Source organism: Mobula hypostoma, chromosome 19 (assembly GCF_963921235.1).
Source record: "Mobula hypostoma chromosome 19, sMobHyp1.1, whole genome shotgun sequence".
NCBI classification, from domain to species: Eukaryota; Metazoa; Chordata; class Chondrichthyes; order Myliobatiformes; family Myliobatidae; genus Mobula; species Mobula hypostoma.
In genome coordinates this window covers 7,681,401-7,825,579 of record NC_086115.1, presented here as the reverse complement: position 1 = coordinate 7,825,579, position 144,179 = coordinate 7,681,401, and the positions used below count along the sequence as shown (strand labels likewise).

Genomic DNA, 144,179 nt, shown 5'->3' with positions numbered 1-144,179 from the left:
AAATTATAATCCAGTCTGGTCTTGCCTTATGTGCAACTCTAATCAGATCTGGTCTTGAGTTATAGTGGTCTGGTCTTGCCTTATGGTGGTCTGGTCTTGCTTTCCTATTAGTCATAGTCATAGTCATACTTCATTAATCCCGGGGGAAACTGGTTTTCGTTAGTTGCTCCATAAATAATAAATAGTAATAGAACCATAAATAATTAAATAGTAATATGTAAATTATGCCTGTAAATTATGAAATTAGTCCAGGACCAGCCTATTGGCTCAGGATGTCTGACCCTCCAAGGGAGGAGTTGTAAAGTTTGATGGTCACAGGCAGGAATGACTTCCTATGACGCTCTGTGCTGCATCTCCGAGGAATGAGTCTCTGGCTGAATGTACTCCTGTGCCCACCCAGTACATTATGTAGTGGATGGGAGACATTGACCAAGATGGCATGCAACTTGGACAGCATCCTCTTTTCAGACACCACCGTGAGAGAGTCCAGTTCCATCCCCACAACATCACTGGCCTTACGAATGAGTTTGTTGATTCTGTTGGTGTCTGCTACCCTCAGCCTGCTGCTCCCGCACACAACAGCAAACATGATAGCACTGGCCACCACAGACTCATAGAACATCCTCAGCATCATCCGTTAAAGGACCTCAGTCTCCTCAGGAAATAGAGACGGCTCTGACCCTTCTTGTAGACAGCCTCAGTGTTGTTTGACCAGTCCAGTTTATTGTCAATTCGTATCCCCAGGTATTTGTAATCCTCCACCATGTCCACATTGACCCCCTGGATGGAAACAGGGGTCACCGGTACCTTAGCTCTCCTCAGGTCTACCACCAGCTCCTTACATTTGACAACACTTTCAGCAGTTGTGACTAAATAATCAACGGATGCACTAAAACTTGGTTTGGCTTTCTGTGATACAGCACTGCGGAATCTGGTTCAAACCTCAGATGTGAAATCAATACTTAGTATCAATAGTTGTATCTCTAGTACAACTCCCATAAAGGTAAACTCATAGACTGTCCCTTCTGCATCCCAATATATTCCCCATCTCTATGTATACCTCTATGGCCCCTCAAAAATGTTGGGTACCTGCCAATATTAGCAAACAACATTGAGGGGGTGGGTGCTGAAACTACACACCTAGAAGAGAAATGATCCTTGCAATTTTTGCATTTGCATGACCCACAAAAAAAAGACTGTCTTCTTTTCCTTTCTTGCCATGTGTACCTTGGAAAATAAACTGATGTGAAGTCCTTTGTGCTCTGTGTGAGAGGCTGCCAATTCTGATGACCAGCAGTGCCTTGTTTACTGGGAGTTGTTGCTTCCTGAGGCTTTCTGGTGGGGCAGCGTGTTAGCATTGTGGTAAGTGCAACACTCTACAGCGCCGGCTGTAATATCAGGGTTCGATTCCCGCCACTGCCTGTAAGGAATTTGTACAATCTCTCCTTGACTGTTGGGTTTCCTCCGGGTGCTCCGGTTTCCTCCCACATTCCAAAGACGTACAGGTTAGGGTTAGTGAGTTGTGGGCATGATATGTTGGGGCCGGAAGCATGGTGACACTTGCGGGCTAATTTGATTTGACACAAATTCAAGATTCAGGATTCAAGTACATTTATTATGAAACTGAGATTTGCTTGTTGATGGGCAGCCACAGAGCAAGAAATTTAAAGAAATAAAAGAATAAAAATAAAAATAAAAGACCAACATTCAATGTGTAAGAGAAAGGGAAAAAACACAAAATTCTCAAAAAATTAAAGCGAACAACAATATTCCAAACCAAAATTGAATTCTCAGATCTGAACCCCAGAATTGTGATCACAATTCTATCTCCTGTACCATAGCTGGGAGAGGGATAGGAACAGACAAGTTAGGAAAGTGTTTAATTGGAGTAAGGGGACATATGAAGCTATCAGGCAGGAACTTGGAAGCATAAATTGGGAACAGATGTTCTCAGGGAAATGTACGGCAAAAATGTGGAAAATATTCAGGGGATATTTGTGTGGTGATATGTTCCAATGAGACAGGGAAAGGATGGCAGGGTACAGGAACTATGGTGTACAAAGGCTCTTGAAAATCTAGCCAAGATGAAAAGATAGTTTACGAAAGTGTCATGGTCCAGTCCGTGAAGTCCGCATTCTGGTTCACGGTCCGGTCTATCGTTCCTTATTCCAGGTTTTCCAGTTTTCCCTTGTCCTGTTGTGTGCCTTAATTGAGGCACATGATTCCCATTTTGGGCTGGCTACATAAACAGCTCCTGGGTTCCGCTTCAGTTGCTGGACTGTTCCCTTCCCTTCCCCTTCCTTCTGTAGCCCTCACCTGTTACCTTTGCCTGAAGCCTTGCCTGATACCTTCGCTTGAAGCCTTGCCTGCTACCTTCGCCTGAAGCCTCGCCTGAAACCTTTGCCTGAAGCCTTGCCTGCTACCTAGCTTGTGTCCACGCCCCCGCTAGGTAGGTCCAGCCATTTGCTGCTACCTTGTGTTGGGAACTGTCTCTGTGTCCATGCCTTCGCTAGGTAGGTCTACTTCCCTTGCTTGCTTGACTCACCTAGTCCTGTTCCTAGTACTTCAGTGTCTGTGCCTTGCATTTGGGTCTGCTCCCAGTGCCCCCCTCATGACAGTAAGTTTCAAAAAACTCGGTAATGATAGAGATCTAGATTATAAGGCTAGCAGGAAGGAGCTTAAGAATGAAATTAGGAGAGCCAGAAGGGGCCATGAGAAGGCCTTGATGAGTAGGATTAAGGAAAACCCCAAGGCGTTCTACAAGTATGTGAAGAGTAAAAGAATAAGACGTGAGAGAATAGGACCAATCAAGCGTGACAGTGGAAAAGTGTGTATGGAACTGGAGGAGATAGAAGAGGTACTTAATGAATACTTTGATTCAGTATTCATTACAGAAAAGGATCTTGGTGATTGTAGGGATGACTTACAGAGGATTGAAAAGCTTGAGCATATAGACATTAAGAAAGAGGATGTGCTGGAGCTTTTGGAAAGCATTAAGTTGGATAAGTTTCCGGGACTGGATGAGATGTACCCCAGGCTACTGTGGGAGGCGAGGGAGGAGATTGCTGAGCCTCTGGCAATGATCTTTGCATCATCAAGGAGGACAGGTGAGGTTCTAGAGAATTGGAGGGTTTCAGATGTTGTTCCCTTACTCAAGAAAGGGAGTAGAGATAGCCCAGGAAATTATAGACCGGTGAGTCTTACTTCACTGGTTGATAAGTTGATAGAAAAGATCCTGAGAGGCAGGATTTATGAACATTTGGAGAGGTATAACATGATTAGGAATAGCCAGCATGGCTTTGTCAAGGCAGGTCGTGCCTTCTGAGCCTGATTGAATATTTTGAGGAAGTGACTAAACACATTGATGAAGGTAGAGCAGTAGGTGTAGTGTATATGGATTTCAGCAAGGCATTTGATAAGGTACCCCATACAAGACTTATTGAGAAAGTAAGGAGGCATGGGATCCAAGGGGTCATTGCTTTCCGTATTCAGAACTGGTTTGCTCACAGAAGGCGAAGAGTGGTTGTAGACGGGTCATATTCTGCATGGAGGTCGGTGACCAGTTGTGTGCCTCAGGGATCTGTTCTGGGACCCCTTCTCTTCGTGATTTTTATAAATGACCTGGATGAGGAAGTGGAGGGATGGGTTAGTAAGTTTGCTGATGACACAAAGGTTGGAGGTGTTGCGGATAGTGTGGAGGGCTGTCAGAGGTTACAGTGGGACATTGATAGAATGCAAAACTGGGCTGAGAAGTGGCAGATGGAGTTCAGCCCAGATGAGTGTGAGGTGGTTCACTTTGGTAGGTCAAATATGATGACAGAATATAGTATTAATGGTAAGCCTCTTGGCAGTGTGGAGGATCAGAGGGATCTTGGGGTCCGAGTCCATAGGACACTCAAAGCTGCTGTGCAGGTTGACTCTGTGGTTAAGAAAGTATACGGTGCATTGGCCTTCATCAACCATGGGATTGAGTTTAAGAGCTGAGAGGTAATGTTACAGCCTGGTCAGGTTCCAGGGAGCCTGTGTTCAGTTCTGGCCGCCTCACTACGGGATGGATGTAGAAACTATAAAAAGGGTGCAGAGGAGATTTACAAGGATGTTACCTGGATTGGGGAGCATGCCTTATGAGAATAGGTTGAGTGAACTTGAGTGGGCGAGGGAGGATGAGAGGTGACCTGATAGAGGTGTATAAGATGATGAGAGGCATTGATCGTGTGGATAGTCAGAGGCTTTTTCCCAGGGCTGAAATGGCTAGCACAAGAGGGCACAGTTTTAAGGTAGTTGGAAGTAGGTACAGAGGAGATGTCAGTGGTAAGTTTTTTTACGCAGAGAGTGGTGAGTGCGTGGAATGGGCTGCCGGCGACAGTGGTGGAGGCAGATACAATAGGGTCTTTTACGAGACTCCTGGATAGGTACATGGAGCTCAGAAAAATAGAGGGCCATGGGTAACCCTAGGTAATTTCTAAAGTAAGTACATGTTTGGCATGGCATTGTGGGCCGAAGGGCCTGTATTGTGCTGTAGGTTTTCTATGTTTTTATGAACAAGCTCAAAGCCTCGTTTAACAGTTCTTCATACAGCGGGCATGGAGCACAGCAGCTGGGGCAGTCTTCATAGCCATGGAGAGAGGAGTGACCAACATGGAACTCGACCAAAATCAGCTCTCGTCCCAGATCCTGACATCCTGTCTTTTCAGGCTTTTTCACCATATGTTTCGATGTATGTGTGAAGAATAAAGCTGATCTTACTTAATCTTTCTAGCTCTCTGGTGGGAAGCAGAAACCACAGAGATGCTGCTCCCTACAATATTTAAGTTATTATCTAATTCTTCCACTCTACACACTTGGCTTGTTTTGGGGAGAAAGGGTGGGAAATGCCAAAAATAATCCCACATGACCTGAGCTGCAGCTCTATACAATGCTGAGAATACCCAGCGTCCTACGAAAACTTCTTTTGTAATACAAGGAGAGACTGAGTTGACTCTGCAACTGGATTCCTGACTTCCTTATCAGGAAACAACAATGAGTGTGGATCAGAAATAACATGTCCTCGCTGACAATCACATCTTAAGGATGTCTGTTTAGCCTGCTACTGTACTCTCTACGTTCATGCTTTGTGGGTAGGCACAGATCAAACACAGTGTATAAATTCGTTGATGACACAACTGTTCTTGGCAGAGTCACAAATAGTGATGGGGAGACATACAGGAATGAGATAGATCAGCTGGTTGAGTGGTGTCACAACAACAACTCTGAACCCAAAGTCAGTAAGAGCAAGAAATTGCCACTGGACAGCAAGGGGAAATTGTGAGAACACACAGTCATCCTCTGAGGAGTCAGCAGTGGAAAGGTTGAGCAGCTTCAAGTTCCTGGGCGTCGACACTCAGAAGATCTATCCCGGGCCCAACATTTGATGCAGTTACAAAGAAGACACCAGCGGCTGTATTTCGTTATGAGTTTGAGGAAATTTGGTATGTCATCAAAGACTCTAGCAAATGTCTACCTATACATCATGGAGAATGCTCTGGTTGCATCACCCTCTGACATGGAGATGCCAATGCACAGGACCAGAAAAACTCTTCACATGGGCACGAGCCTCCCCACATTGAGGATAGCCTTAAAAGGCAAAGTATAAGAAAGTATAAGGTGGGCGTCCATTGTGAAGGACCCTCACAATCCAGGACATGCCCTCTTATCATTACTAATATCAGTTAAAAAAACCTTCAGAAAAATTCTAAGTAAATTTATTACTTATTTTTTTAGAAACTACATAATAATGATAAATAAATAAGCAATAAATATCAAGAATGTGAGATGAAAAATCCTTGAAAGTGGGTCCATAGGTTGTGGGAATGGATTGAAGATGGGGCAGTCAAGGTGAGTGAGGTTATCCTCTTTTGTTTGTTACGAGAATACACATAAAATTAAGATGTTTGCTGGCCTGGGCTAGCATCAGTGGCATCAGCAGTTGGTCTGCCACCTGCCCTCAGGGGAAGGAGAGATAAGGAACAATGGAGCAGCGTCTGGAGATGTGTAATGAAGGGATGTGGGAGGAAGAGCTGTCTGGAGCGGCTCCCCCCTTTGAACCCTGAACTGTTTGAAGTGATGGACAGGCGATACCCCAGCAGGGGGATAAAAAGGGACAGGTTCGCTAAGACAGACACACGCCACCCGAGGTAACGAGACCCTGGAAGCGGTGCGCTTCTCACGAGTGGGTGAGAAGTCCCAGACAACGACAAGGGTGGAAAGGTACGATCAGCGGGAACCCGGTGTGTGTCCGCCCTTGCCTGGGTGCCGGGTTCACTGCAGAGGATCGACCGCATCTGGAGGAGGGGTCACAGTCGGTGACCTCAGGTGACATCACCAAGGACCCGCCCAAAAAGCTGTTTGTGAGCCATCTCGCTGGTCTGTGAGTGAAGCCGTTCTGAATGATGAGTTGTTCCTATTCTATCTCTCTCTTCCCCCACATTGTCCACCGCCATGGCAACGATTACTGCGAACTGAACTACTAAACTGGACTGAACTTTGAGTCATTTTGAAATTGGTCATTTACCCCTAGACAACGATAGAGCTTGATTGATGCTGTTATCTTAATTCTGTGCACATGTGTGTTTATCATCACTGAACTGTTGCATTTATTATCCTTTCGATTACTGTGTTGCTTGTTTCTTTAATAAAACTTTCTTAGTTCTAGTACTCCAGACTCCAACTGAGTGATCCATTTCTGCTGGTTTGGCAACCCAGTTACGGGGTACGTAACATGTTCAAGAACCTGATGGTTGAGGGGTAATAACTGCTCCTGAACCTCGTGGTGTGGGTCCCGATAGCAGCAGTGAGAAGAGAGCATGGCCTGGATGGTGGAGGCTGAGTTCCTGCGACATTGCTCTACGTACATATGCTCATGGGCTTTACCCATGATGGACCGAGCTTTATCCACTGGTTTTTGTAGACTTTTCCGTTCAAGGGCATTGATGTTTCCATATCAGGCCATGATGCAACCAGTCAATATGATCTCCACTCAAGGTTTATAGAAGTTTGCCGAATGACTTGCTGAATCTTCCCAACCTTCTGAGAAAGTAAAGGTGCTGCAGTAATAGCAGGGGGGAAGGTACTGGAGCCTGAAGTTGCACTCTCAGTGCCATTAGATTGAACCCATGAACATTACCTCACTATTTTATTCTCTTTTTGCACAAATTAAATAACTTCTATGTATCACACTGTACTGCTGCCACAACACAACACATTTCACAACATATGCCAGTAATAATAAATCTGATTCTGATTCTGACTAGGAGATACAGGAGACTGCAGATGCTGGAATTTGGAGCAACACACAAAGCACTGGAGAACTCAGCAGGTCAGGCAGCATCTGTGGAAGGAAAAAAAAATCATAGTTCAGGTCCACACCCCTCATCTGGATTGGTGCAAATGAAGGGTCCAAATCCAAATATTGACTGTCCATTTTCTTCTGTAGATCGTGTCTGACCTACTCATTCCTCCAGCATTTTGTCTGTCGAGTGGACTAGGCCTCTATTGTCTAGCCTTCAGAAGGACGGGAGGTGATATCATTGGAACTTATAAAATTCTTACAAGCTGGACGCAGGAAGTAGTAAACACAAACAGGAGGAAATCTGCAGAAGCTGGAAATCCAAAGCAGCACACACAACACGCTGGTGTCCTGAAGAAGGGTCTCGGCCTGAAACGTCGACTGTGTATTCTTTTCCATAGATGCCTTCCGGCCAGCTGCGTTCCTCCAGCATGTTGTGTGAGTTGAATTTTTGTGAATGCTAGAAGAATGCTTGCCCTTGCTGAGGAGACGAGAATGATAGGCCAATGAGTCAGATGAGGAGCATTTATTCACTCAGAGTGGCAGATGTTTGGAATTCTCTAACCCATTCAAAACAGATAGAAAGATTTCTGGATATTAAGGGAATTAATGCTGGAAAAAAGACATTGAGGTAGAATGTCTCAGTGGATGTGAATGGAGGACACATCTAGAAGTGGCTGATGGGTTTTTTCCTAATTTTGGTTTTTATGTTATAGAATATAGAATATAGGACAGTACAGCACAATATGGGCCATTTGGCTCAAGATGTGCTGATCTATTTAAACCTACTCCATGATCGTGGGCAACACAGTGTTGTGGCAGTTAGGGTAATGCTATTACAGCACCAGAGATTGGGTTTTCAATTCTCACTGCCGTCTGTAAGAAGTTTGTACACTCTCCCTGTGAATACGCTAGCTTCTTCCAGGTTCTCCAGTTTCTTCCCACATTCCCAAGATGTGCAAGTTAGGCTTCATAAGTTGTGGGCATGCTATGGTGGCATTGGAAGTTGTGGGCATGCTATGGTGGCATCAGAAGTGGTGGGCATGCTCTGGTGGCATTGGAAGTTGTGGGCATGCTATGGTGGCACCGGAAGTTGTGGGCATGCTCTGGTGACATCGGAAGTTGTGGGCATGCTCTGGTGGCATCGGAAGTGGTGGGCATGCTCTGGTGGCATTGGAAGTTGTGGGCATGCTATGGTGGCATTGGAAGTTGTGGGCATGCTATGGTGGCATCGGAAGTGGTGGGCATGCTCTGGTGGCATTGGAAGTTGTGGGCATGCTCTGGTGACATCGGAAGTTGTGGGCATGCTATGGTGGCATCGGAAGTGGTGAGCATGCTCTGGTGACATCGGAAGTTGTGGGCATGCTATGGTGGCATCGGAAGTGGTGGGCATGCTCTGGTGACATCGGAAGTTGTGGGCATGCTCTGGTGGCACCGGAAGTGGTGGGCATGCTCTGGTGGCATTGGAAGTGGTGGGCATGCTCTGGTGGCATCGGAAGTGGTGGGCATGCTCTGGTGGCATTGGAAGCACGGCGACACTTGTGGACTGCCGCCACCACCTCCTTGGACTGTGTTGGTTGTTGACACAAACGACGCATTCCACTGTATGTTGCGATGTCTCGACACACATGTGACAAAGCTAATCTTAATCTTAAAAGTCCAACCCTTCCCATATACACAGCCCATTACCCTCCATTTTTCTTACGTCCATGCGCCTATCTTAAAAACCCCTTTAATGTCCCGATTGTATCACCCTCTGCCACCATCCCCAGCAATGCATTCCAAGCACCCACCACTCTGTATAAACTACCTACCTCTGACATCTCCCCTAAACTTTCTTCACTCTCCTTAAATGGATATCCTGAGTTATATAGCAGCTATATAGAGTCGTGAATTATACAGCATGGAAAAGGCCCATCTTGCCTATGCCATCAATACTGTCTACTGATCTAGTTGTCACTTTATTGACAGCAGCAGGAATTGAACCCAGATCGGTGATTGCTGGCATTACGCTAACCACTACGCTATCTTACCAGCTCCTACCCCTGCCACGCCCCTACCTTGTTGCCCCTGCTATCTTTGTTCTTTAATTATTCATTTCATAAATGAGGGACGTTTCAGTTTGGTAAATTGGTAACTGGTTTATTACTGAGGATCAGTGAAAAACTTGGTTTTGCATGCCACCTGTGTAGTTCATTTCATTACAACAGTGAGGTAGTCCAAGAGAAGGCAGAGAAAGGGCAGTGCAGGGAGACAATTGGGCACAGAGCCATACGGAACTAGACTGTGAGACCAAGACCCATCTTATTACACTGGGGTTCAAAGATCAACACTCTGTTATTATCAAAGTATGTGTTTGTTCATATATGTTCATTTTTTTTGCAAGGATCATTTTCTTGCAGGAATTATAGGAAAAATGAAATTTACAAAGAAAACTATTAATAAACTAAGACTGACAACCAATGTGCAGAAGAAGACAATCTATGTAAATAAAAATAATACTGAGAACAGGAGTTGTAAACAGGCTTTGAGAGCGAGTTTGTAGTTCGTAGAATCAGTTTAGAGTAGTGGTGAATCATGGCTGGTTCAGGAGCCTGGGGTTGTAGGGTAATAACCTGGTGGTGCGGCACCTTTTGCCCAATGGTAGTAGTGAGAAGAGGCTATGGCCTGGATGGTGGGGGTCCTTGATAATCGATGTTTCTTTATTGTGGCACCGTTCCATGTAAATGTGCCGAATGGCAGACTTTTCAATTACCTTATAACAGCCGGGAGCTGTCCTGGAGCCGAGAGATACGACCTTTCAGAGTTTTGTATCTTCTGCCCAATGGAAGGGAGGAGAAGAGTGGGCGCGTTATTTTGGCTGCTTTACCAAGGCAGTGAGGAGTACAGATGAGAGTCAGTGGAGGAAAGGCTGGTTTCCATGATGTGCTGAGTTGCATCCACAAATCTCTGCACTTTCTTGTGGACTTGGGCCATACTAAGCCGTGATGCATCTGAACAGGATGTTTTCTATTGGCCTTTATAAAAATGATGAGGGTCAAAGGAGACATGCCAAATTTCTTTAGGCTCCTGAGGAAGTTCAGACGTTGAGCTGGAGTCTACATGGGTGATCTAGAACAAGCTATTGTTGATGTTCACTCCTAGGAACTTGAAACTTTCAACTCTCTGGACCTCAGCACCATTGATGTAGACAGGAGTATGTGCACCACTCCCCTTCCTGAAATCAATATCCAGCTCTTTTTGTATTGCTGATAGTGAAGGAAAGGTTGTTGTCATGACGCCACATTATTCGGATCCAAATGTGTACCCCAGCTTCTTGTTCAGCCCACTACCATGATATCATCCGTAACCTTGCAGACAGAGCTACAGCAAAATCTGGCCACAGAGCCCTGAGGGGAGGAAGAGTAGGGGGCTGAGGGTGCAGACCTACGGGGCAGCAGTTTTGAGGATAATCATGGCGGAGGTGCTGTTGACAACCCTTCCTGGCTATGGTCTGATTGCTGATTATTACAGATAATGAGAATTTTTGTGGGAGCTTCTCAGAAAACAGCTGCAAATTCATGTTCACAGCTGCAGGACTCACTCATTTGGCTATAACATAATATCTGAACAGCTTTGACTCATAAACATGGGTTCCATATAATCAATTATTTTATGCTATCCTCTTACATTCTTTCCAACTAGGTAACTGATGAAGCAGTGTTCAGCTGTGAAGATTTAGTACACCTTATACTAAGCTTTGCATTAACATTGCATTTATGGTTCTGTAAGTTATACGATTTTCCACTTGTACAACTTACCTCACTGCACGGGCAGCCAAGTGCTCGCCATGGTGGACTGGCTATGAACCTAGGATGGCTGGCTTCAGCCATGTGACTTTAAGCCCTTATCCTTCACTATGTATTATTTCATGAAATTACTTCCTGTGCCTGTAAACAGTGACTTATCTCATTCTGAATACCCTGTGCATTTTCTGAATGACTGTCTTAGAATCACATGAAACTACCCTGAGTGGCCACTTTATTGGGTACCTCCTGTACATGATAAACTGGCCACTGAGTATATGTTCTTGGTCTCCTGTAGTCCATCCACTTTAAGGTTCGATGTGTTATGCATTCAGAGATGCTCTTCTACCTACCACTGTTGCAATGCGTTGTTATTTGAATTACTGTCACCTTCCTGTCAGCTTGAACCAGTCTGACCATTCTCCTCTGACCTCTCTCATTAACAAGGCATAATCGCCCACAGAATTACTAGTCACTGGATGATGAGATGGCCTACAGGGACGAGGTCCAGCACCTGGCCATGTGGTGTGCCGATAACAACCTGGCCCTTAATGCCCGGAAGACCAAGGAGATTATTGTAGACTTCAGGCATGGTAGGAGCCACACTCATGTCCCCACCTACATCAACAGAGCTGTAGTGGAGCGTGTATCAAGCTTCAGATTCCTTGGTGTCCACATTTCCGATGATCTCACCTGGTCCCTAAACCCTTTCATCCTGATCAAAAAGGCGCGACAGTGCCTTTATTTCCTGCAGAGCATCAGGAAAGCTTACCTCTGTCCCAGGATACTGACAGACTTTTACTGCTGTACCACTGAGAGCATACTCACCAACTGCATCTCAGTGTGGTATGGCAATTGTCCTGTAAAGCACTCCAGCGTGAGGTGAAAACTGCCCAGCAGATTATCGGCACCCAATTGCCCACCATTGAGAACATCTACCATAAACGCTGCCTGGGCAGGGCGAAGAGCATTATCAAAGATGCATCTCACCCTAACCATGGACTTTTTACTCTCCTCACATCCGATAGGCACTACAGGAGCCTCCACTCCCACACCAGCAGGCACAGGAAGAGCTTCTTCCCTGAGGCTGTGACCCTGATAAATCTCATATCACAGCGCTAAGCAGTATTGCACCCGTATTGTACTGTCTCAGTACTTTTATATTTGTGTGCTGTAGCACTTACTTTTTATTCGCAGTTATTTTGTAAATAATACTATTCTTTTGCACTTCTGGTCAGATGCTAATTGCATTTCATTGGCTTTGTATCTGTACTCGGCACAATGACAATAAAGTTGAATCTAATCTATTTTTTTTTCACACCATTCTCTGTAAATCCTAGAGATTGTTGTGTGTGAAAATCCCAGAAGATCTGCAGTTTCTGAGATACTCAAACCACCTTGTTTAGCATCAACAATCATTTTATAATCAAATTCACTTAGATCACATTTCTTTCTCATTCTGATATTTGATCTGAACAACAACTGGACCTCTTGACCACGTCTGTGTGCTTTTATGCATTGAGTTGCTACCAGATGATTGGCTGATTAGATATTTGCTCTAACGAGGTCTACGTAATAAGGTGGCCACTGAGTGTATACCACAGAAGAAAAGTATTGACCTATTACAGCCATGTTTACCAATAATAATCAATCCAACTTTCCAGCTCTTCATCTTGGCATTATTGATTATGATTCTTAAGTTCCCCTTGTTAAGTGTGTTGACTGATTTTGCTTCTACCGCCTTTTTGAGCAGTGAGTTCCAGTCTCTCACTAATTGTTGAGTGATTATTTTTCACCTAGCTCCCTCTATTTCTTTTAATAAATCAATTTTTAGTAGGTTTTTGGGTTTTCAATTCTTCTTCCCCCTACCTAAACCTCTCAGAATACACAGCAGTTAAATGCACCTCAGACAGATCTCCTGCTTGTGTTAGAAAACAACTACAGCTTTAGTGGTCCCTGCTTGTAGCTAAAATTCTCCAGCCCTGGTAACCTATTCAGAATATTCTCTGTACAGTCAAGTGCCCCATATCCGTCCTGTGGTGTGGTTGTCAGAAATTACACTGTGCTCTAGTTGTGAACTGAGACGTTTTATATATACTTGTTGTGACTTCCTGCTGCTGCATTCAATGGCTTGCAAATAAAAGCATTCGGATGGCATCTTAACTAACTTATTCACTTGTTTCGTCCATCTTCAGGGATCTGTGGAACTACACTGCAAAATCCTTCTGTTCCTCCAAACAACCTCATTGTTAGGGTTTGGAGGCTTGCGTGCCTCGATGACCCGGAGGGCTATGTTGGCTGGAGTCAGGGCCTTATGCTTTGGCTCTTGGTAACGTCACCCATGCCAGACAGGTCAAAGGATAGAGGCCAGACTAAGAGTGGTACTCCAGACATCCTTGTATTTCCTTTGCTTTGTTTGCTGTCCCTAAATTATTATATTTCACTTCTGTGGATGGCGTTCCATTTGTCATTCCCATATCCATCAAACCATCCCAGCATGTTTAATTCCAATTCATTATCATCCACTACAAAATGCCAGATGTCACAAACTGCAGAACTCCACTATATTGTGATTTTTTAAAAAAAGGTGTTCGGCATATTTGCCTTTATTAATCATAGCAATGAGTTCAAGAGGAGTGCAGTAGGATGTCCTGATGGAGGGTCTTAGCCCAAAACATTGACTGCTTATTCCCTTCCCTGGATGCTGCCTAGTAAGCTCCTCCAGAACTTTGCCTCTTGCTCTGGAGTTCCAGAATCTACATTTTCTTTCGTGTTTTGACTCCAAGAGTCATGAAGTTATGGACAGAGTGCAGAAAGGTTTACCAGGATCCTTCCTGGATTAGAGGGCATCTACAATTGGGAGAAGGTGGATAAATTAGAGTTGTCCAACCCAGGGTTTGTGTGCTTAGCTCACGGCTCTGATCTCACTACTTCCATGACAATGTGACATCATTCCTAGATTCGTAGGTGACACCACTGATGCTTATAAAATCTCAAATGGCAACAAGGAGGTGTACAGGAGTAAGACCGATCGGCTGGTTGCATGATTTTGCAACAACAACCTCATAGTCAGCAACACCAAGGAAGAGATTGTGGACTCCAGGAAGGGGAACTCAGTCCTCACTGAGGGGTTAGTGTTGTAAAAAGGAGAGCAGGTTTAGGTTCCTGGGTGTCAACGTTTCTGAGGATCTATCCTGGTCCTGGCCCATCAATGCAGTCACAAGGAAGGCGTGCCAGTGGCTCTATTCGTTAGAGCTTCAGGAGATTTGGTATGTCAGCATTCCTATAGACGTACAGTGGAGAGCATTCTGACTGGTTACATCACAGTCTGGTACGAGGGTCCAATGCGCAGGATCACAAAAGGCTGCAGGTATGGACACGATCCTCCCCCCCACCATCATCAAAGCATGAGTCCTCGAGGCAAAATGATGACCCTCACTATCTGACACATCCCCTTTCCTCATTATCACCGTCGGGGAAGAGGCAGAGGAGCCTGAAGTATCACAGTCAGCAACTCAGGAACAGTCTCTTCCCCTGTGTCCTCAGATTTCTGAACCACCAGAGAGGATTAAATAATTTCATATTTTCCATCTTGTACAACTGCGCTGAGGACACAGAATATTTAAAAAATGAACTGCAACTTGCTTAGCATACAGATAAAATGAAAGAAAAAAAATTGCAATTCCTTTTCAATATTTTTATTAATATTATATAAATTGCATGAATACAGATACAAAATTCATAAGGATACAAGAAATATGAATTACATTACATTTAAATCACAGTAATATGACCACAGTATCCCATATTCCAAATCAATCATGTAGGCAAAAAGATTAAACTATGAAATGAAATAAAATAAAATAATTGGTTTTTATTTTTAAAAAAACTACCCCCACTACTAAAATGAGCTGGTTGGTAAAAAAAAAAGAAAAAAATACCTTACCATATAATATAATAATAATAATAATGGCTCAGATCCATACTTTAATAACAGTCCAAAGATTATGAAAATAACTCAGAAAGGGTCCCCATAACATTAGAAATTCATGTTTAGAATCAGAAATCGAACAACGAATCTTCTCTAGATCAAGGCACAACATAACGTCAGATAGCCATTGAACATGAGTGGGTGGGGCGGCCTCCTTCCACTCGAGCAAGGTTGCCCTCCTGGCCATAAGAGACATGAAGGCCAATACCCGCAAATTAGATGGCTTCAATTTTGTAGTACTATCCTCAACAATATCAAACATGGCAGTCAAGGATTGGGTTTAAAACTAACATTGAAAGGTACAGAAAAAGTTTGAAATACATCTTTCCAAAATTTTTCAAAGCTCGGACATGTCCAAAACATATGAATTAGTGTGGCCACTCCATTAGTACACCTATCACAGTAAGGAGAAATATCTGCATAGAAATGAGAGAGCTTGTCTTTAGACATATGAACTCTGTGTACCACTTTGAATTGTAATAAAGAATGACGAGCACACAATGATGAAGAATTAATCAATTTTAAAACAATCTTCCAGCTCTCTTCAGATATGAAAATCTGTAAATCCTTTTCCCAATCTCCTTTAATTTTATCTAAAGAGGCCTTTTTCAATCCCAACAGCTGACCATAAATGTAAGATATTGAACCATTGTCAAAGGGTTTCAAATTAAAAATTGTATCTATTATATTCTTATCTGGACTTGTAGGAAATGTATGTAATTGAGATCTTAAAAAATCTAATCTGTAAGTATCAAAAAAGTGGGTATTGGAAAGGTTAAATTTCGTTGAAAGTTGTACAAAAGAAGAGAGATTCCCTCCATCAAACAAATCCTGAAATCATTTAATACCCAATCTATCCCATTCTTTAAAAGATAGGTCAATTAAAGATGGTTTAGAAAAGCAATTAGAAAAGATGGGACTCGAGAGGGAGAATCTCAATAAACCAAAATGTTTTCTAAACTGTAACCAAATCCTCAAAGTATGTTTGACCACCACATTGACAGTTAGTTTATTTAAAGATAAAGGAAGCGAGGATCCAAGTAAAGAAATAATGGAAAATTTCATAACAGAGTTGACTTCCAGAGAAACCCATATAGGGCAATTCTCATGGTTAATGTAATATATCCAGAATGTAATATTTTGTATATTAACAGCCCAATAATATAATCTAAAATTGGGCAAGGCAAAGCCTCCATTCTGTTTGGTTTTTTGAAGGTCAGCTTTGTTTATTGGAGGTTTATTATTCTTCCATGTATAGGAAGAAAGAATTGAATCCAAAGGGTCAAAAAAAAGATTTAAGAATAAAAACAGGCACAGCTTGAGAAAGGTATATAAATTTAGGTAAGAAGAGACCTCTAGTCTTATCATATGGGATACTTTTAAAGCATAGATCCGGGGTCAAATTATTTCTTATACTGCAAACATCATCAAAAAAGCTAACAAAGAGAGAAACGAACTAGCCAATCAGTTAAAACAACTGGACCATAAATACGCTTCGGTACCAGATCTGGAAACATACAAGAGTCGTTTTGAAACCAAAACTAAATATGATCTTCTTTTAACGTATCCAATTGAAAGCCAGCTTTTAAAAGATAGAAGTCAATTTTATATTCACGGAGATAAAACTGGAAAGCTATTGGCTAATCAATTGAAGCCATTTATAGTTAAGCAGCAAATTAAAGAAATACGTAAAACTAATTGGGATATGACAACTGACCACTTTGAAATTAATGACACTTCTAGGGAATTTTATTCCAAATTGTATAGTTCTGACTCTGTTAATGATAATATTGCAATGAATAATTTTTAGATCAATTAAATATTCCCAATCTTTCGATAGATGATCGTAGACAATTGGATCAACCCATTTCCCAGGAGGAAATTGCTCAGGCTATCTGAGAATTGCATTCTGGGAAATCCCCAGGACCCAGTGGATTCTCTGGAGAGTTTTACAAGGCTTTTTCCTCTTTGCTTATACCACACTTATGTTCTACCCTTACTGATTCCTTCAAGGTAGGAAGATCACCGCAGTCTTTTTACGAAGCTTCCATTTTGCTTATTCTCAAAAAGAATAAGAATCCTACTGAATGCTCTTCGTATAGACCTATCTCTTTACTCAATTTTGATACTAAAATTTTATCTAAAGAGTTGGCTTGCAGACTTGAAAATACTATATCTTCTATAGGTTTGGATGATCAGACAGGTCTTATTAAAAATCCATATTCCCATTTTAATATATGGCATTTGATTAAATTATTTATTTCCCTTCGCTCGGGTTATTACTAATCTTCAGAATTCTAAACCCTTTAAACTCCAACGTGGAACTAGACAATGTTGTCCTTTGAGCCCTCTGCTTTTTGATTTGGTATTAGAACCCTTAACAATTACTTTTCGAGAGTCTAAAGAGATTAGTGGTATTTTAAGGAGAGGTACTATTCATAAAGTGTCGCTCTATGCTGATGACTTATTCCTTTTTTCATCTAATGATACAACCTCTTTACCATCTGTGTTCTGTTTACTGACTAATTTTAGTCAGTTCTCAGGATATAAATTAAATTTACATAAAAGTGAACTGTTCAAACAATTTAATACCAACTGATATTAACCTTCCTTTAAAAATTAAAAAAAAAATAATTTACGTATTTAGGAGTAACAATTATAAAGATTTATTTAAGGAAAATTTTTTAACTTTAACGAATTATGTTAAAAAAAACACTTTCTAGTTGGTCACCTCTCTCTTTATCACTGATTGGCTGAATTAATTCTATTAAAATGAATGAAAAATTTGCATTTCTATTGGGTCTTCTACGATCAAGAAATGAAAAGAAGTGCTTTAAAATTAACTAGCTTAAAAGAGTAATTATTGTTGCAATGCAGCAAACACAGTGGCTGATTTGCACACAGCAAGATCCCACAATCGAGGTTGGTGAGAAGAAATTATTCAGACACGGAGAGTAAGGTCCAGGCTTTTCTGATGCTAGTTAAAGGAGTAGACAGGCTCTTCTCTTTTGGGTGGAGCTAAGATGGTGCCAAATGGCTGCTTCTTCGTGAACTCATCTGCAGAAACATCCTCACTTAAAGTCTCTTTTTTCCCTTTCAAGATGGCTGGGGGTCTATTGAAGCCCCTGAACTGCAGTAGCACTCAGACTGTGTTTTTTTCACGGTTGATGAGTTCCCGCTCTTGGAGCTCACCGACCGGCCATTTTCCGACATTCTCCAGGCGCAGCCTGGAGGACGTCAGGGTGCAGCCCTGTGAAGCGGGAGAAGGAACATCAGGATGCTGCGGACCGAGATCTCTATGGTCGAATGATCATTCTCTCTCTCTCTCTTTTTGATGGTGCAGAGAGTTTGCTGCTGATTCTCAAGTCAGAGAACCATTTGAGTTTGATGTGAGGCTGTTAAATTAATTATTCATCCACAAGATAGATCTGCAATTCCCTTGGTTCTGCACAGATGTGCCTCTCTAGTTCTCTAGGTTTCTTAAGTGGGATATGAATCAGAGCCCATAAACACAGGGATTAGACTGTTTTTAACCCAGCCATAGCTGATTAATTTTGACTTCTTACAATGCTCACCCTCAATGTACTGAAGATCCAGATAGACCACCCAGGTTTGATTCCCTGTCCATGTTGACTTAGATTATGTAAGCAACAGCAGTAACATGGTCAATGACCATTCCTTTTTTGAGCTGACATAGTCAAACATGTACTTTGATCTACTGACCAGAGTCAAGATTGTGGCCAGACTGTTAATCTTTGTAGCAAGGTAGTGCTCATGGGCTCATAACCTGTTCAGAAATCTGATGGCAGATGGGAAGAAACTGTTTTTGAAGATATTTTCAACGCTGGGGAGGTTAGTACCCATGATGGAGCTGGTTGAGTTTACAACCACTGCAGCTTTTTCCAGTCCAGTGCATTGGCCCTTCAATACCAGACAGTGATGCAACCAGTGAGAATATTCTCCATGGTATATTTATAGAAATTTGCTGGAGTATTTGGTGACAAACCAAATCTCCTTAAATTTCTAGTGAAATATAGCCAACTTTCTTCTTGAACTCCCTCCTTCCTGAAAATATTCTTAAGAACCTTCACATCCATCTTAAAGTCAGTACCAGAACTAGAATGGTACCGGAGGATTGGAGGGAGGTGAATGTTGTCCCCTTGTTCAAAAAAGGTAGTAGGGATAGTCCAGGTAATTATAGACCAGTGAACCTTACGTCTGTGGTGGGAAAGCTGTTGGAAAAGATTCTTAGAGATAGGATCTATGGGCATTTAGAGAATCATGGTCTGATCAGGGACAGTCAGCATGGCTTTGTGAAGGGCAGATCGTGTCTAACAAGCCTGATAGAGCTCTTTGAGGAGGTGACCAGGCATATAGATGAGGGTAGTGCAGTGGATATGATCTATACGGATTTTAGTAAGGCATTTGACAAGGTTCCACATGGTAGGCTTATTCAGAAAGTCAAAATGCATGGGATCCAGGGAAGTTTGGCAAGGTGGATTCAGAATTGGCTTGCCTGCAGAAGGCAGAGGGTGGTGGTGGAGGGAGTACATTCAGATTGGAGGATTGTGACTAGTGGTGTCCCACAAGGATCTGTTCTGGGACCTCTATTTTTCATGATTTTTATTAACGACCTGGATGTGGGGGTAGAAGGGTGGGTTGGCAAGTTTGCAGACGACACAAAGGTTGGTGGTGTTGTAGACAGTGTAGAGGATTGTCAAAGATTGCAGAGAGACATTGATAGAATGCAGAAGTGGGCTGAGAAGTGGCAGGTGGAGTTCAACCCAGAGAAGTGTGAGGTGGTACACTTTGGAAGGACAAACTCCAAGGCAGAGTACAAAGTAAATGGCAGGATACTTGGTAGTGTGGAGGAGCAGAGGGACCTGGGGGTGTATGTCCACAAATCCCTGAAAGTTGCCTCACAGGTGGATAGGGTAGTTAAGAAAGCTTATGGGGTGTTAGCTTTCATAAGTCGAGGGATAGAGTTTAAGAGTCGCGATGTAATGATGCAGCTCTATAAAACTCTGGTTAGGCCACACTTGGAGTACTGTGTCCAGTTCTGGTCGCCTCCCTACAGGAAGGATGTGGAAGCATTGGAAAGGGTACAGAGGAGATCTACCAGGATGCTGCCTGGTTTAGAGAGTATGCATGATGATCAGATATTAAGGGAGCTAGGGCTTTACTCTTTGGAGAGAGGGAGGATGAGAGGAGACATGATAGAGGTGTACAAGATAATAAGAGGAATAGATAGAGTGGCTGGCCAGTGCCTCTTCCCCAGGGCACCACTGCTCAATACAAGAGGACATGGCTTTAAGGTAAGGGGTGGGAAGTTCAAGGGGGATATTAGAGGAAGGTGTTTTACTCAGAGAGTGGTTAGTGCGTGGAATGCACTGCCTGAGTCAGTGGTGGAGGCAGATACACTAGTGAAGTTTAAGAGACTACTAGACAGGTATATGGAGGAATTTAAGGTGGGGGCTTATATGGGAGGCAGGGTTTGAGGGTTGGCACAACATTGTGGGCCGAAGGGCCTGTACTGTGCTGTACTATTCTATGTTCTATGTAGACACAACAGTGCAACTGTGACCAAATTATGTTTTAAGTTCATCATAAAAACTTCATTGTTTTTGTATTATAATTCTAGAACATCCCAAATGCTTTCAGTTCACTTTTCAAATCCCTTTAATGATTTATGAAAATTGATCCTGGAATATTTCTGTTTCTATCCCTTGTTTGGAATCAGAATCAGAATCAAGTTTTATATCAGTGGAATCCGTCATGAAATTTGTTGTCTTGAGGCAGAGTACACTGGAATACATAATTTAAAGAAAACTACAAATGTGATGACATGCACCCGGCCACGCCGTCCTCTGGGGTTTATACACTACCTCTCTGGAATGTGGATAGGTGGCTCAGTCTCTTTAAAGATTCAGGCCTTTTCAGCTAATTGCAGCCATGTTTTGGTGCCAGGATTTTAATATCCAAAGAGTAGTTGAACTGAGGTGCTGGCATCTAGTTTAGAACCCTGTCTTCATTTCAGTCTTGTGTTATGTCTCGATTTCGTCTTGGATAATCCAGCACTTGAGTGTCAACCATCCTCGCCTAGGCCTCTCGTCACGGTGTGATTGAGCCACACACAGGCCCAGCAGAGTATCAGAGCCTCTTGTCAGTGGCGGCTAGCCGCAGAGAGAAAATCACAGACCCAGCAGAGTATCAGAGCCTCTTGTCAGCGGCGGCTAGCCGCAGAGAGAAAATCACAGACCCAGCAGAGTATCAGAGTCTCTTGTCAGCTGCGGCTAGCCGCAGAGAGAACATTTCTATCCAGAGCCTGGAGATACTCAGCCTCCAGGTCACCAGGCGCCAACTACTGAAAGAGGAAGCCAGACTCGCTCGGGTGGGGCTGTTGGTCACACTGCAGAGTCTGTCCATGTTCAGGCTCTGGAGAGACTTGGTGGTGACCTGGGCTTTTGCCACAGCTTCCTCACTCAGTGTTCATTGATGTTTGAACTCCAGCCTTCGCGGTTCCCTAGCGCACGGGAAGGTAGTCTTCATGATCTCTCTCCTGACCAGGAGAGCCCTGGCATGGGTCATCCACAGTGGGAGCAGAAGTTGAAGATTTGCTCAGATTTGGAGGAGTTCACGAATGGCATGAAGAGGGTGTTTCACCATCTCGCTGGAGCAAACAGAGGCTCGGACTGTATTATGAATGTGCGTCAGGGTAGTCAATCAGCAGCTGACTATGCTTTTCAGTTTTGGACTTTGGCTGATAAGAGTGGCAGGAACAGAGCCTTGGCCACTCTGTACTGCCACAGACTCTGAGGTGAACTAAAGAATGCCCTTGCCTTGAGCGAGCCAGTACAGGACCTAGAGGCTCTGATTGATCAGTCCATCCACCTCAATAATTGCCTTGTGCAGTGAGAGTGGGACTACCTCGAGGTCAAGAGGGCTAGTCCCAGCCTGTCCTCGACACATCGTAGTTCGACTTCCTGACCTCGGACAATGACCAGCCCGTCTCTTGCTCAGGATCTCGTCGAGCCCATGCAAATTAGCTGCACAAGGCTCTTTGCTGATGAGAGGTCCCAGTGTTAAGAGTGAAGATTGCTGTATTACTGTGGGGAAGCAGATCACCTGTGGGCTGAATGTCCAAAGCTGCAGCCATTACTGCTAGGCTGTCCAGGGTAAGGAGACTGTGACGGTGGCAGCCACTACTCCCAACTCTACCAATTCTGGTGCCACGCTGAAGGTAGAGATCCCCTGTGGTAAGAACCAACATGAGGTGAATGTCTTTGTGGACTATAGGGCAGCCAGTAATTTCCTGGACTTGGGGACTGCCTGTTGGCTTAACATACCTCTGCAGGAGTTGAGCCAGCCCACGCCTGCAATAGCCCTGAACAGTCTAGGTTCTGGGCAAATCCTGCAGCAGACGTGGGTTTTGTGGATGAGAATAGAGGATCATGCAGAGGACATTAGTTTCTGTATCATCAATTTTACTCACATACCCCTAATCCTCAGGCACCCTTAGCTGTCCCAGCACAACCCATCTGTGAACTAGAAGGAAGGGAGGATTATTGCATGTAACATACCCATCGTAAGAGGCATGTTTTCAGCTTGGTGTTCTGACCCCAGACTCTCCCGACACCAGTGGCTGACGAGGAGGCAGACTTTTGTTCTGGGTAAACTGGAGTCTTTGGCAGACCCAGTCCTGCCTCCAAGGGCAGCCTCAGAATTTGTCCTTAGAGGGAGGTTTGGGGGTAGTTGCAATACCCAAACCAGTCAAAATCCCTTCCGTCTACAAGGATTAGGAAGAGGTCTTCAGCAAGGGAAATACCTCGACTCTTCCACCGCACTGACCCTACGACTGTGTTATAGATCTACTGCCTGGTACCTGTCCCTCGCGAGGTCAATTATATGCGCTCTCAGGCCCGGAGAGAAGCGTAATGAGGGAATACAGAAAAGAGTTTCTTGCGATGGGATTCATTCGACCCTCCACCTCACCAGCCAGTGCAGGCTTCTTCTTTGTACTGAAAAAGGACAGGAGCCTGTGGCCATGCATTGCTTATAGAGGGCTAAATTTCATAATGGCCAAAAATTGTTACCCTCTTCCACTCATGAATACGGCCTTCAAGATTCTCCAAGGGGCAAGAGTATTCTCGAACCTAGACTTTAGGAGTATGTACAATCTGGTTCGCACAAAGGAGGGCCACAACTGGAAGCCAACATTCAACACGCTAACAGGGCACTATAAGTACCAGCAGTTTTTAGGCCTTTATAAATGACGTGCTTCAGGGTGCTGTCCATAAGCATGCCTTCGTCTGCTTGGATGATATCCTAATCTTCTCATAATCCATGGAGAAGCACATTGCTCACATTGGAGATATCTTAAAGAGGCTTTTTGATCATGGACTTTATGTCAAGCTGGCAAAACCTAAATTTCATGTAACCACGGTTTCATTTTTGGGTTTTATCAGCTCTAAGGACAATCTCAAGATTGGCCCTTATTAAAAGACAGGCAGTCAGAGATTGGCCACAACCATCCAGTGTGAAACAAGTCCAAAGATTCCTGGGAGTTGCCAACTGAAGCATCTTCAATAATTACAAAAGACTGAAGTAGGGTAAATACTGAAAGGCTTTTATTCGCAGTAAAACGTGACCTCCATGCTGAGCGTCTGCCCCTGGTCTGAGGGGGAGGAGCAGGGTGAAATCACCTTTATTCAGGGATCTGTGGGAGGAGCCACAGGGGCAGTCAGCAGAGGGGCGTGTCCAGACAGTTAGCCCAGTTACGACATATATATATGGTTTACCACACCAACTTTTACAGAAACTTCAGTTCAGTGATGCCTCCGCTGATGGTGCTAAGAGATCCATGGGTCCTTTTGTTTGGACTACTGAAGCAGAGACTGGTTTTGCAAAGCTCAAACAGTGGTTTATGACATCTCCCATTTTGGTTTCACGTAACCCGGACCTCCCCTTCATCGTGGAGGTGGACACCTCGGGCATTGGAACGGGTGCAGTGTTGTCTCAATGGACCCACGTGGGTTCTTCTCTAGGCAGCTATCCTTGGCAGAGGTGAACTATGACATCGAAGATAGAGAGCTGTTCATGGTCAAGTTGGCTTTGGAGGAATAGTGTTACTGGCTTGAAGGGCCAAAGAACCCTTCTATTGTATGGATAGACTACAAGAACCTGGCTTATAATCAGGAGGCCAAAAGACTGAATTTCAGGCAGGCCAGGTGATCTCTCTTCTTTAACCATTCAATTATGTCCTGACCTATTGACTGGGGTCAATGAATCAGAAACCAGATGCCTTGTCTTGTCAGTTTGAACGACCCAAAAGAGAGCAGCAGCGTACCACCAGTTTTCGCCGTTAAGGTGACAGCGCCAATCCGTTGGGGAATTGGCGCACCTGCTCACAAGGCCCAGGCAGGAGGGGAGATTTCGAAGAATAGCCTGTTCATTCCAAGTTCCGTCGGGTCTCCGGTGCTTCAATGGGGACACACGTCAAGCAGGACCACTCACCCAAGGATTGCCAGGAACCTTGAGTTCATCAAGAGAAGGTACTGGTGGCCTTGAATGGCTAAAGAGGTCTGACAACATGTGCGTGCGTGCGATCTGTGCACCCGCAACAAGAAGCCCCAGACACAGCCTCAGGGGCTCCTTCAAACTCTGCCTGTTCCAGACAGACCACGGGCGCACGGCTCTATGGACACCGTCATGGGTCTTCTGCCTTCCAAGGGGAAGATCATCATGGTAATTGTAAACCGTTTTTCAAAGGCCTGCAAATACATTGCCTTGGACAAACCACCATCTGTGGTGGAGATGGCCAAGAATGTCAATAACCAGGTTGCCAGGGGTCTATAGATTTCCAGCAGACATTGTGTCAGATCATTGTCTTCAGTTCAAGTCATGTGTTTGGAGGGAATTCTGTATGTCGAGTGAGGCAACTGTGAGCCTTTCCTCCGGGTTTCATCCACAGTCCAGTCATATGGAGCAGGTGAACCAGGAGATGGAATGGACCCCGAGATGCCTGGCCTCAGAAAAACCAAACAAGTGGTGATGTGGCGTGGACACAGGTCAGCCACAGCACTTTACAGCATTTGGTATACAGTGTGTCCTTGTTTGAATGCTAACTTGGGTATTCTCCGCTACTCTTCTGAGCAGGAGGCCATGGTTGGTGCTCCTGTGGCCAAAAATCTTGTCCAACACTGCAGGGGTCCTGCCGAAGGGTCTCGACCCAAAACATTGACTGTAGTCTTTTTCCATAGATGCTGCGTGGTTTGCTGAGTTCCTCCAGCATATTGTACGTGTTGCTTGGATTTCCAGCATCTGTTGCTTTTCTCGTGGTTGTGCAAGGGAGATTTTGTTGGATTGTACCTGGAAGGCTGAAGTAAAGGCTAACCATAAGAGACCGGCTTTGCAGCCCGGGTAACAAGTCTGGCTGTCTACTCAGGATTTACCTCTCCGGGTGGAGTCTAGGAAGTTGGTGACCAAGTTTCTTGGAACCTTCAAGGTTCTCAAGAAACTAAACCTGGTGGCTTACACCTTGCAGCTCTCCAAGACCCTCAAGACAATCCCACCTTCCACATTTCCAAATTAAAACCCGTAGGCACCAGTCCTCTAGCCCCACCACCCAGGTGGGTCAAGGGGGAACAGATCTTCACTGTAAAAAGAAATCTGGATTCACAAACTGTTTGGGGTTTTCGGCAGCTCCTCATGGAGGCCGGGAAGGATTTGGGCCCCAGGAACAGTGCTGGGTTCTGGAAAGGGACATCTTGGATATGCCGCTTATCCATGACCACCATCATCATGTCTCCGAGCAGCCAGGGCCATCAGGAGCCGGCCATAGGGGAGGGGGTTCTGTTACAATGCACACCCAACTGTGCAAGCCTCTGGGGTTTAGGCGTTCTAATTCTCCTAAATACGGATAGCTGGCATGGCCCCTTTAAAGACTCAGCCCGACCCCGCTAATATGGTGGCCATATTTTGGCGCCAGGATTTTAATATTTTAAGAGCACCTGAACCGAGTTTCAGTGCTCATTCGTCAGCTGAACTTTGGATTCTTGTCTAGTGTCTAGTTAAGAACCCCATCTTCATTTCAGTCTCATATCATGTCTCGATTCTAGTCTCTGATACTCCAGCACTTGGGTCCTAACCATCCTCTCCTGGGTCTCTCGTCACAATAAGTATATACAGTATAAAAAATTAAATTAAATAAAGAGTGCAAAAAGAGAGCAAAAAAAGTGAGGTAGTGTCCATGGGTTCATTGCCCATTCAGAAATCTAATAGCAGAGGGAAAGAAGCTGTTCCTGAAATGTTGGCTGTGTGTCTTCAGTCTCTTGTACCTTCTCCTTGATAGCAGCAATGAAAAGAGAGCTCTCTTTTTTATGTAACCATTTCCCTTTGCTTAATCTCTCATCCTAGAGAGAAATCCAAAAAAGAATAGAAATGCACATTAGATCTTACTTCTTTTACAGATGCAAATCATGTTTCTATTGGACTGCCTAGGTGTTCTTTACGGGTGGATCCAGCGAGTGCACCTTGAGAGGTCACTTGATTCTAGAGCCATCGCTGTTGAGCCTGGTGTCTCCTCTGCTGGGTAAGCACTTGTCACCATAGCAATCAGTAACAGCAAGCACAGTTTCCACTTCAGCTTGCTGCTCTTTAAGTGTTGTTTCTTCATTCTACGTTTGTGGACAGTAGTACATGCATTTCTCTCTGACATCCCTCTGGAATCTGATTTCTAAATGAACATCAAACTACCTCACTTTTTAAATATTATTTCTGTTTTTACATTATTTTTAATTTAACTATGTTATATACATATATATACTTAGTGAAATTCAGCTTTTGGAAGATTGAATCTAGCTGAAATACACTCTAAATCCTTCGTTTATTTCCACATTCATTATGCAGAAACCCTCCCTGTGAAATTCGGGTCTAGTTTTTCAACATTTTTGTGTCTGGCTTGCCATTGTACAATACCACTACTTCACAGGGCTATGTACCTATGCACTCCGACTAATTCCATTCCACTGACTATTATGTTTTTCCAAAAGGTATGATTTGTTTCCTTTTCAAGTTTCTCTGACGAGTTTGCCACAGAACGGCACACCACATAAACAGAATGGATTCACAAATTTTTCTCAAGCACCAAGGGACAGGGGAGATAATGATGGGAACTGCTGGAGAAGAACGAGTAAGTAACAAACCACTCATACACTCAAGTTCAAATTGCAGGCTTACAAACACAGGGTAGAAATGCTATGAGAAGTAGCTTTATAAAGCAGCAGTTCCATACATTACATTTCATATCATCTTGTCAGTCACAGCAAGATACATACTCTCAGTTGCCATTTTATTAGGTATACCTGCTCATCAATGCAAGTATCTAATCAGCCAATCACGTGGCAGCAGCTCAATACATAAAAGCATGCAGACATGGTTAAGGAGTTCAGTTGTTAAAACAAAAAAAAACAAATACTGGAGCGTATGGAGGCAACCGACGGGAGTTCACGAACAGTATGACCCGGCTGACGACGAACATTGAAAAACTGACCAACTCTGTTGCATTAATAAAGCACCTTGTTAAATGTATAGAACATATCTGCATCAGTGTTATCTTGTATTGCCATACAATGTTACATTAGGCGGCTACACATCTATTGTCAGAGAAGTATTTGCATAAATAGGTAAACCACCTTCATACAAGCAAGGACAGAAAACGGGGCAAAGTGAGTATACTTATTTATCCAGTAAGCTATGGGTCAAAGTATTTCCAACTCTTCTGGCTTCAGTCTCGTTGCCGTCTGTTCTGAAATTGTTAGGGGGTTGCGTTCAAGAAAACAACGAAATGCCGCGCCGCCGCTATCTGTTCCGGCACGTCATGACAGCGTTTTTAAATGGTCAAAAAAGCTCACTTTACAATTTAACTCTCACGCCGTTCACACCGACTGCGCGTTATAACAGCCGCCCCGCAGTGCCTGCGCAGTACCAAGCCGAAGCGGAAAAAACATTGTTGTTGTGGTGTTGTCATGACAGCGTTTTTAAATCTCTCCGGTTACCCCGTACACACTACAACGGATACAGTATTAGGCATTTTGAGATTTATTCACTCTGGAGACCGTTTCTGAAAATCTCCGTTTTCGGGGGATGAAAACGCCGTTTTCGTGTGGTCGGAGGGTCAAAACGAAGAGAAAAAGCTTCGTTTTCAAAATTATCCGGCGTAGTGTGGACGTTCATGGACGCAGGAGGCTTCAGGTAATGATCTGCTAAACCTGAGACCATTCTCAAACAAATAGCCATGTGTTATGTCAGGGGATGGACTCTGAACTGATCCTCGCTCTGGGACAGTCTAATCAGAGCAATATACCTGAGACCATTCTCAGAGGAGTAGCTACCTGACATGCAAAGTGCCAGACCTGCAATCGGTAATCTCATTACACTCTGTCTGGGTTGCCTCATTTAACTGGTTTGGACCAGTCAGAGTGTAAAGACGCAAATACACAAGGTTGGGGTGGGCAGAGCCATGAAACATTGTTGACTGTAGCCCTGTACAATGACCAGTAAGAAGGTGACCCAGGTAGGTCAGGTGACCTTGAGCCAATGGGATGGAGATCCAATGGTTCAATTGATGAGGGACCTTATAAGACTCAGGAGCTCCAAATACTCAGGGGCAACAACTCTCCAGCAGCCAGAGACCAACCATCGCGGGTAAGGAGGACCCCACGGACATGTGGAGCTCGGGACCACGAGGAATGCCCGGCCAACCTGAACGAGGAACACCTGGACTCCTTTCCTGGGTGATATCTGTGGTGATATCACGTGTCATGTGTAAGAATGTGATTGGACAGAGTTTAAAGCATGCGTAGAAATGACAGAATGATCTAGAAACTGTACGTTAAAAACGTGGTGGCTGTTTGTTGTTGTAAATAAAAGTTCTAGTTTTAATTCTTCCAGAATATGGTTTGTTCTTAGTAACCCACGGTATGTATAAAGAACACAACAATATCCTTTTCTCTTCATTGACTGTTCATGGACTGTTATGGAGTTCTAGTATGGTGCACACAGCCAGTTTGTGAATCCACGTTGAAACAATTAAAGTTACTTGTTGGTAAATACAGATTCTCTGTGCCTCTCTGATCATTATTACAAGGGGTGATTCTTGTAACAGAATTGGCGTCCCTATTGTGGACTCGAGGATAAATCTCTTTGTTCAGCGGAAGACTCAAGTTGGACCACGTGGATGAGGTACAGAGATCTGGAACTGGGTAGTTGGCAGTTAATGACCCAGGTTGAAGAATTCAGGAAATTCTGCAGGTCCACAGGACTCGGATTGATTTGATTGGAGGGGATGCCTCCAGAAATATGTGTTGGGTAAGTGGCCACAATATGAGGAGTTTGTCGGTCACCCTGGCTGTGAAGGGAAAACTGCTGGTGATGCTCTATGGAAAATTGCCCAAGGGAAGCTGTCCAGCAGGAAGTTTAAACAATTACGAAAACCAGTAGCAGTTGATTGTTTAATTGAGGATTTGACAGCATTACAACAAAATGGTAAAGCAGAACGGTGTAGATTTGAATCGGAAAACTAAGGTCGGCATAAAGCTGAAGCTGAGCGAGATAGGTTAGAAGGAGAACACAAAAGGCTCCAAAAGGAGGTAGAAACCTTTAGAGAAAGGGTTACTGATTTACAGGGTCGGAGGGGTATGGGCTTGATGCACACGAACCAGTTTCAGCTGAAGTGTGAGAAATTTCTTAAAGAGAAAAGTAAACTAAAGGAAGCAGACGCACTGGCGAAGGATGAAGTGGAAGGATTAAGGAAACAGTGCAGTGATTTAAAGACGACTATGAATGTGATTCAGAAATTAGCACAGGAAACGACGAGTAACACTGGAGATCATGCAAACTGTTTAAAGCACATTCAAAAGCTGCAGGACCAACTTGCGGCATGGCGAGGAATAATATGTGCTTTTGGATCTGAAATGGGGGAGGAAGGTGAATATGGAGATATTGATTGGCATGATTTAGCGGTGAAGCTACAAGATACGGTTACGATAATTACAAAGCACCATTTCCCGAGGAACTCCCACTGACACCCTACCAACGAGAGCCGGTGCTGCCTTCTGCACGATTGGCACCCCTAGTAGTTACTATGAGAGAGGGGGGAGCAGATCAAAATCAGAATATAACACACACCACAGCGTTCGGGGTACAGCAGCTTAGAGATATTGTTAAAGATATTGGGACATGTGTGCTCGGAGATGATCCTCGAGAGCTTCTCCAAGCGACGAGTCATCAGTGAATAATACATGACCTAGACGACTCTGAGGAAAGGAAACTGATTATAATGTGTTTACACCCAAATATACACTCAGCTTTGCCAGGTATACAACGACATGGTGGGGGAACAAGTGAGGAACTGAAAAACACAATAATGACTGTTATGGGTGTTAACAGAGGGGACCCCGTAGACGCTGTAGCCAAATGTTACCAAAGGAGAGGTGAACATCCCACTGCACTGGCATCTCATTTATGGACTGTGTTCCAAGGGGTTTATGGGACAGCATTAGAGTGAGACCATTTGGGACCAGGGGCACCAAATAGATGGTTGAGGACACTGGTATCTCACTGTACCGATGAATCCAAAAAGGCGCTGGAAATGTTTGATCCTTCTGAACCCACACATACTGAGGCATGGGTACTGAGGAAAATGTGTAGCGCGTGGGAAAAGGAGATACAAAGACCATCTAAACTCTCTAATGGGAAGGTGATGCCTGTTAAAAGTCAGGCACCTGCCTGGAGAAATGAGGTAGGGGATGCACTCTGAGGATCTCCCTGCCACACCATCAGGGGGCAAGGAAGGGCAGAGGAAATGGAACAGGGAGAACTGAAGGTGGAGTAATCAAATGCTATAACTGTGGTCAAGAGGGGCACATTAAGAGAGAATGTCCAAACTTATGACGAGAAAGCACAGAGCACTGCAGTCTGCCCTTGGAGGGGCCAGAAAGACTGAGTCCACAAAGTAACATGGTGGAGACACCACCATCCAGGGAATTGAACCTGAGCTTCAGTGATGGTGTCAGGCCTCACCAACACGGGTGTGTGCCATGACACGAGGTGGGATGAAACTGGAAGGCCTCTAGTGAGTGGTAGGGTCAGAGGCCGCCCTGTTACCTTTTAATGGGACACTGGAGGATCCCAAACCACTGTCAACACCACTAATGTAAATAACGTAAACTGGGAGATGCAAGGTAAAATTATCCAAAGTGGATTCACAGGACATTCACAAGTGGGTCATGTGAGTGTACCATTGGAAGTTAGAATAGGAGACATAGCATTGGAACATTCAGTAGCGTTGGTGGAATTAACCAGGGAGCAGGAACGTACACTGGGGAGTGATTACATGGCCAAAGCAGGGCTTTGTTTTGACCCAGTTAATTGTAAGCTTTGGCAGATGCCAACTGGCATGAATAACATACACCACATGCAGATCCCAGTTGGAGAATATCAGAATAGAATATGCACAATGGGTGAAACGTGGATAAAACCGGAAGAGATGAGCAATGATCAGAAGGTGCAGCAAATTATTGCACAGAACACGCGGGCATTTGCAGGGCACAAGCATGACTGTGGAAAGATGGCTGGCAGTGTGTGCATACAAGGTCCAGACCCCAAACCACAGAAGCAATATGGGTTTCCCAAAAAAGCAGAGGAAGGTGTTGGTAAGGTAATGCAGAGTTTGGTACAACAAGGGGTACTGAGGCCAGTAGCCTCCCTAACAACTCACCCATATGGCCAGTGAGGAAACCAGATGGTAGTTGGAGACTAACAATAGACTATCGAGAGCTGAGTAAAGTAACTCCATTAACAGCCCCAACTGTAGCAACCAGCCTGGAGACAGTGGTCAAACAGAATGAAAGAGCACAATGGTTCACAGTTTTAGACATAAATAATGGATTTTGGTCTATCCCACTAGAAAGAGAGTGTCAATACAAGTTTGCATTTACCTTTCAGGGTCAGCAGTATACATGGACTGCCCTACCACAGGGGTTCCATAATTCCCCATCTATATTTCACCAACGCTTAGGTGAAGGGTTAAAATGGTTTTCAAAACCTGAGTGCTTGGTCCAATATGTAGATGATCTGCTCCTGCAGAACAAAACCAAGCAGGAACATTATCAGCTACTGACAGAACTGTTGCAATTATTACTTGCATTGGGACTAAAGGTAAACTCTAAAAAAGCACAGGTAATGAAACAAGAAATTAGTTATCTGGGAATGATCTTGACACTGGGAAAAAGAGAAATTGATAAGCGAAGAGTAGAATCGGTTATGAAACTGCCCATTCCCTGAGACCTGAAAGGGCTGTGGTCCTTTCTGGGGCTGGTAGGATACTGTAGAGATCACATTGATGGATTTTCCACTAAGGCAGCTCCTTTAATGGAATTACTGAAAAAGAATGTGACATAGGGATGGAAATCAGAACATACCCCGGCCATCACAGCTCTGAAGCAAGCGTTGGCCACTGCGCCTGCTTTAAAAAACCTAAATCCAAATAAACCACTGTCATTAGAGGTGGCTCCAACTGATACCACCCTCTCAGCAATGCTCTTACAGGAGACGCATGGGAAGTTAAGATCAGTACCGTATGCATCATGCATGCTGTCACCAGTAGAACAAGGGTATACTGAATGTGAAAGACACTTGCTAGCAGTTTTCTGGGTAGTACGACATTTCGCCAACATAGTGGGACTTAATCCATTTACAACACTGATAGAACATACCCCCATACAATTACTGTTAGATGGAAGGATTAAAGATGGTTCAGTAAGCCAAAACAGAATTGCTAGATGGACGTTGCTGCTGCAAGGAAGAAATATTAGTGTAAAGTGAGTAAACACTACCTCTATGTTAGCTGATAACCTGGTGTACCGAGGTAGTGAACATGAGTGTCAAGTTATGATAGCAAATGATCCCAAGGGTCCATTTGTATCAAAACAAAAAGGAGAGGTTGGAAGCAGATCAGAAAAGTAATGACTGAGAACAAAGAATCAAAGGAAAAAGAAAAACCCTACTTTAAAATTTTTGTAGATGGCACTTCATCAGTACAGGATGGTGAGAGGAGAACTGAGTGTGGCATATATGTAGGGGATGAATGTGGCCAGGAAAGGTATAGTATAGCTTTAAAACCATGAGTGCATAGGTAGCAGAATTGGCAGCTGTAGCATATGTGGTTAGCCACCCGGAACGCTTTCCACCTGGAGCAGTCATACACTCCGATAGTATGTATGTTTGTAACAGCCTTACAGAACATTTGCCTCTGTGGGAAGCCAGAGGGTTTGTTTCCGCTGGTGGGAAGCCCCTCCCATCTGCTGCTTTATTGCAATATATATTTGAGGAGGCAAAGGGAAAAGAATATGGAGTCATAAAGGTGAAAGCCCACTCTAGATGATCTCCTGAGGGAAATAGAAAGGCTGACAAACTGGCAAAGCAAGGTGCTTTATTTGGTCAGGAATGGCAGCCACAGATTAGGGAGATTGGGAAGCAGAAAGAACAACTGATCAAGGTTATGGATTTAACAGAGGAGCAGAAGAAAGATAAAGAACTTAAAAAATTTGATAGAAGGTGCAGGGTCTGAAATATACAAAGAGAACAAGGGAGTGTTTGTCAAAGATGGGGTTGTCCTTCATGAAGGAAAGTTTGTGGTTCCGGAGGAAGGAAGAAAGCAGATGATCCATTGGTACCATGATCTATGGGGACACCAGGGGTGCGAAAGCTCCCTGGAAAAGATCAAGGAAGTGGGCTGGTGGCCTAAGATGAAGGATGATGTGGAGCATTATGTCAAAAATTGCTTGATTTGTGCACAATATAATCCTGATAGAAATGTAAAGAAAGGAGCCCTTTGACACACCAGACCAGTGGAAGTGCCTTGGACTAATTTGCAGAAAGATTACATTGGTCCCTCACCACCCACCCCGGAGGGTAGAAATATATTCTGGTAGTAATAGATACCTTCACGAAATGGGTGGAAGCTTTCCCAACTAAGACAAACACAGTAAAGGCCACTGCAAAAATCCTACTGGAAAGGATTTTCACTCGCTGGGGACTACCCCAGAGTATCGAATCAGATCAAGGCACACATTTCACGGCCCAGATAATACAAGATATCATGGCACTTTTAGGGATCAAGCAGAGATTTCATATACCTTACAGACCACAGTCCAGTGGAATTGTGGAAAGGATGAGTGGAACACTAAAAAATATGATTGCAAAAATGGTGCAACAACATGGCGAGTAGTTTTGCCTTATGCCTTGATGATAATAAGGAATACACTGGGTTACACCCCTTATAAACTCATGACCGGAAGGGACATGAGAGGGTTGCAGGAGTAGTTAGGATTAGATATCTCAGAACCTGACATCGATGGGATTGTGTCAGAAAAGTAGGTACAACAACTGGTTGAGACAGTGAACGAGGCCAATTATGTGGCAGCCCACCAAATAGGAAAGAAAAAGCAACAGAGTAAAGCCTACTTTGACTCAAATGTCAGTCTCATAGAACTAAGCCCAGGACAAAGAGTGATGATTAGAATACACCAACCCACCCCATTTTTAAATCCAAGGTTTGCAGGGCCCTATGACATTATAGACAAAGCAAGCCCTTCAGTGTACAGAGTATTGACTTCTCCAGATAAAAGTGGGTGGTACCATATCAACCAGCTGAAATTGGTGGGGGAGAAACAGGAATGCTATCACCATCAGCACATAACAATTGATGTACATGATAGCCCCGATTTGGAAGACTTGAGGATGGAACAACTGTTCCAAGAAGATGGGAACAAACACTTTCAAGGGGATGATTTTCAGTCCCCTCATCCTAAGACCCAGGAAAGTTTTGTCAAAAAAATCAGAGGAAAAGGAAGATAAGCCAGTGCTTGTTCCTCCCATCTTGAAACGAAACTGGATGAGTAAAGACGGATGGCTTGAGTCCAAAGACAATTGGGAGCCTAGATTGGATGGGTTAGAAAAACAAAATATGGACTTAAAGTAATTTAAGATTTAAGCTGGAAATAAGAGCAGATATTACACTCGTGTGTTACAGGTTTAACTCAACATGAAGAGAATAATGAATTTTGTTGCGATGGCATTAACCATGACTGAGGCCATGGTCAGTCTTGTTCCAGAGCAGTACAGCAGACAAATGTGTCAACAGTGATGTCATTGCTTGGAAAACACTCAGTGAACAGAAACAAATCATCTTAATGGATACGGGGAATACAGTCTAACAAAGGAGAAATGGAGGACTCAGATTTGTATTAAACTGGGGTAGATGGCTTAACCTGTGTGGACAAAACCCTGGGTATTCCAGAAGGTACAAAGGTACAGTTCCTATGCAATAAAATTCTAGAGGTGACATTATTCAGTATCCCAGAGGGGATAATCATGAGTCAGTCTGTAGGTCCAATTATTGAGCAGCCTTCAGGTAATGATGGCCAAGGTAAGATTACAGTTCTGTGGGATCACACTCACGTGAACAATGAGAGGGGCAGTGATCTACACCAGAGGTATATTGACTGGGGTGGTCACCCCAAACGTTTCTCAAAGGTTGTTTCTATCATTATAAACTGTCCATAGGGAATGTAGTACACGGGGAGAGTATAATGGGGAAGGCACTGAAGTACACGGAGAAGAGTTTCCGTCAGGGGCCAAGCCCTTTCCAGGTTTTCAAAACTGTTAGAAAAAATCACTACTCCACACCCACAAGTGACAGAAACTACACCAGAGCCTGAATGTAGTGAGACCCAGCGTAAAACAAACGGGGTAGGATTAGTGTTAGAGGATTCAGGGGAATTTGTCACTTTGGTACCAGGGTACCAGCATGTGCAGGTAATCTTGAATCTAACTGAAATAACGGTGCCTGAATGGTGCTCACCTACAACAAAACAATTATTTACTCACCTTCTTGGAAGACAATTAAGCAGGAGTGAGTTTAAGCCAGTCAAAAATAGAAAGAAAAGAGGACTATTGGAATTAGTGGGAGCAGGTTATGCATCGGGGTAGCAACGATTAACACCCTAGATATAACAGAATTAGAAACCCAGATACAGGACCAACTTGCAGCATAGCGAGTAATAATGTGCTTTTGGATCTGAAAAAGGGGAGGACGGTGAATATGGAGATATTGATTGGCATGATTTAGCAGGTGAAGCTACTAGATATGGTTACGATCATTACGAAGCACCATTTTCCCGAGGAACTTGCTCAGCAATGAGGTGTGAATTATATTCTGGTCTGTGCCTACCTGACACCAGATTCCTCAAGGCAGCCAAACTACTCCATGTACAGCACATACAAAATGCTGGAGGAACTCAGTAGGTCAGGCAGCATCCACGGAGAGGGATAAACAGTTGAAGTTTCAGGCCGGGACCTTTCATCAGCATTCATGTCTGTCACAGCAAGAGACAGATGAACTGATTCAACAATGATCTATAAAGGTTCCTTGCAAACGCTATACAAGCTTGTTAGCCTTCCTGGCTCAGAGTACGGAAGGAGCATTCAGGACGACACTGAGAATTTCGAGCCTCATCAGTAGGAGCACAAGGAGGCCAGTGAGAGCACACCGTCTCAAACACGGCACTGCACTCGCCCGCTTTATGTCTTCTCCTGATCCTTCGTGGCGTACAGTGTAGGTCCGGTATTAGTTCAGACCTGGAATGAAAAGGTCATCCTCAGCTCCGAGGGTCGACTTAAGACAAGTCTAGAATGCAGACTGCACATTCCCAACAACACTACTACTGTATCAATTCCTGTGAGGTCACCTATGTACGGACACTTCTGTGCCTAGCATCATTTTATGGACATACAATCAATCTAGGTATACAAATTATCTTAATTATTTATATCCACTGTGTTGTTTTATTATTGTGTTCTTTATCTTTTGCGATTTTTGTGAAACATGTATTCGGAGTAACAGATATTTCTCCTTCGTTCTACGGGATAGGACATTAAATGATCTTAATTCTTGACATTCGGAAGAAAGTGATTTTATTCAATTATTTAATGAAAGAATCCTAAACTTTCTACACAAATAGCATCTCACAAATACAAATTGAGGTTAAAAAAAAGATCTATTCGGAGTAGACCATTGCATGTTTTTGTACTTCTGCAAGAGGTTCGAGGTCCGCTGAGAAGCATGACAGCGAGCTCCGAGTTATCCGCTGCATTGGCGGACTTGTAGTCCGACTCCGAGGCGGCGCCGCTTCCGCCGACGGCCTCTCCGAACGGAGGACTACAATTCCCACAACTCCCCGCGACAGCTATTGCGAGGGGGGTGCAGGGGTGGGGAGAGGCCGGGTCAGCTGGTTGGAGGTGAGGTCGATGCGTTAATGGAAGGCGGGAAATGAAGGTTAAAGTCGTCAGCTGAAGAAAGGTGGAGGAAAAAGAGGAATTAAAATACACCCGCAGTGGCCTATGGTTTTCGGAGGCGAGATGGCGGCGTCCGGCCTGTGGAGGACACGGAAGCCATGAAGCGGCGCAAGTCCCTGGCTCCCGGCAGAGGGTGAGGACGGGCGGAGGCCCGGGGGCGGCCGTAGTTTGCATGCTGGCCTGGATTGGGTCGCCGCGGGGAGGGTGGGGGGTGTTATCCAGAGCAGAGTGCGTCCCACCGCTCCCCCAGCCGACTCCGGCCTTCCCTCCCTCTTCCTGGCACGCCAGCTGCACCCCTGCCCGGTTACTGCTGTATACTTCCTCCTCCTCCTCCGGGAGCCCATGGCACCGCCGCCTCTGTCCCGCACGCTTGAATCCCCATTCTGGTCGCCTTGACGACCGGGCCTGCGTATCCCCCTCATTCTCAACCTCACCTCCTTGACGACCAGTACTTAACCCCTCACTCCCCCATGACCCAGGTGCGTGTCACACTCCCCATCTCCTTGACGACCAGTACTTAACCCCTCACCCCCCCATGACCCAGGTGCGTGTCACACTCCCCATCTCCTTGACGACCAGTGCTTAACCTCTCACCCCCCCCCGACCAGGTACCTGTCACACTCCCACCTCCTTGACGACCAGGTGTGTGTTCTCCTCCCCGTCTTCATGACGAGGTGTGTCCTCCCCAAATCTGTCCGTGTGCACCCCCAGTTTTTGTTTTGACAATCAGCTCTGTGTCTTTCCCTCTTCCTGTTTTTATTTGCCAGTCAGGTGCATGACACTACCCCCCTCCCCACCGCCGCCACCAGTCGGGTCGCCCCAGTCTCTGCAGATTTCCTCGTGTTTGCCCCATTCTCAATCCTACAACTGGTTTTGTCCATCCATTCCCCCGCCCCCCATCTCCTTGACAGCCAGGAGTGGCTGCACCCCTCTCCCCGCATGTCCTTGATGACCTGTCGTGTCCATAACCCCCCCCCCCCGCCGACAACATAACGTATCGCTTGATGACGGTCATTTTGCCTCCCCCCTTACCCATCTCTTCAGCATGCAGTCATGTTGCGGCCCCCACCTCCCTGACAATATCCTTTGACAGCTGTTGTGTTCACCCCCTACACCCCTCATTGGCTGCCTATACCCTCACCGCCCGTCCTACCTTATTGATAACTGGTTGAACCTGTCCACCTCCTTGACAACCAGGAGTGTGTTTCACTCTCATCTCCTTAGTGATCAGAGATGTGACCCACCCAACCCCAATCCTCCCGGAGCCCCTGGCCCCTGTGAGCCCATTGAGATAGAAAACCGGGGGCCTTCCGGCCCACTCTCCACGCCTCCATAACAGCAGTCCCACTTCTTCCCTCAACAAATCAGAGGTCCTTCTTACCACCTAGACACTGATTGTTGTTCACTGGTCCCACCCATTAATCTAACTCCAACTTTATCTCTCCTTGGAGCGTGTTTTATCACCTCTTGTTTTTTTCTCCCTAGCGAGGGTTTATCTGCTCTTTCATCTTCTCTGATCTTCTCCCACTTCTCTTTATTGCTGCCCGTGATCCTTATTTACTTCCCAGCAACCAAAGCCTGCTGCCACCGCCACCAGCTCACCGGACGCTCCCATTCATTGTCATCTGTTTCCTTCGGAGTCGGTTTTGTTACCGTTGGCCTCTACTCTCGATGCAAACTGTGGTAGAGAATATGTAAATACGCTGTTGCCACAACACTTGTTGTGATTGGCTGACACTGAACCCTAGGGGCTGAGCTGATGTCTAACATTTGTGACTCGGGCATCTGCAGCAACGCTTCAGAATGACAACTGTTAGCACCATTGAAGGAATTGAGGTTCAATTTTGTCTCTCTAGCAATAAGCAACCTTTGCATAGAGTGTTCTTAATTGTAATTTATGGATTTGTGTTGTGGGTTTATGGTTGCCTCATTTTATTTAAAATTGTATAGCTTGCTTAAATTGTTATTAATGTACTTAATGGCATTGTATTGACCAACAGTAATCTCTCAAAACCTTGCAGAGTTTTTTTGGTAAAGCTTTATTCAGTTTTACTTTGGTTTGTGTATATCTTATCAAATTACTTAGCAAGGAGAGACGCAATGAGTGTCTGCAAAGGATATTACCAAAGCTGTTAATGCTTTAGAGTTCTGCCTTTGTGAACAGGAAGCATGAGTATGTGTGCCTTTAATCCTGTGTCGTGAGTGGATTTGGTTTGATTTTTGCCTAAACACTTCCTGTTGTTTTAAAGGCAACAACGTGTGTGCACATTATGAGACACCTTTTTCCCGTGAAGACTGAATGATTGTGTATTCCATAATCTGATTACTTTTACATTTTATGAGGGGTTTATTAGCTATAACAAGATGCAGTAATTGTTTTGAAGCATTATGTTCGTCACATCAGAGTTAAGTAGATGTGAATTTCCAGAAGCAATTAGTACAGTTTTCCAAACATATTTTTTCCTTTCCCTGTGCAAAATGGGTACAAGCTAATTATCATGTATTAGACGGTGTCGTTTAGTGCAGAATCTATATAAAAAGTAAAATGAAGCATGGCAGAAAAGCCAGCATGTTAATTATCTCAGCAAGTCAGCTGCCATCTCTATATCATTGTACCTTGTTTTTAGAACATTGGAACTGGGAGTTGTCCAGTTCAGAATCCAGATAACATTTATTATCACTGACTTTGATGTGAAATTTGTTGCTTTGCAGCATCAGCAGCGCAATGTAAAGACATAAAGTGACTAAATAAATCGTGCAAAGAAAAAAGTTCCTGGATAGTTGAACATTGTGATGGTGAAGGGAAGAAGCTTTTCCTGTATTGTTGACTGTGGAAATAGTAGAAATGAAAAGAATTCTGAATGGTTAGGGTCCTTAATTATGGATGCCACCATTTTGCAGCACCGCCTGTTTAAGATGTCGTCATTGGTGGGAGGCTTGTGCCCATGTGGTGGCTAAATCTGCGATTCTTTGCAACCTCTTACACTCCTGTGCATTGGAGCCTGCTTACTATGCAACCACTCAGAATGCTCTTTGCTGCGCAGTTCTAGAAATTTTCAGAAGTTTTTACTGACATACCAACTCTCAAATTCCCAATGAAGTAGAGCTGCTGGTAGGATATAACATTTGGATAAGAAGCTGTCTTTGACTAGTGGTACGTGTTCTCAAGCTTTGTATTTGCCCAATTGGAGGAAGCAGAGACATAAAGACCGTGTTAGGCAGGTCCTTGATTATGCTGCCTGATTTCCCTTGACAGCAGGAAATATAAACATTTGTAAGAGTCTTTGTTGGCATACCAAATCTCCTCAAACTTCTGAAGTAGTAGAGGCACTAGCATTCCTTCTTTGTGAGTGCATTTGGAGTTCTGAGCCTTTGAGACTGTTCTGCATTCACTAAGAACATGGCTGATCTCTACCTAGGTCAGTTATTCAGAAATCTTGATATATGGCTTGAATGAACAGTGAGGGGAAACCTCCTCCCTGCGTCTGCAAAATGCTGGAGGAACTCAGCAAGCCAAGTAGCATCTATGGTGAGAATAAAGAGTCGATATTTTGGGCTATCATCTGCTCCCTTCCTTTCAAGTCCTGTTTTCTGTCCTCTTTACAGCCTGCTTGAAATGTCGACTGTTTATTCCCCTTCATGGATGCTGCCTGGCTTGCTGAGTTCCTCCACCATTCTGTATGTGTTGCTCAAGACTTCCAGCATCCACAGAATCTTTTAGTTTATGATTCCCTGTGTTTGGCCTGTCAGATCCTAGAAGAAAACTCTATTTTGAAAAGTCAATGACCAGGCTGCCCCACAATACCTTCTTTTATAGAGAGTACATTTTCCTTTTCATCCTGCCACTGCACAAAGCATTTGAAAGGGTCGGAGCCGTGGCAAGGAACAACAGAACATGCTGGAAATACTCAGTGGTGAGGCAGCATCTCTGTCAAACAGAGCAGTTTTTGGGTCAATAACCAATCATCAGCAATTTTTGCATTCAGTACTGCAATGAGAAATTTCTTCACGCAGTAAATTTTGAGAACTTTCTAAATAAAATGGTTGTGGAGGCTTTGTAATTGAGTTGATCTCAGATCAGATCTTTTGGATATTGAGAGAAGTGATGGATGTGTAGCTCTCATTAAGCAGAGCCCGGTGAAAAGATCAACCAAGGTCTGAATGAAATAACTCTAGAGAGCCAGCCTGTTATTTTCTATTTTATTATAATGAGGCAATGCGGAATAGTCCTTTCCAACCCTTCGAGCCACTACCCAGTAACCCCTGATTTAATCCTGGCCTAATCAAGGACAATTTATAAAGACCAATTAACCTACTAACTGGTACGTCATTGGACTGTGGATGGAAACTGAAGCACCTGGAGGAAACCCACGTGGTCATGGGGAGAATGTTAAAAACTCCTTGCAGACTGTGGTGGGGTGTTGTAATAGATAGATCATAAGACAAAGGAGCAAAAGTCGGCCATTCAGCCCATTGAGTCTGCTCCATCATTTTATCATGAGCTGATCCATTCTCCCATTTAGTCCCACTGCCCCGCCTTCTCACCATAACCTTTGATGCCCTGGCTACTCAGATACCTATCAATCTCTGCCTTAAATACACCCAGTGACTTGACCTCCACTGCTGCCGGTGGCAATAAATTCCATAGATTCACCACCCTCTGACTAAAAAATTTTCTTTGCATTTCTGTTCTGAATGGGTGCCCTTCAATCCTTAAGTCATGCCCTCTCGTACTAGACTCCCCCATCATGGGAAACAACTTTGCCACATCCACTCTGTCCATGCCTTTCAACATTCGAAATGTTTCTATGAGGTCTCCCCTCATTCTTCTAAACTCCAAGGAATACAGTGTAAGAGTGGACAAACGTTCCTCATATGTTAATCCTCTCATTCCTGGAATCATTCTAGTGATGTGGAAATTGATACTACTTTTTAGGGTTGGTTGTGATTTTATTAAATGGTGCAGCAGTTTTGAGGGGCTGAATCAGGAAAGGGAAACAGGAGCCTTAAGCCCCACACCGCCAGGTTCAGGAACAGTAATTACCCGGCGAGTATCAGCGTCCTGAACCAGCGTGGATAACTTCACTCAATATTGAACTGATTTTACAACTTATGGGCTCACTTCCAAGGACTTTACAGCTCATCTTCTAAGTTCTTATTTGTTTATTTATCCAGTATTTGCGCAAATTGTCTTCTGTACATCAGTTGTTTGTCAGCTTTTGTGTGCAGTTTTTCATTGATTGGATTGTATTTCTTTGTTCTACTTTGAATGCCTGCAAGAAAATAAATTGCAGGGTAGTATAAGGTGATGTATACTGATTTTGATAATTAATTTACTTGGAATGGCCTAGTCATACTAATTGATGTGGCATGAAGCCTCTTCTTACTGAAATATTTCCAAAGCAGCTTTTGTCAAGTGCTTTTACTTCCTTAGCTTTTCTTTAAATGTTTAGTTGTCATTGCTGGCAAGGACATTTTAGAAAACTTGATCTGAAATGGCTCTGGTATTTCAAGAAACCCACTAATGCCTGTTGATTTTTGCATTGGGTAAATTGGTTTGCACCTTTTCATGACTATGACATGGTTTGAGAGACTGTGCTATTCAATTCAAATCTACAAACATTTAATTTAAATTTGGAGGGATGGGGATTGCTTTTGGTATGAAATTCACAATTTTGAAGGTGGAATGTAATTTATTGATGCTTTGCTTTTGCCATTTGCTGTATTTGTAGGGAGGTTCCAGCACAATATTTAATGTTTGCTACCAATCCATTTTCCTGCTGTTACATAGTACTGTAATCCTTTCTATTGCTGCCACCAAATTTCCCTTTAAAATAACATGCAAACCCTGCTTCAACAGAGTCCATAGTCCATTGATGCAAAGCTGCTGTTCAAGTCACATGTTTTGTGCAAATATTTCTCCTGGAATCTTAATTCTTAAGTAGTAACCTTAAATTTCCCTTGCTTGATGACCTGCCGTAATTTGGTGTTACTGTTTTATGGTATAGAAATACTTGGTCTAAAAAGCCTGTGTTAGAGTATCCTCTTGTTCTGCTGAACTTAAAAAGAAGGAACACTGTTAATATTCAGCAGATAAGACGGAGGGAAACTATTTTAAAACGCAAACACAAGGAAATCTGCAGATGCTGGAAATTCAAGCAACACACACAAAATGCTGGTGGAACGCAGCAGGCCAGGCAGCATCTATAGGAAGAAATACAGTCGACGTTTTGGGTCGAGACCCTTCGTCAGGACTAACGGAAAAAAAGAGATAGTAAAAGATTTGAAAGTGGGAGGGGGAGACACGAAATGATAGAAGACAGTAGGGGGAGGGATGAAGTCAAGAGCTAGGAAGTTGATTGGCTAAAGGGATACAAGGCTGGAGAAGGGGGAGTATCATGGGACAGAAGGCCTTAGAAGAAAGAAAGGGGGAGGGGAGCACCAAAGGAGGATGGAGAACAGGCAAGGAGTTATTGTGAGAGGGAAAGAGAGAGAGAAAAAAAACACGACTCCCTTGTCCATTCGTCCCTCCCATCCCTTCCCACCGATCTCCCTCCTGGCACTTATCCTTGTAAGCGGAACAAGTGCTACACCTGCCCTTACACTTCCTCCCTCACCACCATTCAGAGCCCCAGACGGTCCTTCCAGGTGAGGCGACACTTCACCTGTGAGTCTGCTGGTGTGATATACTGTGTCCGGTGCTCCCGGTGTGGCCTTCTGTATATTGGTGAGACCCAACGCAGATTGGGAGACCGTTTCACTGAACACCTACGCTCTGTCCGCCAGAGAAAGCAGGATCTCCCAGTGGCCACACATCTTAATTCCACGTCCCATTCCCATTCTGATATGTCTATCCACGGCCTCCTCTACTGTCGAGATGAAGCCACACTCAGGTTGGAGGAACAACACCTTATATTCCATCTGGGTAGCCTCCAACCTGATGGCATGAACATTGACTTCTCTAGCTTCTGTTAATGCCCCTCCTCCCCTTCTTACCCCATCCCTAATTTAAAAAAAAATTTTTTCTCTCTCTTTCCCTCTCACAATAACTTCTTGCCTGTTCTCCATCTTCCTATGGTGCTCCCCTCCTCCTTTCTTCTAAGGCCTTCTGTCCTATGCTACTCCCCCTTCTCCAGCCTTGTATCCCTTTTGCCAATCAACTTCCCAGCTCTTGACTTCATCCCTCCCCCTCCTGTCTTCTCCTATCATTTCGGGTCTTCTCCTCCCCCTCCCTCTTCCAAATCTCTTACTATCTCTTTTTTCCGTTAGTCCTGATGAAGGGTCTCGACCCGAAACGTCGACTGTATTTCTTCCTATAGATGCTGCCTGGCCTGCTGCGTTCCACCAGCATTTTGTGTGTGTTGCGGGAAGCTATTTTATACTGTTTCTACTCCAATGCCTTTCTCCACTCATCAAATATCTCTTTCTGGCTTTTGCTCCTGCATTTTTAATCTATTTTTCATTTTAACTTCTCTTGTGATTCCCTATTGGATTTCTGAGTGACTCTGATCTCTAGGAGTCCCAGTTCCCTTGTTTTGCAAGTGAAATCATCCCTGTGTCTATACTGTCCTAATCTTGACTACCTGCCCTTATGTATTTTTCCTTCTCTGGTAGCTCCAGCCTGCTTTGTTTATGCTGATCAATGCAATGCCTTGGTATTGATATTCCCAGTAAGTGTAGTCACTTCTATTAGAGAAGGTGCTTGGGAAGTGAAAAGTCTGAAGGTGGATAAGTCACTTGGACCAGATGGACCATACCCCATGTTTGACAGATCTCACTTCAGAATAAGGTCATTGAATATTCCTTGCCCGTCTCAGAGAAATCACATCATAGTCTTCCTAAAGATGGGAATATTTTATTTATGTGTGAAGCATTCCCACATTAGTACAGTGATGTGCTTGCCTAGATGTAACCTCTGGAGTGAAAGTCAAATATAAGGCCTTCTGATACTGACCCACGTACTGCCATTGAAGTACTGCAGCCATTTAGGATTTAATCATGTAGCTGTGAAGTATTTTTTTTCTGTTCAGTGCTCATTTGGCAATCAGTTATAAAATTAATACCTTAAACTGACTTCCAGTACCTTCTAGCTTACCTTCATTAACCATGCGTGTATGTGCAGGTGCCAGGCACAAGGGTGTTCCCTGACTGGGATTTGTGGCTGTGCCTAACTTACCCCTGTTTTCTAAATGTTCTTTCAAAATGATTCAAACGATACCATTTTGATTTCCCCAGTAATGCTCCGGTTTAACTTGCATGGCGGTTGGTGGCATTGTACTTTTGAGTCCATGCATTTCATGTATCCCTGAGGCTGTATACAGTTAGTAGTGCCCTTATTCAATGCAATTGACATTAGGGACTTGCTGCTTTGTTAAGCAGGTCAGGGATTTTTGATATTTTCTTGTTACCTTTGGGACACTGAATCATTCATTGCTGCTCCTCTGGTGTCTTGATAAAGCATTCAGTCTCCACAACTATTTTCACATTTTACTGACTTATTTTCTAAATTAAAATATATTGAAGGAGGACTTTTTTGAGATAATCTATAAAACATTTTCAAAAGAGAAATTCCAAAACTTGTCAATAATTTACTAATATTTAAAAATCAAACTTGAGGCTGAACATGAGGAAATCTGCAAATGCTGAAAATGTATTAATCTCTTTTGTAATTACTTTGCTAACTTTCCTCAGATGCAATACTATATATTACCTTCGAAACTTACCCATTTGTTAATGTAGAAAATTGGAGGAGCTCCTGTTTTCAATGGATTTATGAGGATAAATACCCCCACTCTCAGTAAGGTCCAACAGTATGGTAGATTTTCAACAGATCAAACCAAAATGAAGACAAAAGTGCACACAGGACAAGTCAGGGAAATGGTAATAGAGAAGCCCAAATCTTGGGAAGGGTACAAGACCATCTCAAAGGCACTGAACATACGTCGGTGCTCAGTGCAGTGCATTGGGAAAAAGTGGAAAAAATATGAAACCACAGCCACACTGCCTAGATCTGGCTGTCCCTCTAAACTTAGTCACAGGAGAAGAATGGCACTTGTAAGAGAGGCCCCAGTGATGCCAGCAGTCACCCTGAGTGAGCTGCAGAAGTCAGTTAGTACAATTGGAAATGAAGTTCATGGCTTCACAATGTTTAAGGTTTTGCACAAATAGGGTGTTTATGGAAGAGTAGCAAGGAAGAAGCCCTGGCTAAAAAAAGAGTATGTCTATGCCTGTAAAGACTTTTCAAAGCATCACTTAAAGATACTGTAAAGATGTGGAAGAAGGTCTTGGTCTTGTGATCGGATGAGACTTGGCCTCAACGCTAAGCGGTTCATGTGGTTTAAGTCTAATACTGCACATCAGCCAGGTAATCCAGCAGTAAGGTCAGGATAGTTGGGAAGGTGAATGCTACTAAGTATAGAGAGATCCTAGATAAAAACCTGCTAGCCTCTGCCAGAAAGCATAAACTGGGGAGGAAGTTCGTCTTTCAGCAAGACAATGTCTCAAAGCACACTGTCAGAGCATCAGTGGAGTGGCTTAGTCAGAGTCCTGAGTTTAGCTTGATTGAACAGCTCTGGCAAGACTTCAAGATTGCTGTCCTCCGTTACCCCCCAACTAAACTGGCACAACTTGAGAAATGGGCAAATCTTGCTCCATCACATTGTGCACAGTCAATAGAGACATCTAAAAAGACTACTGGCTATAATAGCTGCGAGAGGTAGTTCAATTAAGTACTGAGTAAAGGGAGGTAATACTTTTAAACTGTTGACATTACAGTCTTTGAATATTTAGTTTTTCATTCTTTACAATTTTCCCTGTTGTTTGGGCTCTATGGGGGGGGGGGGGAAAGCATGTGATTCCTAAATAAAAAATCTCAATTAAATTGATCGAAATCCCTGTTATACTTATTTATGTGGAACAAAGGGATGGGGACTGATTACTTTTACAGAGCACTGTATTTATATATAAAAAAATAATTCACTTCAATGCTGCCTTTTAGGTTCAGGAATAGTTATTACCTACAACCATTCAGGCTCTTAAACTAGCATGGATAACTTCAGTTTCTTCAACAGTGAACCGTTTCCATAATCTATGAACTTGCTTTCAAGGATTCTGTTTGCTTGTTGATTTATTTGTCTTCTGCACATTGGCTGTCTGTTAGTTTTTGTGTGTAGTTTTTTTATGGATTCGATTGTATTTCTACTGTGAATGCCTGCAAGAAAATGAATCTGAGTAGTATCAAGCTCTAGTTCAAGTTCGGTTTATTGTCCTTCAATCGTACACATTTATACTGCTTGTTGCTGCAGACCAAGGTGCACAACACAGTAGATGTAACTCACACACATAACACATACAGTAATACTACCACAGATGGTGGCAAAGAGTGCAAGTAGTCTTATGCCTGGGGGAAGAAGCTGTTTCCCATCTTAACGGTTCTTGTCTTAATTTCCTGGTCCCTCCTGCTGGATGGTAGAGGGTAAAGAGATTGTTGGATGAATGCTAAGGGCCCTGCATACACAGCGCTCTGGATAAAAATCTCGAATGGGTGGAAGATAGAATCGAATGATTCTCTGAGCAATCCTCGCTATTGATGAGGAAGAGTGGGATAACCTTCAAAGCATAGTTACCTTTCCATAAAGATGGCTTGAGTTAGGCTTTAAAGTTAGAAGTAAATTTATTATCAAAGTACTAACAAATGACCAGTGTGCAAAAGAAGACAAACTGTGCAAATAAATAAATAACGCTGAGAACATAAGTTGTAGAGTCCTTGAAAGTGAGACTGCAGGTTGTGGAATCAGTCAAGAGCTGAGGTGAGTGAAGTTATCCACCCTCTGTCCACTGAGAACTTGAAGGGCAAGATCTCTGGAGTGGGTTCAGAGGCATGGACTATTGGTTACTGGTGTATGATTATCTCATGTATGACGGTACAGTGAAAAAAAGCTTTTTGTGCATTCTATTGATACAGATCAATTCATCAGATAGTACAAGGGGGAAGAAGAACAATCCAGAATAGTGTTACAGAGACAGTGTAATGCAGGTGCGAGGTCATAATTAGGTAGGTTGTGAGGTTAAAGTGTGCATTATATCGTCCTAAAGGACCGTTCAATATTCATAACAGCAGGATGGAAACTTTTCTGGAACCTACTTTCAGGCTTTTGTATTTTCTGCTCAGTTGGTGGGTGGGGGTGGGTAGAATATTAAAGATTAGTGATAAGACTTCTGCAGGACTGGCATCTTTTTCACTTTGATATTCAAACCTGCAAAGGTGGTTTATAAAAATATTTCTTGGCTGTTCCTAATCTCCCTTCACAAGGTGGTGAGCTGTTGTCTTGAATTACTGCAGCCTGTATTGTGAAGGTGCTGGTGTTAATGATAATTTATGGAGTTATGAAATGATGTGAATATAGTATAAATTCAAGTGAGAACAAGCCTGCAGTTCTTAATGTAAAATGCAAGCAGTAATCAGTTTGAAGTTAAGAGGTCCTGACGAAGGGTCTCGGCCCGAAACGTCGACTGTACCTCTTCCTAGAGATATTGCCTGGCCTGCTGCGTTCACCAGCAACTTTTATGTGTGTTGCTTGAAATTCCAGCATCTGCAGATTTCCTCGTGTTTGTGTAAAGTTAAGAGGGTAACTTTTCAAACAGAGCAGAGACTTTGCCAAGTGAAGTGACTATGAGATAGATGTTCCTACCTGGATCAGCTCTGACAACATTAATTTTGAATGTTTATGATCTCTGCTCCGGAAGCTTTTGAGGCTATCTTTGTGAATTACTGTGTCCCAGCAAAAATGTTTGAATATTCAAGTATCTTCCACTGTAGACATGTAATTGAAAAGAAGTGTTGTCAACCCAAAGTATTAGAGTAAATGATGTCATTGTAACTATTGAGACTGTGAATCACCTACTGTTACCTTGGATCTTAAGATATAAAAATATGATATAGTTTGAGTTTGGGGGTCTCTATGGTGGGAGGAGGGTCTCCAGGAGAATGTCTGTTTGTTGTGATGAATGAAGTCCTGTATATCACCAGCTCCAGAGATTGAGATTATAGTCGCAGTGGCTTTTTAGGTAGGAATTTCCAGATTTTTAATGAAGGAGTAGTGATACTCATCCAACGTGGAGGCATGGAGTTACACAGCTTAGAAACAGCCATTCAGTCTTTGTGTGATTTGGGTGACAGAGGCGTGTTTTGGAGGTCCTTCAGTAGAAACTTCGGGTGGTTGCTTAATGCCACTTGTAGATAGTTCAAAGTAAATTTATTATTAGATTATATTTTACTGTATACTCAAGATTCATTTTCTTGCAGACATTCAGAGGAAAATGTATAAAAAAAACAATAGAATTTATGAAGAATGTACATGAGAAAGACTGACAAAAAGACAGTTTGAGCACATTGTCAGTCGAGGACATCAGGAAGAATATGGTGACAATTTGATGTTTTCTTGGATGGGGTTCTTAAAGTTGGTTTGACTGATCGGAAGCCGCAATTTCAAACTAAAGGACAGAAATGCATTATAGGGTCACAATTATGTAAGCTTGTGTCATCTCCAATCTGTTGGACTCTGATAAATATTAACGGAGATGAATGCTAGTTATTGTGCACGAGGCCCTGTCACTGAACTGCTCTGAAGAATCCCACTCTGAATTATCAGGTTTATATAGGTATTGACCTATTGAAATTTTTACACACTTCTGCTTTCTCTATTAGCATACAAAATAATAGAATTCAGCAATCACAGTGTGCACTTTGGCATTAGTGATGAATAGAAACTTCATGCTGTTCAATCCTTCATTTGCATTTTTATCTTGTAAACTGACCTGGCAGACCAAACATCCTTGGTATTTCATAAATTCTTGGGAATTAGTTCCTCCAAGGGCTTTATTCTGAGCACCTGCACACTGCTTTAACCCTTGCCATGCTGCTAAATCCCACACTTGCATTTATACAGCTTTCCATGTTCATTTAATTCCATTAAGGTTGCTGTCCTCAGTTTGATCAGGAGCATAGTGATGAGACGGTGATGGGCATAGGACTGAAATAAAGATAAACATTGATGTACGTTTGACATGTAAATCTAAAGTATCAAAACGTGCAGCGAAATGCGTCGCTTTACATCACATCAAATCAGCGAGGATTGTGCAGGGCAGCCTGCAAATGTCGCTGTGCTTCCAGCGCTAGCATGGGATGCCCACAGCACACCAAACCTAGCCGTACTGTTCATGTTAGTATGCTTAAAGAACGAGTCCCCTGAGGAAGCACGCAATCACAGGGGGAGTGCACAAGCTCGTAAAGGACAGATGAAAGCTGGCACGATAAAGGAATATGCCAACCGCTTGGCTACCGTGCCATCATCATAGCTGAAAATGAAGGAAGCCAAATTGAAATGAATAAATGCAAGAAATAATTAGCAGGTCAGGGATTATGCATGATGAAAGAAGCAATTAATATTTAAGGTTTATGACCTATCAGAACGGGAATGAATCAGACCAAAAGTGAGTTTTAAGGCACAGGAAAGAATAGGTCTGAGATGGGTGGAATATTTAAGAAGCATAATTTTAGTATGAAATAGAATGTAATGCTGGGAAGCAGGCTGCAGCTGGAGACATCTATTTTGTAGGCAGTCTATCTATCCTATGGTCAAGGGGAAGTTTTCATCTGGGAAGTTCTGACTAAAATGAACAGTTAGCTGTTCCTGCTGCAAGTCGATTGTATTTTTTTCAGTGTTGACAATTTATCGCAGTTTTTTTCTGAGTGTGAGGGCTTGAGGGTTTGATGTTTTAGCTGCCACATCTGTGTGGGCAATCTGTGCAAGGAAGAGGCTGGTGAGGTTTGAGAGTTTTGTTTCTTTTCCATGCGGCAGGAAGTGTTGATGTCTTTTCTTTCAAGGACTTCCATGGTTTTTCTGTATTTCATAGTTGTCTGGAGAAGATAAATCTCAAGAGTTGTGTTCAGTGTACATATTTTGATAACAAAATAAACCTTTGAAATATGAAGGAGATGATGAAGACACAGGAATCTGCAGATGCTGGAAATCTGGAGCAACACAAAATGTGGGAAGAACCCAGCTCAAGCTGCATCTATGGAGGGAAATGGCGGTTGATGTTTTGGGTCGAGGCCCTTCATCAGTCCTGATGAAGGTCTCTGCCTGAAATGTTGACTGTTTATTCTTTTTCATAGATGCTGCCTGGCCTGCAGCATGTTGTGTGTGTTGCTTAGTATTACAGTGCTGCTTTTTCCTGAGCTGCGGGCTGTCATTGGTGCCATGTCGTATCCATATTCTACAATGTTGCAGTACTTGTTGAGACCTTGGTAGCTGTGACACTTGCCTTTGTGTAGAAGTGAAGTCAGACAACTAGTCTCATTCCACGTACGCTTCCCCATTTTGTCTGTATCTACTAGTACTGTCCGTTAGTACATAAGCTGAGTAGATGTTAATTTCCATTTTTTTTAGAGTTTTCTGCAACTGTTGGTCTGGTATTTTAACTGGTATCAGATTTTTCCCTCCATTTTAGCTAAAGCAGGACGGTCTTTGTAAGCACTTTCTGTACCTGTATCACACTTTGTGCCTATTTTTTCTTCCCCTCGCAGTTGGCAACTGCCCTGAACCACTGTGACCATGTGACTGCAAACTCATTGACTCATGCCTGTAGCCAGACAATGAATTTGTAGTAGCTCATGTTCTAGTATAAAGCTTGTACTCTGGAAAAATTATGGGTACAAACAGCATTTTGTTAATGCAACAAATGTTGACATCTGTTCATTGATGCATGAAATCAAGATTGTTGAGGTATTTTATAATAAGTTGGTCACTTGGATGTGTCTATTGGCATTTTTTAAATGTCTCATTACTCTAATTGTTGATTAGAGTATTTGTAACAAAACTTTGCAATTATTGGTGATAGGTGCCATGGCAACAAGGAACCTGAATTGTACAGAACTAAATGTTATTTCTTCACTAAACAGTTGGACTCTGTCCAATTGTTGACGGCTTCCTTCAGTTCCTTTGAACCAAAGATAAGTTGCTCATGCATTTTCATATTTATTGACTAAATGAAATGAACATTATTTTTTCCACACTGTTCAAAAGTTTAATGTGTTAATGAATTCCAAAGTCAGCTCCTTGAATCTGCAGTCACATCTGAACAGATGCTTCAATAAAAGTTTTGCTGTTGTAAGATCGTCATTCGATGAAGCTGCAGTGTGTTTGTGCTCTCTTAAGGAAGGGTACACATGTGGAAGTATTCAACCACAGCAACCACCCAGCCTCCCAGCCTGTCACAACAAAAGCTGCATTCACCCTTTATTTAAGAGAGCACAAACACACTGCAACACCCACCAAACTTCAGGCTGGGAAAGAGAAGCACTCTCAAAGTGCTCCAGAACAACGGTTACACTTGGAATTTCATCAGAGGATCTTTCTTAAGGAGAGAAAGTTGTTCAGACCTTGCTCAATGCATATTTAAACATGCGACCTTGCCCTACATCAAGAATATCTCAGAAATGACAGTTCAACAGTTCGAATCTTACAGCATCACAATGTCTCATAAACCAGCAGTGACTTTAAGGAAGTTTGTCTCAGGAGCCAAGACAACCCACAAAAGCAATGTAGTGTACAGGATAACCTCTGGAGACTGCAGCAAGAGCCACGTTGGCCAGGCAGAACGTAAACTATCAACCCATTTACGGGAAAACAAACCCACAGTGTGGAGACATGATCCACTGTGGCTGTTCTTGGTATACGAAGACTGAGAAGGACACCACAGAGGTCGGGGGCAGGCAAACATGAGGCAGGCTCGAAAATTTTTAGAAGCGCGGTTCTCTTCTGATAACTCTGTAAACAAACATATTGAAATAGACGCTGTTGACAAACTCCTAAGAACCAAAGAAATGCCAGCCGATAGGATTCAAAGATCAGCTGAAGGGGTAGCCAGTCAGTACCATCAATATACATGTGAGCTCTCCTAGACAGAAACACCAACAACTGTGCACTGAGGATGTCAACCTCGACTGGTGATGAAACGTCTGCATGCTAATTGCTCAGCTCGATGAACACCGCGACATCAAACACCTCAACCAGAGTTATCAATATTCGCAATCACCCTAGGCCAAGGCTTTATGTATGTTCAAGGCAGAGGTTGATAAATTCTTGATTAGTCAGGGCATGAAGGGATACGGGGAGAAGGCAGGAGATTGGGGCTGAGAGGGAAATTGGATCAGCCATGATGAAATGGTGGAGCAGACTCGATGGGCCAAATGGCCTAATTCTGCTCCCATATCTTGTGGTCTAAACAGTGAAAATATGTCTGATAGGGTGAGGTGTAATTTGGAGCTGAAGATGTTAAAGTTAGGCTTTGCATTCTCTTTCTCTGGCATTAAAGAAGTTGGTTTTAAAAGCTTATGTTTGAAATTTACTTTTATGTTAGACTAATTTATTCTGATTTGGGAACCGCTAAAGCAACCAAATGTCAGACAGAGGGATCTTAATTGTATCTACAGACGGGACAGCAAATCTATCTGGATAAGCAAAGCTTAATTAATTGCAGGCCATATGGTGAATAGTCTGATTGATTTTTAGTTAATACTCTTTTTAAAAGAAGAGCATTATTTGAGAAACAACTCGGCACATTAAATGTGACCTTGTTCTGTTGGTAAAAATGCAAAGCATTACTTGAATGTCTTTTCTATGTCTATGTTACACATGCTCTCTTCTTGCTACTACTATCAGGAAGGAGGTACAGGAGCTTTATAGAACACCAGGTTCAGGAACAGTAATTACCCTTTAAAAATCAGGCTCCTGAACCAGGGTGGACAACTTCACTCACTCCAACACTGAACTGATCATCGAACACAACCCTTGAGCTCACTTTCAAGGATCCTACAACTCATTTTCTCGGTTTTATTTATTTATCTATATTATTACTTTTTTTTTGTATGTGCACAATTTGTCAGTCTGTGTAGTTTTTCATATACTACTTTGATCTACTGTGAATGCCTGCAAGAAAATGATTTTCTGGGTAGTATTTGGTGACATAGATGTACTTCGATAATAAACTTAACTTTGAACTTTGATGTAAAATGGTATCAACACACACAAAAGTTGCTGGTGAACGCAGCAGGCCAGGCAGCATCTCTAGGAAGAGGTGCAGTCGACGTTTCAGGCCGAGACCCTTCGTCAGGTATAGTTTCTCCCTGCTGCTGACTGATTTCCTGATTTGTGCCCATTACTTTGCTCTACATCTAGTCTTTCAAAGCTTGAATATGAATGATGGCTGTTATTTAGCCATAATGAAGTCTCAGTAAGAATCTGGTTTTGTCAGAAACAGACACACACACATCCAGTTTTTAGTCACTGGATAGAAATCAGGATCAGAAACCCTGTTTACTGACTGCTTTCTTACTTTCCACCTTCTTCCTGTTTAGATTTGAATACCAATTATATGCAAATTGTTTTATGTGAACTGTTATTTCTATTTCCTATTTCACAACAGGTCATTAAATCCAGGAGCCCTTCAAGTCTTTTCCCTTAATTAATGTTCAAAGTAAATTTATCACCGAATTATATCTATGTCTCCTGAGATTAATTTTCACAGTAGAACAAAGAAATGCAATAGAATCAGTGCACACAAACAAAGCCTGACAAATTGTTTCAGATAAACCTTTTTCTTCCTGCTGCTAAGAACAATATTTAACCACTCGCATTTTAATCATTATTTTATCATACATTAACTACTTTTGCAGTAGAAATTTGAGCTGATAACGTATTAAATCTTGTTGATTATAAATCCAGTTGAACGACGTAGCACTCAGGATAAATAATTAAAAGATCAATATTCTGTGCTCCTCACTTATCCCTTGAGTGTACTCAGAGCCCAGGTGACTTCCTTCCCCACCGGATTTCCTTGTGGGAATAATGCAATGGTTGGTCATGCCTGATTTATGTTCAGTTGTAGCACCGTGAATGATGCAGCAGTTATGTTCATCATGCCTAATTCATGTTCGTTTGGTTACCTGTGCAACAGTTAAATTATGGAGAGGGACAGGTTGGTGATGCACTTGCAAAATGGCGTGATGGCTGCAGTATTATGAGTGGTATTTTCTCAATAGACCATTTTATTTTTTTAGTAATTGCTTGGTATTGTTTCAGTTCTGGATTACACTTGAAAGATATATCTTAAAAATGCAAACACGAGGAATTCTGCAGATGCTGGAAATTCAAGCAACACACATGGAAGTTGCTGGTGAACGCAGCAGGCCAGGCAGCATCTCTAGGAAGAGGTACAGTCGACGTTTCGGGCCGAGACCCTTCATCAGGACCTCTTAACTTCAAACTGATTACTGCTTGCATTTTACATTAAGAACTACAGACTTGTTCTCACTTGAATTTATACTATATTCACATCATTTCATAACTCCATAAATTATTATTAACACCAGCACCTTCACAATACAGGCTGCAGTAATTCAAGACAACAGCTCACCACCTTGTGAAGGGAGATTAGGAACAGCCAAGAAATATTTTTATAAACCACCTTCGTAGGTTTCAATATCAAAGTGAAAAAGATGCCAGTCCTGCAGAAGTCTTATCACTAATCTTTAATATTCTACCCGCCCCCACCCACCAACTGAGCAGAAAATACAAAAGCCTGAAAGTAGGTTCCAGGAAAGTTTCCATCCTGCTGTTATGAATATTGAACGGTCCTTTAGGACGATTATAATGCACTTTTTAACCTCACAACCTACCTAATTATGACCTCGCACCTGCATTACACTGTCTCTGTAACACTATTCTGGATTGTTCTTTTTCCCCCTTGTTCTATCTGATGAATTGATCTGTATCAACAGTATGCAAGAAAAGCTTTTTTTCACTGTACCGTCATACATGAGATAATCATACACCAGTAACCAATAGTCCATGCCTCTGAACCCACTCCAGAGATCTTGCCCTTCAAGTTCTCAGTGGACAGAGGGTGGATAACTTCACTCACCTCAGCTCTTGACTGATTCCACAACCTGCAGTCTCACTTTCAAGGACTCTACAACTTATGTTCTCAGCGTTATTTATTTATTTGCACAGTTTGTCTTCTTTTGCACACTGGTCATTTGTTAGTACTTTGATAATAAATTTACTTCTAACTTTAAAGCCTAACTCAAGCCATCTTTATGGAAAGGTAACTATGCTTTGAAGGTTATCCCACTCTTCCTCATCAATAGCGAGGATTGCTCAGAGAATCATTCGATTCTATCTTCCACCCATTCGAGATTTTTATCCAGAGCGCTGTGTATGCAGGGCCCTTAGCATTCATCCAACAATCTCTTTACCCTCTACCATCCAGCAGGAGGGACCAGGAAATTAAGACAAGAACCGTTAAGATGGGAAACAGCTTCTTCCCCCAGGCATAAGACTACTTGCACTCTTTGCCACCATCTGTGGTAGTATTACTGTATGTGTTATGTGTGTGAGTTACTTTACCCTCCCACTTTCAAATCTGTTACTAGCTCTTCCTTCAGTTAATCCTGACGAAGGGTCTCGGCCCGAAACGTCGACTGTACCTCTTCCTAGAGATGCTGCCTGGCCTGCTGCGTTCACCAGCAACTTTGATGTGTGTTGCTCGTATATCTTAAAAATAATGACTCTATTGTCACAATAACTGGCCAGTTATTCTAAGATAATGTAAGATTTGGAAATTGTCTGTGAATGGTTATTTATTTTTTTTGTCTGTTTGCTTTCCAAGCTGTTGATTGTCTCTGCTGATGGGGGTTGTGTGGTGGTTTTCTACCATTGTTCCTCTTTTGTTTACAGATGCTCTGCTGGTGTAACAGTATACTCCCAGAAGGACATTGTGAGAGGAAATGGTTGCAATATGAAGATATTTTAGAGTATTATATGATTGGACACCAAAAGACTAATTTTTCGTCTATATGGATGTGCAGTTCAGAGTTCATATGTGGTCTTTGCAGATAGTGATATTTATGATAGGAGTGTGATATCTTTGTTACTGACCTGCATGTTTTCGTACCTTCTGAACAGGAGTTGTGTGCGGTACATTTGAATGGAATTTGTGCACTTTCTAATGGGAAAAGTCATGGAGAATTTATTGACATTCTATGGTGAATGTTAGAAACTCATCACCTGCAGCACCATGGCCCCAACATACTCCACCACTGCTATACTAGGAATACCTACAGTTCCATGCTTTGACTGTATTTTGGGAAATCTGTCCTCCCCTTACCTGCATACAGGCAGAGGATAAAGAGCAAGGGCAAAAGAGATGAGGGCAAAAAATACGGTGGTTGTGGGAGGCAGAAGAGTGGCTCAGGATTGCTTTGAGTCGGTGGACTGGGTCGAGTTCAAGGGCTGATCAGAGGATCTGAACAAATACACCACAGTTGTCACAGACTTTATAAAAAACAGTCATAGACAACTGTGTCTCCACAGAATCATTGGTTCCCCCCGGGCTTCTGGATGGGGAAGGCTGGATCTGCTGAGGGCCAGATCAGTGGCGTTCAGGTCTGGCGACCAAGTAAATTAGCAGAGGTCCAGGTACCATCTCCAGAAAGCCATCTTGCCTGTGAAGTGGCAATTCGGAACCAAACTTTAAGCACTGAAGGATACTCGACAGTTGTGGCAGGGCTTGAATGCTATTAACCTCCTACAAAGTAAATCCAAGTGACATGGGTGCCAACAAAGTTTCACTCCCAGATGAGCTCAGTGCCTCTTATGCTTGCTTTAACCGTCAAAACATAGAGTCACCACGAGCTCCCGCTGTCCCCAGTGACTATACTTCATTAGGAGTTTGAAGAAATCTGGTGTCAACAAAAACTTTCAATGGTGGGTAGGGCTTTATCCATGATGGACTGGGCCATATCCACTACTTTCTGTAGAATTTTTCATTCAAGTGCGTTGGTGTTTCCATATCAGGCTGTGATACCAGAAAGTAGCGTGGAAAGTATTCTGACAGGCTGCATCACTGTCTGGTATGGGGGAGGGGGCTCCTGCACTGGACTGAAAGAAGTTGCAGAGGATTGTAAATTTAGTCAGCTCCATCTTGGTTACTAGCCTACAAAGTACCCAGGACATTTTCAAAGAGCGGTGTCTCAGAAAGGCAGCATCTATTACTAAGGATCTCCAGCACCCAGGGCATGCCCTTTTCTCACTGTTACCAACAAGTAGGAGGTACAGAAGCCTGAAGGCACACACTCAGTGATTCAGGAACAGCTTCTTCCCCTCTACCATCTGATTCCTAAATGGACATTGAACCCGTGAACACTTCCTCACTTTTTAAATATATTATTTCTGTTTTTGCATGATTTTTAATCTATTCAATATGCATATACTGTAATTGATTTACTTATTTATCTTTTTTTCTATATTTATTGCATTGATCTGCTGCTGCTGCTAAGTTAACAAATTTCACGACGGATGCTGGTGACAATAAACCTGATTCTGACTCGGATTTCGGTTTCTGAGGCTGAAATGAGAGCATCCACAGAAAGCATCCAGCCCAGTCAGGGTATTTGGCTGAGTACTGAAGACCTTGCTGATCCACGCTGATATGCTGGCTGGAATGTCCACCAGTAGATATCTTTAACCTCTCAGTTTGGCATTCTGAGGTGCCCAGCTGCTTCAGGCAGGGTTCAATTATACCTAAGAAGAATGTGGTAACCTGCTTAAATGATTATCGTCCAATAGCACTTGCATCCACTGGGATGAAGTTGAGTTAACTTTGAGAGGTTGGTAATGAAAATATCAGCTGCTGCCTGAGATGTGATTTGGATCTGCTCCCAATTTGCTGGCTGTCACAACAGGTCAAAAGCAGATGTCGTTTTATTGGCTGTTCACTCAGCCCTGGAACGTCTGGACAACAAAGATGCATATGTCACGGTGCTCTATTATCAGCTATAAGTCAACATTCAATACTATCATCCCCTCAAAACTAATTAATAAGCTTCAAGACGTTGTCCACAATGCCTCCTTGTGCAACAGGATCCTCAATTTCCTTACTTGCAGACCCAAGTCAGTTCAAATTGGCACATAATCTCCTCCACAATCTCCCTCTGTACAGGTGCACCACAGGGCTGTGTGCTTAGCCTTCTGCTCAACTCACTTCACACTTCAGGCTCTGAGGCTAAGAATAGATCCAATGTCATATTTCAGTTTGCTGATGACTTGACCAACAATAGTGGTGTCAAAGGTGGTGACACATCAGCATATAGGAGGGAGATTGAAAATCTGGCTGAGTGGTGCCACAACAACAACCTCTCACTCAACGTCAGCAAGACCAAGGTGATGATGATTGACTTCAGGAGGAGGAAGCCAGAGATGCATGAGCCAGTTCTCGGTAGAGGATCAGAGGTAGATTATTGTTATTATGTTGGAGGATCTGTCCTGGGTTCTGCACGTAAGTGCCATTACGATGAAAGCATGGCAGCACCTCTACTCAGAAGTTTGTGAAGATTTGTCATGTTTTCAAAAACTTTGACAAGATGTGCAGTGGGGTATATATTGACTGGTTGTATCACAGACTGGTGTGGAAACACCAATGTTCTTAAATGGAAAATTCTACAGAAAGTAGTGGATATGGCCCAGTCCATCATGGATAAAGCCCTACCCACCATTGAGCACATCCACATGGAGTGTTGTCGCAGGAAAGCAGGATTCATCATCTGGTCCCCCACCACCTAGGTCATGTTCTCTTCTCACTGCTGCCATCAAAACCGGTTAATAGGCTACTGCAAAATGTCCTGTGATTAGGCTAAAGTTAAATTGTTGAGTTGCTGGTGGCATGGCTCAAAGGGTCATGAGGGCCCATCTGCACTGCATCTCTGAATAACTAAATAAATCGAATCAAAAAGGAGATACGGGAGCCTCTGGACCATGGGGTTCAGGAACAGTTGTTACCCCTCAACCATCAGGCTCTGGAACCCAAAGAAATGGCTTCATTCAACTTCCCTCGTCCCATCACTGAACGCTCCCCACAACCTATATACTCACTTTGAAACACTCCATTATGCTCTCGAAAGTTATTGCTTATCTATTTAATATTGCTATATTTTTCTTTTTGTATTTGCATAGTCTGTTGCCTTTTGCACATTGGGTGTTTGTCCTGTTGGGTGTGATCTTTCATTGATTTTATTTATTCTGTTTCTTGTATCTACTGTGAATGCCCACAAGAAAATGAATCTCGGTTGTATTGTGTATAAATTAATATATGTAAGTGTATATAATGTGTGTGTGTATAAAATATTTTGAATAGAGAAAAATATTACTGAAAATTCAATTTGCTGTTTTTTTTCAACTATCTCCCCCCCCCAAAAAAAAACTGGGTTATTAAATGAAGCTGTGTGTGGGGGCTAAATTGTGCAGGAAAGTATAGATGTTGAGTTTGAAGGATTTCTGTTAGGCTTTTGTGCTTTGTGTTCTCATTTGATTGCGAGATTTATTCTGTTGTAATATTCCCTGATGCCCTTTTATCTGCTACTGGGGCATTCAGATGTATCTTAGCTTTTGGATAGATCTTTCTGCCTGACTCTTCTAACTTTGGATGATTTAAAAAAAAAAACAGAAATTTGAAATAAACTGGTCAGCCAGCATCAGTGAGCAAACCAGAATATATAGCAGGTTTTGAACTCTCCTTGGGACTGTGTGAGATGAGAAACCGGACTCGAGCAGTTGGGTCCTCAAGCCTATGCTGCCACTAACATCATGGCTGATCTCATGGTGACCTCTGATCACTGTTTGCTCCCTTCTCACATCTCTGGCCCCCTTAGAGTTCAAATATCTGTTGATCTCCAATTTGAGCATATTACTTTCATGGTTCTCTGGGATAGAGAATTTCAAAGAGATGTGACCTTTGGAGATGAAATTACTCCGCATATCCATCTTAAGTGGGTGCTTCTGCAACTGTGACCCTTTGTTCTTGATATTAAGAGAATCATTCCATCAACATCTACCCTGTTAATCCTGAGTCTTGTATGGTTCAAAAATGTCACTTCTTTTTGTTACTTAAATCTAGTGATTATAGGTATAACATCTCTTTAGCAGTCAACAATTTCATCCCAAGAATAAACCTGGTGAGCCTTCTCTGCGTTGCATACAGGGCACAAATGTCTTTCCTTAAAATTGGAAGACTATTCCCATCTGGTTATTCCCAGATGTAGTCTCCACCATCCCACAAAATGCCATCAGAATTTCTCTCCTCTTGTACTCCATACCCCTTCTGTTAAGGGCAACTTTTATAAGCCCTCCTAATCACTTCCTGTACCTCTGTGATCCCTTGTGCACTGGGACCCCTAGGTCCCTTTGTATAGCATTGTGAAGTTCTTTTTCATTTGGAAGCACATTAGACTGCAGATGGATGCTGGACAGGTGAAGTAGTCAATATTTCCAGTTTCTGTTTCTTCCACAGATGCTACCTGACCCACTGTAAATCTCCAGAAATGTGTTATTTTTATATATTTGTTTTACTTAGAGATACAGAACCTTCCACCTTGTGCAGCCATGTGACCAATTAACCCATATGCCTTTGGGATGTAGGAGGGAACTGGAGCAGCTGGAAGAAACCCACACAGTTATGAGGAAGACGTACAAACTGGTGGAATTGAACATAGATTGCTAGTGCTGGACTAGCATTACGTAAATTGCTACACTACCATCCTGCCATTACATTTATCTATCTTACACTTGTTCTTTCCAAACAAATAACCTCACATTTTGTTGCATTATATCTGCCTACCTCTTGGTTGCCCTATATCCCTTTGCAGTCTGTGTGCCATCCTTGCAACCTGCTAACCCACCTATCTTTGTATCATCAGCAAATTTGGCTGTACTTAATTATCCTTTTGTACGTCATTAATGTAGATGGAGGCTTCACCAGTAATCCCTGTAGCAACTGGCTGGTTATTGATTGTTAATCTGCCCATGACTCATGTATACATTGTTTACTATTAATCCTTCCCCATCCATGTCACTGTATAACCTTTAGTCCCTGCACATGATTGACATCCTGATTCTTTACCCAATGCCCAAAAGCGGCCTGCTACATGTTAAAGCAGCCAAAACCAGATCAGAGAGTGAGAATGATATACTCTTGGCAGGGTAGCGTAGTGGTTAGTGCTACGCCTTACAGCGCCAGCTGTAAAATAGGGGCTTGATCCTGCCACTGTCAGTAAGGAGTTTAATACAGCTTAAAACATGCAGCGTGCAATTAGTTATTGTGTGGCAGCAGTATAGTGCAAACATAAAAAAACTATAAAACACAGTGAGAAATGTATATTAAAAATTAAATAAGCAGTGCAAATAGAAAAAAAAAGCGAGGTAATGTTCATTGGTTCTTTGGCTGTTCAGAAATAGGATGGTGGAGAGGAAGAACTGTTGCTAAAAGGAGGTTGGTGATGAAACATATTAAGTCCTTTCTGAGAAACTCTTCACTCAATTCTGGAACTACAAAAATGCATACATCAGGATGCTCTTCATTGACTACAGCTTGGCATTCAATATTATCATGTCCTCAAAACTAAAAGATTCAAAGGTTCATTTATTATAATCAAAACATGTATCCATATACAACTCTCTAGATAGCCACAAATCAAGGAAAGAACATGAAACTTGTTTGGAGAGAGACATCAAACCCACCCTCCCACACACAAAAACGGAACAGGAATATCAACCCCAAAAACAATCCCTCCCCTGCATTAAATAAAAACTAACAATGCAGCAGAACATCAACCCACATACACCCTCCACTTGCACAACAAAACAGAAAAGGAAGGAGCAATTTAAAGAGACAGAATATTAAAAACCACAAGTCTGAAAAAGTCCATGACCCATAGATGCAATAGTCCAATCCATAAACGCAGAGTCATCCTATGTTAACACTGACATTCATCAACAGAGAGGGACACCACATCAGGCAGAGCAAGCGACACAGCGATAGTCTGATCACAGATTCCTTTGGTAGTGATCAAAAGGAAAAGAGTTGGTGCTGAACTCTTGCCATCTGCATTTGCCTCGATCTTTTAATAGTCTTTAATAAAACTAATCAATAAGCTTCAAGACCTCGTCCTCAGTACCTCTTGTGTATCTAGATCCTCGGATTTCCTTACTTGCAGACTCTTGTCAGTTCGGATTGGCAGTAACTAATCTCCCCCAGCATAAGTGTAGTGCAATTGCATTGAATTGACTTTACTCCTCATGTATATGAAGGATGTAAGTAATAAAAATCTTTACGTTACGTCTTCATCTAAATGTGCTATTTATAGTAATTTATATTAAATATTATGTACACCAGGATGGTCAATAGAACATAGAAATACAGTTGCGTCAGCATGAATTAATCAGTCTGATGACCTGGTGGAAAAAGCTGTCCCCGAGCCTGCTGGTCCTGGCTTTTATGCTGCAGTACTGTTTCCCAGATGGTAGCTGCTGGAACAATTTGAGGTTGAGGTGACTTGGGTCCCCAATGATCCTTTGGGCCCTTTTTACACATCTGTCTTTGTAAATGTCCTGAATAGTGGGAAGTTCACATCTAGAGATGCGCTGAGCTGTCCGCACCACTCTCTGCGGAGTCCTGCGATTGAGGGAAGTACAGTTCCCATACCAGGCAGTGATGCAACCAGTCAGGATGCTCTCAGTATTGCCCCTATAGAAAGTTTTTAGTATTTGGGGGGCCTATACCGAATTTCTTCAACCGTCCGAGGTGAAAGAGACGCTGTTATATGCTTAGGCCCTGGCTGTATTTGCTTTGTACTTTTGAATGTGAGGCTTAGCATATCTCCAATGCATATTTAAGTTTGCTGACAACACAACTGTTTTGGCTGAATGAAAGTGTGATGAATCAGCATATAGAAAGGAGGTTAAAAATCTGGATGAATGGTGCTACAACAACCGCCTGCTAAATGTCAGCAAAACCAAGGAGATTATTATTGTTTTTTTTATTTCAAAATATACTTTATTCAAAAATAAATATATACAATAAACCATTCAATAACTTTTCATCCTTTACATACGTTGCATTATACACAGTACATATCCGTATTTATAGCCACCCACGTGGCACTCCAGTAGTTCAGCTTACCATATCATTTCATTGTTGAGGGGTATACTCCCCGCCCTCCGACCCCTCCCACTCCCACAGGTGGAGAAACCTATACTGTGGTCCTTCCCCACCGGGCCCTTGCGGTGGCTGCACCAAGTTTCAGTGCGTCCCTCAGCACGTACTCCTGCAGCCGAGAATGTGCCAGTCAGCAGCATTCTCCCACGGACATCTCCATGTGCTGGTAGATCATCAAGTTTCGGGCCGACCAAAGAGCATCTTTCACCGAGTTGATGATCTGCCAGCAGCACCGGACGTGTGCGTCCCCGGGAACAGCCCGTAGATCAGAGAGTCCTCTGTTACGCAGCTGCTGGGGATAAACCGTGACACTAGCCCGTCCATCCTCCTCCACACCCTCTTTGCGAACTGGCAGTGTGCAAAGAGGTGGGTCACAGACTCCTCCTCACTGCAGTCCTCCCGTGGGCAGTGGGGTGCGGAGACGACATTCCGGGCATACAGGAGGGCTCTGACTGGGAGGGCTCCTCTCACCGCCAGCCAGGCGAGGTCTTGGTGCCTGTTGGTTAGATCTGGCGATGAGGCGATCTGGACAGTCTGCTCAGGGAACCACCCCACTGTGTCCATCACGTCCTTCTCCTGCAGTGCCTGCAGGACACTACGTGCCGACCACTGCCTGATGGCCCTGTGGTCAAAGGCGTTCTCCTGGAAGAACTTAGCTACGTAGGACAGGTATGCCGGCAACGACCAGCTGACTGGGGCGTTGCACGGGAGTGGGGCCAGACCCACCCTTTGTAGCCAGGGCGACAAGTAGAACCTGGGCACGTAGTGGTACTTGGTGCCCACATACCTGGGCTCTACACACAACCTGATGCAGCCACATATGAAGCTGGCCATCAGGGTGAGGGCGACATTGGGGACGTTTATTATTATTGACTTCAGGAGGAGGAAATCAGAGGTCCATGAGCCACTCATCGGGGGGGGGGGGATCAGAGGTAGAGAGGGTCAGCAACTTTAAATTTCTTAGAGTTATAATTTCAGAGGCTCTGTCCTGGGTCCAGCATGTAAGTGCCATTATGAAGAAAGCGCAGTATGTCATCTAAAAACTTTGACAAACTTCCATAGATGTGTGGTGGAGCGTGCAATGATTGATTGCATCATAGCCTGGTATGCAAACACCAAAGTCCTTATATGGAAAATACAAAAAGTAGTGGATCTGGCCCAGTCCATTTACAGGTAAAGCCTCCCCAACACTGAGCACATCTATGCAGAGTGCTGTCACAGGAAAGCAGAATCCATCATCAAGGACCCCACCATACAGGCCATGCTCTTTTCTTGCTGCTGTCATCAGGAAGAAGATTCAGGAATCTCAGGACTCACACCACTAGGTTTAGGAACAGTTATTACCCCTCAACCATCAGGCTCTTGAACCAAAGGTCATAACTTCACTCAACTTCACTTACCCAATCACTGAACTGGACTCATTTGACAAAATAGTCTTATGTTTCCTTTCAAGCTTAAATCTGCCCTGAACTATTGTACACCATTGTTTAATTTGTACTATGTTTCAGTGAAATAACAGCAACAAATTGTACTTTCTTTTTCCATCACTAATTGATAAATCTTGAAATATAGAACATGGATGGGGTAAAACTTTCTTGAAAGTGTAAAGCTCTTTTGATTTGCTGCTTTAATTTAATATTTATGAATGTGAACAATTTTTTTTCTTATATACTTGAAACCATAGAATTAAAATTGAATTTTGAAAATGTGTGTTACCAAGAGAGCAGCATGTAATAGGATTAGAATGTATGGGGCATCCGGATTTGGTAGCTGAGAGTTGATGGTCATAGCAGCACAGGCCTTTCAGCCCAGTGCATCCATGTTGGCTTTTGTTTGCTCATCTATACTAGCCCTGTCTACCTGTACTTTTCATTTCTTGCATTCTGAGTAAGTGTCTCTTAACTGAAGTAAATGTATGTCATTGCATCTGGTAGTGAATTCCAGATTATCTACTCTCTCCTCAAACAACCTTTGCCCTCAAGTTCCTTTTCCTCTCAGTTTAAGCCAGTGCTATCTTGTTTCTAACACACTTGCCACAGAGAAAAGGTTCTATCTATATCCCTATCTATACTTCCCACTCTTTAATACTTCTATCAGGTCAGTGATGAAACTTGCACTTGGTGAAACTTATCCAATCTCTCTCCAGAACTAAAATCCTTTAATCTAATCAAATGCTGGTGAGTCTTCGCTGCACCTTTTCCTTTGCATGTATCTCCTCCTCAAAGTATGATGCCCACATTCTGAGTGCAGTCTAGCCAGTGTTTTGTAAAGCTGCAACATTACATCCTACCTTTTTATATTTGCTGCGCTGAAGGTAAGCATGCCATGTTTCCGTTACCACCCTTAATACCTGTGCTATCATTTCAAGGGACAATTAGACTGAATCTCAAAAGTCCCTTTTTTCATTATTGCTTAGTGACCTCCCATTTACTGCATATGTCTTAATAGTTGAGGTTACATGAAGAAATGTGATTTGCACTTTTCATTGTGTATCCTTAGAATGGTGAGGATCTTCCTGGCCAACTATGGCTCAGTAGCATTTGTATTCACTTCATGTTCTTGTATAATTCACACTTGTGTTGCTTGAACCTGTATGCTTATGATGATGGTGCTGCAAGCGAAGTTTTTCATTGCACTTGTACCTCAGTGTAGTTGTGCTGAGGACTAAACTTGACCAGACTACTCTTCTGTTGTACAGCCACTTTCCCGGTTCGGTTATTTTGGTGTTGTATATTTCTATGCTGGCATGAACACTTGCTTTTAAAACATAATTGCACTGTAAGTTAAATGAGGACTGTCTTCTTGATTTGAAGAGTTTTATGAGGGAATGTATTGAAAGGTATTTTTTTAAAAGGAATTGAGATTTTAATTGTATGTGAATGTGATGCTCCTTTTGAACATAAAGGATCTATTTTTATTTGAACTTGCTGAAATTTTAATAATTAAAAGTTTAATAGTATGGAAGTAGATAGTCTGATGTTTCTCCAATGACCTTGGGTGGGCAATGTTTACTGACTGAAACTTCGTGGTTCCAGCTTTCTCTCGGTAAGATCGTATTACATAGGAGCAGTATTAGGTCATTTGGCCAATCTTGTCTGCTCCGCCATTTGATCATGGCTGAGTTATTTTCCCTCTGCACCCCATTCTCCTGTCTGTAACCTCTCACACCTTCACTAATCAAAAACCTCTCAACCTCCACTTTAAATATACCCAATAACTTGGCCTGCACAGCCACCGGTGGCAATGAATTCAACAGATTCTCCACCGTCTGGCTAAAGAATTTCCTCCTCATCTTTGTTCTGAAGGACGTCAAACAAAGTGTGATGTCAAAAGATATCCAAAAGCTTTTGCATTTTGTTCAGCCTGTTTGGTGCTGATGAATAGGTGAAGTTTGTGTTGTACTATTTGTGTTGTAAGTATTTTGAATAGATTTGATATTGGCAGGACTTTATTGGCTTAATTAACTACGTTTGTTAGCACTTCATCCAAATGTGGTAGATGAAGAAATGTATGCCAGCAGCTTCTGGGCATTTTTCATCATTCAGCTAGAGTTAGAATAAAGATATTGTGCATCATATTGTATTTTGCTGATGTAATAGTAACAGTACTGGTCGATAATTGTGACCTCAAATGTTTGACTTGTGATATATCATGTCATCAATATCATGCATTCTACTAATTGCATATTCTTTATTTTGCAGCAGCCAGGTCATTACGAAATTCTTCACACCAAGTCCAGTCACAGGTTGGTAGGTGTGCGTTTATTTTGAAGATGGCAACCTGTTACTCAGTTGAAATCTGTCAGATTGAAGTATATTAGAGGAATGATGTTTGAATAGTGACATAAAGAATGTATAATATTAGTAGATGAGGGTAAAACTTGGGGACCGTGGTGGAGTGGTGGGCATGCTGTACAAAACAATGCATTGGTAAAAGTTTATTTGTAAAGAACTTCAGTTTGACAATCCATGACTCTTAAAAGTTTCATCACTTATTTGGCTTCAGTAGAAAATATTTCAGTTAAGAGCATCAGCTCGGTTAGATCTATCACACCTTTCCCAGCATATTCCCCTCCCCCCCCCCATTGCACAATGGATCTGACATCAGTAGACGTAATTTTAACCAGCAGGATCAGAGGGGATGAGGATGCCATTTCGATTTATACAACCCTTTTGACTAAATGGGCATCTGTTTTTAATAGCAGATTTGGTTTAAACTATTTTGCTTTAAAGGATAGTTTCCCCACATTGAACAGAGTGTCTTTTGAAATCTATTCATAGGTACTCGTTGTAGTCACCAATGAATCTTTTTCAAAGTTAGAGGCTTCTAAATCAGCATGTATTATTCTGCATTTGAATGTACTTTAGAAACTTTCTGCCCCTACACTGTCTATTATCTTTGTCACCATCTCCTTTCTCCACTTTACCCACCTCCTTTCTCCACTTTACCCACCTCATTCTGACCTCAGGATTGCATAATAATGGTCATGATATCAATAATCTTTGTGCTGTCACAATGGAATGAGTTTCAATTTTCCATTATCTTAACCTTTGAAAAAGATTTGATTTCTTATCTGAATAATACAATGATTGAAAGTTAGGTGCATCTTTTTGCCTTCTTGTTAGCTATGATTTAGTGGCAGCATCTGATCTCAATATTCCCTGCATCTTCAGATTTGAGCACTAAGCACCCAGCACTTGCTTTATGCTACTGGCAATTACAGCTGAATGAGCTTTTATCACTGAAGTTCCCAGCCCATATTTCTGCCTTGCTTCTTCTTTAAAACAAAAGACCACTTGGTTAATGAGGCGACTCCGTGTGTGGCTTGATGTTGCTTTTCGTCTAATCATCTTTTGGTAAAGGCCCATTTTGTGTTTTATATTAAAATTGGCATATAAATGTATGTTGTTGTCTTTGTCAGTAATATTTCTATCTAATGTTAGTATTTGTAGCACTTTCTGTGGTTCCTCATCCTCTAATTCTGCTTTTTGTGCCACTAGGAAATGATAGATTAATTTTGGGCTCACCACGAAAAGGTGGCACAGATGGCACTTCTCTGTTACAGAATGCTGAACCATTTAAGAAACATGGCAACAAGACGCCTTCATTTAAATCCAAACGATCCATGCATTTGCCCTCGCCTCAGAGAAGTCCTGTGCTAGAGGCTTTTGTGAAAGGTGTCTTAAAGTCAGACAAAAGAGGAAAGATGGGTGGTGTAGTTAAATGCCAGGTTACCCATTATCCTGGTTCTCCACGTGTGATAGTACGAAGACTGTTTTTGCCTTCAAGTCAGTATCCTTCAGAAAGTGTTATTGTACAGGACCAAGGAGAAGCCATTAAACAATCTTCTCATACTGAAGATGCCTCGGCAAGGCAGAACAATATGTGTTTCAAATGCAATACAGATGACTGTAGAAGTACAGCTTTATGGCAGCGGTCATTACCCAAACGGTTGCCATCACCACCGTCACTTGACGTCTTAAAGTTTTCTGATGACTCAAACAACTCAGTAGATATGCCCTGGTACAAGAGACCTCGATTATCCACTAGAAGGCTCCAGAATGGATTATTCAATGATAATTTTCAGAGTACCCTTCAAGCCTATAAGAAGGCACGAGAGTTGAGGAAAATCAGGCTGCAAAAAGGAAAGCATTCTTATTCTTCACCAGATCCTTATTCAGACAGGACAATGAATCAGGTAAGTAACCAGGATCTTTGTGTTGTCCTTCTGTGCTTCACTGTGCATGCAATGTTTACTATGCATTCAGTCTTTGTGCCTTTCATGGTTGTGACTGATTGTAGCTAAGTAGCGGTTATAGATTTAAATTTATAGAAGGCTGTTATATGGTTGAAGGTGGCTGCATCCATTTTGTAGCATTTTGAGCCAGCTCAAGATTTCCTCACTTGATATTACCACTAAAATTTGAGAGACCTGAACTTTGTGTTGTAGCAGCAAAATGTTGTTCCAAATCCTGTTGATTCCTCGCATTTGCTCCTGATTGATTCTTTCCTGATCTGATTTTTCATTATTCTCTTACCCATTCTTTAAGTCAGAGCAGAAAAGCTAATTTTAGTATTATTTATTGAATGAGATCACCAAATCAAGACTTCATAAAATATTTGGAGCAGATCCTTATGGTGTTTTGAGAATACTTTCTTGATCTTGATAGTGTGGGATTAAATGTGTGGGTGGTTTTCAAAGCATTATTACCGGAGTACAATAATTGGTAATGAACACTTATTGTCAGACTGTAATGAGAATCCGGTTTAATATCACTGGCGTATGTCATGAAATCTGTTGTTTTGCGGCAGCTGTATACTGCAGTACATAAAAAAACTATAAAGTACACTAAGAAATATAGAATTAAAAAATAAATTGAAAAAATTGTGCAAAATCAGAGTAATAAGTAGAGAGGTAGTGTCTGTTCATAAATCTTATGATAGAGGGAAGGAAGCTGTTCCTAAAATGTTGAGTATGCATCTTCAGGCTCTTGTACCTCCTCCCTGAAAGTCGCAATGAGAAGAGGGCATGTCAGGGTGATGAGGATTGTAATGATGGATACTGCCATTTTGAGGCATCTCCTTTTGAAGATGGCCTCGTAATGAATTTTTATTATCCATGTCCTGACAAGATATTGATGAGTATTTATTAATATAGTAATAGATATTATGGGTATTTATGCTAGTGTACACCAAGCCTATGTAATGATAGTGATCAATATAATTTATTTTCATGGTATCTGAGTAGGATAGATGGTTTTGGGCCATAGATGCAATGAGTAGAGCTGCATTCATGGCCTTAGCATGATCTTTTCCATAGACTGCACAAGACAATTAGTAACTTTTATTTCACAGCATCCAAGTTGAGCAAAATAGTTTCCATATCACAATTACTTCTGTCTATGAACTCTTTAAAAGTCCTGTTGATATTGAAAATTTATATCGGGAGCAAGTACATACAGTAGTTATTTACTTGATAACTTTAATTTCTGAGACCTGTATATTTGGACAAAAGACGTGGCTTGGAATTGGCATGTACAGTGGCATGCAAAAGTTTGGGCACCCCGGTCAAAATTTCTGTTACCATGAATAGCTAAGCGAGTAAAAGATGACCTGATTTGCTAAAGGCATAAAGTTAAAGATGACACATTTCTTTAATATTTTAAGCAAGAGTACTTTTTTATTTCCATCTTTTACAGTTTCAAAATAACAAAAAAAAAGGGCCCGAAGCAAAAGTTTGGGTGCCCTACATGGTCAGTACTTAGTAACACTCCCTTTGGCAAGTATCACAGTTTGTAAGCGCTTTCTGTAGCCAGCTAAGAGTCTTTCAATTCTTGTTTGGGGGATTTTCACCCATTCTTCCTTGCAAAAGGCTTCTAGTTCTGTGAGATTCTTGGGCCGTCTTGCATGCACTGCTCTTTTGAGGTCTATCCACAGATTCTCCATGATGTTTAGGTCAGGGGAAGGTGAGGGCCATGGTAAAACCTTCAGCTTGCGCCTCTTGAGGTAGTCCATTGCGGATTTTGAAGTGTGTTTAGGATCATTATCCTGTTGTAGAAGCCATCCGCTTTTCATCTTCAGCTTTTTTACAGATGGTGTGATGTTTGCTTCCAGAATTTGCTGGTATTTAATTGAATTAATTCTTCCCTCTACCAGTGAAATGTTCCCCGTGCCACTGGCTGCAACACAAGTCCAAATCATGATCGATCCACCCCTGTGCTTAACAGTTGGAGAGGTGCTCTTTTCATGAAATTCTGCACCCTTTTTTCTCCAAACATACCTTTGCTCCTTGCAGCCAAAACGTTCTATTTTAACTTCATCAGTCTACAGGTCTTGTTTCCAAAATGCATCAGGCTTGTTTAGATGTTCCTTTGCAAACTTCTGGTGCTGAATTTTGTGTTGTGGACGCAGGAAAGTTTTTCTTCTGATGACTCTTCCGTGAAGGTCATATTTGTGCAGGTGTCACTGCACAGTAGAACAGTGCACCACCACTCCAGAGTCTGCTAAGTCTTCCTGAAGGCCTTCTGCAGTCAAACGGGGGTTTTGATTTGCCTTTCTAGTAATCCTACGAGCAGTTCTCTCGGAAAGTTTTCTTGGTCTTCCAGACCTCAACTCGACCTCCACCGTTCCTGTTAATTACATTACGAACTGAGGAAACAGCTACCTGAAAATGCTTTGCTATCTTCTTATAGCCTTCTGCTTTGTGGGCATCATTTATTTTAATTTTCAGAGTGCCAGGCAGCTGCTTAGAGGAGCCCATGGCTGCTGTTTGTTGGAACAAGGTTTGAGGAGTCAGGGTATTTATAAAGCTTTGCAATTTGTATCACCTGGCCTTTCCTAACGATGACTGTGAACAAGCCATAGCCCTAACAAGCTAATTAAGGTCTGAGACCTTGGTAAAAGTTATCTGAGAGCTCAAGTTTCTTGGGGTGCTTAAACTTTTGCATGTTGCTCCTTTCCTTTTTTTCCACTCTAAAATTGTACAAAACAAAAATAATACACTAATCTTGCTTAAAATGTTGAAAAGAATGTTTCGTCTTTAACTTTATGACTTTTGGAGATCAGTTCATCTTCTACTCACTTAACTATTCACAGTAACAGAAGTTTTGACTAGGGGTGCCCAAACTTTTGCATGCTACTGTAGCTCTTCTCTAATGAGATGGAGGCAATCTGTTTCACGAGCTATTTCTCATTTTCTGCAAAATTTTATCAGTGTTTATGTTGATATCAGTCCTTCAGTTAATTGCTGAATAATCCTGCATATTTAAGTTGGTATACAATTGTTTAACTAGTTTAACCATTGTATTACAAGTTCATTTGCACGCATATACATATATGCACTCAGTGGCCACTTTATTAGGTATACTTTGTTAAAGCAAATATCTAATATCTAATATGGCAGCAGCTGAATGCGAAAAAAGCATGCAGATATGGTCAAGAAGTTCAGTTGTTGTTTAGATCAAACGTCAGAATGGGGAAGAAATATAATTTAAATTACTATGGAAAAATTATAGATGTCAGTCAGGATGGTTTGAGTATCTCAGATACCGGTGATGATCTGGGATTTTCAGACACAACCGTCTCTAGAGTTTATAGACAATAGGGCAAAAAAAACAACAACAAAAAAATCCAGTGAGTAGTAGTTCTGTGGTTGAAAATGGCTTGTTAATGAAAGGTCAGCGGAGAATGGCCAGACTGCTTCGAGCTGACAGGAAGGGAACAGTAACTTAAGTAACCACGTGTTACAACACTGGTATGGAGCAGAGCATCTCTTGAATGCACAGCATGTCATGCCTTGAAGTGGATGGGCTACAGCAGTGGTCCCCAACCACCGGGCCGCAAAGCATGTGCTACCGGGCTACGAGGAAACGATATGATTTGTTGATATGAAACGATAAGAGTCAGCTGCACCTTTCCTCGTTCTCTGTCACGCACTGTTGAACTTGAAATAACCTACCAAATCATACCAAATACAGTAACATATAAAACCTAATATAACACTAACATATAGTAAAAGCAGGAATGATATGATAAATACACAGCCTATATAAAGTAGAAATAATGTGTGTACAGTGTAGTTTCACTTAACAGAATCGGGAAGATTAAGCCAAAACCGATTTGTAGAAAAAAATCAGCATGTACACGCATGCGTACACAGGTGCCCGCGCAAGGCTTCATGGTCGTGGTAGTCTTTCTCGGGGTAAACACAAGTGTCCCATATTTGACTGCTACTTTTGTCCCTTATTTGGGAGTGAGAAAGTTGGCAACCCTACCTGAACACCACCCCCCCCGCGGTGCAAAAAAGGTTGGAGACCCCTGGGCTACAGCAATGGAAGACCACCAGGTTCCACTCCTGTACTTGATAAAGTGGCCACTGAGTGTGTAGATTTTAATGTAGATGCCACCATTTTATCTCCTTTGGAAGGTTGAAGAGCAAAGCAGGCTTTGTAACATTGTAGGAACAAATGTTTTAATGGTGATTCTGATGGCATTCATGGTTGTATTTTATATATGATGTGTTACTGACTGTCAGTTTTGGTTTTTTGCAGAGTACCTTGAAGCGATCGTATTCTTTGCCTTCGACATCATTAAAAGGTATTTTTGTAGCATAAATAGCCTAAAGTAGCATTCATTAATTTAGTGTGTGTGTCTGGTCATCCTAATAAACTATTAATTTATCTATCTATATCTGTCTATATTTATCCATCCATCTAATGAAATAGGCCCTTCTGACCCTTTGAGCCACGCCACCCAGCAATGTCTAGGTTTAATCCTAGCCTAATCATGGGACAATTTACAATGGCCAAATAACCTACCAGCTGGTGCAAATTTGAACTGTGGGAGGAAGTCCACATAGTCATGGTGAGAACGTATAAATTCCGTACAGGTGGTGGCAGGTATTGAACCTGGGTCACTGGTATATATAGTGGGGAGAGCATTTCATGTGGTGGACTATTAAAGTCTGTGAAAGGGAGGAAGCTCAATGTCACTGTCACAAAAGAATCTGCAGAGCTTAACGGAACAAAGTTGTTTTCTGTCTTAAGTTAAATATTTCCCAATTTAGATTCGTGAAATGTTTAACAAAAAGACTTGATGAGGTTATGGATTTACAACTATTGCCAAACAGTTTTTAAGTAGCATCAGTCACACACACTTGTGTGGCCATTAGACACTACATTGTACTTGGAACGAATTATTTTTAAATAGTTACATGTGTTCGTGTTAAAAAAGATTTTTGTCACTGATAGTTGGTGTGAAATTAGCAGTAAGACAATTCAGAACCGTTTTATTCACTGTGGTTTCAAGCATTCAGGCTCAGATGTGAGGCTGGGAGTAAAAATGGAATGATTTAACTACAAGTTGGCAACTATGAAGAATTTGAAGGTATCAACAATAATCTTGAATGTTCTCATAAAAACTGATGACTTGGAGGGTACATTTGTTGAAAGCATTGTATGAAGGCAGCCCAATATCTGCATTAGGTGTCTGCATTGATTTTGTTCATTTACAGTGAATCAAAAGAACACAGCAGTGTACACTGGATGAATTCTGCTGTCAGTAACTATTAGGAAGTGATACACAGTTTACAATATATTAATAGTATTGGTAGTGTTCTTATTTGTTCTGTATTTCATTTAAATACGTAATTTGTTACTCAGTTAAATAGTTTTTTTTGTGTACCTTTTGTAACTTTTTCCATGAAACTTCGGCTAATTAAGGCAGCCACTTAATTTTGGTCAAGATACACTGGTCCCAATGTGTCCCAATTAACTGGAATCCACATTATTGTAATTTATGATTTTTTTTGCACTGTACTGCTGCCACAAAACAACAAATTTCATGTGTCAGTGATAAACCTGATTCTGATTCTGGAGTATCAGTATCATTAGTTTATCTGTTAATCATGAAGATCCATAACTCACAGGTCTTGGAGATGCAGGTGGTTATGCTCATTCTTGGCACTTAGCTTCCGAAGATAGTTCTGCTGTTTGATAATGTCTGTATGCAAGATCACAGGTGAGCTTTGCTCAGATCACTTAGAAGAATGCTACCAACTTAGTATATAGAATATATAAATTTATTTAATTTTCTGTGTTCATCTTGTGGGACTGAATACATTGCTAGCAAAGTTCAAAGTACATATATGTTATACAGCCTTAAGATTCATCTCCTTACAGTCAGCCACAAAGCAAGAAACCCAAAAGAATCCATTACAAAAAAGACTGACAAACACCCAATATGCAGAGAGGGGAAAAAAAAAATCATGCAAACAATAAAGCTAAACAAATAGCATTTAGAGTGAAAGTGAGTCCTGAGACATGGAGCAGGCTGTCAGGCTCAGCTCAGTTCATAGCGGAGTAAACATCAGGGAGTCTGTGGCCAGTGTATACACTCCCTAATTGTTTTGAACTGGAGAAGGTTGTCCATATTCCTGTTGGAGAAATTAGCTTGCTTGTTTGTACCTTATCCACTCCAAATATTCACTTTTCCATCACTGGTGTAACCTGAACCACAGGAGACTACAGTGCAGCAACTTTCCAATGTGCTTTAGTCTTTATAACGCTAGGAAGGTCAATGGCAATAGGTACATAGGAACTCCTCCACGTGGAAGTTATTTACTCTTTCAAAGCAGGGTCAAAATTCACTGGTGGGAACACTTTTCCCAAAAGGATTGTGCAGCACATTGATGCCACTAATGATTCTTGTGAGGAGTTGCATATTTTACCTCAGTGCGCTGTCATCTGTTCTGTATGAACGGTATGCAAGACATGCTTTACACAGTACCTCGGCATGTGGGACAGTAATAAACTGATTTTAATTACAATTCACCTCGTGGTGCATGTGCTTCCTTGTGATGTTCCAGTTTCCTTCAATGTCCCAAAGGTATATAGGTTGGTAGGTTAATTGTACGTTTGCAGATGAGTGAAGTTTATGGGATTGTGGAGACAATGGTATTACCGTAGCATTTGTGTAACTTCATAGTCAACGTAGCCTTGCTGGACCAAAGAGCCTCTGTTTGCTCTATATGATTTTTGACTGCATAGTTGACTTGGCTGACTTCCGTCCTCATTCCGTTGAGAGTAAAAGTGTTTTGTTCTTGCTGTGCCTTGCTAAACTATATGTTGCCTGTTGGAGAGGGACATGTGAAGCGAGCATCTCCCCATTTGTGTATTCCAAGGAATAACCTTACATTATGCTTTGTAAATGCTGTTTGGTAAATTTGTTGTTGGGTCCCTTTTGTTTTTTTTATTTTTCATGGATGTGGACATTACTGACAAGGCTTGTATTTGTTATCCATTTCTATTTGTAGTGAGAAGGTGAGTCACCATCTCAAACTTCTGCAGGCCTGGTGAAGATACATAACTGTTGATAGTGGTTCCCAAGGTTTAGACCCAGTTATGAGGGAGTGACAGTATATTTCCAAGTCAAGCTATCTACTACTAAAACTCTCATGCTCTGTCTGTTTGTTTGTGACCTCCAATTAGCGCAAACGGTGCATTACAGCGGTACTTTTTTTGGCTAAGTCAAATTAAAATGTGCTAACTTACAGAATGCAAGCAAAGTTCAGGGTTAGATATTCGTATAAAATTGCTCATTCACCAGAAATCAACAGGCTGGCTTTCACCCAAGACCCGGTCGGCCTTCATGGAAATCGGGACGCGACAGCCCGATGCATGCGTACTCAGCAGCAACACCTACCGGAACAAAAGGGCAGGGCAGCTCTATTTTGAGGGGTCACATTCTGCTAATCACCATCAGCATGGGCAGGATTGGGACAGATCTAACTGCCACCCATCAATTAGAGATATTTAAATCTTATTGTAATTACGTACTTCAAGACACCCATAAAACCCTTTGCTGCAGTCAAAGGAAGCGGTGACTCTATCACATCCATTTAGGAGAGTGCCAGCCACATCATCAAGAATAATCAGCATCCTTTGGTGTTAGTGCTTCGTATCTTCTGTCCAGCATTAGGGTAAAAAAAAGTGGTCAGCCTAATTATGCCGCGTGGAAAGGGAAGGGGGACATTATGGTGAAGAGATAACGCCAAACGTCGTCGGGAAGCGGAAGGAGAGGGAGAGAACAAGAATCGGATGAGGCCAGGGCCACATGACTCCATGATCAAAGAGTCAGGGCAAAAAAAAGATGAAAGAAGAAGAGACAGAGGAGGAGAGGCATGCACGTCTCCAGGATCAGAGACAAACAACAAACAGCAGAAGAGCTGAAGAGACAGGGGATGAAAGGGCTACATGTGTCCAGAATGACAAAAACAGGCACAGAAGGAGGAGAGAGGAAGAGTCACAGCTTCACCAGGACACCAGCCCTTTTCCCTCGCCTCTGGCGCTGTTTCTGAGGTGTAATAAATGAGCCTCCCATGGATCGTGTAAGCAGGGGTTCCCAATGTAGAAAAGGCGGCACATTGTGGGTAAATGCCGAGTTCCTGATGTTCAGAACAGTCAGTCAATGATATCTGACGTGACTATCAGCTTCTTGAACAAGAAATGCGAAGGAAATTGCAGAAATTAGCAGTACACTCTAAAGTTGGTACGGAGCTTGCAGCACGTCCGCTGTACATGACGCCATCTTGGAGTACAAGGATTATTGAGGCCCTCCAGTTTTAAGATTATGGTTGGATCAGCTAATGTTCCTTTCCAGCTTTAGGATGCTTGACAATAGGGTGCAATATATCTGAGCAGGGTTGTGAATGATTTTAATCATTTATGATGTGTGTGTGTGTGTGATTATAATTGCACAAAGGATATAAAACACTATATCCAGAAGAGAGTTTTGACTTGAGTTTGGTCACCATACATTACAAGTTACAAAATGATTTTGGTTTTAAACTACAAATGTTGAAATATGAAAGCAGTGTATCTACAGAATTGAAAGGAGAAGATGAAAGTGAAACTAAAACACCTAATATTTGAGTAAAAGGAAGATGAGCATTAATTATAAAGCGAGTAGATATAGTAACCTTCAGTACAAAGCATTTGCCTATTCACTAACATCTAGGACTTCATTTACAACTGGCCAGCGTAAAACTTGAAAAATGACTGAGCGTTCCAAGGTAGGTGGAAATATTTATGTACTACTGCAGGAGTAGTTCTTTATTTCCATTTTTTTTTCAAGATTTGGTGTTTAGAGGAATTTAAGAAGTAAAGATTGAATTTGGAAACTTTTCTTTCCTTTGTAACCTGAAGAAGGGCAAACAGAAATGTGTGTATGGTATATGGCTCAACAATCTGCCATATCAATTAGTGCAGGTTACCAAATAAAGGATACAGACCATGATGAAATAGTTTGGGAGATCAAGATCTTTATCATGCATGGTGTTAGTTTGGGAGTCGTATTAAATCCCATCTTCTTGATTCATTGGACCCTTTGCAGTTTGCTTTTTGCTCAAAGCAGTCCATTGATGATGCCACAGTCTCTTCTGTCTCACTTGGAAACAAGTGTGTCATGTACCAGGATGCTGTTTATTGACCAGCTCAGCATTTAATTTGATAATTCGTCAGAAGCTGGTTGGTAAACTGTCAATGACTCTCCCTCTAACTGGGTCCTGGACTCCTTGACAGAAAGGCCACAGTCTGTTAGCAGAAGCATCTCTAGCTCCATCATGCTGAGCACCTGCACTTCCCAGGGCTGCATGCTTAGCTCCCTGCTGACGCATGTCTGCACTGCTTGGTCCAGTTCGAACTGTATCATCGAGTTCGCTGATTACACAACAACGGTTGGTCTCCTCGACAGTGACAACAAAATGGCATACGGAGGGGAGGTAGAGTGGTTGGTAGAATGGAGCAAGCACAACATGGATACTGACCAAAGAGATGATTGTGGACTTTAGGAAGATGCAGACTGATGATTCTTCACTGCACATGTGTGGCTGCTCTGTGGAGAGAGCTAGGAACACCAAGTGCACATAATGAACATAACGTCACCGTATCCTTCAATGGCATCACCTCTTTCACCGTATCCTTCAACAGCATCACCTCTTTGGTAAAAAAAAAACACTGCTGCGTCTCCACTTCCTGAGTCGACTGAGGTGAGTGCGGCTCTTTTCGACTCCCTCCCCCCAGTTTTAACCAGTTTTTACAGGAGCACCATCCAGAGGGTCCTGATCAGCTGCATCACCGTCTAGTAGGGGAAGTGCAAAACATCGGACTGCACATCCCTACAAAGGATTGTGAGGACTGTTGAGAGAATCACTGGGGGGTCTCTTCCACTCATCAAAGCAGGGCTCTTGGCATTGTCAATGATCGCTCCCATTCATCCGACAACCTCTTTGACTCTCTACCATCAGGCAAGGGTTACCATAGCATTAGGACAAGAACTGATAGGATGGGAAATAGCTTCTTCCTCCAGGCCTTAAGACTACTGAACTCTCTGCCACCATGCAGGTCTCATCACTTTTCAATTGCCAGTAGTGATATACTGTTTAATTTATTAAACTTGTGTCTTACATGCACCTTATTATTTGTTTATTTGTGGTGATGTTACTTTGTGTTAAGCGTTTGTGTCTGTGTTGTGTATCTTGGCAGTACAGAATACTGTGCAAAAGTCTTGGGCACCCAAGAATTTTTATATGGTTTCAGATAGTATGACTTCCTCAGAGCCCTAATCTCAACAACGTTGTGGCTGTCTGCGATTACCTGGAGAGACAGAAGCAAACAAGGCAGCCAAAGTTTGCCGAAGAACCATGGCAAGTTTTCCAAGATGCTTGGAACAGCCTACCAGCCGATTTTCTTATAAGACTGCATGACATTGTGCTTAAGGGAATTGATGTAAATACTAATTTTTTTTTACTGTGTACTGCTCCTCTATAGTAATTTTTTCGACATTCAGAAACATTTCACTTGATTATTTTTGAAAGCATCTTTGTTTTACAGAATCTTTTTACATGTGCATAAGAGTTTGACTCGGTACTGTACTTGTTTACAGTTGAATGGCAATGAACTTGAACTTGTAAGATGGGATAGAACTGAACTTGAGTCTGTGGTACATGCTTTGAAGCTTTTGTTTCTTCTGCCCAACAGGAGGGGCAGCGGAGAGAATGACTGGGGTGGGAGGGATCATTGATTATTTGGCTGCGTTCCTGAGGTACTGGGAAATGTCAACAAGAGCCATTGAAGTGATTCTTTTTCTTTGTGATTGACTGGGCAGTGTGCTTTCTTGGCCATAGTGTAGACGTGACTGGACCCAGACCAGAAGGCGCTAGCTCCTTCCTGTACTTTGTCTTGTTTTTAAGATCAGACCCATTATGGTGGTGATACCTGCAAATTTGTAAATGGACTTGGAGCAGAATTTGGCCACACAGTTGTGAGTAAAGCTAGGGGCTGAGGACACAGCCTTGTGGAGAACTAGTGCTGAGGATGGTTGTAGTGGAGGTGTTATATCTTTACTGATTGTATTCCATTGGTCAGGAAGACAAGTATCTGGTTACAGAGGGAGGTGCCAAGTTCAAGTCTAGTACTGTGGAGGTGAGTTTGTTTGGAATGGTAGTATTGATCACAGACCTATAGTCAATAACTAGACTTAAATGAGTGTCTTTGTTATCCAGATGGTCCAAGGGATGTGTGTAGGGGTAGGGAGATACCTGCGATGGACCTGTTCTAAATATAATACTTTATAGAAAAGTTAGAATAAAATGAGTGTACTTAGTGTCTGCTTTCATTGTTGTCCTAAGTTGATGAATTTGAATCTTGGGGAAATAGTTTTGATGGACTTCTAAATGCTCAAAGTGTCATTCTTGTATTTTTTGTAAGGCATTCAATGTGTTTTTCAGGTCTACTGTTAGCTCTGTTTCCAGCATTGATGTGTGATGGATTTTCTGGCCCATGTGGTGCTCCTAGTAACCTCTGGAACAGGGGTTCCCAACCCTTTTTTTAATGCCTTGGACCACCCCCCCCCTTTTTTTTCCCTCTAGTTTCTAATCTTTTTTTTTCCCCTTTTGGTCATTCTATCTTTAAGATATTCTTTAAAACCTGCCTGTCCAATATCTGTGTGGCTTGAGTTAAAATTTTGTGAGTTCTACTGAGCAGTGTTTGACTCATTATATTTTCATCCTGGTCTATTTAAAATGTTTTTGTTTTAAAAAAATTTTCCTTTTACTCAACTTGGGGTGGGGGGGGAAGGGAGGGAAGTCCTGTTCTTTTTCTTTTGCTTTGGATATTTCTACATCTTAGCTAATGGAGGTAAAATTTGCAGACACCTGACACTGTAATTATATTGAGATGTTTATAAACCATAGACTTCAACTTACTGCAAATAGTATCCCAACATTTCTATATCAGGTGTACTGTTAGCTCCGTTTCCAGCATTGTTTTTCTTTGTCTGTTCAAGCACATTTATTAATCTCCCTTTCTTTCTTCTAGGGAGTAGCAGCATTTCCACACAGAATGATGCAGTTTTAAAACTCGTAACAAAGTCCCTGCCTTCAGGCTCTCTGAAAATTTGTAGTAAAGAGGCAGTGCAGCGACACCATTCCTTCCCTGCTTGTACAGATAAGAAAAGCTCGATGAATGCCTTGAAAGCCAGATTTCCAACCAGCCTGCCCATCTCGTGCTCAAAGGAGAAAGGAAAGCATAATTCAATAGATGAGGGCATTCAGAGAAAGAAGTCACAGCAACTGGATGCTCCTTTCCCTAAGAAAATCTGTGAAAGCAGGATCACCGGTGTGACTGAAAATATTTGCAATGGAGTATTGAAAGATCACAATAATGGTGTGTTGGAAAATGAGAATACAGTCCTAGAGGCTGATGAATTTCCAGAAACTGACTGTTTGCCTTTAGATTCATTGCTGGATGAGAAACTATCCAGTCATCTCTCTCCAAATTCATACACAAGGCTGCCTGCAGAGGATAAAGTCAAGACAGACCTAGACAGTGCAATTTCTTCTAAAGAAAATAGATCTGGATTCTTGGGTAGACACCCTTTGGTTCCATTGGATAGCAAAAGGACGCAAAGACTTGAATCTAGTTCTTTAGCTGTTTTGCCTTTGGATGAGGACTCTAGGTCTTCATTACGTTCTCAAGAGAAGAGACAGTTGGAACCATACAGTTCTCTCCCATTGTCAGACAGTACTAAAGCCTTTGAGAAGAAACAGCAAAACAGTTACAGTGGTATGGACAGTGACGATGAAATCAGCTTCAGTTTAGAAAGTGATGAAGATGATACCTTATTGGCTTTGGATGATCTCCTGAGTTTACAGAACAAACCAATATCTGCCACACCAGAAAAATCCGACATTTCCTTTAAGTCATTGGCCCCGACCACGCCAGTAGCTTTGACAACAGTAAGTTTGCAAGTATTTAATGGCTTTACATTTATATACTTAAGTTTTCTTTTTTTTTTTAAAAAACATTAAGCTTTTAAAAACTTCATACCAACTATGTTCAGTGTGACAAAAAAAAATGTATAGGCATTCACACAGTATATGGTCATAGAGTTGTAGAAGATACAGCACAGAAATAGGCCCTTCTGTCCAAAATGTCTATGCCATCAAAGTCCCTTCCTGAGTTAGTCCCATTTTTCCTGCATTTGGCTCCTATCCTTCTAAATATTTCTTATCCATGTACTTATCCACATATCTTTTAAACATTATAATTGTGCACATTTCTTAAATTAGCCTTGTTTGTAATAATTTATGCTGATACTGATAAAGGAAAAAATTATCAATCATATAAATGCTGCATTTGCTAGTTGGATGAGAACTGAGCCGCAAGGAGAGGGTGTGTTGGTCTGAGTTGTAAGGAGAATTTGTATAGAGTAGGAATTTATTCCCTGGAAGGTAAGAGATCAAGGGGTGACCTGCCAGAGGTATACATGAGGGCCATGGACAGGATGGAAGTACATAGAATTTTTCACTGGGAGGGTTTACTGGGCATAGGGTTAAGATTAGAGGCAAGCAATTTAAAAGGGAGATCCGAGAAGACGGCTTCATGCAAATAGGGGTGCATGTTTAGAATGAGCTGCCAGAAATGATGGTTGAAATGGGCACATTAGCAGCACTTAAAAGCCATATTGATAACTACATAGGTAGGAGAAGTTTAGATGGTTATGAACCAAAAGTGAGCCCATGGGACTTGCTCAGTCGGGCACATGGATGAGCTGGGGTGCAGAACCTGTTTCCATGAAGTGTGACTCTAAGGGGTAGAAGTGTAGTCGAGGATCTATTGGGCCCTGAAATATCAGTTTAATAATTTATTATTTTTCCACTTTATGAAAATCTACTGTGTGCAGCTCTCCTGACAGGAAGAGAACCTGACTTCTGTCTGTAACTTTATAGATCAGTGAAAAATTGGGCTTCGATTAGGTTTGGAGTAAAATGCACATACCCGTATTTTACCTCTGACACAATATTGAAGAAGTTGCTACATATATCAATAGACAGCCAGTTGAGAAACCCAATCATATATTCTGATATGGTTACACATTTGGGGCTATAACTGCTCAGCTTGTTTAGGCAACTTGAGCATGGAATTTGGGAGATGTCTCAGAAGCCAATTTATACATTTGAAGACCAATCAACCAAGAAGTACACAAGGATAGAATTTAATTTCCTCCTTTTTTCCTGTTGTGATGCATCTTAAGTCAAAGGAACTGGTTAGCAAGAACCGAAAGGTTGAAGCACGGATTTGAACATGAACAGCAGATAAAGCCATTCAGCTAAACTGCAGGATCTGACTAAAATATATTCTATTTATTCAATGATGGCCACGCTACCATTGCACTGATTAATTACAGAACTGATTTGAAGACCTGTAGTGGCCAATGCTGGGGTCAGATGATCTGGAATAAACTGTTGAAAAGGATGTTGGAAGTGGGTTCAGTAAAATGGTCACCAGATAGAAGAACTTCTTGATTCGTAGGCACAAACTGAGGGATGGGAATTGGCTTACTTCTTTAAAAGAGAAAGGAGAAGCATGGTGCATGAATCTGTGGATTCTGATACTGTAGGTGAGCTAGTGTGATGGTTCATAGGGCATTACAGCACAAAAATAGGCCCTTTGGCCCATCTAGTATATGCCAAGCTGCTATTCTGCCTAGTCCCGTTGACCTGCAGTTGCATCAAGACCCACAATGCCTTTCTTAACCATGTACTTATCCAAACAATCAAACCCACAGCCACCAATTCTGCTGGTAGCTCGTTGCGCATTCCCACCACTACCTGAGTGAAGAGGATTCCCCTTCAGGTTTCCCCTAAATATTTCACCTTCCACTCTTAACCCATGACCTCTAGTTTTAGTCCCACCCAACCTTGGTGGACAAGCCTACTTGCATTTACACTATCCATACCCCTCGTAATTTGTATCTTCCCTTGTTCCCCTACGCATCAGGAATAACACCTTTCCCTGTACCTCAGGGCTTCAAGTTAGTTCAGTTGATCATTTGATCTGATGATGGAAAGGGGCAGTGGTGATTCCTCGTGATGGGCAGAAGCCCACTCTTTGCAGTTTTAATATGATCAATGATTATTTGAATTAGGTGCTGGATGGTAGTAAGCCATATGGCACAGCCTAATCTAACCAGTGAAGGGAGATGTGGGGAACAAATAATTACTGATTTGAGGTAATGGAAAATTAATGATTGAATATTGAATTTTATAACAAGTAATTTCAGTGCTGTGCCATTATTCTGAGTCTCCATACTCTGTGACTGCAATAGCACTGTAAGGAGAATGTAAGGTTAATTCACAAGCCAGTGAGATGTTCTCTGCTACTAGACTTGTGGCTTAGTCTATTTTACCAGTGTGTGAATAAACTTTAAATTAATCTGTTTTTCTCCAAAAGTCCTTTACAACTGTGCCTTTTGAATTCCAGTTAAAAAATAGCAGACAGACAAATTATTCAAATGGTTTTGATCGTCTCCTTAAAGAAAAGCAGCAGTCAGAGAGGTGAGTTCTTTTTGTCCTTCTATGGGAAGCAAGTTCAGAAATCAGAGGACTTGGGAGCTAACTTGCAGATTGAGTCCATACTGAGGAACTCAAATGCATGTTAGCATTCATTTCAAGGGACTAGAATATAAAAGCAAAGCTGTAATGCTGAGTCTTCATAAGGCATTGGTCAGACCACATTTGCAGTATTGTTAGCAGTTTTGGTCTCCATATCTAAGAATGGATGTGCTGAGTTGAAGGTCTAGAGGAGGTTAGAAACATAGAAAACATGCAGCGCAATATAGGCCCTTTGGCCCACAAAGCTGTGCCGAACATGTCCCTACACAAGGTTCACGAGAATGATTCTGGCAATGAAAGGGTTAATGAATGAGGAATGTTTGGTTCTGGCCCTGTACTTGCTAGTGTTTAGTAGAATGAGAGGGGGGATCTCATTGAAACCTTCAGAATATTGAAAGGCTTAAATGGAGTGGATGTGGAAAGGATGTTTCTATTAGTGGGATAGTCTAGTACAGGGTGCACAATTAAAGGACATCCATTTAGAACAAAGTTGATGAGGAATTTCTTTAGCCAGATGGTGGAGAATCTATGGGATTCATCTCCACAGACAGCTTTGGAGGCCACGTCATTGGGTATATTTTAAAGAGGAGGTTGATATATTCCTGAATAGTAAGGGTATCAGTGGTGAAGGTAGGAGAATGGGGTTGAGAGGGAAAATAAATCAGCCATGGTTGAATGATGCAGCAGACTTGATGGGCTGAATGGCATAATTCTGCTCGTATGTCTGTGGTCTTACAGTTGTACTCTTGGAGCTATTTCAGTGGCTTTTTGGGGATAAAGTTAAAAGCCTTTTCATAAACATTATTTTGATCTTGCCTCTATAACTCAGTCATTCTCTGAAATTTGTATTTATTATTTTAAAGATTTTATCCTAATATAAATACAGCCTGTGTATCAGTAATATCACTGAAGTGAATTGTGCTGTAGAATGTCCCATTCAGTTGATAAATAGAGAGGCAGAAGCTCCACAGCAATTAGGGCCCAGTGGCATCAAAAGTATAGGGGTAGATATCTATGTTTTAAAGTTGGAAGGAGCACAGGCAAGTACCTTGTGAATCTCTCTAACACTGGTACTAACAAACGAAAACTGATCAGGCTAACTAATGATTGCCTTTTGTACAAATTACACTGGACAACAAATTTTTTCAAAAGTGCTGCTTCCTCAGAATTTTTTTTGTTTATGATAGACTGCTTGAAGATGAACACAAATATAATTTCAGACTACTTGTATCATGTAGGAATTTGGAGAAACAACAAATTGACTTTTATTGAATATAATGTGTTTAATTGCATAATGGTGCTGATGCTTTGCAATAGTTCAACTAAGTTAAAAATATTTTGTTAATGATTTTCATTTGTACTCAGTGTCTGAGGCTTCTCGCTTAAGTGTCCAACAATAAGTCGCCAGCATTGATGGATTCCAGTTGCCCTGGTATCTTTTCTCCATGACTGCAATGTCCTGGTGAAACCTTTCACCATGCACATCACTAACATCACCAAGATTTGCAGGGAAGAAGTCTAAATGGGAATGCAGAAAATGAATCTTTAGTGACCTACATCAAAGTTGCTGGTGAACGCAGCAGGCCAGGCAGCATCACTAGGAGGAGGTACAGTCGACGTTTCGGGCCGAGACCCTTCGTCAGGACTAACTCGGCCCGAAACGTCGACTGTACCTCTTCCTAGAGATGCTGCCTGGCCTGCTGCGTTCACCAGCAACTTTGATGTGTGTTGCTTGAATTTCCAGCATCTGCAGAATTCCTCGTGTTTGCTTTTAGTGAAATGTTGCTTTTCATGGTTTTATATGCTTGAAGCATGCTTTCAACCAGCTGCATGTAGTTTGATACTCTGTAGATGCCGAGAAAAATTTCAACAACTTCCTTGAATGCCTTCCATGTGATTTTCTCCGGTCCCACTAGAAATTCTTCAAATTGCCCGTCATTGATGACCTGTTTGATTTGTGGACCAACAAAAATGCTTTCCTTAACCTTGGCATTGGTTATTCTGGGAAGCATCTGTCTCAAATATCAAAATCCTTCATAGAAATTTTTGTGCCTGGTGATAGCAAATTCCATCCTTACAGTCCTGAACCTAATAATTATTATTAAAACCTGTCCTGCCATGCAGCAGCCACACCACCTAAGCGTGCCTGGACAAGATAGGAAACTTCCCAGCTTACATTGTAGGCAACATTTTAATTGACTTGAATTATGAATTGAAATAATAAACATAAGTTTATTAAAAAGTGGTGCGTGTTAGGGAAATTTCATGGTGATTTTCATGATCAGTAGCCCAAAATCATAAGATACACCTAAGGGTATTCAGGAAGCAAAATCTTTGTTGTCCAGTGTTATATTACTAACATGCCAACAATCTTAAACTTTGTCACATGTACATTGAAAAGTACAGAAAAATGTGATATTTAGTATCAATGCCTACACAGTCTGACTATGTGCTGGGGCGGGGGGAGGGGGCAGCCTGCACATATTGCCATGCTTCTGGCGTCAACATATCCTGCCCACAACTTGCTAATTCTTACCTGCCGGTCTTTGGAACATGAGAGAAAACTGGAGCACCCAGAGGAAACCCACACGATGATGGGGAGACAGTGATGGGAGTTGAACCCTGATTGCTGGCTCTGTAAAGTGTTGCCCTAACCACTATGCTACCATGTCACATTGTGTCTTGCTTATGCTCTTGCATTGTTCCCCTGGATTTAGTTAATTTTGCTGATGCACAGTTTAAAGTTGCATCACAAGCACCACATGGGGAAAAGCCGCCTTTCAATAGAATGCTGACGACTTTGTACCATCTTTAGACTGGGCGAAACACTAAAGGACCTTAAAAGTATGCAGGATCAACTCAGTGAAGCACATGACATTGGTTGTCTAACTGAGGAAGATGATGAACACAGCATGGATGAAGGCATGGATCAAATTACTGTGGAACACAGGTTAGTGACACCTAACATTTGAAGCACCGGTGATAAGTACTATAGATGATATTTCAGAATTTGTGGAATCATTTAAACTTTATCACAAGAAGTGACAATGTTGCCCATGTTCAGGCTGGGCTGGACAAAAGGTTCGTACTTTGGTTAATCCCATTTTCTAGCTCTTATAAGGTTCTGGCTCTTTATATGCTTTTCCTTCCACTTTTCTTTCAGGAAGTGAATTAGACTCCTCCCAGTGAGGAAAAATTGTTCTTGGGTCCTTTCCTAACCCTTAACCAATAAACTTAAGTCAATTTTATATAGATTAAATCTCCACTGATGTGGCAATCCGAACTGTAGTCAGTATTGTCACTTCAATTCATTAAAGGGTTGAGCAATGTGCACACAATGCTGGAGGAACTCAGCAGGTCAGGCAGCATCTATGGAAGGAAATGAACAGTCAACGTTTCAGGCTGAGACTCTTCATCAGGACTGAAAGCAAGGGATAGAAGCCAGAATATTAAAAAAAAGTGGGGTAAGAAGCTAAGAGGTGGTGGGTGAGCCCAGCTGAGGGAGGTGGTAGGTAGATCTGGGAGGGGGAATGAAAGCGATTGATATGAGAAGCTAGGAGGTGATAGGTAAAAAAGGCCTGAAGAAGGAGAAATCTGATAGGAGAGGACATTAGACCATGAAATAAAGGGCAAAGGATCAGAGAACCAGAGGGAAGTGATGGGCAGGTCATGAGGACAGCGGAGGGGAAGAGAACTGGTGGGAAGGCCATCAGAATGAGAAAAGAACAATTTTTGTTGGGGGGGGGTGTGGAGAACAGGGAACTAGTTACCGGAAGTTAGAGAAATTAATGTTTATGCTGCAAGCTAACAAGACGGAATATGAGGTGGTGTTCTTCTTGCCCTGTGTGGCAGTAGAAGAGGCTGTGGACACACATGTTGGTGTGGGAATGGGAAGTGGAATTGAAATTAGTGGCTGCCAGGAATTCCCACCAATCATTAGTGCTTTAATGGGATTTCAAATGTAGATGCTGTTTTGTTTTGTATCGTTGCTTGAGATTTGCATGTTCAATGAAGTCACTGAACACAGAACAACCGGAGTTTGCACTTGCAAGTGTTATTGAGAAGTATTGAGAATGTTACCATCCGACATTCTTCCACAACAAAGCTTAGTAACCAAAGCTCTGGATTTGCTCAGCAGTTAGAATGTGGACCTCTGACCCCATTGTTATCAGTTGATGTTACTTCATTTTATGTTGTGCAAATAGTTTAAAATGGCTGTTGACGACAGGATTGTCTTTTTCTTAGTAAAATGTTAACCTGTAGCTTGAGGCATCTAAATAATGGCTATTTCAAAGAAGTTACATGGAGAGTAATATATTAAATTTGTGAAAATATATTTCTTGTGTGTAAAGTTGGTTTCTCCCCTATTTAGTACTTGCTTTTTGGATGAACCTGATGTCCATATTCATCTAAAAAGCTTTATTTTATGTTCATTATTGGTTACCTTTCCAATTGTTTGAGCCTTGTTTAACTGTGATAACCCACTATCAAATTGTTTGAAAATCCTGATTGTTTGAGATCTGGCTCATTGGGGCCGTGATGCCCACACTTGGTTTAAACTCTCCGTGTTTGCTGCAGAACTTGTTATCCCGCTGCGTGACAGTTAGAAGTGAATTAAAAGTGTGTTGGAATATTAAATAGAATAAAATTTAGTAGTTTAGAAAATCAGTTGTCAACAAAGTCCTGAACCTGCTGAATAAACTGCATTTTGTTGTATCTGCCATTCATACAGTTCACATTTTGCTCATCTCCATGAACTCTTTTTGTAATTCATAATATAAAAGAACTGTTGTATTTCAGAAAGTAAGTGAATATATGAAGGGGAAGTCTGTAAAATGAAAGCTTACAAAGGAAAGGGCAGAATCAACAAGTTGGTTAATGCGCATAATCTTTGATCTCCTGGTCTGTAAGCTGAAGCTGCACTCCTCCCTCCAAACCAGAGGAGAGAACATAGAACATAGAAAACTTACGGCACAATACAGGCCCTTCAGCCCACAAAGTTGTGCTGAACGTGTCCCTACCTTAGAAATTACTAGACTTACCCATAGCCCTCTATTTTTCTAAGCTCCATGTACCTATCCTAAAGTCTCTTAAAAGATCCTATTGTATCCGCCTCCACCACCATTGCCGGCAGCCCATTCCATGCACTCACCACTCTGAGTAAAAAAAACTTACCCCTGACAATTCCTCTGTACCTATTCCCCAGCACCTTAAACCTGTGTCCTCTTTTGGCAGCCATTTCTGCCCTGGGAAAAAGCCTCTGACTATCCATATGATCAATGCCTCTCATCATCTTATACACCTCTATCAGGTCAGCTCTCATCCTTCATCGCTCCAAGGAGAAAAGGCTGAGTTCAGCCAACCTATTTTCATAAGGCATGCTCCCCAATCCAGGCAACATCCTTGTAAAGCTCCTCTGCACCCTTTCTATGGCTTCCACATCCTTCCTGTAGTGAGGCAACCAGAACTGAGCACAGTACTCCAAGTGGTATCTGACCAGTGTCCTATATAGCTGCAACATTACCTCTCGGCTCCTAAATTCAATTCCACGATTGATGAAGGTCAATACACCGTATGCCGCCTTAACCACAGAATCAACCTGTGCAGCTGCTTTGCGTGTCCTATGGACTTGGACCCCAAGATCCCTCTGATCCTCCACATTGCCGAGAGTTTTACCATTAATACTATATTTTGCCATCATATTTGACCTACCAAAATGAACCACTTCACACTTATCTGGGTTGAACTCCATCTGCATTTTCTCAGCCCAGTTTTGCATCCTATCAATGTCCCGCTGTAACCTCTGACAGCCCTCCACACTATCCACAACACCCCCAACCTTTGTGTCATCAGCAAACTTACTAACCCAGCCCTCCACTTCCTCATCCAAGTCATTTATAAAAATCATGTGCACTTCTAGCAATGATTCAGGACTAAAGTTAATGTTTTTAAAACAGTTTTTTCTTCAGAAGTGTTCATAAAATTGTGTGTGCTAATCAATTATCTTCCTTCACTTTGTGTGCAGGGAGTTCTTATGCAAATTCTCTGTAAAATCTGATGGAATACCGGACTTGCATCCTGGAGAAAAGATTTTCAACGTATTGGAGGCTGGAAAACATTTTAACCAGCTCAATCTCAAATTGACTCAGAGTGAACTAACACCTCAAAACCTAGTGGAGAAAACTCTCATTAGGTAAGGAAGCAGTATAGTACATTTTCTCAACAATTGAGCCAAACATCTTCCTTTTAGTGAATGTCTAATGAGTACTGCCTTGGAAATGGATTGACACTTCAAAGTATGTGCCTGTACATGAATGAATGTTACTTAAGTAACTGGCATCTTCCTGTCTGCTTGAACCAGTTCTCCGTTGACCTTTCTCATTGACAAGGCATCTTTGCTCACAAAGCTGCCACTCTTTTTTTTAAACTATTCTCTCTGGAGTCTGCTATGCATGGAAATCGACAGTTTTTGAGAAACTAAAATCACCCCATCTGGGATTCAACGGTCAAAGTCACTTAGATCATACGAGGGGTGATTGATAAGTTCATGGCCTAAGGTGGAAGGAGTCAATTTTAGAAAACCTAGCACATTTATTTTTCAACATAGTCCCCTCCTACATTTACACACTTAGTCCAGCGGTCGTGGAGCATACGGATGTTGGACCTCCAGGAAGTGTCCACAGCAGGGGTGATTGATAAGTTCGTGGCCTAAGGTAGAAGGAGATGAGTTATACAGCTCTCGTTACATGCACATGCAGGTCAACTCTTTGAGTGGTTATGCAGAAAGTTCGAAGTTAATAACTCATCTCATTCTACCTTAAGCCACGAACTTATCAATCACCCCTGATGAGTTATTAACTTCAAACTTTGAGAGATTGGTTATGGCTAGAATTAACTTCAACCTAAGCAAGGACCTGGACCCACTGCAGTTTGCCTGTCGCCACAATAGATTTATGGCTGATACGATCTCATTGACTCCTCCTGCCCCTGTGGAACACCTGGACAATAATAACACTTACGTCAGGCTGCTGTTCATTGACTACAGCTCCGAATTTAACACAATCATTCCTACAATTCTGATCAAAAATCTCCAAAACCTGCTCCCCGATACCTCCCTCTGCAACTGGATCCTCTACTTCCTAATCGAAAGACCACAGTCTGTGTGGATCAGAAACAACATCTCCCCCTCGCAGATGATCAGCACTGGTGCACCTCAGGGGTGCGTGCTTAGCCACTGCTCTACTCTCTCTGCACCCATGATTGTGTGCACAGCTCAAATGTAATCTATAAATTTGCTGGCAATACAGCTATCAGCAGAACTTCCGACAGTGACAGGAAGGCACACAGGAGTGAGATAGATCAACTGGTTGAGTAGTCTTGCGGCAACACCCTTGCATTCAATGTCAGTAAAACCAAAGGATTGATTGTGGACTTCAGAAAGGGTTAGACAAGGGCACACACACACCAGTCCTCATCAAGGGATCAGTAGTAGAAAGTTAAGAGAAATTTCAAGTTCCTGGGTATCAACATTTCTGAAGATCCTTCCAAGGCCCAGCAAATCGATGCAGTTACAAAGAAGGCACGACAGCAGCTATATTTCATTAGGAGTTTGAGGAGATTTGGTATGTCACCAAAGACTCTCGCAGATTTCGAGAGATATACTGTGGAGAGCTTTCTAACTGGCTGCATCACTGTTTGCGGTTGGGGGGTGGAGGGGAAGCCACTGCACAGGATCAAAATAAGTTGCAGAGAGTTGTGAACTCAGTCAGCTTCGTCATGGTCACTAACCTCCCCAACATCCAGGATACCTTCAAGGAGCAATGCCTGAATGTCTGCGTCTATCATTAAGGACCCCCATCATCCAGAAGTGCCCTCTTCTCAGTACTGCCATTAGAGAGGAGGTACAGGGGTCTGAAGGCAACGGTTCAGTAATAGCTTCTTCCCCTCTGAATGGGCATGGAGCCCATGAACACTACCTGACTACTATTCATTCTTTTTGCAATATTTATTTAATTTTACTGTTTTTATTATGTATTGCAATGTACTGCTGCAGTACAACAACAAATTTCCTGACATGTACCAGTGATATTAAACCTGATTCTGATTGTGATTCTGATGCTACAAGCTGGTGCAGTGTTATCTAATGTGGCTGTGTTTTTGCCTTTCAGTTCTGGAACAAGTCAGCAGATATTTTTATTCACTAATGGGATTGCAAGCCAAACCTATTATGCATCACCATGTCCAGAGCCAGTTTACAAGTTCTTATTTAAGGTATAGAACACTTTATTTTTATGTAGAATTGAGACTGATATTAGCACTAGTCAAAATTGACTAATGGGGTGACCATGGGGTATTGACATTGTTCTTTCCGGGTGCTGGCGTACAAATGTGTATAGTTTTCACTTCTGTTCTTTTTTGTTTTTGAAATGCTTCTTTGCTGGGTAGGAAAACTGCAAACTCCGATCTTGTAGCAAGTTGTGATTCACTGGCATCAGCTGTTGTGTAGTCAGGCGGTAACGGTATGAAACTACTTAAGTATTGTTAGACTAGCATTTCATTTCTTTCAAGTATTTGATATATGATACATTACATTAAATAGATCATTATACATATCACAACTAAAATTTCATTTTGGTGGTGTATGAGCATGGAAGATGGACAGCAAAAATGATGGTCTTTGTTGTGGTTTAAAATTGTGGTTTAATTGTAGGTTGATCTTGGAGTAGGTTCAAAGGTCGTGAGCCAAAGGACCTGTATCGTGCTGTACTGCTCTGTATGTCCTCTTGTGTCAGCTTTCTGGGACAGTGGGAATTTGGTCAATTTGATGCACAAGTTGGTGCCCTATTTTTGCATCTGTTTCTGTGACTGGATATCAATTTTTGTCACATTCTGCATTTTGAAACCCCATCTGGGTTAGTGTGCTACATTTTAAGTTGATATTTCAACCTCTTTGGGTACTTGAATTTTTAACAAAGGTCTTCAAACAAAATGAAAATGATACATGAAGGTATCAAATTCCAAAAACGTGTTAGTAGTTGGTCACATGGGCATAATTTGGCAGTGAGGGCTCATTATGCTGTATATGTAAATTACCAGGAGTTATGCGAAACTTGGCGCTCTGTGTATTTTTTTCATAAATGTTTCCATTTTGCCTTGCAGATGATGAGCATTCATTCTGATTACATTGTTTCACTGCATATTTTCAAATCACTTTGGGACATCTGGACTAATGCTGCCAATAGACTAGGTTAGTGCACAATTACTGACTGAAAACTTTTATAAGTTGGCGTTCTTGTTTATTGTCTGTGGGTATGAAAGAAAATTAAGCCTGAGAATTAAGGGTTAACAAAATCATGAGAATAGCAGGGTAAGAAGCAGATGGGGTCTGTCTCCTTGTACTAATTAGCAATAAATCCTGTTAGAAATGAAGAACTGGTAACGCACAGATGTAATAAGTCCTGTTGGTGACGAAGAACTGGTTATACATGGATGTCATGTGTAAGGAGAAACCATTAGCCTCCAAAACTACATGGCTATAATCAATGGGCAGAAACCATTGACCTTCAAGTCTACGTGATTAACGGCTGGTTTCTTATAATTAATGGGGTGGACCCTTTGGCCTTCAAGGCTACAGGACTAATGGCTTGGTTTCTTCTAAATAATAGAGAATTTATTGTGTATGTGGGGACCCCGTGTCTAATTTTGTGTAAGGTATGGAAGCATCCGGAACCTTTTCATAGAAACATAGAAAACCTACAGCACATTACAGGACCTTTGGCCCACAAAGTTGTGCCGAACATGTCCCTACCTTAGAAATTACTAGACTTACCTATAGCCCTCTATTTCACTAAGCGCCATGTACCTATACAAAATTCTCTTTAAAAAACCCTATCGTATCCGCCTCCACCACCATTGCCGGCAGCCCATTCCACACACTCACCACTGAGTAAAAAAAACTTACCCTTGACATCTCCTCTGTACCTACTCCACAGCACCTTAAACCTGTGTCCTCTTTTGGCAACCATTTCAGCCCTGGGAAAAAGCCTCTGACTATCCACACGATCAATGCCTCTCATGCCTATCGATAAGTTTTATGCAGGAACTCTTGACCTGAGAAAACTGCTGAACTGTGTGTATTTTAAGGTATAAAAGACCATGCATGTGCTCACTTTAGCAAAGTCATAGTTGGCTGTCTGTGATCGTGTAATAAAGTAGTTAAACCAAATACCGGGGTCCTTGTATTTGTTTAATTGGTGATAGTAAGCTTCTCTGACAGTAGGGGAGTAAACGAATAGGTGGCTCATGGCAGAAGGGAAAGCTGCAATTTTCACTCGCCAAGCTTCGCAGGAAAAGTGTGCCTTTGCACACCACAGTTGGTGTTTGTTTCTCAGGGAAGTTCAATTGAAATATGAATATCTGGCCATATGACATAGGAACAGAATTGGGCTATACGGCCGGTCCAATGCACTCTGCCATCCATCATGGCTGATTTATTATCCCTCTCAACCCCATTCTCCTGCCTTCTCCTCATATCCTTTGACGCTCTGACTAATCAAGAACCTATCAACTTCCATTTTAAATATGCCCAATGATTTTGCTTCCATAGCCATCTGTGGCAATCGATTCCACAGGTTCGCTGTCCTGTGGCTAAGGAGATGCCTACTCATCTCAGTTCTAAAGGGATATCCTTTTATTCTGAGGGTTATGCCCTTTGGTCCTAAATTCCCCAATTATAGGAAACATTCTCTTCACATCCACTCTATTCAGTCCTTCCAATATTTGATAGGTTTCAATGGGATCCTCCTTCATTCTTCTAAACACCGGTGAGTACAGTACAGGCCCAGAGCCATCCAAATGTTCCTCAAATGTTAATCCTTGTGTTCCCAACATCATCCTTCTGAACCTCCTCTGGATTATCTCCAATGCCAGCACATTCTTTATCTTAGATAAGGGGACCAAAAAATGCACACAATTCTCTTAACTGTGGTTTGATGAATGTAAAACCTTGTAAAACAGTCAAGTCAAATCAAGTCACTTTTTATTGTCATTTTGACCATAACTGCTGGTACAGTACACAGTAAAAATGAGACGACATTTTTCAGGACCATGGTGCTACATGAAACAACACAAAAACTACACTAGACTACAGACCTACCCAGGACTGCATAAAGTGCACAAAACAGTGCAGGCATTACAATAAATAATAAACAAGACAATAGGCACAGTAGAGGACAGTAGGTTGTGTCAGTCCAGTCTCTGGGTATTGAGGAGTCTGATGGCTTGGGGGAAGAAACTGTTACATAGTCTGGTCATGAGAGCTGAAATGCTTTGGTGCCTTTTGCCAGATGGCAGGAGGAAGAAGAGTTTGTGTGAGGGGTGCGTGGGGTCTTTCATAATGCTGTTTGCTTTGCGGATGCAGCGTGTGGTGTAAATGTCTGTAATGGCGGGAAGAGAGACCCTGATGATCTTCTCAGCTGACCTCACTACCCGCTGCAGGGTCTTGCGATCCAAGATGGTGCAATTTCCGAATCAGGCAGTGATGCAGCTGCTCAGGATGCTCTCAATACAACCTCTGCAGAATGTGGTGAGGATGGGGGGTGGGAGATGGACTTTTCTCAGCCTTCGCAGAAAGTAGAGACGCTGCTGGGCTTTCTTTGCTATGGAGCTGGTGTTGAGGGACCAGGTTAGATTCTCCACCAGGTGAACACCAAGAAATTTGGTGCTCTTAACGATCCCTACGGAGGAGCCGTCAATGTTCAGCGGAGAGTGGTTGCTCCGTGTCCTCCTGAAGTCAACAACCATCTCTTTTGTTTTGCTCACATTCGGAGACAGGTTGTTGGCTCTGCACCAGTCCGTTAGCCGCTGCACCTCCTCTCTGTATGCTGACTCATTGCTTTTGCTGATGAGACCCACCACAGTCGTGTCATCGGCGAACTTAATGATGCAAACCTCAGCATCTTTCAGTATTTTTATTGAAAATCCCTTTTAGTCCCCTTTAAAACTAAAGTGTGATAATGGTAGTGAAGAGAGTTCATTGAGGACATACCTTTTCTGGTATTTCAGATGATTGCAAGAGATGGAACTTACTTCACCGTGGGTCTAAAAGAAAATACATGCTGTTTGGGACTTAGCAGTCACAGTGACTTGTAGGAGATTGCTCACAATGAAAGCTGTGGATTAGGCTTCCTCTTTCATTCATTACTGTTGTAGAATATCTGCATGTAGCAACAGTAATTTCAAAGTGGCTGGGCTATCACATTGAAAATTTCTCACCAATAGTAAATCAGAAAATAAGTACAGAGAGTTTGCCAGTCAATAAATGTGGTGAATAAGTCATTAAAATTTTTGAAGAGATCTTCTGTCCCACTAATATGAATCTATTGAACAGAACTCCTTGAGTGTGAATTCTGGATCTCTCGGTCTAGCTCGGCATGGTTCTGGCACCTTATTTGTCTACCTGCACTTTCTCTGTAACTGTATCACTGTATTCTGTAGTATGTTATTTTCCCTTTTGTACCAGCTCGATATATGGAATGATCTGTCTGAAAAGGCTTTTCACTGCATCTCAGTACATGTGACAATAATTAAATGATTAATGACAATAGTTTCCACAAACTTACTGATTTCTGCAACTTGCACTGAGAAGGGCTGTAGAGTAATACATCTAACGGAGAAGGCAGAAGGCAGATATTAAGTGGTAGTTTATAAGTTTCTATGATGAACTGCATTTGTGCGTAACCGCAAATGTTGTCATTGCAACTGTAAAATGCGCACTGAGGAACAGAGCTTCCCAACCTGCGGTCCACGGACTTCTCTGTTAATGGTAGGGCTCCATGGCATAAAAAACGTTGGGACCGCCTGCTGAAAACATAAAGGGTGAAACAGAAATACTGTGTTCATTCTTATGGCAGAGTTAAGAACAGACAGTATGAGAATTGAAGTTCCATTCAGGAAATACATGACGTGGTATAATGATGAATTATACTTCACATATTGGCTGTCATGCTCCAGGAGGTCGAAAATTAATCCATTTTGCAGTTCACAGCTAAGGTTATTAAGGGTCAGTTGAGCATGAAATAACCTCTTCTTCCTCCTGAAACCTCTGTCCTAGTCCATCAGCTTCTCCTGTCTATTTTAGAAGCAATTTTGCAAAATGATTGAAGATTATTCTCATAGTTGTTTTGATCTGTGGCCGAAACTGATGCAGAATGATTAAAAACCACAAACCATGATTGTTTCAGTAAAATCTATCTACTGGTTATATTTCTGTGGCTCAAAAATGGCAAAGCAGAAATAAATTTTAACTGTACTTTTCTAATTTCTGCTAGTTAACGGTGGCTCCAGTGAGTTCAAGATTTGGACTCCAAGTCTCAAGGATGTAGTGGCTGTATTTCTCAATCTAGGGGCAGAGTTTGACACTTTGTTTCCCCTGAGAAACCTTCAACCAGACTTCACTGAAGCAGACATATTGTAAGTTAACATGTATTATTTTACTCACGGGTATAATAAGCAAATTATTGTTGTCAAAGCTCTTATTAAAAGCTATTTTGTCTCAGAATAAACTTTGATCACTGTGCACCATAGTTGTGTATTTAACCCTTCCAGTACATTGGTAGGTATGGGTGTATGTCAATTATAAATCTTTAGAAGCAATTTGAATTTCATTTCTGTCAGGGCATGAAATTTATCCTCAAACTCCAAAGAAAAACAAAAAGGGCAAGATAAAGAATGATAACAGATCACTTGTTTTGCTCTCTACCATCCTAACAGATTTCATAATGAAGTTAATTAACCAAGCAATAAATGTGCAATAGTAAACACAAAATAATCTGCAGTTGCTGGGATCAAAGCAACACTCACAACACGCTGGAGGAACTCAGCAGGTCGGGCAGCATCCGTGGAAACGATCAGTCAATGTTTCAGGCCGGAACGTTGACCCTCCCCCACCTTCTTTATAGGGCCTCTGCCCCTTCCGTCTTCAGTCCTGACGAAGGTTTCCGGCCCGAAACGTCGACTCATCATTTCCACGGATGCTGAGTTCCTCCAGCGTGTTGTAAATGTGCAATAGACCTAGATATGAGGAAAGGAGTGTGAGATTTTGGAATGGTGGATGCACAGTTAGCTGTTTTTCTCAGAAGCTTGCCAACGAATGTGATTTGTATCAAATATTTAAAAATGGTGGTTCTGAGTGCTGCTTCAACTTCCATTGATAAATTTCAGGATGTAAGTCTCATGCCATCTCTGGGTTATGAATCCCAACTTATGGACGTGAATAAGTTCCCATAATTCTAAAGCCTGATGTGTGCAAATGACATAATTAGTTTCCCTTCTCTCTCCACCTTTAGTAATTATGTTTTCTTATCAGTCTTGTGTGTTTTTGATGCCATTCATTACAATACTATAAAGATATGATTACAATAGTTTTTATATAATTTCTGACTTGCCAACAAAATTGACTGGTGAATGCCTGAAAAAATGGAACTTGTTCATTACCTGTGGACGGCCTGTGTTATGCAGCCATGGCTAGAACACATTTCGATGGTAGAATTTGAAGTGATACATAGACAACTTTCCATTATTTTTAAAAACTGGCTGCACTGTTTCTCCTGATTCAGTTTACTTTTTACTCTAGACCTGTTGAATTCACTTACACTTTTTCCAAAAGCCTTTGCTAATGTACCCTTGCAAAAATCCACTTTGGAGAAGATACCGTTTAAATCCATTCAAACAGTCAGCATACGAGATAGGGTTTAATTCCCACCGTACTCTGTGAGGAGATAGTATTTTCTCCCTGTGACCATGTGGGTTTTCTTGAGTGCCCTGGTTTCCTCCCACATTCCAAAGATGTATGGGTTGGGGTTGTGGACGTGCTTTGTTGGCGCTGGAAGTCTGGCAACACCTGTGGGCTGCCCAGTACAATCCTCACTGATTTGATTTGACACTGATGACGCATTTCAGTAGATATTTCAATGTACGTGAGACAAATAGAGCTAATCTTTGAAAGGAGTGTGCGTGTATGTGTTTTAAAATGATATGATTTGTTTTCTTTCTAGGTCTGGGCTACATAATGATAAAGAAAACTACTCCAGGGATAATGTGTCAACCTCTCAGAAAGAACCCATCTTCAATACTCTGCCAGAATTTGGCATAAAGAATGTAGTTAAGGTAAAACTGCTTCATAAGTACAGTATATTAACAGAGCAAGTTAATTGTTTTAAAGGTGACTCCAATTTAGTGACACTAATTAGGTTGACTTCCTCTTTTAATCCAGTAAAATTAGTCTGAGCCATTATTTTCCCACTTGATTCTTATAAATGCTCACTAATGAATGATTTGCCAACTTGTTCTCTTTCCCCTTTGGCGAATTAGTATGTAATCTTGTTAAGCTCTAAACAGAGTTAAGTTAGTACTTGAATAGAAATGTACAAAAATTACAATGAAAAATAAGTTTCAAAGACTTCAGAATAATTGTGCAGACTATAATGTTGCTTGGTACGAAATGGATTCTCTGAGGTTTGAATCATTAGTTGGAAATTCATGGTATCTAAAGACAATTCAAATCTAGACGATTTAAAATATCTTATGGTTTGTTGATCTTGCTCACCTCTAGAGTAATGTCTATTTTTATTTTATTTCAATTAGTTTCTTCTGCTGTGTACCTCCACTTGCCTTGAGGTGTACTCTGATAAAGAGCTAGTATTGCTGATCAGCTTGTTGGGTAGAGTTAGCCTTGAACAAGAGCTACAGCTAACGCCTCTGAAGGACTTGCAGTGTTTGTTGGACAATCTTCTCAACAACATCAGGCACTGGAGCACCAGGGTAAGATCAGTTTTAGTGAACAATGTATGTGATTTAATGGCTGCTTTATTACTTTGTGTGGGCACCTGGCCAAGTGGTTAAGGCACTCGACTAGCGACCTGAAGGTCGTGAGTTCAAGCCCTAGCCAAGGCAGTGTGTTGTGTCCTTGAGCAAGGCACTTAACCACACAATGCTGTGTGACGACACTGGTGCCAAGCTGTATTGGCCCTTACCCTTCCCTTGGACAACATCGGTGTCGTGGAGAGGGGAGATTTGCAGCATGGGCAACTGCCGGTCTTCCATACAACCTTGCCCAGGCCTGCGTCCTGGAGAGTGAAGACGTTCCAGGCGCAGATCCATGGTCTCGCAAGACTAACAGATGCTTTTAAGTTATTACTTTAAAGATTTGAATAGATGTTCTGCATAGGTGAACAACGTGCATACTTGGATAAACTTTGGGTCATGTGTGGAATGAATCCTGTCTTTCAATATCTATGACTTTAGCTGTGTGTGTGTGTGTGTCCTTCACTACCTGTGTCAGGCCCTGCCTCAATTTAGGTCATTCCTTTTAATCTACAGCCTCAGCCTCTACTTCTCCCTCATTTTTTAATGCACTCTTTGAAAGGGAGAATAAAACTACACCTGTGCGAATTCCTGCAGCAACTGGTGACCCTGTGGTCTTTGCCTCGGAGTCTGGCGTCAGAACATCTTTCAAGAGGGTAATCCCTCTTGATGGTGTACCTGGTAAGGTACTAAAAACCGGTGCCAACCAACTGGGAGTGTTCAAGGACATCTTCAAACTCTCACTACTGCAATTAGAGATTCCCACCTGCTTCAAATGGGTGACTGACGATCATACCAGTGCCCAAGGACAGCAGGGTGATCTGCCTCAATGACTATCGCCCAGTGGCACTCACATCTACTGGGATGAAGTGCTGTGAGAGGTTGGTCACGGCCAGAATCAACTCTTACCTAAGCAAGGACCTGGACCTGCTGCAGTTGGCATATTGTCACAATAGGTCTACTGTGGATGCAATCTCACTAGCTCACCACTCAACCTTGGATCACCTGGACTTACTGCTATTTGTGGATTGCAACTGAGCATTCAACACAATCCTACCCTCAGTTCTAATCAACAAGCTCCTAAACCTGGACCTCTGGAACTAAATCCTTGACTTCTCACCAGAAGACCACAATCAGTATGGATTGGAAGTAACATCTCCTTGTCGCTGTCAGGAGCCCCCCTCAAGGATGCGTGGTTAGCCCGCTGCTCTACTCTCTCTACATCCTGGACTCTGTGGCTCAGCACATCTGTACGTTTGCTGATGACAGAACTTTTGCTGGCAGAATTTCAGATGGTGACGAGGAGGCATACACGAGTGAGATAGATCAGCTGGTTGACTGTTATCACAGCAACAACCTTGTACTCAACATCGGTAAAACCAAAGAACTGATTGTGGACTTCAAGAAGGGGAAGTTGTGGGAACACATATCAGCCTGCGTTGAGTGATCAGCTGTGGAAAGTGTGAGCAGTTTCAAATTTCTCAGTGTCAGCATCTCTTGAGGATTGACGCTGGGCCCAAATTGCGAAGAAGGCATGACTACTCTATATTTCAATAGGAGTTTGAGGAGACTTGGTATGTCACCAAATTTCTACAGATGTACTGTGGAGGGCATTCGATCTGGTTTCATCACCTTCTGGAATGGAGGGGTGACTGCGTAGGATTGGGGAAAAAGCTGCAAGAAGTTGTGAAAATGCAGCCAGCTCCATTGTGGGCATTAGTCTCCCCAGCATCAAGGATACCTTCAAAAGGTGTTGCCTCAAAAAGGTGGCATCCATCATTAAGGAACCCCAACACCCAGGACATGCTGCCTTCTCATTACTACCATCAAGGAGATACTGCAGACTGAAGATATGAACACAACTTTTCAGGAACTGTTTCTTCCCCTTCACCATTAGACAATAAATCCATTAATACTACATCACAATATTTTCTTTTATTTTTTGCTCTCTTTTTTGCACTACTTAGTTTCATTTTTTAATATATATGGTAGACTCCTGTTAATTGGGCCATCAGTTAACTGGGGCAACCACTTATTTGGGACTACTCTTAAAGAACAAAACAAATTCAGAAAATAGCAAGGATTTCCTTTGTATTTGGGAGACTATGCCACTTAATTAGGGTTGGTGATCATCAACCACATGCACTCGTGTAGCTGTTGGACGCTACACTGTGCTTAGAGCAAACAGATGTGTCAGTTGAGTGTGCTTGTATTATGTTAATCATTTGGGCCGACGGACAATGATAATTCTGGTTTTTTTTTGTATTTGGTCTTTTTAAAAAAAAATGTTGAGAGCCTTGCCATGAAAAGATTTGACACTAACTGAAAAAAATGCCCCGTTAAACGAAATTAAAAGCCATTGCCTAACACCACTCATCGTCAGTTGGCAGAGACAACTGGAGTGCTGAAACGTGCAATTGCACGCTTGATACATCAGCCAGGTAAACTTTGAGAATAATGTGCATCATGCAAGGGACAACATGGAACATCCCAAAAAAGTAAGCGTTGAAGGTAAGGATCCCGATGTTGAAGAGACTCTCAGTCACTGGACAAGGTGTGCGTATCAGTGAACTAGTGTGGAAAAAACAAGTCAAAGGAACTAGCTAAAAGGCTGGGTCATGAAGAATTTAAAGCAATAGATGGTTGTCTCAATGGAAGTGTTAGCACCATGTTAAATTCAAGAAAGATACTGCTGATGCTGTAAGTGCAAAAACATGGAAATCTGCAAAACTACTCGGCGTACCTCAAAAACTTTGTGCAGATCATATCTACAATGCCGATGAGATGGGCCTTTTTTTTATGATGACACACCAGTTGGTTCCCTTTGCTACAAACACGCAATGCTATCAGATTCAGAGAAAGAAATGGATTGCATGACAGTATTGTGATGTTTAAATATGACAGGAACTGATAAGAAATTGTTGGTTATTGTGTAAAGTGTTAAACCTTGATGCTTTAAGGGACTAAGAATGGATAGTTTACCAATCAAATTCTATGCCTGCATACACTCAATGAATTCCCCTGTCGATAACCATTACAAACTAATGGAGTTTTACAGTACTGTACTAATAATACTAGTAGTTTCTAATTTGTCTGTATTTCTTTTAAATACATAATTTGTTACTTGGTTAAATGGTAGTTTACCTTTATTATACATTTTTAACCATTTCCATGGAACTTTGGATAATTGGCTCAGGCACTTAATTGGGCCAAAACATACAGGTCCTGATGTGTCCCAGTTAACCGGAATTGACTGTACTTTTTGTAATTCATAGGTTTTAAAAATTATGCATTGCTGCTGTAAAGCCTTATATACCAGTGATATTAAACTTGATTCTGAGTCTGTGTCTTTCCACCACCAGTTTCATGAGATGTGAATCTCATAACAATGCAGCTGGCAATCTTGGGTCCTGCTCTGAGAAACAACTGCAAAGACATGGGCAGCACGCTAGCTTAGAGACCAGCATGGCGGCGTAGTGGTTAGTTCACACTTTACAGTGCCAGTGATGGAAAGACTGGGGTTCAATTCCTATTTTGGTGCTGGAAGCTTGGTGATACTTGCAGGTTTCCCTCAGCACATCTTAGGGCTGTGTTGGTCATTGACGCAAACAGTGTATCTTTTGATGTACATATGACAAATGAAGCTAATCATCATTCTCTTTATAAACATTTGGGTAAGTATATGGATAGGAGTGGTATTAGAGGGCTATTGGTCAAATGTGAGCAAATGGGATTAGCTTGATGGTCGCCATGGGTGAGTTAGGCCAAAGGCCCAGTTAACATTTTACCCCGAATACTGCAAGTGGTATTCCCAGCCATGTCCTTGCTTCACTTCCCTCAGAGTGTTTGGCAATGTAGCAGGTGGCTCCAAGTTGGAGCTTTTGGTCTTGGAGGCCAAAGGAGTCACTCAAACAGCACAGTATGATTTTTCTGTCATGCTATATCAGTATCATCCTGAGCTTCATTCATTAACTGGAGTACTATTTCTTGGTTGTTAAAGGCATGGGAATAATAATGAAATAATCACCACAAACTTGGTTTGGAAGAAAGAACTACAGAATAAGAATTTTTTAAAATTGCTGACTGTTGCCTAACCTCTGCCTGTTGTCCTGGACTGGTGCATATGAAAGCTGAACCACAGTGTTGTAAACAATCATCTGTGTGTTAGTCAAATGATATTGTTTGCTTCATAAAGTGATTTGATAAGATGACATCATAAGTGATTACACAGAGGTATCAATTAAACTGGTTATGTCATCTGTTCTCCACTGAGTCACTAGTAAAACAACTTTATATATAAACTCATCACCATATTTCAATGGAGATCTCTCAGTTGAATAGTATTTTCTAGTTATCAAGAATTATTTTTCATTTTTCAACAATTTTGTGCTTCTGTATATCTCTTTAAATCCTTGAGTACAATTAGTTATTATAATCAAATACATTACAGTTTTGTCAAGCCATCTAAAAACTCCTACAGTTGCTTCAAACTAGTACCTCAGGGAGTGACCAAGCAGGAAACATCAGTGATCTGGAATAAGAAGAATGCTGAGTAGCAGAAGCTTTGAAATATTGGTCATTCCCATTCCATGGGTGTGTGAATTTAAGTGGTTCAGTATGGTTGTGAACATTTACCTTTTAATTGGTTATATATTTCATGTGCATTTCAAAGTAAATTTATTATCAAAGTATGCATATGTCATTATACATTACCCTGGGTTTCATTTTTCGGGTTCAGGATCCATTTTCATTTTCAGATTTATTCATACTTAATTATTTGGATTCTTTAAGCTTTTGAAGATAACAAGCAGAAAAGGAGTAAATACACAAGGGAAAGGTTAAATTGACTTTGGAGTGGGTTAAAAGGTTGGCCAAAGGGCCTCTACTATGCTGTGCTGTTCTAGGTTCCATGTTGTTTGTCAGGGAACCAGATATTTGCAAACGTTACAGTTTTTTTTTTGCTAGAATTTGTCAAACCCACGTGCAAATACAAGCTATCTTTGTTTTAAACAGATGTTCGAACTCTGCAAGATAATAAGTGACTTATCAGATCATCATCATAATCTTCTATACCTGGTTCAGCTGCTGCCTGATTTCTGTACGCGAGGAAGGTAATATGTTGTGCTCAATTTTCAGCATTGTTAATTCTGTTTTAAAGCTGCAGCAATTTATCTCATGTTTCTCAATAAAACCAGACTCTTCAATCCATTCTTTCAAAGAACTAGTCAGATTCCAGTTATAGTAAGGGTTAAACTAATGCTGATTAGTTACTATGAACTGGAATTAATATTTTCTCATATGTCCTGTGCCACAGTGATTCCACAACCCTTAGGAACACAAGTATGTCACTCAGATACAAAAGTCTGCTCTAAGAACAAGATCTGTATTTTAACTTCATTTTTTGACCTTGCACCCATTCAAGCTGAAACTCAATATGTTCATGTTTTTGACATTTCTATGTTCGTGGCTTTTGGAGCATCTTGAGCTAAGGTGTTGGGTGTATGGTAGTAGTGAATGCCATGCTTCTCCATTTGGTCTAACCATTAAGAGGGCTATGGAAGTCAGAATATTTTAACGACTTACTTCCATTAGATGTTTCTGTTGTCACTCATTGGTCAGATATGTTAAGAGTGTCACAATCTTTTTCCTTGAATGTGTACATCAAAAATTAGTCAGCTCCATCATGGGTTCCAGCCTCCCTAGTATCCAAGGAGGAAGGCAGCATCCATCATTAAGGATCCCCACCACCCAGGACATGCCCTCTTCACACTGTTACCATTGGGAAGGAGGTACAGAAACCTGAAGGCACACACTCAGCAATTCAGGAACTGCTTCTTTCCCTCTGCCATCCTATTCCTAAACGAACAATGAACACTACCTCACTACTTTTTAATTTCTGTTATTTTGCACTACTTGTTTATACTTAGCTATTTAATAGATACATCTATTCTTAATGTAGCTCTTTTCTCTATATCTATTCATCTTGTCCTTCATTGTACTGTGCCATAAAGTAAAAAATTTCACAACATATGCAGGTGATATGAAATCTGATTCTGATCAAGAGTTCTGCTATTCATTAATGGCCCTACCATTCACTATGCATGTCCTTGCCTTAATATTCCACCCAACATTCCTATTTATCTCACGTTTTCCAGGCAGTCCAGTAGAGTAGCAGTTAGAGCAGTGTTTATAGTGCCAGCCGTAAGGTTGGAGTTCAATTCCCACCACTCTCTGTAAGGAGTTTGTATGTTCTCCTCATGACCACAAAGAGGTTGTACGTTCTGTTCATGACTGTGTGGATTTCCACTGGGTGCTCCAGTTTCCTCCTACATTCCAAAGGCATAAAGTTAGTAAGTTGTGGGCTACTTGGCACAATCCTCACTAATTGGATCAAGTAAAGACTATCTCTTTGTTACTATTGACAACATCATCAGTTTTCATGTCATCTGCAAATTTAGTAATTACGCCTCCATGATATGAAACAGTCTTGGCATGAATACTTGTCATGCTCCATTAGTTACAGGCCTCACCTCTCATTCTCTGCCTCCTATTATCAAGCCACTTTTGGATTGTAACTTGTCCTAGGTCCCAATGGCACGTGCCACTTGGAGCAGCTTCACATGAAGACCACATCGATTGCACTAACTTGACATTCTCAGTTACCTCTTTGAAAAATCCAGTCAAATTAGTCCTTCAATGCCAACCCCCACTTTAAGATCTTACTCAGTCTTTCACTAAGCTGTGCTTCTCCGAATGCAGATTAATCTTGCTGTTCCGGATTCTTACCCAGTAATTTTTTTGTGACTCAGCTCAAACTTGCTGGCTTATCTTACCTGGTTTATCTTGCTCCACATATTGATTATTAAGAATAATAGCATTACTCTTGTTTGCACGTTTGTTTTTTACTCATTGACGAGGCATTAGTTATCTAATTGTACAGGACCAGTGTTATAAATTAACATACTATTATGTTTCTAGGCAACTCAGAAGGCACCTTAGTTTGGTGGTAATTTCAAAGCTTCTTGACAAAGGACATATGTATATACCAAAGGACACAGATTTGAAGGTATGGGGTACAGCTTCATTGTGACACCAATTGCATGCTTGCAGGTCACTGTTCTAGTATGCTCAAGTGGAATTAATCACTGTATTCCATATAATGTTAAGTATATTGAATATTGAAACAGGTTGTAATGACAGATAGAGTTTGGGCAGAAAGATGAGATTTATGCACAAAAGGTTTGAGGATAATTTTAGGAGGAAGAATGAGTTACTTGTACGTTAAAAATACTTAAGAGGATAGGGGACCATTACTTTTTAAATAAGCTGATAAAAATGTTAATAAAAGACGTGCTCCAATACTGCATGTAGCCATTCTAACCAGAGGTCAAATATATTGTCATCTTCCAAAATTCCATCCATTCTAGAATGGTTGCCACAGATTGAAAACTAATAGATGTAACACCACAATGTTTCTTTTTTAAAAAAAATAAAAAAGAGGGTGCAGGAGAGAAATACACAAACTACGGACCAATTAACCCAGCTTTGTAGTAGAGAAAGCACAATAATCTATAATTAAGGAAGTGGCAATGGAGCACATATAAAATAAAAATGTAATTGGGCAGAGTTGCTATAACTCTATGATAGGGAAATTATGTTTGATAAATCTGGCCAATTTTGTATAGAGCAGACTTAAGTGCAAAATAGTTAATGTGTTTATTTGAATTGGTGAATGGGGGAGGATGTGGCATACGGAATGTAATGTGGGAGTTTGTGAGAAGAAGAGATTAAAAGTTGGTGTTCAGAGTGTCATGATATCCGATTACTGAAAATTAATGTACAACAAGGGAAAGGGTTCGTTGGCTCTTATTTAATATGGTTTTCAGTACAAGAATATAAATTTTTCTCCAATTGTACGGAGCCCAGATGAGACCATATTTAGAATAGTTTGTCAGGTCTGGTCTAAGTATTTCAGGAAGAATGTACCTGCTTTTGACGGAGTACAACAAAGGTTCACTAAATTGACTTGTGGGAGTAATTTTCCCCACGAGAGAAAGCAGACTGAGTCTATGCTCTCAGGAATTTTACATGATCCTTTTGGGACTTGACAGGATAGATGCAATGTTGATGTTTGCACCAGCTGGGTGTCTAGGACCAGAGGGCATAGTCTCAAATCAACGGTACATCTATCCCAAGCAAAAAAGAAATTTCTTCTGTTAGCGTATGGTGAATCTTTGGAGTTCTCCTGTCCAGTCAGATGGGGAGGCTCAGTGACCAAGTATGTTCAACACCAGGGATAAAGAACTTTTTAGGTATGAGGCTATGAAGAGATATGGGATCAGTGCAAATGGTACTGAGCCAAGTGGTCAACCATGGTCATGAATATCAGAGCAGAAAAGAGGGGCAGAATGGTCTCATCACACCTGCTCCCATCATTTCTGGCCTTTTGTCCTTGAGGGGATAAAAGTCTATGTCACTGCCAACAAAATATTATTTCCAGTTTTGGCTGCACTTCTCTAGGAAGGATGTTCCATCAGTGCAGAAGGTTGGTCACAAGAACAAGACGACCATGAGTTACAAGTTGAGGATAAAGCAAAATTTGACAGAGGCTCTCCACAATTTTGGAAGGATATAATTTTAATGATTAAAACCATTGGTTTATAAGTTGGTAAAAAGTGAGCTTAAATTATTCGTTTACAAAGGTAATCATGGTGTAGAAAGCTTCATTACAATTGCAGTGAATGCAGAATCTATAGTGACCTTTACAAGCAAATATTTGATAATGATCTTTACAGGCAAATATTTGAAATGTTTTGATAAGCATTGTGAGCAAGTGGAGCGTTCAGGAAGCAGTAGAAGCAGTTACAATTACAATGTCTGTGTGCTGTGGAATTCAGTGCCACCAGTTTCTCTGGAGGACAAATCATTGGGTAAACTTAAAGCAGAGGTTGATAGATACTTGATTAGTCAGGGTGTCAAAGGTTACGGGGAGAAGACAGGAGAATGGAGCTGAGAGGGATAGTAAATCAGCCATGATGGAATGGCAGAACAGACTCAATGGTCTGAATGGCCTAGTTCTGCTCCTAAGTCTTATGGTCTTGTGTAAAAGGAATGCTCAGGAAAAGTTTAGAGCAGGGTTCCCAAACTTATTTTATGCCGTGGCTCAATACCATTAAGCAAGCGGTCCATGGAACCCAGGTTGGGAGTTCCTGATTTAGAGGAATATGGGCTAAAGGCAAACAGATAGGACCACCTTAGGTAGCCAACTTGGTTGGCATGACCATGTTGGGCCTGTAGAACTGTATAAACTCTATGACTGTAGCCATTGGTCATGGGCACAAGAAAGTGATTTCTTAAGCTTAGATGAGTGAGTATTAACTTCATTATGATTGACGATAAAAGTTCTTTTGTCCTTCTCGTATCTGCTCTGTAATTATGCTTACATCTAAATCATTGCTTATTGTCATATAAAGGAATATATAAATATGTAACTGCAGGGTGTAAATTAGAATTCATGAAAATTATAAGTAAGCTTACTCAATAGATACTGGAAAAAAATTACACCACAGTGTATACTTTATCATTTGTATCAATAGGTACATTTAATTTCAGAGAAACGTATACAATATACATCCTGAAATTTTTTCTTCGCAAACATCCACGAAAATAGAGGAGTGCCCCGAAGAATGAATGACAGTTAAAGGTTAGAACCCCAAAGCCCCACCCTTAACTTCCCCCTCCCACGAACCCCCACTAGCAAAAAAGCATTGGCACCCACCCCCACCCCCACCGAGCACTCAAGCATGCAGCAAAGCATCAATAAAGGTACAGGCTTGCAGTACCCCAAAGACTACTCGTTCACCCGGTAATTTGACATACCACAGGATCTCTTTCCCTTCCCTTCTCCCCCTCATAAGGGAAAAAGAGGTGTCCCCATTTCACAGCGAGAGGGGAGACATAACAAAACAACTTGCTGATTTACAATGTTAAAATTCCTGCATTACTTCTTCAAAGAACTCTGGTCTCTGGGCACACAGCCAACAGCCAGCAGCCAGCTTGCTGCTTTCGATCTTCTGTGTACTCCCATAATGCATCAGGTGGCGGCACCAGCCTTGAATCCGCCTGCCTCCAGACCCACAAAAATCCGGCACCCTGAAGGTGCACTAGTTTTCCAGGCTGCGTCCCCGGCATATTGAAAAGCGGCCAGTCATGAAGCCCTGAAAGCAGGTCCCATTTCTGCAAAGAACTGAAGTCAGCATGTAGCTCCAGGTCAGGGTCTTCAAAAGGACATTGAAAGGGGGAAAAAAAAGATGTCAAAGATAAAAAAAAAAACCTAATGTATGCCATTTTATTCTCAATTAAAGATTTGGTAGTCCATTCTCATATATTGATTGTTTATTTTGGAATAATAATCTCCAATTTTGAGTAGTCGTAGTCATAGTCATACTTTATTGATCCCAGGGGAAATTGGTTTTCGTTACAGTTGCACCATAAATAATAAATAGTAATAAAACCATAAATAGTTAAATAGTAATATGTAAATTATGCCAGGAAATAAGTCCAGGACCAGCCTATTGGCTCAGGGTGTCTGACTCTCCAAGGGAGGAGCTGTAAAGTTTGATGGCCACGGGCAGGAATGACTTCCTATGGCGCTCTGTGCTGCATCTTGGTGGAATAAGTCTCTGGCTGAATGTACTCCTGTGCCCACCCAGTACATTATGTAGTGGATGGGAGACATTGTCCAAGATGGCATGCAACTTGGACAGCATCCTCTTTTCAGACACCACCGTCAGAGAGTCCAGTTCCATCCCCACAACATCGCTGGCCTTACGAATGAGTTTGTTGATTCTGTTGGTGTCCGCTACCCTCAGCCTGCTGGCCCAGCACACAACAACAAACATGATAGCACTGGCCACCACAGACTGGTAGAACATCCTCAGGATTGTCCGGCAGATGTTAAAGAACCTCAGTCTCCTCAGGAAATAGAGATGGCTCTGACCCTTCTTGTAGACAGCCTCAGTGTTCTTTGACCAGTCCAGTTTATTGTCAATTCGTATCCCCAGGTATTTGTAATCCTCCACCATGTCCACACTGACCCCCTGGATGGAAACAGGGGTCACCGGTACCTTAGCTCTCCTCAGGTCTACCACCAGCTCCTTAGTCTTTTTCACGTTAAGCTGCAGATAATTCTGCTCACACCATGTGATAAAGTTTCCTACGGTAGCCCTGTACTCAGCCTCATCTCCCTTGCTGATGCATCCAACTATGGCAGAGTCATCGGAAAACTTCTGAAGATGACAAGATTCTGTGCAGTAGTTGAAGTCCGAGGTGTAAATGGTGAAGAGAAAGGGAGACAAGACAGATAGCGGAACCGCCACTTATGTTTTGCACGAGTGGAGTGCAGTAAAATCCCATCATGATATTGGAAGCATTTCCCACTGTAATTAGACCATAGGCCATAACACTTCCTGTAGGAGCAGAATAAGGTCATTCGGCACCTCAAATCTACTCCATCATTTGATCATGTCTGATTTATTATCCTTCTCAACCCTCTTCCCCCTTAACCTTTGATGTCTTTTCTAATCAAGAACCCATCAACCTCCACTTTAAATATACTTAATGATTTATCTTCCACACCTGTCTGTGGCAGTGAATTCCACGGATTCATGAACTTTTGGCTAAAGCAATTCCTCTTCATCTCTAGATAGACATCCTTGTATTCTGAGGCTGTGCTCTCTGGTCCTACATTCTACCACTATAGGAAACATCCTCTCCATGTCCACTCCCATCTAGGCCTTTCAATTTGTGATAGGTTTCAATGAGATCCCCCTTATTCTTCTAAACTCCAGTGAGTACAGGCCTAGAGATATCAAACAATCCCCCTTACATTAATCTTCACAAGGGGCTTAAAACTGCGCACAGTGCTCCAAATGTGATCTGACCAGTGCCTTGTATTCCTAACTGAAGGGATATTTTAGAATTGTTCTGTTCAGTTGCAGAGCAAGTTGTCAAGTAGGAGCAGATATAATTTCTGTTGTGATTTAATGAAATTTCACTTTTGTTCTCTGCAGATCTCTAATCTATGTCGATTCTTGTACATGATGAAGCCATCTTCTTTGTTGAAAACTATTGAAGAGGAAAATAAATCCAAACAGGGGGAGGAGCATCAGGCAGTCCCACTTACCGAACTGGATCAGCAGGTATTGCTTCATTTGCAATGAACTGGAGCGCTGACTGGGGGGAGTTCAGGACCGGGAAAGTGATTATAGAACATAATTTCTCTGGGGATTGCCACCTTGTCGTGGTGGATAGGCTTGAGTACCTGCGATCCAGAAAGCAATGCAGTCTGGAGCTTAGCTGCTGATGGAGTCGCCGCCCATGGCGGTAAGGTCAAGGGAAGGGTTGCAGACAAAGAACAATCCAGCCAAGACCTCAACAGTGGAGCTGGCGGAAGATGATGACACATTGCAACATAGTGAAGACTGTAATAGTGAAAGGTCCCCAGGCGTCTTGGATACTATGCCAATCGGAAGAGGACTTTGTGTTGGCTGCCCTTGTATTAGCCTTTCCACGTTAAGGTCATGATGGGAGAACATCATACTCAACTTGCGTGATCGCACCATAGAATGTACATTGTTCAAAAAATATTCTGGAAATACTTGTAAAATCCATGCCTTCGATTACAGTTAATGCCTTAATATGCTGGAAAATATGATCTTCAGAAGTCCCAAGTACAATATTGTACACATTTGAGATTTTAACAACCTGTTTGTGCATGACCAGTATGTGGTGTTGCTGCTGAGTGTTCTGTGTGTCCAGTATGTGCATTAAGTGACACTAGGTGCAGGAATAGCTGAGCATAAAATGACTGACAGAAAATGATAAAGTGACTCTTCTGGATGTAGAACATAGTGCTGGGGTGAGTTAATTGGTGGAGATATTGATCAGCCTGATGGCTTGGGGGAAGTAACTATTTCTGAGTTTTTTGATACTGCTTAATAGCTGAAGATTAGGAATGTAAATTTTTAAATGATTTCCATTTAGATATTAAAGTTATATTTAATTACCCATAACCAGCAATTAGTTCTCAGCTGGGACATAGCACCTGTTGCTTGAAGGGGTTAATAGCTTTTTGGACATGGAAGAGAGAGAGGGCAGGGAAATCTGACAGCAGAGGATTTGAAGTGCAGGATTGGCAGTGACGTTGAGTGTTGAAGCAGGCCTGAGAGGCTGTGAGACCTCATTCTGTTTTGTATGTTGGAAATCTTTAAGATATTGAATGTATTTTTGTCTGTTTAGTCAAGCAGGAATCTTACTTTTTAATGCTGATGTATTTTTACTTAAGTGTGTATAGGCTCATGGTCTCAGCTTGAACCAGTCTGGCCATTTTCCCCCAACCTCTCTCAATAACAAGGCATTTTCGCTCACAGAGCTACTGCTCATTGGTTGTTTTTTGTTTCTCCCACCATTATTTGTAAACTCTAGCGACTGTTGTGAGTGAAATTCCCAGAAGATCAGCAATTTCTGAGATACTCAAACCACTCTGGCACCAACAATCATTCCACAAAATCACATAGATCATATTTCCTCCCTATTCTGATGTTCAGTCTGAACAACAACTGAACCTCTTGATCATATCTGCATGCTTTTATGCATTAAGTTGCCACATGATTGACTGATTAGATATTTGTATTAACAGGCAGGTTTACAGGTGCAAGATGGCAGCATCTTTGGATGCAGCAGCTTTTCAGGGGACAACCCAGGGTGTTTTGGTATTTTTTTTGAAATGTCTTTTTTACACTGAGAGAACCTCAGTGTCTGGTACTTTGCCTTGCCATCTGATGCCTAATATTCTGTGAAGACAAGTCATGTGGAAATGGTTGAGCTGCCTTACATGCCTTCGATACATAGCCCACATTTCTTTTTTGTTTGGCGTGTCCCTGTTGCGTGCGAGTCTGTGATGATGGATTTTTCATGGCTTTTTACAAGACGCGGAGCGAGAGAGAGAGACTGCGTGACACATCACTCCTCACACAGACATTTTCGCAGTATTTTCCCTTTTATTTTACGAGGTTGAGTTGCGTTCTCGACACTCAACCCGGCACGGATGGAAAGCGTAGTCGGGAGCGGACCTGACTGGTTTCGAACCCGGGAACCTCTGCTCCCGGGCCTGGCGCCGATGTCATTGCGCCACCAGCCCGCCCATGCACACACAGTCCACGTTTCACAGGAATACAGGAGGGTAGTGAGTACCACGGCTCTGTAGACCTTCAGTTTTGTTGCTGGACTGATGCCTTGACGTTCCCATACAGTGGAGCGCAGTCTACCGAAAGCAGAACTTGCCTTTGCTATTCTGCAGTTAACTTCTGTATCAATAGTCACTGCTCAGGAGAGGGTGCTGCCAAGGTAAGTAAACTGGTCAACTGCCTGTAGTTTCTGTCCTTTGTGATTTTCGGTTCTGTGTACGGTGGATGAAGAGCAGACTGGTGTCTGACTTCGGTCTTTTTGATGGTGAGTCCAAAGTTGTCACAAGCCGTGGAGAATTTGTCCATATTGACTTGCATCTCTGGCTCCGAGCCAGTGCACAGGACGCAGTCATCAGCAAAGAGGAAGTCTCTCAGAACAGCCTCCTTCACTTTGTTAATAGCTTGAAGCCTCCTCAGGTTGAAGAGCTTCCCATCCACTCTGGACTTGAGGCTGATTCCAGCATCGCTATCCTGGAAGGCATCATTCAGCATGGCAGTAAACATCATGCTGAAAGTGTGGGTGCGAGCACACAGTCCTGTTTGACGCCGTTGGTGACTGGGAAGGCCTCAGAGGATTCTCCACCGTCCAGCACTCTGGCCATCATGCCATCATGGAACTGGCGTACCATCTGAATGAATTTGGCAGGGTAGCCGAACTTTGACATGATCCTCCACAGGCCTTGTCGGCAGACAGTGTCGAAGGCTTTCGTGAGGTCAACAAAAGTTGTGTAGAGTTTGCGATTCTGCTCCTGACACTTCTCCTGAAGTTGGCGCGCAGCAGAAGTCATGTCAATAGTCCCATGACCTTTGCAAAAGCCACACTGTGACTCTGGCAGCAGGCCCAGCTCCAGCTGAGTGACCAGACGATTTAGCAGGACTCTTGCAAGGGTTTTTCCTGCAATGGAGAGCAGCGAGATTCCTCGGTGATTGTCGCATACTTGTTGATTACCTTTCCTCTTGTAGAGGTGTACGATGGATGCATCTTTAAGTTCCTGAGGAATGGATCCTTGCTTCCAAAAAGACTGGAACAACTCGGTGAGCTTCTCTATAAGTACAGGACCACCGGCTTTGTAGATCTCTGCAGGTGTGGCGTCTGCCCCTGGACTGGATAGCTGGCTGACAGCTTCCGTGACTTTGGCTACTACTGGTGGGTCATCCATGGCGCTGTCGACGTCGACCTGGGGAATCCTGTCTGTCGCCTCATCGTTAATAGATGACGGTTGGCTGAGGACGGCTTCAAAGTGTTCAGCCCATCTCTGCAGGATCTGAGCCTTCTCTGTAATGAGAGTTGTACCATCTCTACTCGGGGGGGGGGGGGCTCCTGAGAGACTGAGGTCCGTAGAGACTGTTGAGGGCTTCATAGAGTCGTCTCAAGTCATTTCTGTCAGCGTATCTCTGTATTTCATCTGCCTTGGCGCTTAGCCAAGCATCTTGCATTTTACATAGTTTATTCTGAACTATCTTGCGAGCACTGGTAAAGGCGTTTTTCTTGGCAGCTGACAATGGGTCGTTCTGATGGGCATGATAAAGGCGTGCTTTTCAACAAGTAGAGCCTGTATCTCCTCTTCGTTCTCATCGAACCAGTCATGCTGCTTGCGGGTAGAGGGCCGTAGCATCTTCAGTGCAGATGAATGGACAGCATCCCTGAAGCGATCCCAGTTGTCTACAGCGCTGTCTGCAAGGTGTAGGTCAGCAAGCTCGGTTTCTAAATCTTCAGCCAGTGCTGAAGCAATGCTGGAGTTCTTCAGCCTGGCCACATTGAATCTTTTCATATCCTTGCTTCCTTGTGGTCGCCTCTTGGGTCTGATGCGGAGCTTCATTCTGGAGACAATGAGCCTGTGATCTGTTCAGCAGTCAGCACCCATCATTGGTCACTCTGACATCCTGCCTGTCTTTTCTCCTGACAATGACATAGTCGATAAGATGCCAATGCTCAGAGCGGGGGTGCATCCAGGAGGTCTTGTTACGGGTAGGCAGGCGGAAAGTTGTGTTGGTGATGAGCAGGTGTGTGCTGCACGGGTCTTCAGTAAGAGTCGGCCGTTACTGTTACTCCATGACTCCTGACTCCCTGCCAGGCTGCAGAGTCGCACCCTACTCTTGCATTGAAATCGCCGAGTAAGATCAGCTTGTCAGTGCTGCTCACTGCTGATAGTAGGGCATCTAGTCCTTCATAGAACCTGTCTTTTGTCTCGTCCTTACTGATTACTGATAAGATGGATGGCAAGGAAGCTGCGTGGCCTTGGTCGTAGCAAGGACTAGGACTCAAACCTGTCACAGCAGTCCAGAAGAGGAGATCCCAGAGGTGGTATAGTGCGGTATCCATGCTGGGTTGGGCTGGCCCCTCTCGCTGCTGCCCTCTAGTGTATGATCAGTAGAATGATAGGCTGGATTGTGCACGTGCTTACATTCATTTGTAGACTATTGAGAACTGCATGTTTGTGCTGATAACACCCACGCACCAACAATTTACAGGACACGTTACTCAGTGACTTGGGCTATAATATATTTTTTAGTGTGACTATGTTTTACTGTTATGTGCTCTATTGGGAAATTTTATTGCATTTATAGTAAATAACCATTCAAATTTGTTTATCTATCACATAGTAAATTGTGTTGTTTGCATTAACAACCAACACAAAGAGTTAGAACTGTGGTGTAGTGACTAGTGTAACACTATTACAGCACCAGCTGCCCAGGTTCAGCTCCTGCCGTTGTCTATGAGTATCTTGCATGTTTTCCCTGTGACCGCATGAGTTTCCTCTTTCGGGTGCTCTGGTTTCCTCCCACATTCCAAAGATTTACAGTCACATGTGTGTAATTGGGCGGCGTGGGCTCATTTGGGCCAGCAGGGATTGTCATGCTGTATTTCTATATATTAAAAAAAGGGGCAGCCCATAAGCGTTGCCAACATAGCACATCCACAGTTTTCAGCAGAACACGATTGTCAACAGCACCAGCAAAACCAAACCCTTTCTTGCCTCCCACCCAGCCATTCACACACGCGGGTAACAATTCACATGAAAGTAGCACTGCCTGAATGAACTGGCTGTTGTGGTGGATCAGCTTGACTGCTCTATACTCACCAGGTCCAATTGATCTTGTGTGAAATTTGTTTTCCTAACCTTAATTCTGTTCCCTGTTGGTACAAGAATGCGGAAAAGAATTATATTGCTTAATTTAGCACTCATTTGGTGAGGTAACTCTGCAGCAGTGCCGGATGGAAATGTTGTGCCTGTGTAGTTAATCCCCTTCTGAATTGGGGTGAAAACACATTATGCAAAGTTAGAGGCAGTTGAAGTGCCTCTAACTGATGACTTGATTTTGATATTAACTCTGACGCTAAATTCCACCTCGCCACCCCACCCAACTCTTGCTACAATGTTTTGGATTAATTCCAGGTTTGCCAACTTGATGCCAATAGGGGAACAAGCTTTATTTGAAAAAAAGAAAGGTAATTGATAGAATTTTGTAATACTTAACTGTTTTCGAATTTTATTCACTAGGCATATTACCTGTGCTACAACCTGCTGGTTTTGGCAAATGAGGTGCTACATACAGAAGATGTTCCTCCCAATCAACGGGTAAGTCTCTCCCTTCTGTCTGCGGACACTTCTGAGGGATTGTACTTTTGTGGGTTCATTTTAAAGACGTATTTCACTCTCATTTTTGTTGATACTTATTGATGGTGGCATTTTGTTTTATTTCAGGGCCATCTTATACAGCTGTGCGCTGAAATAGAAAAATACATCAAATGTGACATAAGGGAGGACCCCAAACTACTTTACCGAAGCAAGGTGCTTAATTCTGACTGTCTGCCTTGTAGCTTAAATCTATTGAAGCTAGCGAGCTTTATTGTGTGTCGTACAGTGCAGTTTGTATCCTTGTGTTGTGTGTGGTGCCTCTTCTCCTAAAGCACGTTTGCTGTATTTCAATCATTAAGGATGTGGAGGAGGCTTGTGTAAAACTGAGAAGGCAGCAATCAATCATAAGACACAGGAGCGGAATTAGGCCATTCGGCTGATCGAGTCCTCCACCATTACATCATGACTGATTTATTATCCCTCTCAATCCCACCCTCTCCTTTTCTCCCCGTAAACTTTTGATGGCTTACTAATCAAGAACTTATCAACCTCTGCTTTAAATATACCCAGTGCTGTCTATGGCAAAGAATTCCACAGATTCACCACCATCTGCCTAGGTAATGCTGTTCTCTGGCGTAAAACTGCGAAGGCAGCATTAGGCTGTGAAGAATTGGTCTCTGAATTATTCTTAAGGTTTCTTGACTGTAGCGTCAAGAGTAGCATTCAAGTGTAAACTTGAGTGGTTGGGCATGAATTCTGAATTTAAGTTGAGCCTAAATGAATGCTTAGTGTTGTGAAGGGAGAAGGTGAAATTACTTCCTGGTAGGACCACTGCCTCGCAGCCCCAAGTTCAGTCCTCACCTCAGCTGCTGTCTGGTGGAGTTTGCATCTTCTACCTGTGACCATATGGGTTTCCTCTGCATGTACTCTAGTTTCCAGCAGCATCTGAAAGATGTGTAAGTCGGTAAGTGAATAGGTCACTGTGAGTGGCAAGGTCTGTGGGGAAAATAATGTAGATCATGCAAATAGGTGGTTGATGTCCTCTTTCTGTGCTGTATCTTTCTATGGTTCTGACTTGGAGCACATCTTACCTAATCTTGTTAGCACTCCTTAACAGTGCCACAGCATGCTTTCTAAATTAATGTAGGTTCTTGGTGTATGTGCTGCTAGGAAAATACAAAATGTTGTATAAATATTAGCCGCCAACAAACTTGGAATTCCAGAACATTGAATTTGTCACAAGTACTGTGATTCTATGAACTCCTGAAATTTAAAGGCTCTAAATGATGCTGACCCTTCAGGGGAAGCAAAAACCCAGCCCAAGCCAGTATTAGTGAGAATTATCAGACTTCAGAAAGGCTTTAGGGTTGATGTATCAAATGAAAGTTTTGTCCTTAGTGTTCAGGTGTCTAGTGAAAGTTTTCTGCAAGGTAGTTTCTACATGTTCACATGCCAATTGTTTCAATCTTTTTTATGGAGACTGCATGAGATGTATTGAAAAAAAAAATCTATACCAAACAAACCGTTTATTTTTTTTTCTAGGTGAAAGATTTAGAAGCAAGAACACATGCAAAATGGCAAGAGTTGCTGCAGCGTTCTCGGCCAGTTCAGGTAATACGGTGTAGGAAAAGTCAGCTCTAATAATGCTGTTTGAGTTTTAGGTGGGCATTGGAAACTTAAGTTATGATTGGGATTTGGTTGCAGAACTTGTAATTAACCAGGCAACATGATATTAGTCTCCTTTGTGTGATGACCAATGATTCAGAAAAGCTGTGGATTGTTAGTTATCGCTTAATAGCAATAATAATGCATATTTCATTTAAAGCTGAAGAGCTGGGAAGCCCAATAACTGGATATGTTGGCATAATAATTATATCAGATCAGGTTTAATATCACCAACGTATGTCATGAAATTTGTTAGTTTTGCAGCAGCAGCACAATGCAATACAAAAGAGGGAAAACACTGAATTAAAGTAGTATATATAAATAAAATTGTTAAATTAAGTGAGGTGAGGGCCTCCGCTGGTCAGAGTTAACAATGGATATTGCATTGTAGCTGTATAGATATGCAAGTCTGGGCGGTAGGCTATGGAAAGCAAGCTGTTGCTCATGTAGCAAGCTTTTCCTCCACAACCCCCTCCACGCATCTGATGTGTAAATCTTGGAAAAAAAATTGAAATAAAAAAAGGTAGTGAGGTAGTGTTCATGGGATCAGTGTCCATTTAGAGATCGGATGGCAGAGGGGAAGAAGCTGTTTCTGAATCGCTGAGTGTGTGCCTTCAGGCTTCTGTACCTCCTTCCCGATGGTAGCAATGGGAAGAGGGCACGTCCTGGGTGATGGGGGTCCTTAATGATAGATGCCACCTTTCTGAGGCATTGTTCCTTGAAGGTGTCCTGGATATGGCAGAGGCTGGTGCCCATGATGGAGCTGACTAATATTACAACTCTCTGCAGCTTACTTCAATCTTGTGAAGTAGCACCACCACCCCCATACCAGACAGTGATGCAGCCAGTTAGAATGGTAGTGTTTTTGGTGACAAACCAAATCTCCTCAAACTCCTAATAAAATATAGCCACTGTCTTGCCTTCTTTATGGCTGCATTGATATGTTGGGTCCAGTTTAGATCCTCTGAGATCTTGACACCCAGGAACTTGAAGTTGCTCACTCTCTCCACTTCTGATCCCTCTGTGCAGTGTGTTCCCTCGTCTTACCCTTTCTGAAGTCCACAGTCCGTTCTTTGGTCTGTTAGATTTGTTGCATCAATCTGTTTTTCTTTAATGCAATACCCCACCTCCAGCAAGGAGTGGAGTTGATTGGTAGGACAACCATTCATTGTAAAACCAAAATCACTTTACCCTTAGTTATGTCGTTATTTGTGCAAACCTGAAAGCTGAACTCAAACAACAGGAATTCTACAGATGCTGGAAATTCAAGCAACACACATCAAAGTTGCTGGTGAACGCAGCAGGCCAGGCAGCATCTATATGAAGAGGTACAGTCGACGTTTCAGGCCGAGACCCTTCGTCAGGACTAACTGAAGGAAGAGTGAGTAAGGGATTTGAAAGCTGGAGGGGGAGGGGGAGATCCAAAATGATAGGAGAAGACAGGAGGGGGAGGGATAGAGCCGAGAGCTGGACAGGTGATAGGCAAAAGGGGATACGAGAGGATCATGGGACAGGAGGTCCGGGAAGAAAAACGGGGGGGGGGGACCCAGAGGATGGGCAAGAGGTGTATTCAGAGGGACAGAGGGAGAAAAAGGAGAGTGAGAGAAAGAATATGTGCATAAAAATGAGTAACAGATGGGGTACGAGGGGGAGGTGGGGCCTTAGCGGAAGTTAGAGAAGTCGATGTTCATGCCATCAGGTTGGAGGCTACCCAGACAGAATATAAGGTGTTGTTCCTCCAACCTGAATGTGGCTTCGTCTTTACAGTAGAGGAGGCCGTGGATAGACATGTCAGAATGGGAATGGGATGTGGAATAACACTTCACCTGTGAGTCGACTGGGGTGATATACTACGTCCGGTGCTCCCGATGTGGCCTTTTATATATTGGCGAGACCCGACGCAGACTGGGAGACCGCTTTGCTGAACATCTACGCTCTGTCCGCCAGAGAAAGCAGGATCTCCCAGTGGCCACACATTTTAATTCCACATCCCATTCCCATTCTGACATGTCTATCCACGGCCTCCTCTACTGTAAAGATGAAACCACACTCAGGTTGGAGGAACAACACCTTATATTCCGTCTGGGTAGCCTCCAAACTGATGGCATGAACATCGACTTCTCTAACTTCCGCTAAGGCCCCACCTCCCCCTCGTACCCCATCTGTTACTCATTTTTATGCACACATTCTTTCTCTCACTCTCCTTTTTCTCCCTCTGTCCCTCTGAATATACCCCTTGCCCATCCTCTGGGTCACCCCCCCCCTTGTCTTTCTTCCCGGACCTCCTGTCCCATGATCCTCTCGTATCCCCTTCTGCCAATCACCTGTCCAGCTCTTGGCTCCATCCCTCCCCCTCCTGTCTTCTCCTATCATTTTGGATCTCCCCCTCCCCCTCCAGCTTTCAAATCCCTTACTCACTCTTCCTTCAGTTAGTCCTGACGAAGGGTCTCGGCCTGAAACGTCGACTGCACCTCTTCCTAGAGATGCTGCTTGGCCTGCTGCGTTCACCAGCAACTTTGATGTGTGTAAGCTGAACTCAAAGCATTTCATTCCATCAGTGAACTAAATGATGAAGGACTGCCTTAACTATCCTTCCTCAGAATAGTTACCAAAATGGTTGCACAACTTTTTTGAATTGCAGGTATACCACAGTTCCCTCATCAATTAATCTGTTACCACTGAGCAAGACTACTCTGCAACAGGCTGCAGGTGTTTTTCATCAAACAGAGGAGCTCAGTCAGACAAGCAGCATGTGTGAGGAGGGAAAGGAATTTGTGACACTTTGGGTGCAACCTTGTGTCAGGCCATGGATTGATTTCTTACCATTTCCCAACAATTCGATCCATGGTGTGTCCCTGGAAAAGTAACCTCTTTACACCCAACCACTACTAGAATTCATTCCTAGATTCAGATTAGGGCAGCACACGGTAGCGTAATGCCAGTGAAAATCTTGCGTTGTATACCATTCATTTCAGTAATACATTGAGGTAAAACATACTGACCAGCAACATTATGATAACAGAGGAAGTGTAGTGCAGGCAGACAATAAGGTGCAGAGCCACAAAGAGATAGATTGTGATGATAAGAGTCCATCTTAATAGACTGAGAAGCCATTCAATAATCTTTTAACGGTAGGATAAAAGTTGTCCTTGAGTGTAGTGTTCTAATTCTGTTCATTCTGCTTGATGGTGAGAGTGGGAGAGGAGAGAATGTCTGCAGTGAGTGGGATCTTCGATTATGTTGGCTGCTTTGCCATGACATATAGAATATAGACAGTCCATGCAGTTTTAGATTAGCAAAGCTGTATAAATGAAAATATTAACATTTCGTAAGTCCATCTGTTTCTGACATTTTGTATAATATTTCTTTAGGGAAAACTTCACGATTATTGGGAACCCTTGTGTGAAGGTCTGAATCACCCCAGTCAGTCACGCATTATTGATGAGGAAATGGAACACTAAACAGTTCAAGAATTTTCCATTGGTGATAAAGATTTGGACCTTGCTTAGTAAAATTTATAATAATGTCTTTTTATGATTTATAAAGCTTTCCTTTAGTTATATATAAATGTTCAGACCTGAATGAGTTTCTGTCAGGGTTCCTACCCTTGCACATGAAATTACATGTGGTCTGGTGTAACCTGTAGATTTTGTTATAGAAGTTAATGTTTTTGATATTTTAGCTCTGTATCAAAAGATGTATCAAAAATATTTTGTGATAATGTTAGAGATGAGTTTATTTATGTAAGTGCAGCCACATTTACAGTGTTTTGTAGTATCAATTTTATCACTGTACATAAAAGTTTACCCCTTTTTGTAATGTTCTCAATTTTATTGAACTTTGGTATTTGTATCAATTGAACTTTTGAAATGTTCAACTTGAAAGTATCTTTTTATTTCTTTATGCCATTTGAAAATCAAATACCAATTAAATGGACGGTTTCTCATGAAAGATTCAATGAATTCTCTGACTTGGTACGCTGAAAATCATGCATGTATTGAAGCTGCCTTTCTCTCTTTGTGGAACCTTTAAATTAATTGTGTTCATTGAGTTGCATATATCTCTTTCACCATTCTTACCATAGTTTTAAATAGTAGCATGTAGCATCAGCTTACATTTTATAGTGATCAAGTATGGATAGGATTTTTCACCTTTTTTTCTTCTATCCTCTCCAAAGAATTTTTTTGGCTGTTTGCACTAGTTTGTGCTAAGATGATTGTTGTTGTGTGAAACAGCCATTCCCGCCATTAATTTATACATTGTATAGAATAAAAGGCTAGTAAAGTGAGTTATCTGGCATTAACATACCTACTGGTTCTTCAATCTCAAACTTTAGGAGAAATGTCACAGTTGTGTTTTTATTTATCACTTGAACCTTGGCTGTGTTTTTGCTTTGCAACTCCTTTATTTAGCCCTTAATTTATGAATAAGTTGTACATTTATATCTGCCTCCTTTCCTTAAGGGATGCAAATGAAAGAATTTTGATTTATAGACAATTTATAAGATTACTAATTGTCAATGGAGAGTATTAAGTGCTTTGTTTTGTTTATGGAAAATGCTGGAGTATTCACTACCTGTCTCTTGTATTTATACGTGTTTTCCATATTAAGTAGTGCAGGGTGATAGAATTTCCAATTAAAGCATTTCTAAAGCAGCAAACCGCTGCAGCTCATACTTGTCTTTTAAAGGAAAAAGATATGATTGATTTAGAACTTTCAAAACTGAGCTAAGGCCATAAACTATATATATATATATATACACATATATAAAAATGTTAATAAAAGTCATGATCATAAATACCTCCTTTGTGGTTTGTACAGATCAGAAATGCTGCCTATTGAAATCAGTTTTCATATTACATGGTTTGGAGGTTTGGCCCCCATGACCTTTCTTGCCCACAGCAACTTGGTTTTGCACCTCAGGTTTGGAGAGGAAAGAATTGTGACCTGTTTGAAGAGTATTAGTCAAGTTAGACCTCGTCTCCGTGGGCCTTGGAGACAAAATGTGGCTTGTGAGATTTTGGGAATCTTTTTATAATAATGGTATGATGCCATCATATGTTTAGAACTTACCTCTGCCTTTTTGCTTGTTTTCTCAGGCAAGAAGCTATGATCTGGAAGGATTAAAGAGATGAACATCTGTGGGTTAATGCTAGTCAAGCTATTTAACACCACCCTCCCCCTCTCCCTTGAAGCAGCTTGGCAAAACACTTCCTATGAGAGGAGATTGGATGTCTAATGGATGGGCTTAAACTTAAGTCAGTCTGACTATGTAATCTGTTTCTCTAAATTCAAACTTTCCACTGTAAATTGTTTTAACGGATTTCTTAGAAATAAAATAGTTTTGATTATGGTGCGTTTGTTTAGGAATAGATTCTGGTATGGCATCATGGTGTACAGAATAAGGGGGAAGATCTGCTGTCCAATATGGGCCAGCTGTGCTTTGCAAATTACCAGTTTATGGTCTGGCGTTTCACATTAAAGTCTTTAACCAAAGAAAACTTAAGTTCTGTCTTGTTAGTTGAGCTACCTCAGGACAGGACTGAATCTTTGGTCAAAGAACTTGTCCTCAGGAAATATCTGTTATAATTCTGTTGCCCTGCACTTGATACTTCAGAAATGTGTAAGAGACTTGAATATTATTGTTTTGCTTTAACACAAGGTTGAGATGCACAAAATTATGCTGTTTATATTTTTTTTAACTGAGTCCTTTCTACAGAATTTTCAAGTTATTTTGGAAAATAAATTTTCAGTATGACTACAAAGAGTTTGTGTTCTTTTATAAGAGTTTACTGCAGCTTTTTAGTAAAATCCTACTTAAGAATATAAATAAGAAGCTGGGGTGAGCCATACAGTATTTTCTGCCATTCAGTAGGAGCATTGCAAGTTGGTGCCTGTGACCAATGATGACACGTTGCAGACAGCTCACAAAACTACACGGTCCTCTTCTTCTGAACTGCAGTCAAGTGCAGCCTATAATTTCCCTTTTAAGGATGTACTTTTGAGTGGAGTAAGTGATCCTGGCGCTTTTGCAACCTCCTGGGGGACTTGGCGAGGATGACGGTGGAAGTGCAGGTACAGAGAGCAAGGCGGCCATCGCTGGGGGTGGCTGTGTCGATGTCTGATAGCGGAAGTTGTAGCCGTGATCAGCTCCATTACTTCGTGCTAATTGAAGTGTCGAGCAGGTGTGAAAGGAGGATGAGAGCAGGAAACGGTCACGCTCTGCCTGCGTTTGACCGGTCTCCCTCTCTTCTTGCGACTACTGTCGGGCTGGAGATGCGGGAATCTTGTGTGCCGTGACGCCAGGTTCGGGAGCACTTGTTGTCTGCAGCCACCGGGCTCCGAGACTGGCTTCATTCACCTCAGTGCTGAACTGACTTCGCAGATGTGGACTCGCTTCCAAGGACTCTGCTGTTCGTGTTCCATGCGTTTCTGTTTACTTTTTTTTACTATTTACGCCATTGATCAAGTTGCTTCAGTGCAGACTCTCTGCAGCTGTGGTCTGCAACCATTGGCACTCACCTCTGCGCTGAACTAGCTCCATGACTGTGGACTCTCAGGGACACCATGGTTAATGTCCTGTGTGTTATTTGTCTATTTTCTTATTGCTTGTACGGCTTGTTCATTTTAGAGACATTGAGTGTTTGACAGGCTTTGATGTGATTTTTTTCTTTTAAATAAGTCCTATTGTGTTTGTTTAGTGGCTGCAAGAAGACAATCTCAGGGTTGTATACGGATTACATGCATTGATAATAAATATACTTCGAAGTTCCCTTGTCCCTCCGGGAGAAGGCTCAGGAGCTTGAAGACTCGTTCAGCCAGATTTGGGAACAGCTTCTTTCCAACTGTGATAAGACTGCTGAACGGATCCTGACCCGGTTCTGGGCTACTACTACTACATTGACTCAGGCCTAGCGGGCCGGCGTCGGGCACGATGACGGACTCTCCACTTCTCCCTCTCCCTCATCACTGTGTTCAGTTCATCTACATGAACGGATCTGGGCCGTACCCTCCAAATATCTGGACCTGCCTCTCGGTTTTTTTGCACTACCTTACTTTCCCTTTTCTATTTTCTATTTATGATTTGTAATTTAAATTTTTAATATTTACTATCAATTTGTACTCCAGGGCGGGTGAAGCGCAGAATCAAATATCACTGTGATGATTGTACGTTCTAGTGTCAATTGTTTGGCGACAATAAACATAGAAACATAGAAAATAGGTGCAGGAGTAGGCCATTCGGCCCTTTGAGCCTGCACCGCCATTCAGTATGATCATGGCTGATCATGCAACTCAGAACCCTGCACCAGCCTTCCCTCCATACCCCCTGATCCCTTTAGCCACAAGGGCCATATCTAACTCCCTCTTAAATATAGCCAATGAACTGGCCTCAACTATTTCCTGTGGCAGAGAATTCCACAGATTCATCACTCTCTGTGTGAAGAAGTTTTTCCTAATCTCGGTCCTAAAAGGCTTCCCCTTTATCCTCAAACTGTGACCCCTCGTTCTGGACTTCCCCAACATCGGGAACAATCTTCCTGCATCTAGCCTGTCGAATCCCTTTAGGATTTTATATGTTTCAATAAGATCCCCCCCCCTCAATCTTCTAAATTCCAACGAGTATAAGCCTAGTCGATCCAGTCTTTCATCATATGAAACTCCTGCCATCCCAGGAATCAATCTGGTGAACCTTCATTGTACTCCCTCTATGGCAAGGATGTCTTTCCTCAGATTAGGGGACCAAAACTGCACACAATATTCCAGGTGTGGTCTCACCAAGGCCTTGTACAACTGCAGTTGTACCTCCCTGCTCCTGTACTCGAATTCTCTTGCTATGAATGCCAGCATACCATTCGCCTTTTTCACCGCCTGTTGTACCTGCATGCCCACTTTCAATGACTGGTGTATAATGACACCCAGGTCTCGTTGCACCTCCCCTTTTCCTAATTGGCCACCATTCAGATAATAATCTGTTTTCCTATTTTTGCCACCAAAGTGGATAACCTCACATTTATCCACATTAAATTGCATCTGCCATGAATTTGCCCATTCACCTAACCTATCCAAGTCACCCTGCATCCTCTTAGCATCCTCCTCACAGCTAACACTGCTGCCCAGCTTCGTGTCATCCGCAAACTTGGAGATACTGCATTTAATTCCCTCATCTAAGTCATTAATATATATCGTGAACAACTGGGTCCCAGCACTGAGCCTTGCGGTACCCCACTAGTCACTGCCTGCCATTCTGAAAAGGTCCCGTTTATTCCCACTCTTTGCTTCCTGTCTGCCAACCAATTCTCTATCCACATCAATACCTTACCCCCAATACCGTGTGCTTTAAGTTTGCACACTAATCTCCTGTGTGGGACCTTGTCAAAAGCCTTTTGAAAATCCAAATATACCACGTCCACTGGTTCTACTCTATCTACTCTACTAGTTACATCCTCAAAAAATTCTATGAGATTCGTCAGACATGATTTTCCTCTCACAAATCCATGCTGACTTTGTCCGATCAGTTCACTGCTTTCCAAATGTGCTGTTATCACATCTTTGATAACTGACTCTGGCATTTTCCCCACCACCGATGTCAGGCTAACCGGTTTATAATTTCCTGGTTTCTCTCTCCCTCCTTTTTTAAAAAGTGGGGTTACATTAGCCACCCTCCAATCCTCAGGAACTAGTCCAGAATCTAAAGAGTTTTGAAAAATTATCACTAATACATCCACTATTTCTTGGGCTACTTCCTTAAGCACTCTGGGATGCAGACCATCTGGCCCTGGGGATTTACCTAACACCACTTCCCTACTAACATGTATTTCGCTCAGTTCCTCCATCTCACTGGACCCTCTGTCCCCTACTATTTCTGGAAGATTATTTATGTCCTCCTTAGTGAAGACAGAACCAAAGTAATTATTCAATTGGTCTGCCATGTCCTTGCTCCCCATAATCAATTCACCTGTTTCTGTCTGTAGGGGACCTACATTTGTCTTAACCAATCTTTATCTTTTTCTTTTCACATATCTATAAAAGCTTTTACAGTCAGTTTTTATGTTCCCTGCCAGTTTTCTCTCATAATCTTTTTCCCCCTTCCTAATTAAACCCTTTGTCCTCCTCTGCTGGACTCTGAATTTCTCCCAGTCCTCAGGTGAGTCACTTTTTCTGGTTAATTTGTATGCTTCTTCTTTGGAATTGATACTATCCCTAATTCCCCTTGTCAGCCACGGGTGCACTACCTTCCTTGATTTATTCTTTTGCAAAACTGGGATGAACAATTGTTGCAGTTCGTCCATGCGATCTTTAAATGCTTGCCATTGCATATCCACCGTCAACCCTTTAAGTGTCATTTGCCAGTCTATCTTAGCTAATTCACGTGTCATACCTTCAAAGTTACCCTTCTTTAAGTTCAGAACCTTTGTTTCTGAATTAACTATGTCATTCTCCATCTTAATAAAGAATTCCACCATATTATGGTCACTCTTACCCAAGGGGCCTCTCACGACTAGATTGCTAATTAACCCTTCCTCATTGCTCAATACCCAGTCTAGAATAGCCTGCTCTCTCGTTGGTTCCTCGACATATTGGTTCAAAAAACCATCCCGCATACATTCCAAGAAATCCTCTTCCTCACACCCTTACCAATTTGCTTCACCCAAACTATATGTAGATTGGAGTCACCCATTATAACTGCTGTTCCTTTATTGCGCACATTTCTAATTTCCTGTTTAATACCATCCCCAACCTCAAAACTACTGTTAGGTGACCTGTACACAACTCCCACCAGTGTTTTCTGCCCCTGAGTGTTATGCAGCTCTACCCATATCGATTCCACATCCTCCTGGCTAATGTCCTTCCTTCCTATTGCATTAATCTTCTCTCTAACCAGCAATGCTACTCCACCTCCTTTTCTTTCATGTCTATCCCTCCTGAATATTGAATATCCCTGAATGTTGAGCTCCCATCCCTGGTCACCCTGGAGCCATGTCTCTGTGATCCCAACTATATCATATTCATTATTAACAATCTGCACTTTTAATTCATCCACCTTGTTACGAATGCTCCTTGCACTGACACACAAAGCCTTCAGGCTCGCTTTTACAACTCTTAGCCTTTATACAATTATGTTGAAAAGTGGCCCTTTTTGATTTTTGCCCTGGATTTGCCGGCCTGCCACTTTTACTTTTCACTTTACTACTTTTTGCTTCTACCCTCATTTTACACCCCTCTGTCTCTCCACACTTGTTCCCATCCCCCTGTTGTGACCTAACCTCCTCTCTCCTAGTCTCTTTAATTTGATTCCCACCCCCCAACCATTCTAGTTTAAAGTCACCTCAGTAGCCCTTGCAAATCTCCCCACCAGGATATTGGTTCCCTTAGGATTCAAGTGTAACCTGTCCTTTTCGTACAGGTCACGCCTGCACCAAAAGAGGTCCCAATGATCCAAAAACTTGAATCCCTGCCCCCTGCTCCAATCCCTCAGCCACACATTTATCCTCCACCTCATCGCATTCCTACTCTCACTGTCGCGTGGCACAGGCAGTAATCCCGAGATTACTACCTTTGCGGTTCTTTTTCTCAACTCCCTTCCTAACTCCCTATATTCTCCTTTCAGGACCTCTTCCCTTTTCCTACCTATGTCATTGGTACCTATATGTACCACGACCTCTGGCTCCTCACCCTCCCACTTCAGGATATCTTGGACGCGATCAGAAATATCCCAGACCCTGGCATCAGGGAGGCAAACTACCATCCGGGTCTCCAGACTGCGTCCACAGAATCGCCTATCTGACCCCCTTACTATCGAGTCCCCTATTACAACTGCCCTCCTCTTCCTTTCCCCACCCTTCTGAGCTACAGGGCCGGACTCTGTGCCGAAGGCACGGCCACTGTCGCTTCCCCCAGGTAAGCTGTCCCCCCCAACAGTACTCAAACAGGAGTACCTATTGTCAAGGGGCACAGCCACCGGGGTACTCTCTGTTACCTGACTCTTCCCCTTCCCCCTCCTAACCGTGACCCACTTGTCTCCTCTCGTGGCCCTGGTGTGACCACCTGCCTGTAACTCCTCTCTATCAGCTCCTCACTCTCCCTGACCGGACGAAGGTCATCGAGCTGCAGCTCCAGTTCCCTAACGCGGTCCCTTAGGAGCTGCATCTCGGCGCACCTGGCACAGATGTGGACGTCCGGGAGGCTTGGAGACTCCAGGGCCTCCCACATCCGGCAGTGAGAACAACAAACTGCCCTCACACTCATACTGCCTCTCTCCTCAAATAACAACAAAAAATGAATACCAAACCTTCCTCGCCTCGCCCGTTTCAGCCTAAGCCCGTTGAGCCGAAGCCCTTAAGCCTTCACTCTGCTCCCAGCTCACTCCGCCGCCCGCAAACTATGCTGCCCGCTGTATGAGGCTCTGTTCATTTTAAATCTTCTGCGCTTCATTGTCTGACGTCACACGCCTGCGCAGTCCCGCTTCTCTGAACACCGATGGAAAAAAAACCCGAAAAATTCAAAAATGGCTTCCTCCGCACTCCCACTCCGCTTCTCAGACTTCCTTCTCCGAATTAAACCCGAAGCAGGATTTCTGTCCTTTTAAATCTTCTGTGCATCACTGCCCAACGTCACACGCCTGCGCAGTCCCGCCTCTCTGAACGCCGATGGGGAAAAAAACCGAAAAATTCAAAAATGGCTTCCTCCGCACTCCCGCTCCGATTCTCAGACTTCCTTCTTCGAGTCTACTACGTCGACTCAGGCCTAGGGGACCGGCGTCGGGCACGATGACGGACTCTCCACTTCTCCCTCTCCCTCATCAGTGTGTTCAGTTCATCTACATGAACGGATCTGGGCCGTACCCTCCAAATATCTGGACCTGCCTCTCGGTTTTTTTGCACTACCTTACTTTCCCTTTTCTATTTTCTAGTTAAGATTTGTAATTTAACTTTTTAATACTTACTATCGATTTGTACTCCAGGGAGCGCGAAGTGCAGAATCAAATATCGCTGTGATGATTGTACGTTCTAGTATCACATGTTTGGCGACAATAAAGTATAAGTTTGAACATTTGCCTCTGTTCCACTTTTTATTGAGTTCAGAATGAGAATCAGGATTATTATCACTGACTTCTATGTGTGGGTTTGTACATGTTTTGTGTCAGCAATCTCGTGTAAAGACACAATATAAATTACAAAATAAATAGTACAGATAAAGGAGTATTGAGATCATCATCATCAGGTGCCATGCCCAGTTTGAGCTTTGACTGCCATGGCCCACACACTCCTGTTTCGGGTCAAGTGGATCAGTTCATTGGTATTCATTTCCAGTTCTCTGGCTGCTGTCTCCACCATCATTTGTCTTTGTCTTCCTCTTGCTTTCTTCCCATCAATCTTTCCCATAATTACCGTGCATTCTAACTCCTCTTTCCTAATCACATGTCCAATGAAGTTACGTTGACTTTTCATGATCTCATACATTATTTCTCTTTTTGTGCGTAGCCCCCTGGCTAGCCTCAGGGTCGCTCAGCTCGCTGTCGTCTAGGGAAACAATTCTCAGCCCCACCAAACTAGGTAATTAGTTTGTGTGGATGCTGTGTGATGTACCCCACCCCGCCCAAATAACAAACAATACACCAGATACGATTAAATGATTTACAGTTTATAGATACTATATAATTAATAGAGAATAAAATATAAAAGGAAAATAAAAGGCACCACACTTATCAAAGTTCAATCTCTCCGTGCACAAACAGTTGGAGCTCAGGACCCTTCTTCTTCACCCTGTGAACCCTCAGACCACCTCGACCGGCTGCCTGGGACCAACAACGGTGGTCGACCAGACGGTCCACACGAGCCCGTCTCCGTCTCCTCACCAAACGCCCTCCTCAGGGTCCGACCCTGTTAGCGGACATCACAACACCTGGTCCATCCTCTGTCTTGCTCTCCCACCTTCTGCCCCAAAACCCTACGCATACAATATCTTACAGATACACCAAAATCCTAATAACTATCCCAATTGGTTAATAGCATCCTCTTATCACCCCCGAACCCACAACAAACTGCTAGCGCAAAGCTCTCTCAGCGTTTAACATAACAAAGAAGCATTCCCGATTATAACATAACAAAGAAGCCATTTTAATTAGCCTACACAGTAACATAAGAGACCAAACCCCCTTACACCCTCCCCTCACCAAATAAAGTCATGCCCTCATGACTTCTAAATAACTCGCCAACCAGTCCGACAGACACACAACACACACATACACAGATACACACAGTGACAGTGCTCCTCAAACAGTGGACCTTACGCCCGTCCACGGGCGCTACATAGGCCAGCCTATCTGAGAGCTTCCTAATCCTCCGAGATCTCCGTACCCCCTCACCTAAACCCAAAAGGCTCAGACACTACTTGGGATACCTCGGGCCTGCTTGCCAACTCCTCTCTCACTCAGGCCACCACTACAGCTCGGAGCCCCCAGTCCCGTGTCCGGGGCCCCTCCCCTCCTCCTTCCTGGTCCTGCCGTAACTCAGACTGCCCACAGCTGGTCCCCACTACACCTGACTCAGAGGGAGAAGGGCCAAAGGTCTCTTCCTTAATCACGGGGAAGTTAGCGATCTCCATCTGGGACGCAGTTACCCCACCAGCTGCTTCCACCCTGACCTGAAAAGCAGCAGTTAAAGAATGTTCAGCCTCCAGTTTTTTTCTTCCTGATGACGTCTTCCAGGTCAACTTTCAGTTTTTCCACTTCATTTAAACTCATGATAGTCATCTTCAGTTTCCTTTCAAGCGTCCGCCTCCCTTTTCCGAGATCTGTCCTCCATTTCTTCACCTCCTCAGGAGTGTAGTCAAACTCCCCTCCCTGGGTTTTTGGTTTTCTGTTGACCTGAGTCAGAACACTTCCTTGATCTTCCCCAACTTGTAAGTCTTCCAGTCTTTTCTGGATCGATGTCTTGAGTTTCTGCTGATCCCTTCGAAGGTGGGTCATTGTTTCTTCTCGCTGGATTAATTCATCAGTACATGACCGCAGTGTCGGCTTGGAATTCCGTTGCTCCTTCTCCACGTTGATGAGCGTGAATTCCGAGTCTGCAGTGGTCGTCCCACAAGTGCGGCACTCAGTCTCCGGCCGGCATTCCTGAGCACTCAGTTCAGTGGTGCAAATCCCCTCTCTCTCCTGTGTCTCATTCAGATTGACGATCTGGGTTTCCATCCCCAGGTCCACCACCGTCTGATCCAACACCAGGAAGTTCAACTGGTATGTCGGGTCGTTTTTCTCACATTGCGCCAAACTCCTCCAGCCAAAAACTCCTCCACATTTGACACTTCGCTTCTGTCGCCCGGGCTCTGCCACTCGCCTCGCCTCATAGTCCCCCCAGGCGAATCCAAGCTCTAGGTGGTCATCCACATACGTCAAAACTCCACACACCTTCACTTCCCCCATGGTCTTCCTCATGCCCCGCGGGAAGGATGCAGGGGCTCTGGATATGCCCGTGAGCATCTTTTCGGATCAGAAGAATCCTAGGGAACTAATAACGGCCGTCTTCGGCTCAACAGCCATACTCCTCGGGATCTGGTAACATCCCCTCCTCAGATCCAGCACATTAAACCATGTCGCATAATCCACACACATGCTGCCTCCATCTTCCACGGTGCCAGGGTCCAGTTGCCGTGACCTCTCTCTCACTGAGGTGTCTTCAGTGGTCAACTCCCCTCCCTCGTGGTAGTTCGGAGCATCTAATAAGAGGGTCTCACCCTCAACTACTTCCCCCAGGCCGTACCACCGCTGGGTCTCGCTTAAATTCGGTACCGGCTCAAGGCTGCTACATACGTCCTCAGAAGCAACTCGACATGCTGGGTGCCCAGACAATGCCCCCATGAACTCCAGGGTCATTAACCAATCATCGTCTTCTGGATAACTACTGGCACTGGTACCCAAAGTCTCCGGTGCCCTTGCGGTTGTCAAAGGTAAATGCTTTAGACACTGGTTGTAAAACGAACTGTACAACAACTTGACCTGCGCCCCGGGGTCGAGGATGGCTTTAGCATCGCTTCCCTCTATCCATAGCGACCCCCTGGGGTGTGGTCCCTCTAAGCCTTCAGGAATAGGGTCTTTTCCTTTCGGAAGTTCATCGGTACATTGTTGGGAACGTGCTTCCCCAGAGACCCCAAGCCTTTCCCCCACTGGGCCTCCACTAAGTTTCCCGACCCCTCTCTGATCAGCTGAACAACTGAATGAGGGGCTGATCCCCTGAAATGATCCCCCTGGCACTGCAAGCAATTTAGCCGCCCTCCTAGCCAGAGAAGACACACTGAAAACTTTCCCCCTTCTTTCAAATAACTGATAGCTGTCACTACGGTGTAAGTGAACTTGACAGCTCTAACACTGTCACCAGCCCGCCTACTCAAACTTTCAACCTATCCCTGTCGCTCTCCCTCAACTGAGCACTGCCACTCATCTAACAACTGAGAGATCCGCTCCGCCCACGTCTCGCACGCCTCCGCCCCTCTTGGGGTGAACACTATCCCAAGTGCCAGGCGGAGCCTGCCAGTGCTAGAACATTTATTCGCAGACACTACCTCCAAATCAGACCACTTTTTCCTCTCTCTCCCAACCGCATGGACAGCCCCGAGTCCCACCACCAACTCGTCAGTGCCAGCCTGAACTTGAACAAAGATCGCACACAGCAATCACCAGCAAATAACTCACAGAGACACACATTACAGATTTAAACAGGGCACCCACACAGCATACCAGTAGACCCAATCCCGGACGAGCCCCCACAATATAGCCCCCTGGCCACCCTCAGGGTCGCTCGGTCTGCTGTCATCTAGGGAAACAACCCTCGGCCCCGCCAAACTGGGTAATTAGTTTGTGTGGATGCTGTGTGATGTACCCCACCCCGCCTAAATAACAGACAATACACCAGATATGATTAAATAACTTAGAGTTTATAGAAATTACTGGAACTATATAATTAATAGAGAATAAAATATAAAAGGAAAATAAAAGGTGCCACACTTATCAAAGTTCAATCTCTTCGTGCACAAAACCGTTGGAGCTCAAGGACCTTCTTCTTCACCCTGCGACCTCCTCGGACCACCTCGACCAGCCGCCTGGGACCAACAACAGTGGTCGACCAGACGCTCCACATGAGTCCGTCTCCGTCTCCTCGCCGGATGCCCTCCTTGGGGTCTGACCCTGTTAGCGGACTCACAGCACCTGGTCCATCCTCTGTCTTGCTCTCCCGCCTTCTGCCCCAAAACCCTGCGCATACAATATCTTACAGATACACCTAAAACATAACAACTATCCCAATTGGTTAATAGCATCCTCTTATCACCCCGTAACCCACAACAAACTGCTAGCGCAAAGCTTTCTCAGCGTTTAACATAATAAAGAAGCACTCCCGATTATAACATAACAAAAAAGCCATTTTAATTAGCCTACACAGTGACATAAGAGACGAAACCCCCTTACATGTGTTTGCTCTGTTTATGACATCCTCATTAGATATTCGTTTTATCCATGATATTCTTTGCATCCTCCTCAAAAACCACATCTCTGCTGCTACAATTCGTTTCCTCATGTTACAAAATATTGTCCAACATTCTGAGCCATATAACATAACTGGATAAATGTAACAATTCAGTACTCTGAGGCGGGTTGTCATGCGTAATTTAGTGTTGGTCAGTATGCTCTTCATTCTCGTAAGGGTGTCTTTTGCCATCCCTATTCTTCTTTTGATGTTCATGTCGCACCTGCCATCTGATGTCACCCAGCTTCCTAAGTAGCAAAAGTTCTTTACTTGTTTTATGTCTTCCCCGTTTATTCTCAGCCTGCAGATAGGATTCTCCTTCTTTTTGGATATCACCATACATTCTGTCTTTTTGCAATTGATAGATAGACCCATTTTTGCAGTTTCTTCAACAATTATATCAATTAGTTTTTGTAGTTCTTCCTCCGTACTTGCAATTAACAGTGTCATCCGCATATCTGAAATTATTGATGTTTTCACCGCCAACTTTGAGTCCCAAGATGTCTCTTATTTTTTGTAATATTGTTTCACTGTACGCATTAAATAAATCAGGGGAGAAAACACACCCTTGTTTAATGCCTCTCTTGATTTTCGTAAACTGACTCGCTTCTCCATCTATTCTTACAGCGGCAGTTTGTTCCCAGTACAGGTTTCTGATTAGGCGGAGGTCTTTCGAATCTAGATCTAGAATTTTCTGTAATATTTCAAATAACTTATTGTGCTTCACTTTATCAAATGCTTTTGTGCAGTCGATAAAACAAACAAATCTTTTTGCACTTGAATAGCTCATTCTGATAGTATCCTTAACATCAATATCACATTTCTTGTACCTTTGTCTTTTACAAAACCACATTATTCTTTACCTGTTTCAGCTTGTATCTTAATTTTAGCTCTTGTCATCAAAATTCCTAGAAGTATCTCGGTGATATGACTCACTAAACTTATGGTCCTATGTAATTCACATTCTATTGCTCCAGGTTTCTTAGGAAGAGTGATAAACACTGATTTTTTCCATCTCTTCTGGTATTATTGCAGTCTCATAAATGTCATTGATTAAATCAGTAAGTTTTTCAATTCCATAATCTTCAAGGGCAATAATTTATTCTGCTGCCTTTCCTTTCTTCATCTTATTTATTGCATTACGAACTTCAGATTTTAAAACACTTGGACCTTCAATGTTTTTAATTTTTGGTTTTTCGCCTCGATCATCTTCAAACTATTCCTGAATATACTCAGTCCATCTGTTCATAATCTCATCTTTTTCCATGATAATGGTACCGTCCTTTGCTTTCAAACATCCACCTGAAGAACAGAGGAGCTTTTTACCAGTGATATTCTTGATTTGTTGATGTAGCCTTTTTGGATCAGTAATAGGGATTCTTTCTATTTGCTCACATTCCTGGTTTAACCATTCTTCTTTGGCTTTTTGACATAAGCTTTTAACTTTTTTATCTAAGGACTTATATTCTATAGGATTTGCTTTCTTCTGTCTCTTTTCTTCCATTAGATTTTTGATTTCATCTGTCATCCATTTATTCTTTGTGCTTTTTTCTTTTTTAGGAATCACTGATCTTGCTGATTCTACCAAGGCATCCTTTAGAGAGTTAAATTTCATTTCTACATGATTGCTATCATCTTCAACAGATTCTATTTCTAGACTTTGAAATCTATTCCTTACTTCAATTGTAAATTTTTGTCTTAAGTTTTCTCCTTTAATTAATTTCAAGTCGTCAAGGGATTGTTCAGGTTTTTGCTTCTTTAGTTTTTTAAGTTTTACTTTTACATGACATACTACTGGGTTACGGTCACTAACACTGTCTGCACCTGGATATGTTTTGCATTGAGTCACTGAGTTTCTAGTGGTTTATAGTAATAAAGTCAATTTGATTTCTAGTGTTATCACCTGGTCTTTTCCAGGTCCACAAGCATCTTGGATAGTTTTTAAAGTAGGTATTCATAATGACCTGATTATTCATCTTGCACCATTCTACCCATTTCTCACCTCATTCATTTCTTTCCCCTAGTCCAAATTTTCCTATGATATTTCCATCAGCACCTTGTCCTACTTTAGCATTTAGATCTCCAAATTATTGCCACTTGGAATGTAAGAACCCTATACCAAGCAGGAAGATTGGACAATGTGATAAATGAAATGGGAAGGCTAAAGCTTAACATCATGGGAATTAGCGAAGTTCAATGGGTAGGTGCTGGAACATGTCAAAATAGAAATAAAACACTAATTTATTCTTGTGGAATATCCCATACTAATGGAGTAGGAATTCTTATGGATGAAAGCATGACAAAAAGTGTTTTAGGACATTGGGCAATATCAGTAAGAGTGCTCCTTGTTAGATTCAGAGGACAATCATTTGATTTAGCAATTATACAGGTATATGCACCAACAACAGATGGAACAAATGAGGATATAGGTAAATTCTATGAAGAGTGGAACAAGCAAAGTATTGAGATAGTGTTCACATTTTCACAGCCAGTTCAGAAATCTGCTTGCAGAGGGGAAGAAGCTATTCCTAGTTCATTGTGAGCGTCTTGAGGCTCCTGTACTTCCTCCCTGATCATGACAGCAAGAAGAGGGCATGTCCGAGATGCTGAGGCTTTGTAATGTTGGATCCTGCTGCCTGGGCATTGGCCCTTGAAGATGACCTCGAAGTTGGGATTGTTGTGCCTGTGATGGAGTTAGCTGAGTTTGCAGCCTCTTGTGATCCTGTGCAGTGGAGTCCTTTTGGGTAGAGAATTGCAAAGTTTCACTACCCTCCGATGACAGTCTCATTCCTGAATGGCTAACCCCCTTTTGAGATCACTGGTTCTAGATGCTGCTTCCACAGGAAACATTTATGTTTACCATTTCAAGATCTTTAAGATTTTACGTCTGTATTTATCTGTAAGATTCACACTTCAAAATATATAGCCGCAGTCTAGTTTATCTCTCCCCAAAGGGACGTGCCCTGGAGTCCACATCCTTCCTTTTCATGCTTACTGAGTTTTATCTCGGCTGATTCATGTCTTTGTTTCAATTACTTGTTGCAGCATATGCCATATTCTATCTGATCTTTAGGTGAGGATGATGTTCCAGTTTCCCTTGAAGTTATTATTCAGTTATGACTAATACAAGGGAGCATAATTTTAAAGTGATTGGAGGGAAGTATAGCAGGGGGGAATATCAGAAGTATTAAAGGTTTAGAGAGGGTCAGAGGGGACCTGTCAGGATGATGCCTGGATTAGAGAAGATGTCTTAAGAGGAAATATTGAGTAAGCTAGGGCTTTTCTGTTTAGCTCAAAGAAGAATGAGGTGATTTCATAGGGTGGACAGTCAACGCCCTGCTTTTCCCAAGGTGGAAAGGTGAATACAAGAGGATATAATTTCAAGGTGATTGGAGGAAAGCATAGGGGAGAAGGTCAGAGGCAGGTTTTTTAGACGGTGAGTGGAATGCGGTGGTGGAGGCTGATACATTAGGGACAGTGAAGAGACTCTTAGTCACATGGATGAAAGGAAAATGCTATGCTGGAGAGAAGTGTTAGGTTGATCTTAGTGTGGGTTAAAGGGTTAGCACAACACAGTGGGCTGAAGGGTCTGTACTGTTCTGTGTTCTTGTATTTGTGGCCTATTGTTTTGGTCTTTCCCCACAACTGGAAGCCTCCCAGGTGACTCTCTGTTTTAACAAGCATGTTCACTTTTAACTGATAATTTTATTAACAACGTTAGGCTTCAGGTCTCCACATTTCCATTCATTTTAACCTCTTCGTTACACGAGAGGTTCAGATACTTGACATCACTGCACTGGTACACGCGTTGCAGATTTTTTATATCGTGGCTGATGTCATAAAGCTCGACCAATGATTTGGAATGCCTCTTGTGACCTCGTGCAGTGCCTAGTAACAAACTGACCCCAACGGTTGGTTGACTGCACTCATTAAGTGTGCTTATCATCTAACAAGACAAATATTACGTGGATTCTTCTTGAGTTTTCTTCATTAAAACCGCCAGCTTCCAGCAGGATTTGTTTCTCTGAATGAAATCAGCCTGAGGTGATCATGGTGAAGTGTAATAGGTGAATCATTGTAACTGAAGTTTGTGATGTCTCCTCTGAGCTGGTGAATGAAACAGCTGCCTTGCCTGTGAAGTCACTGAAGCACCTTCAATATCTCCAAAAGACTGAAGTTGGGTAAAATACTGAAAGGCTTTTATTCGCTGTACAATATGACCTCCATGGTGAGTGTCTGCCCCGGACTGAGGGGGAGGGGCAAGGCGAACACCTTCATACAGGACTCTGTGGGAGGAGCCACAGGGGCAGTCAGCAGAGGGGTGTGTCCAGACAGGTAACCCAGTTACAACATATATACATGGTTTACCACATTCACCCCTCCTTTTTTTAAAAAGAGTCCCGCAGGGTGAAGTGACTGACAATATTTACAAGAAGTATATTTACAGGTTAAGTCTATCAGGCGGTCGAGTCCGTCGCTGTGATCTACGTAGCACCGGCGATGGCGGTTGTGCTGGCTCCGGCCTGATTTCAGGTGCCAGCACGTGGTGTCCGTATAGGGTTTGGGGTGCACGGTGTCTCGTAGGTACATACATTGGTGGGTACGGGGTCAATAGTCACCACGGAGGGTTCAGGGTAGGAGTCCGGTGCTCCTGCGGGCGCCAGGTCGCAGATGGAGATCGTGTCCTCCCGTCCATCAGGTAAAACCACGTAGGCAAACTGAGGGTTCGCATGAAGTAAGTGAACCCTCTCGACTATCAGGGAGTATTTATTGCTCCTCACATGTTTCCGAAGCAGCACTGGCCCCGGGGACGTCAGCCAAGATGGTAGGGTGGTTCCAGTGGTCGATTTTCTGGGAAAAGAAAAGAGCCACTCATGAGGGGTGGCATTGGTGGCTGTGCATAACAGGGAGCTGACGGAGTGGAGTGTCTCGGGAAGTACCTCCTGCCAGCGGGAGACCGGCTGTCCCTTTGACCTGAGGGCTAAGAGTGTGGCTTTCCACACTGTGTCATTCTCCTTCTCTACCTGTCCATTCCCCCGGGGATTATAGCTCGTGGTCCTACTGGTTGTAATTCCCCTAGCCAGTAGGTATTGGCGCAGCTCGTCACTCATAAACGAGGACCCTCTGTCACTGTGGATATAGCATGGGTATCCGAACAGAGTGAAGAGCTTGCGCAGGGCTTTTATAACTGATGTGGTAGTGATGTCGGAGCAGGGGATGGCGAAGGGGAACCGTGAGTACTCGTCGACTACGTTAAGAAAATGCACATTGCGGTTGGTGGAAGGAAGGGGGCCCTTAAAGTCAACATTCAGTTGCTCAAAGGGGCGGGTGGCCTTGATGAGTTGTGCCTTTTCGGGTCGGTAGAAGTGCGGTTTGCACTCTGCGCAGACTTGGCAGTCCCTGGTCATCATCCTGATCTCCTCAAGGAAGTGAGGCAGGTTCCGGGCTTTCACGAAGTGGAAAAGCCGGGTGACTCCCGGGTGGCAAAGATCTACATGTAGGGCGTATAGCCGGTCGATCTGCGCACTGGCACATGTTCCCCGGGTTAGGCATCGGAGGGCTCATTGAGCTTCCCAGGCCTGTACATGATGTCATAGTTGTAGGTGGAGAGTTCGATTCTCCACCTCAGAATTTTATCATTTTTGATTTTGCTCTGCTGCTGATTATTAAACATGAATGTGACTGAGCGCTGGTCAGTTAGCAGGGTGACCCTTTTGCTGGCAAGATAGTGCCTCCAGTGCCTTATAGCTTCCACTATGGCCTGGGCCTCTTTCTCTACCGCGGAGTGCCGAATTTCAGGGCCTTGAAGGGTACGGGAGAAGGACGCCACTGGTCTTCCTGCCTGGTTGAGAGTAGCAGCCAGCGCAAAGTCGGAGGCGTCACTCTCTACTTGGAAGGGAATGGCCTCATCCACCGCATGCATTGCTGCTTTGGCAATGTCCCCTTTTACGCGGCTGAAGGCCGCGCAGGCCTCAGCTGAGAGGGGGAATGTGGTGGACTTGACCAGGGGGCGGGCCTTGTCTGCGTGGTTAGAGACCCATTGGGCGTAATATGAAAAGAAGCCCAGGCACCTTATGAGGGCTCTGAGGGTGTTGGGAAGAGGGAGTTCCAACAAGGGGCGCATACGGTCGGGGTCAGGGCCAATGACTCCATTCTCCACGACACACCCAAGGATAGCAAGTTACGTGGTCCCGAATACACACTTGTCCTTGTTATAGGTGAGATTGAAAGCTT

At 42.5% G+C, this 144,179-nt stretch overlaps 1 protein-coding gene across 4 annotated transcripts; it reads left to right on the top strand.

Annotated features, from left to right (window-relative positions):
- Positions 1 to 37,193: 37,193 nt before the first annotated feature.
- On the top strand, positions 37,194 to 127,181 carry slf2 (SMC5-SMC6 complex localization factor 2). Of its 4 annotated transcripts, XM_063071271.1 has the most exons (21): positions 37,194 to 37,649; positions 68,326 to 68,369; positions 69,625 to 70,322; positions 74,674 to 74,719; positions 82,498 to 83,417; positions 85,945 to 86,018; positions 88,891 to 89,025; positions 92,101 to 92,268; positions 94,244 to 94,346; positions 95,235 to 95,322; positions 99,404 to 99,545; positions 101,129 to 101,240; positions 101,718 to 101,894; positions 106,950 to 107,047; positions 108,915 to 109,002; positions 114,008 to 114,136; positions 119,686 to 119,763; positions 119,890 to 119,976; positions 121,306 to 121,374; positions 124,800 to 124,911; positions 126,528 to 127,181. In XM_063071271.1, exons 1-20 carry the CDS (start codon positions 37,615 to 37,617, stop codon positions 124,887 to 124,889), a joined length of 3,381 nt encoding a protein of 1,126 aa, XP_062927341.1. In that variant the 5' UTR covers positions 37,194 to 37,614; the 3' UTR covers positions 124,890 to 124,911; positions 126,528 to 127,181. The 4 variants fall into 4 exon arrangements, with proteins under 4 accessions (XP_062927341.1, XP_062927342.1, XP_062927340.1 ...); XM_063071272.1 differs by having other exon boundaries at positions 68,329 to 68,369; positions 124,800 to 127,181; XM_063071270.1 differs by having other exon boundaries at positions 124,800 to 127,181.
- Positions 127,182 to 144,179: the final 16,998 nt, after the last annotated feature.

Bases quoted from the DNA above. Each gene is read 5' to 3' on its own strand.
- slf2 (XM_063071271.1), top strand. From the start codon at position 37,615: ATGAAGCGGCGCAAGTCCCTGGCTCCCGGCAGAGG. The intron at 83,418-85,944 runs GTAAGTTTGCAA...TTTGAATTCCAG, and splicing joins CGCCAGTAGCTTTGACAACA to TTAAAAAATAGCAGACAGAC. The intron at 114,137-119,685 runs GTATTGCTTCAT...TTTATTCACTAG, and splicing joins TTACCGAACTGGATCAGCAG to GCATATTACCTGTGCTACAA.